The 129,681-nt window shown below is 36.8% G+C and overlaps 1 protein-coding gene and 1 long non-coding RNA gene across 3 annotated transcripts; one reads left to right on the top strand and one right to left on the bottom strand.

The window, feature by feature from the left end:
• Positions 1-8,554: 8,554 nt before the first annotated feature.
• Positions 8,555-63,217, bottom strand: LOC309870027. Of its 2 annotated transcripts, none has more exons than XR_014314431.1 (3): positions 62,945-63,217; positions 14,822-15,589; positions 8,555-10,953 (listed from the first exon to the last, which is right to left on the bottom strand). It is a non-coding gene; the product is annotated as an uncharacterized lncRNA (long non-coding RNA). The 2 variants fall into 2 exon arrangements; XR_014314432.1 differs by having other exon boundaries at positions 15,035-15,589.
• Positions 63,218-63,243: 26 nt separating this feature from the next.
• On the top strand, positions 63,244-70,939 carry LOC309870333 (uncharacterized protein; the record flags this gene model as incomplete). Its single annotated transcript, XM_082742475.1, has 3 exons — positions 63,244-63,287; positions 63,426-63,925; positions 70,888-70,939. 3 exons carry the CDS (start codon positions 63,244-63,246, stop codon positions 70,893-70,895), a joined length of 552 nt encoding a protein of 183 aa, XP_082598601.1. The 3' UTR covers positions 70,896-70,939.
• Between the last annotated feature and the right edge of the window lie 58,742 nt (positions 70,940-129,681).

Genomic DNA, 129,681 nt, shown 5'->3' with positions numbered 1-129,681 from the left:
AAGAAAGAATATGCTTCAATTTTATATTCCAAAATGACTTCTTGTAAAAGTAATTATGCATATGTTCCCAACACTTTTTTGTTTTGAACATAAACTAGGTAATCATGTAATTATAAAATTTCATGCCTGAGTTGCCAACACACACACACACACACACACACACACACAATTTTAGTCCCTCCACTGTTCAGCTTCACTAAGTTAAAAATCAATAAAAAACAAGACAGGCTGCTTCCTTCTCTAATATATTACCAGTCAATCATGAAGTTGTTGTTTTAGTAATTCTGCTTAGTCATTACCTTGCGACAGATTAAAATGAAAGTATGAAAAGTGAAATATAGTACATTGGTTTGGACTTGAAAATGCTGCAACCTATCACTATAAATACCATGTTGTTTCTATAAAAATGAGTAGCAAAACCAGTGTTTTTCATGTAATCTAACAAGTGAAAGGTCATAGCCTGTATAAATGTAACACTTGTGATGTAGAAGAGTTTGTGTTTTAGATACTAGGCCTTTTACTATTGTTTTATTTAACCCTAATTCCTGTAGCAAAATAGCAAGCAGATAGCTTCCAAAAAAGCTACCCTTTCTTCCCATTATTTCCTAAATCTTAAAGGAAAGTACTTTTGCCACTATTCTTTCCATTATCAATTTTAACAGTGGCATTTTAAGTGCTGTGATATACAGTGCAAAAGAAATTGCTTGAATTAAAATACCTGGAAATTTCACATCAAGGATAGATTTTTAAAAGAAGAAGAATGCTCCATTATCAGAAGGTTATTTCCACATAGTTCCACATGCCTATAAATTAATAGCTCTATGTTGCAACTAGAATAAAAGCTCACTTAGAATGGCCCTCTCAGCTGTCCTTTTCTCCTTAAAGAAAGGTACTGAATAAATGCAGAAAGGTGCATGGACTGCAAGTATGAGCTGGAGGCACTGACTGGCAGGAAGCTTCAAGTCTCAATCGCACAGCACAGCTGCTTTGTGGATAAGTCTCAGAGCCTTCAACTCTCACCTCTGATTTTAGAACAAAGGCACAGTCATTAAACTTCACAAAGTCATCAGCAGGACTCCAGCACCACATTCAGTCAGATAAGCCAGCTATGGCCCCTTAAATCAAAAATCACCATTGTGAAGCACCTTAACCAGATGAAACACACAAAATGTCATAAATCCCCTCAGCAATTAAAAAGTTTCTAGCTTTTTTTTTTTTTTCTTGGCGGGCGGTGTGTGGGGGGGGATAAAATGAATTTAGTGTGTTGATTTTTTTTTTTTTTAATTAACATGTCTGTGAATCACCAGGCTTAACACACTTCACAGCACTCACCATACACATACACACTCTCCCCAGTGTCCATATAAAGTTTCTGGCTTTTTCCGAAGATGAATTTAACTCACACTATCGGAGTACTTTCTTTCCACTTGTTTACTTTGAACCTGCTTTGGGCTGGGATGCGAATTGTGGCTTTGCTGCTCCAGCTTTCTTGTGAAGATGCAGAGAAATCAGTCTGGGGTTCACTGGCACAGTCTTTCTGAACAAGGAATCTCTCGATTTAGCCATTCTGCTTCTAGGGATACGTTATAAAGTACTAATAATACAACTACGGGGATATTCATTGCAGTATGTTTATAGGAATGAAAAAATATATGTGAAATGTACACAGAAAACTGAAGTTTGGATCAGTGTGCAATGATGCTTCCATTTTTCTCAACAATGTATGTAGACGCCTGAATAGAAAATTAGGAATGACATCAACATGCTAGTGGTGGTGGATACACTTGGCTTTGGCATTATGGTCGACAGTTTCTTTTTCCTGCTTTTTTCATATTTTCCAAGTCTTTAGAATAAGTATTATTTTGTCATTAGGTTGAATTTCAATTTTCAAATGATGCATTTCTTTATATAACAAGGTTTCTTTTTTTTTTTAATATTTTATTTATTTATTTGACAGACAGAGATCACAAGTAGGCAGAGAAGCAGGCAGAGAGAGAGAGGAGGAAGCAGGCTCCCTGCTGAGCAGAGAGCCTGATGCGGGGCTTGATCCCAGGACCCTGGGACCTGAGCTGAAGGCAGAGGCTTTAACCCACTGAGCCACCCAGGGGCCCCTATAACAAGGTTTCTTATTTTAAATCTGGTTCCAATTCATAAAAAAAGATAGTGACAGAGGAACTGTGTATGTCTGTATGTGCTTTATTTTCATTGCCTTTTTTTTTTTTTAAAGATTTTATTTTTTAAGTAATCTCTACACCCAATGTGGGGCTTGAATTTATAACCCCCAAATCAAGTGTCACATGCTGTAATGACTGAGCCAGGCAGGTGCCCCAATTTTTGATGTTTCTGTTTCATTGTAGTCACAATAGGACAAACATTTAAAGATAGGCTCTGTGGTTTTGCTGTAATGCATCCTTCTACTTAGTATAAAACACTGAATTATCTATTTTTGACAAAATAAGCTCAAATCATATTTAAAATCTTAAAAATTAAAAAGGAGATATTGCTTCCATTCTTAATATTCTCTAGTGGTAGTAAATAGTATGTATATATAATTTATAATACAAAATATGCATATATATTTTATATTCTGTAGGGGATATAATATACATCTATATATTTTTAAATATACACATATTTTTTTTGTAAATTCAGAACCCTTGTATTAGTTCCGTAGAACTCATCCACATACTATATTTACTTCTCAGTTTACATAACACTAAAAATCAAAATTTGCTATCTCTGTTAAATGATCACAGTAGAAATCCAGGTCCATCCTGTGATCATAAGTATATTTACTTGAAAGAGTGATTTTTAAATGTGATTCAGTTATATCAAGAACAATAGTATTTTCATTATGGGAACATAGTAAAATGTTTGAAAACCATCTAGGCTCTAGATATGTACTGTCAGATGTCGTCTCTGTCATGTTTATTCTAAAAAATTCCCTATTCCAGTACTTCTTCTGACTTCCTGATATCCGGTTTTCGATTACTCTAATTGTGAGGGATATGTGCAAGTGCTGGTGGGAATGTAGAAAGTTCTCTTGACCAGATGCTTCCTATGCATAATTAATCAAGACTCTGCTGACATTGATCCAAAAGTATAAGCTAGCAGACATGGAGTCATAAAGAGATCCAGTGTCTGCGTAGATGTTAGAATGTTTAGCTTCATAGGAGATGCCAAGGTAAGCTCCAAGCTTCAAGGATTGTGAAGAAGTCTTCTGATGAATCACATTGGGCTTGTTATTTCCATAGGACTTAATGACATACATGACAGATACTAGTCAAATGCACCTGTGAAAAGTATAAGGTTAATAGAACAGCTGAGCTGAGAAAATACATCTGACAAATGTGAGAACAGAAAGTGTATTTCATATTATTTGTTTTGCTCAAGACCACAGTGGCTATGTAATATCCCGTAGAAGTAAAGTTTCTAGAAATAGGTTTTAAACAATTATAGTTTAAATTTTTTTATATTATGGGTCAGTTATTTTTGTTGTGATAGTTTTTTTTTTTTAAATCAAGACTGCAACTTTATTGTCACAAAATAAAGCACAAAGAACAGGAGTTTGGAAACTAAAAATTTCCTTTCAAAACTACCATAATGTGTGATTATGTTTACTTTAGAACAAGTTAAGTGGTATGGCTTAGTGGAACAAAGTGACCATATCTTGTGAAGTGGCCTTGGATCTGTGTGGTTCAAGTTGATAATCACACCTCCTCCATTTTATATAATTCAGAATGATAATTTTGTTTGGAAAATAATAGGTGGTGGACAAATAGAGAAATAATTTCCACTTCAGCAACCTGCAGAGGAATCGCACAGCTTAACTTCAGAGCAGAAAATTCAGGCTGGAAGAACCAATATTCAAAGATGTGGTAATAGGATGTTTAAATATGTTAGCCCTGTGTTGTCCCTTCATCTCTTTCATAAGCACTGCATAATGTTTGATCTCCTGTGGGGCTGCCCAAGACAGTGGTTTTCATTGGGACAGGTCATAAATACTGTCCTGCTGCTCTCTGCTTTACTGGGGTTGAGGGTAATTGTGTGAAGCTTAAAAATATATTGGTAGCATGACCCCATGCCCCCATGAGCTCAACATGAAAAGAAAGTCATGAACATAGAAAGTTTCCATTTTATTTGAGGGTCACAGAGGACAAAAAGAAACAAAACAAAGCCCCTTGGCATATCAGATGATTTAAAACACGATTTCACAGAGCTGTGCCAAGGCGGCGGTGACTGTGAGACACCAGAGAGCTAGCTCCCTTTTCCTCTTCCGTATGGTTGATGAGTACATGCAAACAAACTCTGCTCCTTTTCATTTGCTCTGAGGTGTATTTTAATGAAAAGCTGGGCAGGAGATTCGTCAGTTGGGCTCCTCTGTTTTCCAAGTTAACCGGATCATCTTGTCATTTTTAAATAAAGTAGTATTGGCATCACAGCCAAAATGACTTTAGCTGGTAAAGATAAATAGAAGCAGAAAAGCTCGGTTTGACTTCTTTCACCTGAAGAGAGTTAGGTCAAGCAGGTGACTGGAATCAAAGACTTAGTTCCCCAAGCCAAAAACTGTGAGCACAAGGTTTTATGGCTCCCTTTTAGATAATTCCAATATCATGACATGCCTGATGCTAAAAGGCGGGTCATAGAAATGGTGAACAAGTATGGCTACAAGAAAATTTAAGATCAGGAGCCTTCCTTAAAATAAGTGCAAGAAAATTGAACAGGTAAGAGTACACACAAGAATAAGCCTTAACAATAAGTAATCAAATAGCACATTTAATTGAACTAGATGGCATTCGTCAAGGAAAACGGACCAATCACAAATGGAGAAAATGAGCAGGTATTTTCACAAATGAGCTGCATCGTATTTACATGTCTATTAAGTGTATTTACATTTCTGTTATGACATGGGATGGGCTAAGAAGAGATCCTAGATGGATCTCTAGATCTAGAGAATCCTAGATCTCTTCTTAGCCCATCCCATGTCATAACAGAAATGTATGTCTCCCATCTTGAAATCATGCATTCAGTGTCTGAGACTTTTAAAGACTTCAGAGACTGTAATCTTCATTAAGTGGAATGCAGAATGAATTAAAACAAAAGCAAATAGTAATGTGAGTGTTCAGAAATAAGTCTGTCTGTAGACCTTAAGATGGGATTGAGAACCTTGGGCAACTCAAAAATAATTTTAACAGGCAATTTTCCTGAACATATACCATCATTTTAATACCATTAGAAAATATTTAGAATAACAAAACATGAAATATTTTAAAAACAGTTCCAACATGTAATTTTTATAAACATTTTATTGACATTTAAAATATATATGTGATATTATGGAATATTTTTAAAAACAATCTTTATTACTACAATTCAGTGAAACTTCAATTTTATGTATCTCTGTTCACTTAATAATATTTTTTGTAAACATGTAATCTTTTATTTATTGAGTGAAACTGTTCAGAAGATCCAGAGTGGCAAAGACAATGTAAAATTAACCATTTTAATACTGAGGTATCCAACTGTTTCTCTTAACATTTTGGAGTAACTGTCTCTGACCTCAACTCACAAAAACACTTTGTCTTTGCTGATGTAATTAGTTTCTGTAATGATGTCAGCAAATAAAGAGCAGCTAATTATTCAAAAAAATAATACTAGTCTATGAAAAGGACTATCAAGTCTCTTGTAGTAGTAATTTGTAAACATTTATAAGTAGTAGTATGCTTGCAGTACCAATGCTGCAAATATTACTGCACTGAAATCCTTTTTACTGTGTAGTTGAGTGTGATACAGGTAACTTAGTGTGTATTAAAGAAACAAGAATGACATCTTTTTGGGACTCCTAGGCAAATCTGTTTTATTCAGTGGCTACTACAGAACAAGTACTTATACAAAAAGGAAACTTTAGCTACCAGTTTTTATTATTCAAAAACAACAGTAAGCTAGAACAGATACTACTACACAAAATAGTCACTTATTTATGACTTCTGCTCATCCATGCCAACGTTTCAGCTCTTTATTTTTTTTTAATGTAAGTATGGTTGGCGTACAGTATTGTATTAGTTGCAGGTGTACAACACAGTGATTCAACAAGTCTCTGCATCATACAGTTCTCACTCACCATGGTGGCTGTAGTCACCATCTGTCACCACACAGAGTTGTTACAGTCTCATTCACTGTATTCCCCATGCTACACTTTTTATCCCTGTGGCTTACTGATTTCATCAATGGAGCTTTGTATCTCTTAATCCCCTTCACCTATTTCACCCTTCCCCGTAATCCCCTCTGCGCTGGCAATCACCAGTTTGTTCTGTGTATTTACGAGCCTGTTTCTGTGGGTTTCTAATTATTTTGTTTTATTTTTTAAAACACAGAAATAATCTTACTGCTTCTATAGCTTGGACCTATGGCTTCCATGTTCAGTCATAATAGACACTATTCTTTGGAGAATTCTATAATTGACTACTTTTGGTAAACCTTTCTCCCAGTCTGTGATACTGAAAATTATGCAGTTGTCACTGAACCTCATGACTGCCAAGTTGCTCCGGCCCTTATAATAAGGTCAAATCAATGATCAATGGTTCTTCAAATATACTTCTGTTACTTTGGCTTTAACCTTAAATAAAGAGATCAAAAAATCACACCACAAAATTTATTTTGGACTTTTTAACACATTGAATTTTATACAAATATTTAGGAGGCATATATTATTTGTGAGAAATTGTGATGAACTATGATATTATCCTGTGAAGTAAATGCCTCCATTGTTAAAATAATTGTATAACTTCACAAAATTAAAATAGAAAACACTACTCTGGTACAACAGGAAAATCAGTTTTGAGGGAAGTATGTAGGACTTTATTAATTTGTTTATTCATTTTTATATTTATTTTTTAGAATTTTTGAAGCAAATAAAAGTATCTCTGAAGCTACAAACCATGTTTCATGTTTGCTATTTCACCATATATATTGAACTTCAAAAAATAGAACTTCATCCAATTTTATTTAAAACTTACTTATTTAAGTCCTTATTTAATGTCCCTTTGGCATTCATAAGCACAGTAAATATGTCTATCTCATCATTTACCTTCATATTTTAGAGTACTTAATAGTGCATGATAAATATGAAAAAATAAATATGAGTCAAAAATATCTAAAAAATGTTTAGGAGTTTTTTAATTCTAGGCATACATTATAATATTTTGAAAGTCTAATGTACATTTCTGTGACTATTAGAGCAAATAAAAATGTGTTTTGGTAAAGTGTTTATGAAATCTCTAAATAAGAAGTTCTCTGAACTTATTAATATTCAACTGGATAAAATATTCATTTAGTAGACTTTTACTTTGCTGTCCCTCAAGGAATCAAGCTACTCAAAATGAAGCCCTTATGTTGTTGTCCTTCCCATTATTTACTTTGGCTTCTGCCATGTGACTGGGTTTGGTCAAATTTTCTCACATTTATTAACTGCAAGAACTAGGAGAAATTACTTAAGTTTGCTGAAGTTGTTACTCAACTGTTAAAAATAAGAAATAGTATTTACTTTAGAAATTTGGCATAAAAATTATATATGGTAACTCCTGAAACAGTTTAATGCTTTTGTCCTCAGGGCTTAAATTACCGGCAAGTATGATGTAGACATAGGGAGAAACTGAATCCAAACATTAAATGGCACATTTTTTTTTAAGCTAGAAAGTAATTAAGTTAATATACAAATATTAATAGAATCAAACATTTAACTTAAAAATGCTAAGTCATATGATTATTAGTTTTATGTAATTAAATTTGTGGTAATAGACTAAGTTACATTGGTCTGGAAGAACAAATATTGTTAAAATGCCCATATGTCTTAAAGCAATCTATAGCTTTAATACAATCCTTATCAAAATACCATCCGCATTTTTCACAGAACTAGAACAAATCATCCTAAAATATGTATGGAACTACAAAAGACCAAATAGCCAAAGCAGTCTTGAATAAAGAAAAGCAAAACTGGAAGTATCATAATTGTAAACTTCAAATTACATTACAAAGTGGTTGTAATTTTTTATTAACATATAATGTATTATTTGTTTCAGGGGTACAGGTCTGTGATTCACCAGTCTTACACAATTCACAGCACTCACCATAGCACATGCCCTCCTCAGTGTCCATCACCCAGCCACCCCCATCCCTCCCATCCCCCTTCCTTCCAGCAATCCTCAGTTTGTTTCTTCAGATTAAGAGATTATTATGCTGAGTGAAATAAGTCAAGCAGAAAGAGTCAATTATCATATGGTTTCACTTATTTGTGGAGCATAACAAATAGCATGGAGGACATGGGGAGTTAGAGAGGAGAAGGGAGTTGGGGGAAATTGGAAGGGGAGGTGAACCATGAGAGACTATGGACTCTGAAAAACAGATTTCGAAGGGGTGGGGGGTGGGAGTTTGGGGTACTAGGTGGTGGGTATTATAAAGGGCACGAATTGCATGGAGCACTGGGTGTGGTGAAAAATAATGAATACTGTTATGCTGAAAATAAAAAATAAATTAAAAAAAAAAATAGTCTCTTATGGTTTGTCTCTCTCTCTGATTTCATCTTGTTTCATTTTTCACTCCCTTCCCCTATGATCCTCTATCTTGTTTCTCAGATTCCTCATATCAGAGAGATCATATGATAATTGTCTTTCTCTGACTGATTTATTTTGCTTAGCATAATACCCTCTAGTTCCATCCATGTTTTTCAAATGGCAAGCTTTCGGTTTTTGTTGGTGGCTGCCTAGTATTCCATTGTATGTGTGTATGTATGTAGGTATATCGCATCTTCTTTAGCCACTCATCTGTTGATGGATATCTAGGTTCTTTCCATAGTTTGGCTATTGTGGACATTGCTGCTATAAACTTTCGGGTGCATGTGCCCCTTCGGATCACTACATTTGTATCTTTAGGGTAAATACCTAGTAGAGCAATTGCTGGGTCATAGGATAGCTCTATTTTCAACTTTTTGAGAAACCTCCATGCTGTTTTCCAGAGTGGCTGCACCAGCTTGCATTCCCACCAACAGTGTAGGAGGGTTTCCCTTTCTCTGCCTCCTGGCCCACATCTGTCATTTCCTGACTTGCTAATTTTAGCCATTCTGACTGGTGTCAGGTGATATCTCACTGTGGTTTTGATTTGTATTTCCCTGATGCTGGGTGATGTTGAGCACTTTTTCATGTGTCTATTGGCCATTTAGATGTCGTCTTTGCAGAAATGTCTGTTCATGTGTTCTGCCCATTTCTTGATTGGATTATTTGTTCTTTGGGTGTTGAATTTGATAAATTCTTTATAGATTTGGAATACTAACCCTTATCTGATATGTCATTTGCAAGTATCTTCTCCTATTCTATTGGTTGTCTTTCGGTTTTGTTGATTGTTTCCTTTGCTGTGCAAAAGCTTTTCATCTTGAGGAAGTCCCAATAGTTCATTTTTGCCCTTGCTTCCCTTGTCTTTGGTGATGTTTCTAGGAAGAAGTTGCTGTAGTTGAGGAGAAATAGGTTGCTGCCTGAGTTCTCCTCAAGGATTTTGATGGATTTCTGTCTCACATTGAGGTCTTTCATCCATTTTGAGTCTATTTTTGTGTGTGGTGTAAGGAAATGGTCCAATTTCATTCTTCCGCATGGGGCTGTCCAATTTTCCCAACACCATTTATTGAAGAGACTGTCTTTTTCCATTGAACATTCTCTCCTGCTTTGTCAAAGATCAGTTGACCATAGAATTGAGGGTCCATTTCTGGGCTCTCTATTCTTTTCCATTGATCTCTGTGTCTGTTTTCATGCCAGTACCATGCTGTCTTGATGATGACAGCTTTGTAATAGAGCTTGAAGTCTGAAATTGTGATGCCACCAACTTTGGCTTTCTTTTTCAACATATCTCTGGCTATTTGGTGTCTTTTATGGTTCCTCATAAATTTTAGGATTATTTGTTCTATTTCTTTGAAAAACGTTGGTGGTATTTTCATAGCAACTGCATTAAATGTGCAGATTGCTTTAGGTAACATATATATTTTCACAATATTTGTTCTTCCAATCCATGAGCATGAAACTTTTTTCATTTCTTTGTGGCTTCTTCAATTTCCTTCATGAGTATGCTCTAGTTTTCTGAGTACAGATTCTTTGCCTCTTTAATTAGGTTTATTCCTAGGTATCTTATGGTTTGGGTTGCATTTGTAAATGGGACCAACTCCTTAATTTCTCTTTCTTCTGTTTTGTTGGTGTTTAGAAATGCAACCGATTTCCGTGCATTGAATTTATACTCTGACACTTTACTGAATTCCTGTATGAGTTCTAGCAGTCTTTGAGTGGAGTCTTTTGTGTTTTCACATCTGCATGTTATCTGCAAAGAGTGAGAGGTTGACTTCTTTTCCCATTTGGATACCTTTTATCTCTTTCTGTTATCTGATTGCTGAGGCTAGGACCTCTGGTACTATGTTGAATAGCAGTGGTGATCGTGGCCATCCCTTCCATGTTCCTGACCTTAGGGGAAAAGTTCTCAGTTCTTCCCCATTGAGAATGATATTTGTTATCGGTTTTTAATGGATGGCTTTTATGATATTGAGGTATGTACCCGATACCCTTACCAAAGTGGTTGTAATTAAAACAGTATAGTACTGGCATAAAAGCAGATGTATAGATCAATAGAATAAAACTGAAAACCCAGAAATAAACTTATAGTTATATAGTTTGTTAATCTTTGACAAATGAGGAAAGAATATCCAATAAGAAAGACAGTCTCTTCAACAAATGATGTTGGGAAAACTGGAAAGCAACATGCAAATGAATGAAACTGGAACATCTTCTTTCACCATTCACAAAAATAAACTCACCATGGATTAAAGACTTAAATGGAGATCTGACACCATAAAAATTCTTGGAGATAACAAATGCAGTTATTTCTCTGACAATGGCTATAGCAACATTCTTCTAGATAGGTCTCCTAAATCAAGGGAAACAAAAGCAAAAATAAAGTATTAGAGCTAGATCAAAATAAAAATTTTATGCTCAATGAAAAACTAATCAACACAACCAAAAGGCAACCTATGGAATGGGAGAAAATATTTGCTAATGACATATTTGATAAAGGGTTAGTATTCAGAATATATAAAGAACTGATACAGCTCAACACCCTAAAACCAAATATTCTAATTCAAAAATGGGCAGAAAACATGAATAGATATTTCTCCAAAGAAGCCATCTACATGGCCAACAGTCATGAAAAATGCTCAACATTGCTGACCATCAGGGAAATGCAAATCAAAACCACAATGAGATATCACCTCACACCTGTCTGAGTGGTTAAAATAAAAAAATACAAGAAACAAAAGGTATTGGTGAGGATGTGGAGAAAGGGGAATCCTCTTGCACTATTGATGGGAATGCAGACTGGTGCAGCCACTCTGGAAAACACTATGGAGTTTCCTCAAAAACTTACAAATCAAAGTACCCTACTACCCAGCAATTATACTACTATGTATTTACCCATAGAACACAAAACTACTAATTTGAAGGGATACATGCATCCTGATGTTTATAGCAGATTTTTCAATAGCCAAATTACGGAAAGAGTCCAGGTGTCCATCAACTGATGAATGGATAAATATGTGTTTTTTGTATATACATATATATATGTATGTATATGCACACACACACTGGAATATTATTCAGCCATAAATAAAAATGAAATCAGTATTTGCAACAACACAGACGGAGCTAGAGAGTATTATGCTAAGTGGTAAGTCAGCCAGAAAAAGACAAATGCCATACGATCTCACTCATATGTGGAGTTTAAGAAATAAAACAAATGAGCAAAGGGAGAAAAAAAAGAGAGACAAACTAAGAAAGAGACTCTTAATTATAGAGAACAAACTGATGGTTACCAGTTTGGGGGGATGGGTAAAATAGGTAATGGGGATTAAAGAGTACATTTATCTCAATGAAAAAAAATAAAATAAATTAAAAAATAAAAATGATACATAATATGATGATTAGTGTTATACAATTGTGTAATATTGGACTAAGTTACATTGATTCTCATACACATGCGTTTCCTGAATGTGTAAACTGTCTCAGGAAAGTATCTCCATTCTTTTGTTTTGTAACTCCATGGAGAATTATAGTATTTGATAGCATCATCATTATGAAATAAACCTGAAAGAGTGACCTGTCTCATTGGGCTTTTTAAATGAATTCTGAGTTTCTGATTGAAGTCATGGTGTCCTTGTAAACATGGCAGGGTTACTGAAGATGACCGCCAAGATGAGGAATACGAAAGGCAAAGTGTTCATCAAAGACAGCCTAGCTAAGTTTTGATGGGAGCTAAATGTCAGGAATCTGGTATCATTTTACACTGATACTAGATATTTGACGGGGCTTCCACTAAAACTGTCATGCCATCCTGAACCCACTATTGAAAATAAAACAAGCATTCTTAGGATGGATAATTGAAAGAATGCATTCTCTTTTAAGGCACTTACTACTTTCTACATAATATATCTATTTGCATATATATCTTTATTGCATATATATTATATAATATTTTCCGATTATATATTATATACAGATAGTATATATAAATAATCTGTTTGTCTTAGTTCAGGCTACTGTAACAGAATACTGTAGATTTGGTGGCTTATAAACAACAGAATTTTATTCCTCACAGTTCTGAGGGCTGTAGTCCAAGATCAGGGTGCCAGCGTCATGGAGTTCTGGTAAGAGCACTATTTCATGGGCATTTTCTCATTGTATCCTCACATGACAGAAGGAGGGCTAGATAACACTCTAGAGTCCCTTTCTGCACAAATTCTATTCATGAGACCTCCATGTTCATTACCTAATCACGTCCCAAAGGCCCCACTTCTTAATACCATAAAACTGGAAGTTAGAATTTAAGCATATGAATTTTGAGGAGAGACAAACAATCAGTCCGTATAACTATTTTTCTCATATATCAGTCAAGTAGTGATTTCAAGGCAAGTGTTAGTCAATTTTGTAAACTTCTAAATCAATGTAAATATTGTAGATAATGATTAAAATGAATAATTCAATATTCAATAAATATTATAAAATACAGGTAGTCCCTGACTTATGATGGTTCAACTTATGATTTTTCAAATTTACTATGGTGCAAAAGCAATATGCATTCAGTAGAAACTGTATCTTGAATTGTGAATTTTGAACTTTTTCCAGGTTAGCAATATGTAGTTTGATAATCCCTTATGTTGCTGGATAGCAGTAGTGAGGCATAGTTCCTAGTTAGTCATGAAATCAGGGTGGTATATGGCTGAAACACATGATTACCCATGAAACCATTCTGTTTTTTTCACTTTCAATATAGTATTCAACAAATTACAAGACATTCAACAGTGTTATAAAATAAGCTCTTGTGCTAGAAGATTTTGCTCAACTGTAGGCTAATGTATGTGTTCCAAACATGTTTAAGGTATGATGTTCAGTAGGTTAGGTATATTAAATGCATTTCCAACTTATAATATTTGTAACTTATATTATTATAAGTAAGATCTGTGTTATAAAAATAAATGTGTAAAGAACTAAAAGTAAAGTTATGAAGAAGAGAAGGAGAGGGGAAGAAAGGATACATATATTCTTTATATACCATAATATACCTGGGATGACATAAAAGATACATATATTATCTTGTCCAATTCAAAAATCTTTGAGAAGTTGCCTATAGCTGAGCAACTAGGATCAAAACATTTAAATTTAAATTTATGCATATTTTATTAAAAATTTGCCTCTATAAAAAGAAAAAAGAACACAACTTACCAGATCCATTTCCATTGATCCTGTAATGCCTCTTCTAGAAATTTACTTGAAGAAAATTATATAATATGCATTCCCAAAGATGAATGGACAATAATATTTCTTGTAATATTTTTAAATAAGGGGAGAAAATAAGTTACATGCCCAACAATAAGGAAGAAATTTAATATGAAAAGGCACGATGTATACAATTGTATGTGACCATAAAATCATAACTTAGAAGAATATTTCATAGTATGGTTAAAAAAAAAGATTTGTGATATAGTAACTGAGGGAAATAAAGATCAGTGAGCTTGAGTAGTTTTAAGGTTTCACAATGTATAAATGAAGAATTGGAAATGAAATCAGATTTACTAAAATGTACATGTACATATGTAATCAGCAATCAATTGTAAGCATTTTCTACCTACTTGTTTTCAAGCTCATAAATCTTAAATTCAAAATGTCCTTTGGTATATGAATATCAAATCATCACATTGTGCATGTCAAATAATGTATCTTTCAATTATTCATCAATAAAGTCTAAAAAATAAAGAACTTTGAGAAATCAAACCAATACAGTTTGTCAAAAGTACGTAATCTGTGAATAAAGACATTTCAACATAGAAATTATTCAAGTAAATATTTTAAATATTGCAAAATTTGCATAATAAACTTGCCTTAACAACTTTCCAAAACAAAAGACCCTGTGGAGAAAAAGGAAATTAAGATACCAACAAAAACGGCTATTGATATCCCATTAGAAGGAAACTGAGTTGATAGAATAAAATCTTCTGTATTTTTTACGTAAGTTACATACTCTTAGATGAAACTAACGGGAAAAAAGCAGTAGAGTGGATTTCCTTTTGAGTTACAGCCATTACACTGGATATAGGAAACAAAGGCCATTACACTGGATATAGGAAAAACAAAACAAGACCTATGACTATGTCAATAAGCAACTCAAAGTCAAAAAGAAGTCCCTTATATCAAACAATTTACTTTCATTTTGCAGTTATTTCTTCTTATCAAAAATAGTCTCTCACCTGGTGTCTCCACATATCACATGTTTTGATCTAGGGCTTCTTGCCAAAACAACCCCAGGGTCATCTTGGAATCAAGCCTGGACCTTGTTACAAGTTAGCCAGTGCTAAGGCAGTATATTATTCTGTGCCTCAGTGTGGCCCAGGCAGGAGAGGTTAATATTGTAACTCCAAGTTTGTGTCTTTTTGTATGCTAATATGATTATCTGCACTTACCTAGGCTTTATTTTGGGAAAACAGAGCCTGCATTGTGCTGTAACTGTGTCAAAATTCTTTATATTTTCCAGTCTTCCAATAAAGTCATTTACTTCCTGCCAGCTATCACAGCTTTAGGACTAAGTCATCTAATACCATGTTTTCTCTTTTTCTTCTGTGAAAGTCAAATGACAGAAGAATCTTTAGGAATACCCTGAAGATCCGGTGTCATTGGCATGACAATCTCATATAAAATGTTAATTCCAATCAACATTTGACTATTTGGCCCCCAATATCATAAGGGAAGACACAATATTCTGGTAATCCTTATTTTGTGCCATTCTATATTGATACTTGTGCTGGTTCCTCTTTCAGAGACCAGCTGTCAGCAATAAATAAATTACTCCCCAGCTAGTAAATCACAAAACTCTCCTGAGCTTCTCAGAGAAACAAAGCGAAATGATGAATCTGTAGCCCTAAGAGGTTTATCCGTAAATATCCATTTTGTTTCAGGCACTTTGGGTCTACTAGATGGAAGATCAGCTTTCTTCCACAAACCACTGGAAAAGTGTTTATCTGGAAAGAAACACAAATGAAATAGGGTTCATTCTCCGATCTCCATCAAATTTCAGGATTTCCTTACGAAATAAACAGTATGGGAATTTTTTTTTAACTTGGTTTTCAGTGAATATTTTAAGTGAGAACAGATATTTAAAAATCAGAACAGAAAATACACCTCCCTCCCCAAATAAAAATGGAGTTATCATTGATTTTCTTTCTCTCTTTCAGCTTTTCCCACCTTTAAGAGACATTCCCAGATTTTCTGGGAGAGGAACAGCTCTCATTTGTTCATATTTGAAGTGAAAAATAGAGAAAGTACTGTAAGTCAAAGCTATATATCTTAAGTGACTCAGATAATAGTTTTAGTAAGTGCTTTTTTCTTTAGAGATTCAAGCCCAGACTGGGAGCAACTAAAAGCCTTTCCTCACTGACAATGTCTGGACTCACCAGGGAAATATATTCTGTCACTGTGAACTTATTCCTAAGTGGGATAAAATTTTCTGACTAGCATTCAGCTACTTAAAATTCAGTTGACTAGATATAATATTTTGTGATCGCAAAGCATAAATCATATCAGCGAAGCAGCCCTAGGTGTTTGTTTCTATATTAATTATTCTCTAAATTTTTACAAAGGAGAGACTACATTTTTAGGGAGGAAAGATTACAGAAGATATTTTTACAAATAGTTTGTGTTAAGTCCATGCTATCTTGCTACCTATATATACAAATACTTACAAAGAAACAGTTACCAGGGTAATATAAAATGATACGAATTAATTTGTATGTTATATAGCATAGTGATATTACAGAGCTAACTAGTTTCACCCTGAGCATTTTTCCCAATGGATACTTAACTGAATTAAAAAATCAATGCATTCTTCATAAGTGATTTGTTAAAACACTCATCTATTAATATCTTCCTTCAACTTAGGTTAAATTGATATTTTCTTTACCTTAGTCAAAAAGGTTACTGAGACAAGAAATAAAGAACCACATGTGACTTTTATTGTGCACGTTGGAAGTATTCTAAAGAATGAGAAACAAATATGAATTAAGGACAAAGAGAACCCAACTTTCGGCACTTGCAAATACATAGTTTTATAGATCTTATTTTCTATTTTCTGTGTTCAGAATATACTTTGTTCTGTGGAACAATACCAATGAGGCAGTAGTCTTATTCTTATGTAAAAAGTATTTTATATTTGCAGAATTCTTGGTTATTTATTTGCTTGATTTCACCTCATAAGGTGAGTGACAAAAGCTATTATTTTCATAAAGAAAAGGCCGCTGTCAGCTTTAACTCAAGGTCAGTATGCTTTATTTATGGTCACTGGGGTTTATGTTTCTATTATAGCATTTGCCTTAGAACATAACTGAGGAAAGCACTTCAGAATTGCAATCCCAAAATTCAGTCAACCACTTGTATTTCATGTTGTATTAAATCATATCTTTGGAGGATAGGAAACGCCATCCTGGGTATGACAAAGACTCATTAATATAAGCCAAGACATTTTATTGGGCCCTTGAGAAAGTCATAAAATTAACTAATACATGGTCTTGCCCTCAAGGGGTTTATGTGCAGTGGGTTCACACCCTTGCTATATATCAGAATCATCTGAACAGATTATAAAAATTACTAATGCCCACCTCTAACAAGAATTCTGACTTGCCTTGCATGCAGACTGGGTTAAAAACTACTGGTCTAGAGTGTCTTAAACTTCAGTGCACACATGAATCATTTAAGTATATGTTTAAAGTGTAAAATCTGGGTTTATAAGTCTGGGATGGCTCCTAATACTCTGCATTTCTAACAAGATGCCAAATAATAAATGATGTTAATTAAAAAAAAAAAGTCAGGAGGATGAATACATATAGATTAATGAATGTCCCAGGCTCCCATTCCAAATAAATATAAGCAAAACTACCTCAGTTGTAATTAAGTCCTGACCAGTGAAAATTAAAAACAAAACAAAACAAAAAAACCAGGAAGTTTCTTCTTGTCCAATAATTGATATCAGAATAAAAGCCACTAAGAAAATCCACACTGACCTTGAAAGGGAGAGTGAGAGAGATGGTTTAAAAACAAAACAAAACAAACAAAAACTGGAAAATAAGCAGGTGAAAAATTCTTTTAATTATTGGTACTTTATATTTAAAATAAAAAACTTCAACAACTATGAATTAAGATAGTTTTTAATAAAAATAAAGCAAAATTGTAACTAGGTACTTATCTTTAACACAAATAATAAACTAAGAGTATGATTTGGGGGGTAGTATTTCTTTGACAAATTTTATGATGATATAATGACAGATGGTAAACTCAATAGTTGATTTTTATAAATTGGTATCAATTTGATCCATATTACAAAATTATTTCCCAATTTTATCAGTGAAATCCCTTAAATTTTTTGATAAACTACCTTCTTTCAAAAAAAATCCTTACTTAAATTCATTTTTTCTACTCCAGTTTTTAGCTAATCTCATCATCAGATCTTATTTGTCAAAATCGTGTGGTATAATCTGTTTTCTGAGACCATCTGGACGAATTTAAGATATTCCCAAAATTTTTCAGGTGTTTGCAATTTCTCATGTAGCTGTTTTCCATTAATATCCACCCTCCTCCCCCACCTCTGCTCCATTTCTTTAGTTTCATCAAATCAGATAGAGAATGACCTATGCATAAATTATTTGAAAGTGAGAGTATATTTCAATGTTAAGTGACAGGAAAAATTATTGAGAGGTGATTAATTTCATAAGTGGTCCAGTTTTTAGTGAATGTTTTATTCCTATGACAACTTTGATCTTATCTACAAACTGGTACTTCCATATGACCATTTATGTAATGAAGGTTTTTCTGCTCTAATGTTCCCTTATTCACATTCACCATTAATTAATTCAACTGCACTTTGAATCTACTTCTGACATTGTGCCAAGTGGAAGGAGCCAGTGCATTAAGATTCTACCAGGTAACAGAAGCTTGAAGGTAAAAAAGGAACAGGATTATCATTGGCCCAGTCAAAAAGTCTTTGCTTCTGTTTCATCTGTCTGTTGTGTTCGCTTTCCTTACACAATCAAGCCTACTTCAGAAATACTTTGTATTTGCTCTCCATTTTTGTTGATGTCTTTGGGCCTGGGTAAGCTTTGACCTCTGTTCCATATATTATTACATTCTGTTCTTGATGATGCGTGGGTGTACCTAAAGACAACTGCATGTTAAAGTGAGGGGAATGTTATAGTCAATCCTTAATGTATGTAATCAGTGAGGCTCCCAGGGACACACCTACATTTTTGCATAACTGACCACTGTTAGGTTCCTTAAAGGTTGACCATCATCGATCCAGCAAATCATCAAGCCCTGGACCAGAATTCTATACAGTTTCTTATCTAATCCTCTATGCCATACATTCCATTTCATAGTCTCATGCATGTTCATAGCTTGAGAGTATATACTTATTCTCCTTAAGTAAATTTTAGTTGAATTCATGTATCAGTTTCAGCAATTTTTTGGTGGAGTCGTTGAGTTTTCTATGTAGAGTACCACGTCATCTGCAAATAGTGAAAATCTGACTTCTTTCTTGCCAATTTGGATGCCTTCTATTTCTTTGTGTTGTCTGCCTGCTGTGCCTAGGACTTCCAGCATTACATTGAATAAAAGTAAGAAGAGTGGACATCCCTCCCTTGCTTCTGACTATAGAAGAAAAGCTCTCAATTTTTCCTCATTGAGGATGATATTAGCTGTGGGTTTTTCAAATATGGTCTTTATGATGTTTGAGTCATGTTCTATCTATCCCTACTTTACTGAGGGTTTTTTTTTCATGAATGGATGTTGTACTTTACCAAATACTTTTCCTGCAATTATTAAAGTGATCATGTGGTTCTTATCCTTTCTTTCTTTTATCATAATTTTTTTATTTTTTTAATAAACATACATTATTAGCTCCAGGGGTACAGGTCTGCAAATCGCCAGGTTTACACACTTCACAGCACTCACCATAGCACATACTCTCCCCAATGCCATAACACCACCCCCCTCTCGCAACCCCCTCCCCCCAACCCCCCTCAGTTTGTTTTGTGACATTAAGAGTCTCTTATGCTCTGTCTCCCTCCCAATCCCATCTTGTTTCATTTATTTTTTCCTACCCCCCAAACCCCCAACATTGCATCTCCACTTCCTCATATCAGGGAGATGATATGATAGTTGTCTTTCTCTGACTTATTTTGTTAAGCATAATACCCTCTAGTTCCATCCACATCATTGCAAATGGCAAGATTTCATTTCTTTTGATGGCTGCATAGTATTCCATTGTATGTATATATATATATATATATATATATATATGTATATATATATATATATACATCACATCTTCTTGATCCATTCATCTGTTGATGGACATCTAAGTTCTTTCCATAGTTTGACTATTGTGGACATTGCCATAGGATAGCTCTATTTTCAATTTTTTGAGAAACCTCCATGCTGTTTTCCAGAGTGGCTGCACCAGCTTGCATTCCCATCAACCATGTAGGAGAGTTCCCCTTTCTCTACATCCTCACCAGCATTTGTCATTTCCTGACTTGTTAATTTTAGCCATTCTGACTGGTGTGAGGTGTTATCTCATTGTGGGTTTCATTTGTATTTCCCTGATGGCGAGTTATGTGGAGCACTTTTTCATGTGTCTGTTGGCCATTTGGATATCTTCTTTGCAAAAATGTCTGCTCATGTCCTCTGCTCATTTCTTGATTGGATTATTTGTTCTTTGGGTGTTGAGTTTGCTAAGCTCTTTATAGATTTTGGATACTAGTCCTTTATCTGATATGTCATTTGCAAATATCTTCTCCCATTCTGTCAGTTGTCTTTTGGTTTTAACTGTTTCCTTTGCTGTGCAAAAGCTTTTGATCTTGATGAAATCCCAATAGTTCATTTTTGCCCTTGCTTCCCTTGCCTTTGGTGATGTTCCTAGGAAGAAGTTGCTTTGGTTGAGGAGGAAGAGGTTGCTGCCTGAGTTCTCCTCAAGGATTTTGATGGATTCCTTTATCACATTGAGGTCCTTCATCCATTTCAAGTCTATTTTCATGTGTGGTGTAAGGAAATGGTCCAATTTCATTTTTCTGCATGTGGCTGTCCAATTTTCCCAGCACCATTTGTTGAAGAGGCTGTCTTCTTTGCATTGGACATTCTTTCCTGCTTTGTTGAAGATCAATTTACCATAGAGTTGAGGGTCTATTTCTGGGCTCTCTATGTCTGTTTTCATGCCAGTACCATACAGTCTTGATGATGACAGCTTTGTAATAGAGCTTGAAGTCTGGAATTGTGATGCCACCAACTTTGGCTTTGTTTTTCAATATTCCTTTGACTATTAAAGGTCTTTTCTGGTTCCTTATAAATTTTAGGATTATTTGTTCCATTTCTTTGAAAAAAATGGATGGGATTTTGATAGGGATTGCATTAAATGTGTAGATTGCTTTAGGTAGCATAGACATTTTCACAATATTTGCTATTCCAATCCAGGAGCATGTAGTATTTTTCCATTTCTTTGTGTCTTCCTCAATTTCTTTCATGAGTACTTTATAGTTTTCTGATTCTTTGCTTCAGATTCTTTGATTCAGATTCTTTGCTTCTTTGGTTAGGTTTATTCCTAGGTATCTTATGGTTTTGGGTGCAATTGTAAATGGATTGACTCCTTAATTTCTCTTTCTTCCCTCTTGTTGGTATGAAGAAATGCAACTGATTTCTGTGCATTGATTTTATATCCTGACACTTTACTGAATTCCTGTAGAAGTTCTAGCAGATTTGGAGTGGAATCTTTTGGGTTTTCCATATATAATGTCATATCATCTGCAAAGAGTGAAAGTTTGACTCCTTCTTTGCCAATTTGGATGCATTTAATTTCTTTTTGTTGTCTGATTGCTGAGACTAGGACTTCTAGTACTATGTTGAATAGCAGTGGTGATAATGGACATCCTTGCCATGTTCCTGCCCCTAGCGGAAAAGCTTTCAGTTTTCCTCCATTGAGAATGATATTTGCAGTGGGTTTTTCGTAGATGGCTTTGATAATATTGAGGTATGTGCCCTCTATTCCAGCACTTTGAAGAGTTTTGATCAGGAAGGGATGCTGTACTTTGTCAAATGCTTTTTCAGCATCTATGGAGAGTATCATATGGTTCTTATTCTTTCTTTTATTAATGTATTGTATCAGATTGATTGATTTGCAGATGTTGAACCAACCTTGCAGCACAGAAATAATTCCTACTTGGTCGTGGTGAATAATCCTTTTGATGTACTGTTGGATCCTATTGGCTAGTATTTTGTTGAGTAATTTCGCATCTGTGTTCATCAAGGATATTGGTCTGTAATTCTCTTTTTTGAAGGGATCCTTGTCTGGTTTTGGGATCAAAGTGATGCTGGCCTCATAAAATGAGTTTGGAAGTTTTCCTTCCATTTCTATTTTTTGGAATAGTTTCAGGAGAACAGGAATTAATTCTTCCTTAAATGTTTGGTAGAATACTCCTGTGAAGCCATCTGGCCCTGGGTTTTTGTTTGTTTGGAGATTTTTGATGACTGTTTCAATCTCCTTACTGGTTATGGGTCTGTTCAGGTTTTCTATTTCTTCCTGGTTCAGTTGTGGTAGTTTATATGTCTCTAGGAATGCATCCATTTCTTCCAGATTGTCAAATTTGTTGGCGTAGAGTTGCTCATAATATGTTCTTATAATTTTTTGTATTACTTTGGTGTTGGTTGAGATCTCTCCTCTTTCATTCATGATTTTATTTATTTGGGTCTTTCTCTTTTATTTTTGATAGGTCTGGCCAGGGGCTTATCAATCTTACTAATTCTTTCAAAGAACAAGCTATTAGTTTCATTGATTTGTTCTATTGGATTTTGTTGTTGTTGTTCATTTTTTTGTTTTGTTTTCTTTCTATTTCATTGGTTTCTGCTGATCTTTATGATTTCTCTTCTCCTGCTGGGGTTAGGCTTTCTTTGTTGTTCTTTCTCCGGCTCCTTTAGGTGTAGGGTTGGGTTGTGTATTTGATACCTTTCTTGTTCTTGAGAAAGGCTTGTATCACTATATATTTTCCTCTCAGGACCACCTTTGCTGTGTTTCACAGATTTTGAACCGTTGTGTTTTCATTATCATTTGTTTCCATGAATTTTTTCAATTCTTCTTTAATTTCCTGGTTGACCCATTCATTCTTTAGAAGGATGCTGTTTAGTCTCCATGTATTTGGATTCTTTCCAAATTTCCTCTTGTGGTTGAGCTCTAGCTTCAGAGCTTTGTGGCCTGAAAATACGCAGGGAATGATCCCAATCTTTTGATACTGGTTGAGACCTGATTTATGACCCAGAATGTTATTTATTCTGGAGAATGTTCCATGTGCACCAGAGAAGAATGTGTATTCTGTTGCTTTGGGATGGAATATTCTGAATATATTTGTGATGTCCATCTGGTCCAATGTGTCATTTAAGGCCTTTATTTCCTTGTGGATCATTTGCTTGGATGATCTGTCCATTTCAGTGAGGGGAGTGTTAAAATCCCCTACTATTATTGTATTATTGTTGATGTGTTTCTTTGATTTTGTTATTAATTGGTTTATATAGTTGGCTGCTCCCACGTTAGGGGCATAGATATTTAAAATTGTTACATCTTCTTGTTGGACATACCCTTTGAGTATGATATGGTGTCCTTCCTCATCTCTTATTATAGTCTTTGGCTTAAAATCTAATTTATCCAATATAAGGATTGCAACCCCAGCTTTCTTCTGATGTACATTAGCATGGTACATTGTTTTCCACCCCCTCACTTTAAATCTGGTGGTGTCTTTGGGTATAAAATGAGTTTCTTGTAGGTAGCATATTCATGGTTTTTGTTTTTTTTATCCATTCTGATACCCTGTGTCTTTTGATTGGGGCATTTAGCCCATTTACATTCAGGGTAAGTATTGAGAGATATGAATTTAGTGCCATTGTATTGCCTATACAGTGACTGTTATTGTATACTGTCTCTGTTCCTTACTGATCTACTACTTTTAGGGTCTCTCTTTGCTTAGAGGACCCCTTTCAATATTTCCTGTGGAGCTGGTTTGGTGTTTGCAAATTCTTTCAGTTTTTGTTTGTCGTGGAAGCTTTTTATCTCTCCTTCTATTTTCAATGATAACCTAGCTGGATATAGTATTCTTGGCTGCATGTTTTTCCCATTTAGTGCTCTGAATATATCATGCCAATTCTTTCTGGCCTGCCAGGTCTCTGCAGTGTTATCCTTTCTTTTATTAATGTGGTGTATCATGTTGATTGATTAGCAAATATTGAACTACCCTTGTAATCCCGGGAATACATTCCACTTGATCGTGGTGGATAATTTTTTTTCTTTAATGTACTGTAAAAATATAGTTTCTGGATAGTGAAGGAAACAATCAACAAAACTAAAAGGCAAACCACAGAATGGGAAAAGACATTTGCAAATGATATATCTGATAAAGAGTTAGTGTCCAAAATATATAAATAACTGACACAACTCAACACCCAAAAAACAAATAATCTAATTTTAAAATGGGCAGAAGACATGAATAGACATTTCTCCAAGAAGCCATCTAATGGCCAACAGATACATGAAAAGATGCTCAACATCACTGATCATCAGGGAAATGCAAATCAAAACCACAATGATATATCACCTACATCTGTCAGAATGGGTACAGTAAAAAACACAAGAAACAACAGGTGTTGGCAGGGATGTGGAGAAAGAGGAACACTCTTGCACTGTTGATGGGAATGCAGACTGGTGCTGCTCTGGAAAACAGTATGGAGGTTCCTCAAAAGATTAAAAATAGAAGTACCCTACTATCCAGCATTTGCACTACTATTTACCCCCAAAACACAAAAATACTGATTTGAAGGGATACATGCACCCTGATGTTTATAGCAGCATTACTTACACTAGCCAAAGTATGGAAATAGCCCAAGTGTCCATCAACTGATGGATATGTAAAGAAGATGTGAGATATATATAATGCAATATCACTCAGCAATAAGTAAAAATGAAATCTTGCAATCTGCAGCAACACTAATGGAGCTAGAGAGTATTGTGCTAAGTGAAATAAATCAGTCAGAGAAAGACAAATACCATAGGATCTCACTCATATGTGGAATTTAAGAAACAAATGAGCAAAGGGGGAGGGGAAGGAGAGATACAAACCAATAAACAGACTCTTAACTATAGAGAAAAAACTGATGTTACCAGAGGGAATATAAGTGGGAGGATGGGTAAAGTAGGTAGTGGGGAGTAAGGGGTGCACTTATGATGAACACTTGGTGATGTATGCAAGTTTTGAATCACTATAATGTATACCCAGTTAACTAACTGGACTTTAAATAAAAACTTAAAAAAAAATCTAGTTTAATCTGAGTTTCCAGTTCAATCTGAAAGAACAAAGTCTAAAAACATACAACATTGTTTTTATTTTTATTTTCTAACTAATATATGTGTCTTTATGTCACTGAACCAATAATTTTCATCGTTTGTATCATTTTAAATGTTGTGAAGACTAACAAACTTATGAACTGAACCATTTTATTTAGTTTTGTAAACATAATAGGCTCTTTATAAATGCATTTCTAAAAGAAAATGTACTTAGCTATACATCTCAATTTCTTTTCATTGTTCTGGGTTTTTGGAAAGCAGGTTTAGCAAATGTTTATATAACTATCGATGATATTTAGTAAGATAAACTACAGTGATATTAAGAAAATATTTCAGATATTTCATGTTTTATATGAGTTTGGCTTTTAAATATTCTTTTCTCTAATTACCCTGTATAGTTCCCTATGTTTTTATTTTCACAAAATGTCAACATTGTATTATTCATTTGAGAATGATAAATACATTGTAGAATTTCAGAACAGTTTAACTAATCTTCATCTTAGGATACAATGATAAAAATTAAGTGTTCTCAAGAAAATCTAAAGAATAGCAATTATCTATAGCCATGACTAACCCTACAGCTAAATTTTATAACTTATCAGAAGTACTAAAATAAGTGCCTGAGTGGCTCAGTGGGTTAAGCCGCTGCTTTTGGTTCAGGTCATGATCTCAGGGTCCTGGGACTGAATCCTGTATCGGGCTCTCTGCTCAGCGGATCCTACTTCCTCCTCTCTCTCTCTGCCTGCCTCTCTGCCTACTTTTGATCTCTCTCTCTCTCTGTCAAATAAATAAATAAAATCTTAAAAAAAAGAATATTTATAATTTCTTTCCAAGTGCCATATATAAGTATCATCAATTTTTCTAAATTTTTTTACTCTGAAAATAATTTATCTGTGAAAAGTATTATTTGCCCCAATTCCATATATGTTAATTTCTACATTAATCTTTTCTTTTGTTATTAGTTGACTATAAAAGTTTCTAAATTCATGATTTGGGCATATTTCCATTTTATTAGCTATTTGTCATTTAAGAAAATCCACATATGTAAAGCTTGCAATTTTTGTAATGCTATGTTTAATTTTATCCATAGCTGTCTTTTGAATATAACTTAGCTCTCATCGAATAACTCAGGAGAATTTTTATTCTTCTCTTTTGTTTGCTTGTCTCGTGATTTTTCTTCGTGTCTCATAATTTAAAGTGATTAAATTTTGAATCCTAAACAGTTCCTCCATTCTTAGAAACCCATCAACAAGCAGAAACATCCAAATCCAATAAATTGCTTGTTGAGTGAATCTCAGGAAAGTTTCTTCATTAGATGGACCTGTTTGTGAGGTCTGTATCTGTTGTTAAGCTATCAATTATGTATATGGTTCTCTATCTTTAAAATTGCAAGAGATGGATTTAGTGCCCGAGAGCCATGATTAGATCCAGAAGTTGGAAGGCAAGGGCCAGAGCACAGTTCGTTCTTGCAGCCGTGAAAGCAATCTGCTGACTCAACCATAATCTATCAATTTTCTCATCATGCTTTCCTCTGATGCCATTTGGTTTGGGCACAGAAGGATTCCCTTTAGGTGGACTAAGGAAGTAATAAAGTCTCTTTATTCTTTTCAGACTAACAAAGAATTAAAAAATAAACCAAATGATAGGAGTGGTATTTCATTTCAAGCCTTTAATAACTAAAACCATACTGTTTTCAATTTCTCTGGCTAGTTAAGTTTGAACTATGTATGATCAAGTGAAAGAGTCTAGATAGATTTGTGCAGTTGGTTTCCTTCTTTTGGCACAGATTTCAGCACTGAAATAGGGCTAAGATTAAAATTATTGATGAGAGATATTAGTATTTAAATATAGTTCGATATTATTATAAGAAGTATTGATGTCAATATTAAAAAAGCTGAGCTTTAATCCCAATAACAATTTGAATCTTTACTCGCTGAAAAAGTAATCAGTTGATTTTAAAGTAATCAGTAACTGAAAAATAATTTGAAAATTTGGGGAGAAAATGACAGCAATGCTGTTAAGGTTCAAGTTTCTATTGATAAGTTTCTGGACTGAGCCTCAAATTATATATTGGACAACAATAAGTGATTGGCATTGAATATTCTTCTGGCATTGAATAAAAACAAAGTATTATTATTTTATAATTGGATAAAAATGAGAGTTATAAAAATTACTTTATAAGCTGGGCATATTTCTTAAAGTTTCAAAAAAGTACTTTCCTCAAATTCTGTGTTTTTAGATAGAATCTAAATGTTTAATGTAAATTTTCTAAATATAGAGATAATTTCCCCCCAATTTTAAGTTTTCACAAAAATACAAAGTTGATTAAGATTAGTTTTAGGTGGTATTACTTAAACACACTACTTCATAGTGATAAAGGAGAGTTGGAAGGCAAATAAGCAAGGACAAGAGCCCCCCCCCCAAAAAAGAGAAAACTACCCTTAAAAGGATATTACACCACCCTGAAAGGGCCTCTTCACCCTTTCCATGGGATAGGTAGGTAACAGAAATCTGACTGGATGACAGGCACAGGGAGGGTTAATCAGATTAAAACAGCCCACCAAAAAGCCCATAAAAACCCTTATACTTAGAAACTCCAGTGGCAACCCTCTCAGGTCACTTTCCTTTCCTTTTTGGGAGCTTTGCACTATTCCTCCACTGTCTCTCAATAAACCTTGCTTTGCTGTCCACCACTCTGCCTGGTCCACCTCTCCATTTTTCAAAGTGGTGTGACAAGAACAATGGACTTGGAAGGAGGAAAAAATCCTGTAACAGGAGCTACTAAATACTTTTTTTTTCTAATATTATTATGTACTACTTGTCTAAAATTTGGGCAAACAAAAGTACAATTCATTTCTTATGGTATCTAGATATTTTATTTCAAACTACAAAAAAATTGTATAATATCTTTCATTCTATATTGAAAGACTTAAGCAATCTTAAGTCCTAAGTCAATTTTCTATTAAGAATGTGATTATTTTCTTTGAGAAGATATTCTACCAACTGTACCCAAAATTGATTCAATGGAGAAAACGTCATGGTTCTTTAGGGTACTATTTTTAAGGCTGCTGTGTAAAGATAAAGTTTTAGCTCAGGCTTCGAGAAATGGTCAAGGATAGGGTTAAGGTTATGGTTATGTTCAGGTTTGGGACTGAGTGGGTTTATGTATTAGAGACCTTATGTTAGGAATTGTTTTTGAGCTTACTCATATCACCATACATTGTTAGGTCCCATTTTCTTCCTCCAAAAAATGAGAGTGGGATACAACTATTTATTTATCTTCAATTTATATAATAAAGTGGATTTTGAGAGCCCAAGCTCTCATCAGCATTACAAAACTATAAGTGCATAGGATTTAGAGTTTAAAAAAATCTTCATCTATGTTCTGATTTCACTGCTTAATCACAATCTGAACCAATCTCTGGCTCTGGCCTCTTGAGTCTCCCTTCCTTCATCTTTAAAGTAAAGATAATTTAAAAATTAATTAACTTATTAATTAATTAAGGATAATAAGTGAATTCTCATAAACAATTCTGAGATTATACTCAATTACATATTTAGATATATTTTGTATGATTTTAAGTGTCAATTCCATTTTGATCCCATCATTTGGCCTTATTGTGATTTTATCATATAAATAAACGTAATAATTTTTTGAAATTAGAAATTATCAGAAATAATCTTGGCATTTCATATATTAGATAAAAACCCATCCAATTTCAGTTTAAATATATAAAAACAAAAAATTAATAATAAAAGATACATGAGAAAATAGGGTATGTAGATGTTTGTGGTGGTATCTGAAAGCTTTATTTCTATGCTTTTTTTTTAAAAGATTTTTATTATTTGACAGAGAGAGATATCAAGTAGGCAGAGAGGCAAAGAGAGAGAGAGAAAGAGAGAGAGGGAGGAGGGAGCAGGCTCCCTGCCTAGCAGAGATGCAGGACTCGATCCCAGGACCTTGAGATCATGACCTGAGCTGAAGGCAGAGGCTTAATCCACTGAGCCACCCAGGAAGCCCACTATGCTTGTTTTAATGCTACATTCTTCACCAGCTCCTCAAACACTGGAAAATTAGATGTTACAACAACATAACATAGTGGAAATTTATAGTTGAGGCATATCACATTTTTTTATGCATTTTAAATCTTAAAAGTGCAATGTATGCTTTTCCAGGATGATACTGCTTTTGGTATATGGTGATTATAGATAAATCCAGACCAAAATTTGTCTTTATAAATGAAATAAATATTAGTTTAGCATTGTTCAGTCTGTAAAAATAGGCGTGTGTGTGTGTGTGTGTATTACACATAAACATGTATATTTAAATATGATATAGTGAAAACTAGTATTTATAGAGCATTTATTGATGTCAAATAGATTTGACTTCTATATGGTTTCTTCCCCTACCTGCCTACCAAAGGGTAAGATGAAACAAATGACTTCTGGGCTCTTGGGAATGAGAGAACCATAAGGTGGTTGACAAATACATGAATATTCATATGAAAACTGACCCCAAAACCAGGAACATCTATATTGGACCTTGATTCAGAATAAAATGGTATTGGGTTAAGCCACTGATAGTTGAGACTTTGTTTTTTTATTCCAAATTCCTTTTTTATTTTGGTTGGATGTCAGAAGGCAGCAGAGATAAATAGATGTGCCCCATTTCTATTTCCAGATCCAGACCTTTTTCACTTTGAGAAAATATTTCCCTGAGCTTCAGTTTCTTTAGCCATAACAAAGGGTGATTATATTAGATGATATAAATGGTTCCTTCCAGAGTTCATATTCTGTGATTCTAAGATTGTTTAGATACAAACAAAATTATTTTAACAGATGGAATGTGTGGACAAAAGAAATTTGCTTAGCATTATTAGAATCCATTTCCCACATTCAAATTCCCTATTTTAATATGAGACTGGTTGGATTTAGATTCTAGTAAGATATTTACTGAACTCTTATTATTTGAAAAATCTTTATGAGGATAGTTACTTTTACAGGAAACAACAGCAACAACAACAACAAACAAGTCTATAGATGAAAGGAAATAATAAAAATAAAATGTTACTGAAGCTAGATAGACAACATTCATGCTCCTTACTTGACCTTCTGCATGTTTACATTTTTTTTTAAAGATCATATTTATTTATTTGACAGACAGAGATCACAAGTAGGCAGAGAGGCAGGCAGAGAGAGAGGAGGAAGCAGGCTCCCTGCCAAGCAGAGAGCCTGATGCAGGGTTCGATCTCAGGACCTAGGATCATGACCTGAGCCAAAGGCAGAGGCTTTAACCCACTGAGCCACCCAGGTGCCCCCATGTTTACATTTTTCAACAGGTTGTAAGTCTAATTTGTTTAAAGTGTTAATAAACAGATTATAGAGACTGTAACTATTAAAAATCCTATTTCTACTTTAGATAATTTTTCCCCCCCAGAGAGGGAAAAAAAGAGCACATGAATGGGAGGGGAGGGGGCAGAGGGGGAAAGAGAATCTTAAGCAGGCTCCACACCCAGTGCAAAGCCTGATGCAGGGCTTGATCTCACAACCCTGAGATCATGATCTCAGCTGAAACCAAGAGTCAGATTCTTAACTGATTGAGCCACATGGGTACCACCTGATAAGTTCTAAAAGTTCTGAAAGACTATATATTTAACAGATACAGCAATACAACTGCTTGGCAACATTTTTTTTAATTGCACAGGTTACTTTATTATTATAGCTCTTTAACTGTGGCAGCATAGGATACACTATAAAGACCCGACTATCCTATCACTACATTAAAAGACAGAAAAAATGATAATGGATTACAAAGCTGCATACCATGTACATTTTTCTCACTTAGGAGAGAAAGAAAGAAACAAAAGGATAGCAGAAAGGAAGGGGAGGACAAAGTAAAAAAACAAAACAAAACAAAGAAATATTGAAAGGTTTTTTTGTTTGTTTTTTTTCACCAACTTTAATGCTTCCTACTCTGATTTGTCATGCTGTACAACAAGGCTACATTCATTTAAATTATAGAATGGGACACCTGGGTGGCTCAGTGAGTTAAGCCTCTGCCTTTGGCTCAGGTCATGATCTCAGGGTCCTGGGATCGAGCCCCACATCAGGCTCTCTGCTTAGCAGGGAGTCTGCTTCCCCATCTCTCTCTGTATGCCTCTCTACCTACTTTTGATCTCTCTCTGTGTCAAATAAATAAATAATATCTTTAAAAAAATAAAAATAGGGGTGCTTGGGTGGCTCAGTTGGTTCAGCAACTGCCTTCGGCTCAGGTCATGATCCCAGACTTCCAGGATGGAGTCCTGCATCGGGCTCCCAGCTCTTTGGGGAGTCTGCTTCTCCCTCTGACCTTCTCCTCTCTCATGCTCTCTCTCATTCATTCTCCCTCAAATAAATAAATAAATAAAATCTTTTTAAAAAAATAAATTATAGAATAAAATTGACTTATCTAGAATCTTTGTATTTCATCTTATGAAAAATGACATCATTTTGTCATAGAAAATTTGCTCTTTTCCAGTTATTAGCCTATGGCCCTCAGCTCTAAATTTGCCCTCATTGCCTGCTCTGAGAAAATTCAGCTGATTCCTTTAACTGCTTCCACACACACCCCTACCCCCCACCCAGTTTGCATTGCACAATGTTAAGTCTTCTCAGTAGAGTTCACTGAAGAGACACTGTGGAAGCAATTGTGTTCTTCCTGGTTCTAGTGTGCTCTCTCACCCACTTTCTATAGAATGTGCAGTTTTTTCAGTATCTAGGCTCCTAAGGTGTTCAGTGTTTGCCCAACAGCTGACTCTTGCAGTACAGAGAACTTCAGTGCCAAGCCCCTACAGCAGAGGCAGCTTCTCCAGCCTCCATCTCCTGTAATGCATATGTTTTCAAAATGACCTGTACCTGTAGCCTAGGCAGCTTCCTCAGTGGATGGAAGTCAGCAACCCATAGTGTCTAGCATCTTCCCCAGCTTGCCTCTTGCATAATTACTTTGTTACACAGTGGTATACCTCTAATAAGATTCCTCCCCATGAATAGACTTCTATAGTACCCAGTGTTGGGGGTCGATTCCACGTTAAAACATGTTAACCTCCTAGGGCCTGCCTGGGCCTACTTAGCCATAGTGACTCCATGTTGCCTAGGTAGACATTTTGTTGTTTAATAAATGCCTCAACAGTTATTGATATCAGTTCCAGGTAACTGTTACTAAAACACACACCTAAAACAAAGCCATTTTGTTTACATCGGTTCCAGGTAACTATTCCTAAAACACATACCTAAAACAAGGCCATTTTGTTGTTTAATAAATGCCTCAACAGTTGCTAGTATCGGTTCCATGTAACCATTACTAAAACACACAGGTAGGAGACATCCATTCAGCCAAACCCACATACGTAGAGGTCTGCGATTGTGCCCTATAAAAACTAGCCTGTACGACCAAGGGGCGTCGCTCTCTTAGGAGGCGGCCCTGGCCAGTCAGTCTGACTTCTAATGCTTGGCATAGAATAAGGCTTTGCATAACTTTGTCTCAGTCTCGTTCCTTTGATAACGGACCCAACACCCAGTAGCATAGAGTTCCAAAATATTCTAGAAGGGAGATTCCCAGCAAGGCAACCAGCAAAGCACCTTGGCAACCTCTCTGTCATTCAGTAAGTCAAAATCAATTTCCTCTACAATATGATCAGATTTTACTTTAGTAAGTGGGAGACTGAGACTCCTCCTTATGTTCTTCATCTCAGCCCTAGGTATGGTGGTTGCTCCTTATAACTGCTCTTCTCAAATTCTTTAGTGTCTCCTGTACCCTTTACTTCATTGTAGCTAAGTCTTCTTATTCCAATCCCATGTTATAGTTGATAATTATCTATATTAAACTTTCCCTGTTCAAATTACTTCACAGTTTCCCCTCCTGATTATGCTCTGACTTATATACTCCTCTAGTAAATATTTGCACAACTTTTATTTTGAAAAATTCATAATCATGATTTTTAGAATGACATATGATAAGAGGTATTCTACAGACTTAAAATAATAAAATATTTAAGGAATAAACTCATAAATTGAATAAATTTAAGTATTTAATTGATATTGCTTTTATTTTTAGTTAAAAATATTGCTACAGTTAAATAAAACTTTAAAAAATCTCCAAAGCATAATTCAAATGTATTACACCATTAAATCTCTTGCCAGTTCTGCTAAGAAAAAGAACACTGGGCATATGAGAATGTAATTTTTTGGGAATATTTTGGAGCATGTGCTCATTGGAATAATTGACACTTACTTCATAGCAACTATGTGGTAGAAACAAAAACTAGATAACAGTTCATCTGTAGAAGATAATTTATTACTTTTTACCCAGTATCAGTTAATCCAAACTCCCAATCATTTGGTATGAATTTTGTTGGAAGACATACCTTTGTCCTGAGTCCAAGATGAGAATTTCTATATGTTTTCTTTTTTGGTTTTTTTAAATGTAAACTTTGGAACTAGAGGAATTGACAGAATTTAACACTATGAGACATTTACATTATGAGATGAGGCTAGAGAGAACAAACACATTTTTAACTGGTGGAAGAATGGGTACTTCTAAAGATATACCATACCCTGATAACTTCTCAAAGTCTCAGAGTCCTCCCTAAATGTCTTTTGATCATAGCGTTGACCATGCTATCAACATTTGACTTTAAAAAAAAGGGGGGGGGGATGAAAAATATTAAAATGTGGAGAGCTATCCCTGAGCACAATCTCTGAAAGTTGTCATTTTTTGCATGGTAAGTGGATAATAATCAACCTCACAGAGCCATTTGCTGTCAGAATATTGAAGATCTGAGAGAAAACAAAAAGGCAGAGTCTCCAGGCCTGACTTAAGAAAGCAGAATCTATGTCATAATCTAAATTTGCTTACTCTAGTCAAACAGGTTACTTTCAGACCAGTGCAGGTCGGTGGACAAATATAGTTTAGAATATGAAAGAAAAATACAACATTATCAAGATAAGCTGGATTGTAAACATACCTACCAAATTTGCTCATTAAGAATAATAATGAAAAAAACCTCCTCTGGTAAATATGAAAACACAAATAATGATAATACATTATGCCATGTAAGACTACAATATGATGCATAAAATATAAATGACAGTATTTTCACAATGAAAAAAAGAAAATAATTTTTAAAGAAGCCCTCTGAATCAGAATTAAAAACAAACCTTAATAATTTGCTCCAAGTGAAGAGAAAATTTAAATTAAAATTATAAAAATTCTAAAATATAATGAAAGGTAATGCATATCAAAATTTATGGATATAATTATAGCAGAGATATTAGCCACAGATTCTTTCTGAAGGAGACTACTTAGGGAAGTCTCAAACCATAAATAGAAAAAATAGGAGTATTAAAAACCTCTGATAGCTATAGCTATAAGAAATACAAATACAGAAAAAAATAAATACAACTCAACTTCTAGTCAAATTAACACAAATTAACATAAATCCTCACATTGAAGACTTATTTATCTAGATTCCTATTACCCTAAACAAAATGTCCATCTTTCAACAAAAAATTACATATCATGCCAAAAAAAAAAGACAAAAAAAACAGTATGAAGAGAAAAAAAATCGCCAGAATTATAGATGTTAGAAATATTAGGAAGGGAATTTAAAATAATTATGAAAAATATGTTAAGCACTCTAATGAAAAAAGTAACATCACACAAGAAAAGATGAATAATACAAGCAGAAGGATGGAAACAATAGGAGAGAACAGAAAGCAAATTTTAGAAATCAAAAACTCTCTCCCTGAAATGCTTTCAATATGCTCTTCAATAAACTCAACATGACAATGAAAAGAATTAGTAACCTTGAAAATATGCCCATAGGAACATCTAGAACTAAAATGGAAATAGAAAAAAAAATAATTAAAAACACAGTAAAATATTCAAGAACAGTGGGGCAATTTCAAAGATATAACATATGTGTATTGGAATACAAGAAAGAGAGAATAAAGAAAAAAGGTTTGTGAAGGAGGGGCAATATGGCAAAGTAGAAGACCCTGTTTCAACTGGTCCCCTAAAGAGAGCTAATTTAATTATCGGCCCGAACACTCTGAACATCCATGAAATCAGCCTGAGATGTAGGATTATACCCTTGTGGATCTCTATAGGGGCAGGAGATCATCAGTGGAGAGGTAAAGTGGGAGTGGGAGTGCTCTGACTGATATCCAAGGATAAACAGAAGGAGGAGGGAGCCCAGAAGTGACCCACTGGAAAATAATACCCCAATCTGAAAGTACCCTGTGATTGGGGACCATCATTGACTTGGAATCTGGTTAAAAGCACTCGAAAAGAGCAAAAGATCTTAAGGGGCAACTGGTGGAATAAAGCATTCACAGGCATGGGCATAAGCCTGGGGTCCCAGGACAGTCACTTCTGATGAAGACCATGCCAGAGAAAGTGTGGCAGAGCCCCCAGCATTGCACAGCTTGCATCATGGCTTGGCTGTGCACACTCCCACCCCCGCATGAGGGAGTCTGATGATGGCACCAGCCTGAGCTCCCTAGAAATTTTGCCCGCTGTGCAACTGGGGTTTGACCCCCTCCCCACTCACGCCTGAGAAAGCTCCATCCTGACGCTAGCTGGCAGCGGTCTCTAGAATGGGCGGAGGGTCTGGACTCTCCTAGCCCAGAAGGAAAGGAACTCAGCATGATCTCCTGTAAGGGCAACCTGAGGTCTGAACCCCAGACAGGAGTCCCAGCAAAGGCAGCCACAAGAACAGGACTCCCTGGACCAGTATTGCTTGCGGTTTTGGCACGAGGGTACAGAGACAAGTGGGAGCTTCAGGCACCCCCTCAGATGGTGGCTGGGGATGTGCTCTGCCTGTGGGAGGTTGCATGGCTCAGCCAAATTTGCAGAGGGGGAGTCTGTGTGTTCTGGAGCACTCATAGGAGAGCAGACTGAGGCTTCGCTCTGAGCTCTGAGGTGGAGGTCTGGGTGCAGTTTGCTTTCCACTAAACCTCGGAAAAGCAGCAAAAAGCTGCCAAAGGAAAAAACCTCCAGAGAACAAAAGCCTGAAAAACTGGTTTCCGCAGAGCCCAGACCCTTGATGGGGGCAGGAGGACTCAACCCAAGCAAGACTGCCTGAAAAACAATGCGGCAGGCCCCTCCCACAGAAAGCCAGCCAAAAGAACAAGAGGACAACCACCACAGGGTCCTCATAAAACTGTAAAACCCCAATATCAGGGGAAATCAATATATTAAGCTCCCAGTATTGCCCTAAAATCTGTATATTTCAAAGATACAACTTTTATTTTTAATTCATTCTCACTATTCTTGTTCTTTTTAAATTTTTTTAACCTACTTAACCATTACAACTAGAGGTTTAATACAACATATTCCATAATAACCTTTTAACGTGAACTTTTTCATACATATACTTTTTTCTTTTCTTTTTTTTTAAATAAAGATATAGATATAAGCTTCAAGGTAATCCTCTTCCCCTAATCAAAACTACTGCTATATATAAACAAGTTTTAATCTCCCTTTATCTCTGAAAAGTTGAGTCCTTTAACAAAGATATCAAGATACACCCAGGAAGAATCAAAATAACCTTCCTTGCCCACATCGAGGATTTATAACTACCCTCCCATCTTCTTCTCCTGTCAATGTTTCTGTGTATTTGTTTTTGTTCTGGTATTATATAAATCTCATCCTTGGGTTTCATTTTAGCTGGGTTCTTTTCCTGTCATTTAATTTTGTTGGTCTTTTTGTTTGTCCGTTTTTGTTTGTATACCTTATAAATCTTACCTTTGGGGCCCATTCTGGCTGGGTCTTCTCACTCTCTCTCTCTTTCTTTCCCCCTGTCTCTGTTTCTCTCTCTCTCTCTCTCTCTCTCTCTCTTTTTTCTTTCTTTTTCATGGTGACTTCTGATTGCTCAGAAGCATTCCAGAGTGCACCCTACCTGGATCATGGTTGATATATTCAGCTACACATCCCCTCAACCACCTCTCACCAAAATGAGTAGGAGGAGGAATACCCAACAGAGGAAAAATTTAGAGACTGTGCTCTCTCCATCAGAACTATTGGATATGGACATAGACAGTATGTCAGAAAGGGAATTCAGGGTAACAGTTATCCTGGCAATGGCTAGGTTGGAGAATACTATTAGTGACAACATGGAATCACCAAGGGCAGAAGTGAAAGCTATCCAGGAAGAAGTTAAAAATGCTATCAATGAGATCCAAACTAATCTAAATATTCTAGACTAAGGTAACCGAGGAAGAAGATAAAATTAGTGATCTAGGGGACAAACTGATAGAGAAAATGGATCAGGAGAAGGCCTGGAACCAACAACTTAGAAGCCATGAAAACACAAATAGGGAAATAAATGATACCATGAAACATTCCAACATCAGAATTATTGGGATCCCTGAAGGAGAGGAGAAAGAAAGAAGACTAGAAGATATAGTTGCACAAATTCTCCATGAAAATTTCCCCAATCTGGGGAATGGAACCAGCTTTTGTGTCTTAGAGGTAGAAGGAACAACCCCCAAGTTCAACGAATCTAGAAAGACCATGAGGCACTTGATTGTGAGACTGATGAATCATAATTTTAGACAAGAGCTTTTGAGAGCTTACATTCAGAGAAATGTCCATCAGAATAACATAAGACCTGTCCACAGAAAGCTGGCAACCCAGAAAGGGCTGGCAAGACATATTCAGGGCACTAAATGAGAAGAACATGCAGCCAAGAATACTTTATCCAGCAAGGCTGACATTCATAATGGATGGAGAGATAAAGAGCTTCCAAGACCTGCAAGGTTTAAAAGAGTATGTGACCACCAAGCCTCCACTACAAGAAATATTAAGGGGGTTCTATAAAAGAAGAAAAAACCAAAGAGGGTCACAGAACGGAAATTTACAGAGACAATCTATAGAAACAAGGACTTCACGGGCAGCATGATGTCAATAAAAACATACCTTTCAATAATCACTCTCGACATGAACAGCCTAAACACTCCCATAAAATGGCACAGGGTTGCAGATTGGATAAAAAGACAGTACCTGTCCATATGTTGTTTACAAGAGACAAAAATGGAACCTAAGGATACATCCAGACTGAAAATAAAGGGATAGAGAAGCATCTTTCATGCCAATTGGCCTCAAAAGAAAGCTGAGATAGCAATTCTAATATCAGATAAATTAGATTTTAAACTAAGGACTGTAGTCAGAGTAAAGAAGGATACTACATCATTCTTAAAGGGTTTATCCATGAAGAAGATCTAACAATTGTAAATATTTATGCCGCCCATAAGGGAGCAGCCAACTACATAAGCCAACTGCTAATCAAAATAAAGAGAAATATTGATATGAATACATTAATAGTAGGGGATCTTAACACACAATTCTCAGTAATAGACAGATCATCCAAGCAGAAAATCAATAAAGAAACAAGAACATTGAATGACATATTAGATCAAATGGATCTGTATCTCATAGATATGTACAGAACATTCCACCCTAAAACAACAGAATACTCATTCTTCTCAAGTGCACATGGAAATTTTTCCAGAATAGACTTCATAGTGGGTCACAAACCTGGGCTCAATTGATACTAAAAGACTGAGATAATTCCCTGCATATTCTCAGGCCACAATGCTTTGAAACTGGAAATCGACCACAAGAAATAGTTTGGAAGGAATTTAAACACTTGGAAGCTAAAGACCACCCTGCTTAAGAATGTTTGGATCAATCAGGGAATCAAAGAAGAACTTAAACAATTCACAGAAACCAATGAGAATGAAGACACTTTGGTCCAAAACCTATGTGATACAGCAAAGGCGATCTTAAGGGGGAAATACATAGCCATCCGAGCCTCCCTCAAAAAATTTGAAAAATCCAGAATACACCAGCTCTCTTTCCACCTAAAGAACTGGAGAATCAACAATAAATTAAGCCAACTCCCCACACAAGAAGGGAAATAATCAAGATTAGAGCAGAGATCAATGAGATAGAAACTAGAGAAACAGTAGAACACATCAATGAAATTAGAAGCTGGTTTTTTGAGAGCATCAATAAGATCAACAAACCACTGGCCAAACTAATCCAAAAGAAAAGAGAAAGGACCCAAATTAACAAAATTATGAATGAAAAGGAAGAGATCACAACTAACACCAAGGAAATAGAAACAATCATCAGAAATTATTATCAACAGTTATATCCCAAGAAGTCAAACAGCCTAGACAAAATGGATGCATTCCTGGAAACTATAAACTTCCAAAACTGAGTGAGGAAGAAATCGACAGCCTGAATAAACCAATATCTAATAATGAGGTTGAAGCAGTGATCAAAAAACTCCCAAAAGACAAGAGCCCAGTACCTGTCAGATTCCCTGGAGAATTCCACCAAACATTCAAAGTAGAAATAATACCTATTCTCCTGAAGCTGTTTCAAAAAATAGAAACAGAAGGAATACGTCCAGACTCTTTTCATGAAGCCAGCATTCCTCAAACCAGGCAAAGACCCTACCAAAAAGGAGAATTTCAGACCAATATCCCTGATGAATATGGATGCCAAGATTCTCAACAAGATCCTAGCTAATAGAATCCAATAGTACTTTATTTATTTATTTATTATTTATTTGTTAGAGAGAGAGAGAGAGAGTGAGCGAGTGAGCACAGGCAGACAGAGTGGTAGGCAGAGGGAGAAGCAGGCTCCCTGCCAAGCAAGGAGCCCGATGTGGGACTCGATCCCAGGATGCTGCGATCATGACCTGAGCTAAAGGCAGCTGCTTAACCAACTGAGCCACCCAGGTGTCCCAACCTTTAACTGTGGCAATTATCTTTTCTTTTTTCTTAAGATTTTATTTATTTATTTGACAGACAGAGATCACAAGCAGGCAGAGAGGCAGGCAGAGAGAAAGGGGAAGCAGGCTCTCCCTCCAATAGTACTTTAAAAAGATAATCCACCATGACCAGGTGGGATTTATCCTTGGGATGCAAGGGTTGTTCAATATTTGCAAATCAATGTGATAGAACAAATCAATAAGAGAAGAGAAAAGAAGCGCATGGTCCTCTGAATTGATGCAGAAAAAGCATTTGACAAAATACAGCATCCTTTCCTGATTAATAATCTTCAAAGAATAGGGATAGAGGGAACACTCCTGAACTTCATAAAATCCATTTATGAAAAACCTACAGCAAATAACATTCTCAATGAGGAAAATGTGACAGCCTTCCCATTGAGATCAGGAACACGACAAGAATACCCACTATCACCACTGTTATTCAACATAGTCCTGGAAGGCCTAGCAACAGCAATCAGACAACAAAAACAAATAAAAGGTATTCAAATTGGTAAAGAAGTCAAACTCTCTCTCTTTGCAGATGACACGGTATTTTATATGGAAAACCCAAATGACTCCACCCCCAAGCTACTAGAACTCATACAGCATTTCAGTAATGTGGCAGGATACAAAATCAATCTATAGTAACTAGTTGCTTTCTTATACAGCAACAATGAAAATATAGAAAGGGAAATTAGAGAATTGATTCCATTTATTACAGCACCTGGAACAATAAGATACCTGGGAATAGGGGCACCTGGGTGGCTCAGTGGGTTAAAGCCTCTTCCTTCGGCTCAGATCATGATCCTGGAGTCCTGGGATTGAGCCCCACATCAGGTTCTCTGCTTTACGGGGAGCTTGCTTACCCTGCCCCCTCTCTGCCTACTGTGATCTCTGTCTGTCAAATAAATTTAAAAAATCTTTAAAAAAAATACCTGGGAATAAGCCTAACCAAAGAGGTAAAGGATCCGTACTTGAGGAGCTACAGAACACTCATGAAAGAAACTGAAGAAGACACAAAAAGATGGAAAAGCATTCTCTGCTCATGCATTGGAAGAATAAACATTGGTAACATGTCTATACTGCCCAGAGCAATCTATAGTTTCAATGCCATCCCGATCAAAATTCCACTGGCATCTTTCAAAGTGCTGGAACAAACAATTCTAAAATTTGTGGAACCAGAAAGACCCCGAATTGCTAAGGAAATGTTGAAAAAGAAAAACAAAGCTAGGGGCATCGTGTTGCCTGATTTCAAGCTTTACAACAAAGTTGTGATCACCAAGACAGCATGGTGGCACAAAAACAGACACATAGACCAGTGGAACAGAGTAGAGAGTCCAGATATGGGCCGTCAACTCTATGGTCAAATAATCTTTGACAAAGCAGGAAAAAATATCCAGTGGAAAAAAGACAGTCTCTTCAATAAATGGTGCTGGGAAAATTGAACAGCTATGTGTAGAAGAATGAAACTCGACCATTCTCTTACACCATACACAAAGATAAACTCAAAATGGATAAAAGACCTCATTGTGAGGCAGGAATCTATCAAAATCCTAGATGAGAACATAGGCAGTAACTTCTTCAACATTAGCCACAGCAATTTCTTTCAAGACATATCTCTAAAGGCAAAGGAAACAAAAGTGAAAATGAACTTTTGGAACTTCATCAAGATCAAAAGTTTCTGCACAGCAAAGGAAACAGTCAACAAAATAAAGAGGTAACGCATGGAATGGGAAAAGATATTTGCAAATGTCAATACAGACAAAGGGCTGATATCCAAGATCTATAAAGAACTCCTCAAACTCAACACACACAAATCAGATAATGACATCAAAAAATGGGCAAAAGACATGAACAGACACTTCTCTAAAGAAGACATGCAAATGGCTAACAGACACATGAAAAAATGTTCATCATCATTAGCCATCAAGGAGATTCAAATCAAAACCACATTGAGATACCACCTTACACCAGTTAGAATGGCTAAAATTAACAAAACAGTAAAAACAAGTGTTGGAGAGGATGTGGAGAAAGGGGAGCCCTCTTACACTGTTGGTGGGAATACAAGTTGGTGCAGCCACTTTGGAATTTCAAAGAGGGAAATTCCTCAAAAAATTAAAATAGAGCTACCCTATAACCGTACAATTGCACTACTGAATATTTACCCCAAAGATACAGATGTAGTGAAATGAAGGGCCATCTGTACCCCAATGTTCACAGCAGCAATGGTCACAGTTACCAAACGGTGGATAGAGCCAAGATGCCCTTCAATGGATGACTGGATAAAGAAGATATGGTCCACATATACAATGGAGTATTATGCCTCTGTCAGAAAGGATGGATACCTAATTTTTGTATCAACATGGGTGGGACTGGAGGAGTTTATGCTGAGTGAAATAAGTCAAGCAGAGAAAGTCAATTATCATATAGTTTCACTTACTTGTGGAGCATACGGGATAACATGGAGGACACTGGGAGATGGACAGGAGAATTGAGTTGAGGGAAACTGGAGGGGGAGACAAACCATGAAAGACTGTGGACTCTGAGAAACAAACTGAGGGTTTTTTGGGAGAGCGGAGTGGGGGTTTGGGTGAACCTGGTGGTGGGTATTATGGAAGGCACGCATTGCATGGAGCACTGGGAATGGTGCATAAACAATGAATTTTGGAACACTGAAAAAAATAAAAGAAAAAATATTTGCAAAAATAATGGATAAAACTTTCAAAAATAAATGATGAAAAATACTAAGCAGAATAAATGCCAATATGTCACATCTAGGCATATCAGTTAATACTGCAGAAAAACAAAGACAAAGGAAAAAAATAATGAATAAAGCCAGAGGAATAAAACACCTTATCCATAAAAGCAAAATAATAAGAGTTGTAATTGAATTCACATACACACACACACACACACACTCCAACCTAGAATTTTATATTCAGTGAAATTATACTTAAAAATTGAAAGAGACAAATAAGCTAAAATTGATGAAATTTATCACTAGTAGATATAGCTTGCTTTAAATATGCACAGAAATTCTTCAGACAGAAGGAAAAAGATATGGGTCACAACTATGAATCTACATGAAGAAAGGAAGGGGATAAGAATAAGGAAAAATAAATGTCAAGATTTAGTAATTAAAAAAAAGTTTTAGTAATTTATTTTTCTTATTCTTATTTGATCTATAATATAAATGCTTTTTAAAGCAATGAGAGTAACAATATATTTGGTGCTGAAATCATATGGATATAGTAAATATAAGGCAGCAATGTCACAGGGATGGGGTTTAGGAATTGAGAATACCCTGTTATAAGACACCTGCTCCGTGTGTGGAGTGGTGTCTTTAGTATTTGAAAATAAACTTATATTAGTTGAAAAATGTATGTTGTAAACTTTGGAGCAATCAATAAAATTTTTTTAAATAAGTGTAACTGATAAGCTAAGAAAGGAGATTACATGGAATTGAATAACAATACCCAACTAAAACTAGAGAAATAAAGATCTATATCAATCCATTATATCAACAGTGACTTTATTATGAATGGTCTAAATATATCAAGTAAAAAGCAAAATTTTTCAGAGTAGATAAAAAAGCAAAGTCCAGTTATATGATGTTGACAAGAACCTCACTTTAAATACAAAACTCAGGTAGGTTCAAAGTGAAGGGATGGGGGAAGATAGATTATACTAGCATTAATAAAAAGAAGCTGTAGTAGATATATTAATTTCAGACAAAGTGAACTTCAAATGAAATAATATTACATAATATATAAATAATGATAAAGGGTCAATTTTTTAAATTGACATCTAAAGGATGTCAAATGTAAGGCAAAACCGACATAACTGAAAGAGAAATAAGCAAATTCACTATTATTGTTGAAAATTTCAACAGATACAGAAAACAGAAACAACATTATCAATGAACTTCATCTAATTGAGACTTATACGATACTTCATCCAGCAACAGAATGCACATTGTTCTGAAGGTCTAAAAGCACTTGGCATAGTCAAACAAATGACAAAAGTTAATGCAGAAATCAATGAAAGTGAAAACAGCAAACCAACAAGAAATTGATGAAACCAAAAGCTAGTTCATTAACCATATCAGTAAAACTAATAAGTCTACATTATGGCTAACAAAGAATTGAAGACTGTAAGCACACTGCTAATATTGTTCAATACTAATGATTCTATGGACATTAACAGTAATAATAAAAGCATACTGTGAACAATTCTTTGCCCACAAATTTGGTAATTTAGACTATATAGAACATTTTTTTATACAGTTGGCTAAAATTTATATAGAGGAAAAAGATAACCTGAATAGCCCTATACCTATAAAAGAATTTTAATAAGTATTTAATTACCTTTCCAAACCAAAAAGACCAATAAAGATGGCTTCACTCTTAATTCTAGAAAATATTTAAGGAAGAATAATGCTATTTGTCCAGTATGTCTTCCAGAAAACAAATGAAGCCAGCACTATCCTAGTGTCAAAACCAGATTAAAAATATTATAAAAAAACTACAGACAAATAATGAAGATAAATGTAAAAATCCTCAATAAAATAATAGCCAAACAAAATCTGTGAAAGTATAAAAAGTTATATATTACAAGAGGAATTTATTACAGGTATACAAATGTCCAACATTTGAAAAATCAATATAATCCACAGTATCAACAGGCTAAAGAAGAAAAATTGTATAATCCCATCCATTGATGCGGGAAAAGTATTTGACAGAATCCAATACCCATTCATGATAAAAAGTCTTATCAAAATAGGAATAGAGGATCGATAGTGTCCCCTAAATATATCCACTTAGAACCTCAGAATGTGACTTTATTTTGAAATGAGTCTTGCAGAAATATTGTCAAGTTAAAATGAGGTCATACTGTATTAGAGTAGGGCTAAATCCAATGACTGCTGTCTTTTATAAGAGGGAAATTTGTACAGAAGGAAGGAGGCTACCTGAGGACAGAGGCAGAGACGGGAGTGATGCAGCTATAAACCAACGATTGTCTGCAAGGATGAGAAACTAGGAAGAAGTTAAGACAGATTTTTTCCTAGAGCCTTCAGGGGAAGAATGACCTTGCTAATTTTGATTTTGAACTTCTAGCCTCCAGAATGGGGAGAAAATAAATTGCTTTTTTTCTAAAGCCACTTGCTTTGTGGTAATTTGTTATGGTACCCATAAAAAATTAGTACAGAGGAATTCCTCAACTTGATAAAGACATAATGATGTGAAACTAGATGTTTTCACCCTATAATCAAGAATAGGCAACAATGTCCTTTCTCAACATCCTGTTAAGCATGTATTTTAATTCTGAGCTGGAGCAATGAGACAGTAAAAATAAATACAAGACATACAGATCAGAAAGGAAAAAATAAATATGTTTTTATTCTCAGTTGACATGAATGTCTATGTAGACAAAACACAAAACTCCACCAAAACAAAACAAAATTTGCAATAAGCAAGTATAGCAAGGATGCAGGTTAAATGTCCATTGCTTTCCTATATACCAGCAAACAAAATCAGTATTAGAAATCAAAGTAGCAGGGTGCCTGAGTGACTCAGTCAGTTAAGCACCTGCCTTCAGTGCAGGTCATGATCCCAGGGTCCTGGAATCGAACCCAGAGTTGGGCTCTCGCTCAGCAGGGAGTCTGCTTCTCTCTCCCTTTAACCACCACCCTGCTTGTGCTCTCTCTCTCTCTCTCTCTTTTTAAATAAAGATTTTTATTTATTTATTTGATAGAGAGAGATTAACAAGTAGGCAGAGAGGCAGGCAGAGAGAGGAAGTGAAGCAAGCAGGCTCCCTGCTGAGCAGAGAGCCCAATGCAGGGCTCGATACCAGGACCCTGAGATCATGACCTGAGCTGAAGGCAGAGGCTTTAACCCACTGACCCACCCCCTGTACTCTCTAATAAATAAATAAAATCTTAAAAAAAATTAGAATAGCAAGACCAGTTGCAATAACCTCCATGAAATATTCCCATTTCATAAAACACTTAGGTGCAAATATAACAAAGAAATATAAGACCTAAATGTGGAAGACTTTTTAAAAACCTGCAACAGAACTTAAAGATATAAATAAATAGATATTCCATGTTCATGGACCAGAAGATTCAATATCATTATGATGTAAATTCTTCCCAAATTGATCTCTAGATTCAATGTAATCCCAATCAAAATCTTGGCAAGCTATTTTGCAGTTATCAATGAAATTATTATAAAATATTTATGGATAGACAAAAAACCTAGGTACAAAAGTAATTCAATGAAAAAAAGAGAGCCTTTTCAACAATGGTGCTGGTGCTGAAAGGAACTGCATATCCATATACAAACAAAGAATTGGAAAAACAGAAAACAAAAACAAAAACAAAAAGAACCCGAACACAGACCTTATGTCTTATACAAAAATTAACCCCAGGGTGCCTGGGTAGCTCAGTCATTAAGAGTCGTTAAGAGCCTTTGGCTCAGGTCATGATCTCAGAGTCCTAGGATCAAGTCCTGACTGAAGGGTTACCTGCTCAATGGGGAGTCTGCTTCTCCTTCTACCCCTCCCCCCTCCCCCCCAATAAATAAAATCTTATTTAAAAAATTAATCCCAAATGAATTTAGACCTAAATGTAAACTACAAAATTATAAAATGTCTGGAAGAAGACATCAGAGAAGATCTATGTAGCTTTGGATAGCCAAAAACATATACAGTGGAAATGAATAATTAAGTAAATTAATGGCAGATGGTAAGAAGCATATTTGGTCTGTTAGAGTGGGAGGGTATAGATAAGAAGAGGAGGCTGAACGAATTCATGAATTCATGTGGTAATGGGTTATTAAAGTTGGAGACATTATTTCCTCACTCTGTCAGCTATGGGAGCCTCAAAGGAACGACACCCAAAGAGCAATGAACACACCTTTTGCCCCGATCTTGGTTCATGCTGATAATATGGACGCTTGATACAATGAGATGATAATGGCATTTCACCCACATGGTCTTCCTCTCCAAACTCCTGACTCCAGTCTAATGGCAAGAAAAATATCAGCTAGATGCCAGTAGAAGGACATTCTATAAAATACCTGAGGTACTCAAAACTGTCAAGGTCATCAGAAGTAAGGAATGGCTGAGAAAATTCACAGCCAAGAGAACCTAAAGAGACAAAATAACTAAGTGTATTGTGATATCCTGGCTGGAATCTTGGAGCAGAAAAGAGGACATTAAGTAAAAACAAATCTAAATATTAAAGTTTCAACTTTAGTAATCTTCACATAACAAATCTGGATTTAAGTAGAGACTTTATTCAAAAAGACTATTGTAATAGGGAGGTGGCTCTATCCATCAAATCTGCAAGCCTCTCAAAGCAAAAATGAATTTTTCTTTACAAGGGGCAAGGCTATGAAGAATCAAGATCAGATAGTTGACCAGGGAATGTCTCTATGTGCAGGCACTTTTCAGGAAAATCTTTAAGGAGTTGTTCTGAATTCTCACACTGGCTCACACAGAGAATGGGTCAAAATTCAAGGTCCTGTTGGGAGGAAAGAAGCTGTGATGAAGTTTGGGCAAATCAAGCAGTTTGTTCAGACTGATCAGTGGGAATAAAAAATATGAGGCCAGTAATGAGAACCTGGAGGGTCTGTGCCTGGCCTTGTCCTACGTAAAAAGTAGTTTATCCACAAGTCCAAAAACGTTGTTTTGTTTTTGTTTTTTTAAGATTTTATTTATTTGTTGACAGAGAGAGGCACAGCGAGAGAGGAAACACATTCAGAGGGAGTGGGAGAGGGAGAAACAGGGAGCTCGATCCCAGGACCCTGGGATCATTACATGAGCCAAAGGCAGACGCTTAACCACTGAGCCACCCAGGCGCCCAATTTTTTTTTTTTTTTTTTTTTTAATTAAAGTCTTACCTAAGTCATGTGGAGATGGTTGGTTCTTTGCAGTAAGCATTTTCTCAAAACACAAAGTGAGGGGAGGGTACTTTAATTATAGCTGCTTCCAGAACTACAGGCTCAGATAAAGTTCATTATTGCTATAATGTATCAATAGTAGTTCATAAATTGTGACAAATGTACATTACTAATATAATATGTTACTAACAGGGGAAACTGGGTATGTGTTATATGTGTGAACTCAAGAACTTATTAGCAACTTTTTAAAAAAACCTGCATCTAGTCCAAAATTAAAACTATATTAATAAAATAAATAAATGAAAAGACTGGGGTGCCTGAATGGCTTAGTCATTTAAGTGTCTGACTACTGACTTCAGCTCAGGTCATGATTTCAGGGTTGTGACATCTGTGCTGAGCATGAAGATTGCTTGGGATTCTCTCTCTCCCTTTCCCTCTCTTCCTCTCCAGCTCATACTCTCTCTCTTAATCTCTCTTAAAAACAAAAACAAAAAGATCTACCACTAATGTTCTCCTGAAATGCTGATTATCTAAAGGAGAGTAACCATTACATTGCACAGGAAAAAAAAAAAAAAAAAGGCAAAACATTTATCCATAAGGACATATAAGCCTCTGAATTACTGGAAAAAAAGAATAGGTTCTCTTTCTCTTTTTTCTGCTAATTTCTGTTTCCTGAACTCTACATAATTTATAATAAACATTTAGATAAATGTTTGATGGATCATAGCTATTAGCGATGGAGGAAGGATGTTAGGGTTCGAAGCTGATGGCCAAGAAAGAATTTTGACACGTCTTTGGTGCAAAAAGGTGGTCTTTATCAAAGCACTGGGACAGGATTGGCAGGCAGAAAGAGCTGCTCTGGGGTCAACAAAAGTGGCCCATTATATCCTTCAAGTTATGAGGGGGTTAGGGAGAGAATAAGCCTCCCAGGTATTTTGGAAACAAGGTTTCCAGGATCCTGAGGGAACTAGCTATTGTTAGGAAAGGTCATTTATTATTGTTAGGAAACTCTCAGTCACAAGACCTTTCAGATGTATATTGATGTGTCATATGAGGCTTGGAGAATGATTGCCGGCATCTATCTTGGAGGGGTGGGGGAGGGGTTGTGGATAGTTGGGATAAAGGAAATTTCCAAAGGAAATTTTATGTGTCAATATACTTACAGTAACCTGGGGGTTGGGCCCAAGATTGCCTTTTGCCCTTAGTTCCTAGGGCAATGTCACTCTTACCTGTTTCAAGGAATTGCCAATAGGCTTTAAGTAGTAAGAAAATTTAATACTTTTTCTTCTGCCTTTGTTTCTCACATCATTAGTGCATTGGTTTATGATTTGCAATTTTTAAAAATTTCTGTATCTTTCTTAAGGCATTTGAGAGGAAACAGAGCTCTGTTCAGAGACCAACTTGTTTTTCAAGTGGCATTCCTTTCATATTTCCTATGAAATGTAATGTTAATAACATTAAATCAATAAAAACTAGTTTGAGAGTGAAGATGATCAGAATATGGCACTCTAATATATGCCACTTGGTTTTTGATTAGGTGAGAAACCTCCATACTGTCTTCCACAGTGGCTGTACCAATTTATGTTCCTACTAATGTTGCATGAGTGCTCCCTTTCCTTCACAAACTCTCCAACGCTTGTTATCTTTTCTGGGTATATATATATCCAAAGGAAATGAAATCAGGATCTCAAACAAATACCGCTTTGTTATGTTCAAGGAAGCATTATTCACGACAGCCCAGATATGGAAACAACCTACATGACTACCATGTCCACTCATGAATGAATGGATAAAGAAGATGTGGTGCATATATTTCACTAGTAGAAGCAAAATGTACACCAGCAAAATTAAGATATAATTTTAAACCACCAATTAAGTAATTTCAGTTTGCTATTATATTAGTGAATCCTCTTGCTCAGCCATACACTCTAATAGTTAAAATCAGAACTCGACAAGACTGCCTAATTCATGCTGTAACTAAAAACCATTGTGCTGATTTCTTATGGCATTTTGTTAAGGCATTGATGACAGTGTTTTGCAATGACCCAGAACATCCTTGATTGGAGCAGAAAAGCCTTGATTGTATTGGAATGCCTAGAAGACCACACCCACACATCCCCTTCCCTGTCCAAGATCATGGGCTAAACCAGCTCCCACCCATGATTACATGCTCCCTGCCTGCTTTCTTGCACAAACCTCCTCAACCTCTCCTTATAAAACTCTAGGTGTCCATCTTGCCATAAGAGAGGTTGGTTGTTAAGACTTAAGACTGCCACCTTCCCTGGTTGCTGACACCCCAAATAAATTTCTCCCTTTCTCTTTTCCAAACTCTCTTCTTGAGTTGTTGGTTTCTCTTGTGACAAGTTTATCTGAGTTTATTAGGCAACAGTGTTGACAAACCCAACCAGGAGTTACTCTTCAGATTTGTCCCACAGCCTTGAGATCCCCTGGTGGGGAGCAGTTGGCCTGGTTGCAACAGGGCTTACCCATTCCTCTTCTGAGTTTGCAGCTGTGATAGTCTGTTCAGTAACAGTACCTTTCATTCACTTAGTAATCCTCAGAAAAATATGTACTTGGTACTTTCATGGAGTTAAGAGGCAAATGGGTTTTCTGTTGGTAAGAGGGTGCAAAAGATTACAACTAAAAATGAGCATAACAAAATTTCACTTCATGTGTCTTCTTGAGAGAACAAGAGCTCCATCCTTAATGTATATGTCCCATGTTGTAAAGTTTGGTCATTTTTGAGATTATCATAGCTATAATTGATAGATACAGCTGTGAATGATGCCATTTTGGTAGTTTGTTTATGCATGTGTATGTGCATGGGCTGTTACCTATAAGAATCAGAACCATCTGAACCTTCTCTCCTCTGTTCAGGGAGGGTACTGAGAAATTCACGACTTTGCTATTCTGCTATATTCGTCAGCATCACTTTTCTTCTCTAGCAGTTTCTTGCCTCCCAAATGGCTTACTTGTTCATTATAGGAACTTACAGAATGTGCCATCAATTTTTCAGTGGAAAGAGTCAACAGATAGAGATTACACTCCAACATCATTCGAATGTCTTACTTCAAAATCCTCTCCTTATGGTTTCCACCAGTTCTGTTGTTAAGATCAATTGCCCTGTCTCAATCAAGTCCACTCCTCTCCTATCACTGAAAGACCTTCCTTAAACAAAGCATACCATTGACAAGAAATTCAGATCTGGCCTTTTACCCTTCCCTTTCAGATACTGCCAAATTTCTCCAGAGGAGATATTCTCCCTCATCTCTGCCTTTAAAAAATCTTTCTTTTTTAGTTCAGTGTTCCCCTTTGATGATGAGAACAAAAGGAACTGGAATGTAGTTTAAATAATATCTCTGCTAATAAATACTTGAGAAATGTGGAGTGTGACACTTCTCAAGGACCTAATGGCTTCCTTAATGTTGATGTTTTATGTTGACCAAAAGCAACCTTATCTTCACAATAGCCCGACCTCCAAGGTCTTATGAACCTAACTTTCAGCAAAGAGAAATTCCTTAGAAACTTACATTATCTCTATCCCTCTCTCCCTCCACAAACTTAAGTATATATTCAGTCACCTCTCACAATCCCATTGTAGCTCTTTCTGCCCATGGGTCCTGTCCCCATGTTATAATAAATACACTTTTTTGCACTGTAAAATGTCTCAAGAATTCCTTCTTGCCCTTTGGGGTCGATGATTCTGCATCCCCTCTACTTGCTAGATGGGATACTGCCCAATTCATAAATGGCTAAACTAGGCCAATCAAGTCATCAAATTTACTGAGTTGAATTTTGTTTTATAACAGATTTGGTGACAGCATCGGGATAAAGTGAACTTGTGATGGCATTTGGGGATAACGAGAAACATAGGGATAGCGTTCTGTGAAATTTTTCAGTTCACTGTCCTTCTCATCATTTCCAAGGGCCATGGTTAAGTCTCCTCCATTTGAGCTCTGCTCTTTTTGCATTTGAGACACCTGTCCAACTGGCTTTCTAGTCCAGGGTTAACAAATCAGTCTAGACTAACAAGAGACTCTGACAGAGTGCCAGTCTTCAGCCCCAGGTTCGGTCCACAATAGAACCCCTTCCCCAGTTCCAGTGGGCAGTCTCCATTGACTGGAGTTTGCTGGTTTCATCCTTTCCCCATTTTCCCATCTCTCCATTTCCAGTCCACAATCTCCATTAAAGGAAAAGGCTGGTTTAGTCCACACTGGGAATTGCTGGTGGTGTGTGCAGGGACTTCTCTTGGTTGGTCCACAGTGACATCTTTTGGTTACTGCTAGTGTGTTAATGTACCCACGTTTGTTTGTCTTGTTTTGTGTAAATATGAGCTTAGTTAATAGGATTCTTAAACTCTAAAAAGTTAAGTGTACCATATTCTGGCATACTTGCTTATTTTATATTTAAGAACTATAGTCCCAGAATCTATACAAAACTACAGGTTTGTTTTATGTTTTAAAGAACTTGACTTATGTTAGGGAGTAAGAATTCCTGTCCCCTCAAAGGTCCTTCTACTTGGACTAAGAATCAAATTGACACGAGACAGTTTAACAAAGGAAAATCAAATATAATCAGGCTTAGGTACAGGGACTCCACATAGACATGGAAATTCCAAAACCAGTCAGGCAAAATGAGGTATGAATGTCATCCTGAACTAAAAAGGGGTAGGGGTCTGGGATTTAAGAGGGAAGGAATGCCCTTCACAAGTTGATATGAAGTTGAGTGCATGTTTGGTAATTGGAAGTTTGCCCTATCATTCAGATGGGTCACTCAGATAAAATTTATCTCTGTTAATAATCCGTATTCTGGGAAAGACACCTATTTTTAGATTATTCTATGTGACTAAGGGAGGGACAAAAGTCTCTCCCCACCCAAAGGTCTCAAATGCCTTCAGCTCAAAATCATCCATATTCCTAAATGGCACATTCTAGGCTGGGGTTAGAAGGGATTATCCTGAGCCCCTTTACTTGGTAACTGTCAAAATAAAACTAGACAGAAATGTGGGCTAGCCCCATTTGTGGCTGGGGTCCCACTAAACTGCTGCCAGGATCAGGGAAATTACAACCTAAAAATACAATAACCTTGATGGGGGAACTTAGCAATTAGATAAGATCATTTAAGAAGTACACTTGAAATTAAGTGTTTTCAAATTAAACAAAATGGGATGCCTGCTGTAATTGGCAAGCTGAAGCCTCCACAAGGTTTCAAAATTCCAAAATAGTTTCATTAAAAGATTCATTACAAAGGGCTAATGAAAAATTACAGATGTAGGAGGTACCTAAAACAAAAGACTTTAAGACTGACATAACTCCTACTGCTCCTCTTTTAATTCTATCCTCCTTTGAGTACTCATTCTGCTAATTCTGTCCGAATTGTTTTTCTACTTTTGGAAAGACTATACAACTGTAAACCAAAGTCCACCTGTGTAAGGGACAGTCGGGGTGAGGTAGGGAGAGAAAGGTAGGGGTCTTGATCAGGCTCAAAGAAATCCCCCAAATATGGATGTGTGGGGAAACCAGAGGTAAGGGGGCAAATTGGACCACCCTGCCCTAGGTGTATGGGGTAGGTCATGTGGGATGGGTTTTTATGCTAATCACCTGTAACCAACAAAGAATAACCAGACCCTAAAAAGGAAGTAAGCCATTGAAGGTGCTATCAATAGAGATGTTAAAAGGATTTAAGTTCCCCGGTTAGCTTTCTATAAAAGACCAACCCTAAAGGCCCTAAGTTGGCAATCCTGTCCGGACCCTTCTCACTCTTAAGAGCGTTTTCTCTATCTTCACTTAATAAATTTCTGTCGCTTTACTCACTCTACTTCGCCATGAGATTCATTCTTCAACTCCTGTGAGACAAGAACCTAGCTCCCCTGCTTTCACTACAAGTTAATGACCTTACAGATACCACCATCTCTCTCCTCAAAGGAGGACCCCCATATGACCCTCTCCCAGAGCTGATGAAAACTGCAGGATTTTCTGGTAAACTGCTACATTATTTCCTTAAAACAGTGGAAAGGAGGGGCGTTTGGGTGGCTCAGTGGGTTAAAGCCTCTGCTTTCAGCTCAGGTCATGATCCCAGGGTCCTGGAATAGAGCCCCCCCCCCCCCCACATCAGGATCTCTGCTCAGCAGGGAGCCTGCTTCCTCCTCTCTCTCTCTCTGCCTCTCTGCCTACTTGTGATCTCTATCTGTCAAATAAATAAATGAAACCTTTAAAACAAAAAACAAAAAACAGTGGAAAGGAAACTAGCCACCAGAGCCTGCAAAAAGAATCCTAGAAAACCTGGCAAAAGCCTGAGAAGGGTAAAACTTCATAACAGAATCAGTTTTCTGAATCTCTGTTGGCAGTGCCCACTAGAGAGTAAAAAATAAAGTTTCACATTGTCCCTTCCTTTCCCAATCCAAACCCATTATAGTGGTCCTTTCTCTCCCAGAGATAACTATTACCTTCTTGTTTGTCTCATTTTACATAACTGAGTTTGGCTTTCTGACTTCCTGTTATTGGTTCTTTCTTTTGACTCTCTTTGGGAGTGACTCTGGATTTTAGGAAGGTAATATCCTTTGTACCCTCTATGAGGACCCATATTATATCCAAGGAGGGTTATTCAATACTACCAGAAATATTAAAAATTAAAACTATGTACGAAGAATGAAAAAAGCAAATTGTAGATAATGTAGTTGAACAGGTGAATTACCCTAGGATGTCATTTAAGTCACAACCCTATTCTATAAAAAAATTCAGAGCAGCTATCCTTATCTAACAAATCTTTTCAGAAAGAAAGTGAGCTCTAGAGGCAATTCAAAATTCATCTATTCTTTTAGCAATCCCCAAACTTCCCTTGTTTATTTCAAAAGACATACCAATTTGGCCTTAGGAATCCAAAGTCCCTGGAGAAACTTACATTCTTTTTCTGTTCCTTGAAGTTATGCATCTTACTATGTCTTTTTTTTTTTTTTTTTTAAGATTCTATTTATTTTATTTGAGAGAGAGTGTGTGAGCAAGAGAGCAGAAGCAGAGGGGAGAAGGAGAAGCAGACTCCCCACTGAACAGGGAGCCCAGTGTGGGGCTCGATCCTAGGACACCATGCTGAGACCATGACCTGAGCCCAAGGCAGATTCTTTTTTTTTTTTTTTAAGATTTTATTTATTTATTTGACAGAGATCACAAATAGGCAGAAAGGGAGGCAGAGAGAGAGAGAGAGGGGGAAGCAGGCTCCCTGCTGAGCAGAGAGCCTGATGCGGGGCTTGATCCCAGGACCTTGGGATCATGACCTGAGCTGAAGGCAGAGGCCTTAACCCACTGAGCCACCCAGGCGCCCCTCAAGGCAGATTCTTAATGGAGTGAGTCATCCAGGTATCCCTTACCATGTCTTTAAAATGTAAACATAGCATACAACCACCTGCGACTCAAAGAAATTCAAGTGTTGGGGGGCAGAGGACTTTTTAAAAAGTACACTCTATTTGGTGTGGTTCAGTCAGTTGATGTCAGCTCAGGTCATGATATCAGAGTTGTGAGATCCAGCCCTGTGTGTGGCTCCACAGTGGGCTTGGAGCCTGCTTAAGATCCTTTCTCCTCCTCTCCCCTTCCCCACCACCTTTTGCTCTCTAAAAAAATATAAAAATAAATAATAATAAAAAATAAAATAAAGTGAAAAATAAAAAGTATAAACTACTCAAAACTCTTATGACCAAACTCTATCCTAGCCTCCTTAAGATTAATTTCAGGGACAAAGAGACATCCTAAAAATTTTGTCCACAAATATTAATAACTATGAGGTGTTTACATCAGTCTGTGTGTATGTCCATATCCATATATGTTGTAAATATAAGATATCACGCTACCTCCTGATATTGTAAAGAGACGCAGTTAAGGGTCCTCAGAAAAAGAAAGACAAGACATGCTTTCTTGACATAACAGAAGTCATTTTAGGCCCGTGGCTATCTTGTGAAAGAATGTAAGAACAAACAGCCACTATCAGGCCAGATGATAGCCTAATCATGTCGAGGACAATAAATCAGGGGTAAAACTGCCAGTGCTGATTCAAAAGGAAAGACTGGCCTGACACACATTCTTGAGTTATCTTTGTAGGATCTAAACCCCTTTGAGCACTCAGATAACTTGAAGCAAGACTTCCACCACCTCCACTTTCTAATTAAGGTTTCTTTTCAGTTTGTCTCTCAACTCCGGCAAAAGACCCTGTAGGCAAAGCATCAGTGATGAGAACCAAAACTACCCCCTCAAGCAATAAGGACTGCCCTGAGCCAGCAAGCCCTGGCCTGTGACTGACCCCAAGATACATGTCGACCTGACCTTTACTGCTCACGCGCAAGTGCCCACCAACCTCAGTCCCACATTTTCCTTATATAAACCTAGAAGTATTTTTAGCAATTTGGAGATAATTTTTGAGACATTAGTCCATGGTCCTCCCAGTTGTTGGCCTCACTGAAATAAATTCCTTTTTTGTTTGACCACCACTTGTCTCTGTTTTTGGATTTTGTCTGCAGCAAGTTGCCAAACCGGGTCTGTCTGGAAGCCCAGAGACAGGTGCTCTTGCACCTGCTTCCCCCACCCCAGCCCATTACAAAAGAGCCCTATTTAGTTGGTTTAAAGCAAGAGCTTATAAGGATTGGGCATTCTAAAACCTCAGCAAGACAGAAATCAACCCAAATGTTTTTCAAATATATGTGATCTAGGAAAATATTCTATATGAAAGCTCGTTTAATGCTGATGATTTAATTAAAACAGGAATGCTTTTAAAGTTACCAGCATTAAATATAAACTTTTTAAAAAAATTATTTATTTGGCAGAAAGAGAGAGAGAGAATAAGCAGGGAGGGGGAGTAGCAGAGGGAGAGGGAGAAGCAGGCTCCTTGCTAAGCAGGGAGCCTGATATGGGGCTGGATTCCAGGACCCTGGGATCATGACTTAAGCTGAAGGCAGATGCTTAACTAAGCCATCTAGATGCCCCTAAAACATTTTTTTTTAACTTCAGTTTATTAGCCAAGTAAGTCTTGCTGTTATCTGTTTCTTATAAGATGTGCCAACAAAAAAAGAATAGCTTGGGATAATAGCTGATTTTGTCTAGTGTTTAATAGACTTTTTGTAGGTAATCTAAACACATGTGTTAAGTAAATATAAATAAACAAGATAAAAGGTTATAAATGGACTATTCAGGAATATTTATGTGTACTTAAATAGCTTTCTCAAATCTTTTTGGTAACCTGAAACTTAAATTTTGCTGAGTTAGGTTAAATAGTGAGTTAAGTTAAATTTCATAAATATCTAGATCCATTTTCAAACACAATAAAATACTGAAACACTAAATGTTAAATATAGGTTTATCTACTTTTGGCTTCTCATTACAGAAAATTTTAAAAAATATTTGGATTTTTTTATGCTACCTTGGAAAAATGAAGAAGGCATCTGCTTTTAAAATTATGAAATATATTCATAAATCTTAAAATTTTAAAAATTCTGGTTTAACATAATAGTTCACAATCACAACTACTTAATTTTCACTAGAAATTAAGGTTTCCAAGAGTTAAGAATTCTAATAAATGTAATTAAGACCACTGGGAATAACAGGGGAAACAGTTCTGTATACAAGAAAAGTCAGATGTATGTTTTTGGTAAGGCAAAAAAAAGTATGAAAATGGATACATTTTTGTTGAGAGAAAAGAAAGTAATTTTGTCCTAAAGTGAGGCTGGTTATTTAAAGAGGGAAGACTTGGGACAAAATATGAATATAAAAAAGAAAGTAGCAAAAGGTTTGTGGAAAAGGAATATTTGGAAAGAATTTTTAATATGTGACCAAACTGGCTTTCACACAAAGGCAACAGCAACACAATCTACAAAGACTGTGGCACGTATAGGCGAAGTCCATTTTGCTTCAGAGAAAAATGTTCCCTTGTTGCCACATTTTTGCTATACTAATGTCCTTACAACAAGGCAACAGTCTGCTCTTAAATCAGGGAAATTAAGATGGTAAACATGGTACACAGCGGAGAAAGCCTCCACCTGACTCCTGGTCCTGGACAGGTGCTGGAGACCTCCAAAATCAGATTGAGGAGTGTAGAGAGTGAGATGGAGTTACTCATGCGAAACAGTGACTCATGTTAAGTAGGCACTGCAGCTCAGACCAGATATTACCAAACCAGCACAGACTGACAAAGTCCAGAACTGAAAACAAGCAGAACCAGAAGAGACCTTTTACAAAGGCCTTGGGCTGATTAAACTCCTTTAAAAGTGGAGGACTTTTGCAGCAAACTGTCAGACCCTCCAGACACTGACTCTTCCACATCTGATCACATCAGAAAGGCAACTTCCCAGGGCACCTGGGAGGCTCAGTGGGGTAAAGCCTCTGCCTTTGGCTCAAGTCATAATCCCAGGGTCCTGGGATTGAGCCCCGCATCAAGCCCCTCATTGGGCGCTCTGCTCAGCGGTGAGCCTGCTTCCCTTCCCCTCTCTCTGCTTCCTCTTTGCCTACTTGTGATCTCTGTCAAATAAATAAATAAAATCTTAAAAAAAAAAAAAAAAGGCAACTTCCCTTGAAGTCTCTGTCCAACGGATCTCTGGGCATAACAGAGCTCTTCCACTGCTTAAACGTAATAGAGTAAACACCAAGAGCTGATCTTGACCAACCGAGTGCTCATCTCAAACTCGAACTCTTTGCTCCTGGATTGACTTCAAGTTCCATTTGTTAACTTCTTACCTTTAAGAAAGTTAACTTCTTACCTCTTTAATAGAGGTACCTCTATTAAAGGTTACCTCTTACCTCTTCTTACCTCTTAAGTTAACTTCTTACCGTTTTACCTTCTTAACTTCTTACCTTACCTTCTTACTGTATCTTGTTGTTGTGTGACTTTGTATTGTACTTTGTGTGTGTGACATGTATGAAGCCAAGTTAAATGTGTAGCGAATCCTAAACCTGCTTTACAGTTCTCTTAACCTTGCTTTATGATTGAATAAAATTGACATTGTGGACAGATACAACTTCTGTGTGCACCTTTATTGCTTGCTCAGGACAACAAGGGAGAGAAATAGTTGACTTTGAGGGAGAATGCTTCCACCAAAACAATGGATGAAGACTCCACACTTTAAATGAAAACTCTCTTTTTCATTTTCTCTACTCCTTCATTAGCCTGGAAAGACCATACCCCGATCCTTCCTTATCTCCTGAGCTATTGCCAAGGGGATAACCTCTGGAATTTAGAATAACTATTTCACGCTGGGAGAAAAATCTGTGTCCCAAATGTTTCACAAACAAAATGAGACATATCACTGGTTGACTCTCCTGAATTTACATTGTAAATTAAAAAGAACCTGCCAAGAGACTTTCATAATTGAGGATTCACTCCTCTTGGCAGGTCACTACTTACCGGGTTAGGTATAAAAGCAAATGAGTTTATGATCTTAATTCTTATTGCAGAATCTGATGCTAAAGCAATAGCTATCCAACAAGAACCCTTAGACTCTCTGGCCAAAGCTGCTCTTGGTAATAGAAGAGTTCTTGATCATCTTTTAGCTAAGCAAGGAGGTATCTGTGCTATGGCCAACACTACCTACTGTACATGGATTAATACTTCTGGGAAAGTTGAAACTCAATTATATAAGATTACAAAACAAGCCGTTCACCCTAAAAAGGTGACTCCTTCCACATGGATTTCCTTTGACTTACTTGATTTTGATAGATTTGGGTTGGGGACCTTGGTTTCAAAGTGCTCTCCAAACACTGGAAATATCCTGCCTAGAGTCATCCTAATAATCTCCTTTGTGCGTTAAATTCTCTCAAAGACTTCAAAAGCATGTTTGTAGCCACTAAATACCAAGCAAACTCTCTCCCTAGGACTGGAACTCAAAAAAGGAAGAAAGGGGATTGGCTGACCTTAAGAATGTAAACCTGAAGTTATCACCTATAAATATCACAGGGCAAGCAAAACCATCATGACCTGTGGCTACCACGCAAAGGATCAACGAAAGCCACAAGCACTACAGAGGATAGGTAAGAGAGGCGCTAACACCTTCAGCTTTGATAACACTTCCATGAAGCTGAGAGTTTGAACAAAAGGGGAGGACTGTTAAAAGGAAATCCATGGGCCCCAAATGGAGTCACTTAGGTTAAGGCCCCCACATCAGTAAACCAAGACTTAATACCTAAGTACAGTTGCAATGTCCTAGGAATGTAAACTGAAAGCAATATGGACTATCCTGGGCAGTACAAAGAAATTTACTGATAGAACACTTCCTCTCAGAGGTGCTGGGATCGCTCAGTCCCTTAAGTGTCTGCCTTCGGCTCTGGTCATGATCCCAGAGTCCTGGGATCGAGCCCCATTTCTCCCTCTCTGTCCCTCTCTCTGCTTGTTCTCTCTTTCCCGAATAAATAAATACAATATTAAAAAATAATAATAATACTTCCTCTCTCCTCAGGAAGGCAAGAAGAATGACTTCCTGGCTAATAAATTCTTTTCTCTCTCTCCTTCTTATGTTTCTAAATGGCCTTCCTCTGCCCTTAAAAATGTTTTTGTTTAGTTCAGCAGAGCTCTCCTGTACTTGCTAGATTGGGTGCTGCCTGATTCATGAATGATTTGATAAAGCCAATTAGATCATCAAGTTTACTCAATTAAATTTTGGTTTTTATTTTATTTTTTTTTAAAGAATTTTTGAGAAAGAGAGAGAGAGATCACAAGTAGGCAGAGCAATGGGCAGAGAGTGCAGGGGAAGCAGACTCGCTGCTGAGAACAGAGTTCGATGCCGCTCGCTCCATCCCAGGACTCTGAGACCATGACCTGAGCTGAAGGCAGATACTTAACCCACTGAGCCACCGAGGTCCCTCAAATATTGGATTTTAATACATATAATGGCATTTTATCAGGTGTTTAATCATAAAGCTTTTATTTTAAACAATTCTCTCTAGGGGTGTTGTAGGGGCACCAAAATGTTCTTCCTTTCTTGGTTCTTTGGTTTGTCTAATTAAATTGATACAAGATAGATGAACAGGAAAAAAGCAAACAAAAGTAATAATATGTATTATTATCCTGTATAATGGATAAAAAAACAGGAAAACTGACTAACTCCTTAAGAAGCTCAAGCCATCACCTTAAATACTACCTTCAGTTAAAGACAAAAAAAACATGTTGGTGGTAGGGATCTGTTATGGGAGGTTTTCAGATGCAGACAAAGGTAAGATTGTTAGGCTGATTGAAGTACATGTCTTCTCCACTGATTAGTTTCTAGAGATTTTGAGTATCCCCTCTTCTTGGTGTAACAAGGGAGACACCCTGACAAATAGAGATTTTCCTTATACATACAAATGTTTCTTACAAAAGGGTACTCTGTTTTCAGAGTTTCATCTGTGTCTGCTGTTTCTTAAAAATAACCAGTTTGAAAAAATGAATTTGCCAGAAAGGCCCATATTTTGGGATAGTATGTTTTGTCCCCCTTCCGGTGCATAATTTTAAATGACTGGCCAACAAGTTATAATGTAAATAAGCCTTCACATTTACAAAAGTTTTCTAATTCATTTGTTCCTTGTATTGATCCGGTCTATTTTTAAATACAGAAGCATACCAAACAGCGATGCCACCTCCAGGAGTGCTTTTATCATAGGGGAAATGGAGTGAACAAATTCACAAATGGTATTCACAGAAATATGGCAGGAGGTTTTGGGATTAGAAGCAGGAGGCTCACTTTTATCACTGGCAATTAGTAGGCATTGTGCATTGAGGGTACGGAGTTAATGCCTTTTTGTTCTCAGGAAATTACAGCTCAGAAGGAATGCTGGCACTTTGGGTTTGCTAATCTGTATGGCTTTGTGTGCGCCACTCTTTCAGCCACAATCAAATAATCATTTCCTCTTGTTTGTCTTCATTCACTTCCTGCCTCCTTGGATTTAACTATCAAATGTCCCTTGGTTGTGACCAGAAGTTCTTCAACAAAAGCCCCTGTAGTTCCTGACATCATTACTCTTTTGTAAAAAGCAATGCTTGGGCAGATACTGAAGTAAAGAGTTTCTTTTTCTTAGGTAAAGAGGAGTGTTCACCTCTGTGTACAAGTATTCTCTACACTATATATCAGTCTTCATGCCAATATAATATCATAAAGGGATTTAGGAAAACAGGAGCCATGAACAGAAAACTTCACTGTGAATAACATTCTTTTCAGACTTCATCAATATTGAAATCTTCATTTGGTTTTAGTTTTTATGTTTACTTCTTTCAAAGCAAACTATAAAGTATAAATGTATAGCTACCTATTTATGTCTCTATTTATCATTTTAAATTTCCTATTTTTATTAAGGCTCTTTGTTGGTAGCAAGGTTTTTGTTCTACAAATACCACCTCATACTAAGTCACAGTCTCTCCCAAGACAACAACCTATAAACCGGAGAGGGGTGCATTTTAAAAGTGGTGTGTAGGAGGTATTAGAACAAATCCTGTTATACATGAACAGAATTTTTGCACATAACTCCCTCGCAGTGTACCCTTTCATATAAAAATATCTGTTTGGAAGCTAACAAACCAGAACTTTTTTTTTTTTTTTTGGCCTCTTTAAGTGTTGTCTTTCCTATGCAATTCAAATTAACCTTCTGAATTACTCACCCCACCCCCAAATCTGCAACAGTCCTAGGATTGTCTGTCTGAGTTAAGGGGTTCAGAATATGCCACTCCAAAATATGCCAATTGGGCATACTGATAATTTTGAGCTGAAGACACGACATGAGAAACACCAGATGCAAGAAGGGTGCTCTGACACCCCACCACCCTTTCTCCCAACAAGTAGGTTATAAAATTTCCCATGAGAAAGGTATAAAATAACCTGAATCTTCCCCCAGTTCCCCCATATATTTCTTAGTTACTTTTCACAGTTTATCTTCCCTAGGAGCTTAATGCCCTTTCCCCTTGTTAGTTTTTATTTATTTTATTATTTTATTATTATTTGTTAAAAAGGTATATAAGCCTTCAGTCCCAGTTGTTTTCTTGGGTTTCTGTTTTTCTGCCCAAATTTTAAATAAAATGAGTATAAATTTTTTCTGTTAATCTGTCTTTTGTCAGTTCAGTTCATAGGCTGCAATCGTGGAACCTAAGAAGGTAGAGAAAATGTCTTTTCCCTCCCCTACAATTATTATGATGAGGGTAGAAAATCATTGGCTAGGATACTTTGCTCACCTTGGATGCTGGAGCTGACATCTTGGGGACATCTGAGAAAAGTCAGGAAAAGGGAAGTATTCTTACCATTTTGTTCTCCCAGATCTCTGCCTGAAGGAACCAGTCAAATGATGATGCTAAGAGTCTCTCCTTGTCTGGGGGGCCTGGGTGGCTCAGTGGGTTAAAACCTCTGCCTTCAGCTCAAGTCATGATTCCAGGGTTCTGGGATCGAGCCCCGCATCGGGCTCTCTGCTCAGTGAGGAGTCTGCTTCCCTCTCTCTCTCTCTCTGCCTGCCTCTCTGCCTACTTGTGATCTCGCCAGCAAGAACGACCAGGAGACACGGAGTGACAAGCTTGCGAATCTTTATTGTTCTCTCCTTACCCGGATGTTTACCCCTATTTATATCCCCTCTCCTCCCATCAGCAGACTGTACACCTGAAAGGAAGCATGATCAACGCTTAGCATGATAGAAAGCACGCAGTGTCCACGGGCGTCCTGTTCTGGGCATAGCCAATGCCTCTGCTAGTTGTTCTGTCACATTGTTGAGTGCTGCGGCAGTCTGTACAGATGTAGTCAGGCCTATAGCTGCTGCCGTGGCTGCAGCTGCCGAAGCTGCTATTGCGGCCACGATTGCGGCTATAATTCCAAAGTCCCTTCTAGGTCGCAGCAACACAGGCAGCTCGTTAACCAACACCGGCATAGGAATGTATGTTGGTATTCTTGTTATCAAAGCAGAGTCCCCTGTCGAGCTGTTCCAACATTCAGACAACCAGCACCTGTCACCCAAGGCACGCCGGTAGTAGCATTGGTGGCGAAGATAGGAGGGAGGATCTCCGACTCATTTGTCAGTGGCATCGGGACAGGCCAGGCCTTCACCAGCGCCCACATCTGTCGTTGGCTCGCCTCTATCGTGCTGTCCTGGCTCAGGATCATCACCATCATCATCCACAGGCTCCATCCTTGTGAGCCTCTCAGGAACCCACACTGGAGTCGCAGCATCCTGTGGAAAAACACAGAGAGATCCTCGGTGCCACCGGAGCACCGGGTCCGGGCCTTTCCATATCCCGGTAAGGATATCTTTCCATTTAACCATCATCTGTGACTGCTTATGCTGGCCCCAGTGCCTTTCTACGGCGGACAGGCCATCCGTATCTAGCGTCAGAAAATTTAAAATAAATGTTACTAAATTGGTGAGATCTCTGGGGGTGGTGTATCCTTCCCCTACTCCCCCTCTTTTTATTTTTTGTAATGTGGTCTTGAAGGTTAAGTGGGCTCTTTCAACTATTTCTTGCCCTTGTGGATTATAAGGGATTCCTGTGCTATGTTGAATACTGTAGCAGGCTAAAAAGCTCTTGAATGTTTTAGATGTATAAGCAGGCCCATTATCTGTTTTCAAACTTTTAGGTACACCCCAGCATGCAAAGCTTCGTAAACAATGGGTTATTACATTTTTAACATTTTCTCCTCTTAGTGGTGTGGCCGTTACTATTCCTGAGCAAGTATCTATGGACAGATGCAGGTATCTCTGAAGTCCAAAGGATGGAACATGTGTCACATCCATCTGCCACAAATGATTGGGGAGCAGGCCTTTAGGGTTAGCACCCCATGAGGACATTGGAAGATGTACAGAACAATTCCCACAGCTTCGCACAATCTCCCGCGCGTTTGCTCTGGATATGTTAAAACACATTTTCAAGGTATCAGCGTTCACGTGCCATTTTTTATGATAGCACTTTGCTTCTTCTATAGTACAGGAGAGATCAAACTTAGCATTTGCATCTGCCAAGTTGTTACCTTCTGTCATTGGTCCAGGCATCCCCGAGTGAGCTCTCATATGGCCAGTATAAAAGGGTGCGTATCGGGCTCTTATAGCGCTCCTTAAGTCTGATAACCATAAGGAGATGGGAGATTGAGATGGAGAAATAATAGCTGTTTCTATCGAGCGAGTAACAGCGACTGCATATTTGCTGTCTGACATTATGTTGAGGGGTGTGTCGGCAAATGACTGTAGGACCACAGTAATTACCAGCAATTCTGTCCTTTGTGCTGTATTTGCTGGTACAACCACAGGTGTTACGTGTCCATTTATAACGTAAGCACCTGTCCCGTTTTTGCTCCCATCAGTGAAAACAGTGGTAGCTCCTGCCAAAGGTTCTAAGCGACATACCTTTGGCCATATGAAATATGTTTCTTTACAGAAGTCAATTAGAGGATGAGAAGGATAGTGATTATCAAACTTTACAGGGTAAGAAGTTACTAAGATAGCTCAGTTATCATTGGAATTTACAAGGATATTCATTTGACCCTTATCATAGGGAATAATGCAAGTATCAGGTAATCGTCCTAGAATGCTAAGACACATCCTTATGACTCCCTCTTGAGGTGGCCCCCTTGGCCGCATAGAAAGCATCCTTTGGGTCTTGCTCTTGTGCCTTGTAAGGCTTGTGCAAATGCAGCAGTCATAACCTGTCCTTGAATGACTTGCCCTGAAATGTCTCTGCAAACTTTAATATAAACAGATAAATCCTTAGCCTTCCATGGCCTAATAGCTTCTCTGCACCACTTATTTGCATTTTCGAAAGCCAACTGTTTAACCAGAGGCATGGCAGTATCCAAGTCCCCAAATACTCTCCCTGCTGTTTGCATTAACCTATCTACAAAATCTGCGTAAGGCTCATTTGGCCCCTGCGATACTTTGGACAGTTGCCCTTGCAAGTCTCCCACCCCCCGCAAGGTTCTCCAAGCTCTAGTCGCAGCTGTAGCTATTTGATGATACACTCCAGGTGGGTATCTACTTTGCGCTTGGGATCCCAGATAAAGCCCAGTGCCGGTTAACGTATCCAAATTCCACTGAGGATTTCCTGCTGCTGCATTCCTCCTTGCTGTCTCCTGACAATTATCCTGATTTTGTATTTTCCACTCTAAATACTGTCCCCCTGATAGTACAGCTTTAGCTAAATTTCCCCAATCTTCAGGAGTGAGGTAAGGCTCCCCACAGCTTCCACCAAAGAAATTGTGAAAGCAGCCTGTGGCCCATATTGCATAACCGCCTCTTTAAGTTGCTTCCCCAATTTGAAGTCTAAGGGCTGATGATACCTCTGCTGGTTCTGATCTTCCATAACAGGAAAAAACCCTTTTCCGGGACCGAGTACCTCCCTCCAATTTTCCGCTATGCAAACAGGACATCCACACGCCCCCCGAACAGGCGGGCCTATAAGGGGGTGGCCATTCATAAGGTGGGGCTGTAGGGCCAGGAGATGGTGCTGTGGTATTAGGTTTATTCCCTACTTCCTTTTTTAATTTTAACTGCGCCATAACCTTTTGTAACTCCTCTTTCTTCTCTCTCAGTTGAGCCAGAACCTTCCTCCCTTCTCCCTCTTTTAAATTTTCTTCTCCCTTCACCTTCTCCTGCCTGGCTATATCTTCTAGCTCATCCTCAGAGAGCCCTTCGGAGCTTTCACTATCAATATTAGAGCTCTCTACAAGACTCTTCTTTCACTTGCTCTAAAACCTCTTCCCCCTGTTTTATGACTTCCCTCACTGGCTCCCGCTCTGACTGCAGGCATAGTTTTACTAAAGACCACATGGCAAGGTGGCCAGCGCTGATTTCCGGATCACGCCTAAGGTCTTTTCCCAAATGCTCCCACTGGGGTATATTCAGGAGTGCTTCCTCCAGAAACCAGGGCGCTACTCTCTCAGCCTCTTTTAAAAAGGCACAGGCTGTTTTTGCCTTTAAGGGGGTGCCGTTAGCTTTAAGTAGCTCCCGCAAAGGTCCTTCCATCCTTATCCTAGGTACCTCGTTTCCCATTTTGGAAAGCTTTTCTCTCATCCTTATGGAACTTCCCTGTCAAAAGACATCTGTCTGTCAAATAAATAAATAAAATCTTAAAAAAAAAAAAAAGTCTCTCCTTGTCTTTTTCCTTTCCTTTCCTTGTATTCTTTGTTTTGAGTACTCTGGTATCCTTTACCTCCCAGAAATGGCCACAACTCCCTTTCGTTTCTGTCTTTTGTGTCATTTTTCATATGGAGGACAATGGAAAGGTAGAATATAGGCATGGGCGCTACAAGTCTATTGTTCAAGCTGGCTTCTCATAGACAAGTTAGTTAATGGTTCTCTTTGGGGGCACCTGGGTGGCTCAGTGGGTTAAGCCTCTGTCTTTGGCTGGGGTCATGATCTCAGGGTTCTGGAATCGAGCCCCGCATCGGGTTCTCTGCTCAGCGGGGAGCCCGCTTCCTCCTCTCTGCCTGCCTCTCCGCCTACTTGTGATCTCTATCTGTCAAATAAATAAACAAAAATCTAAAAAAAAAAAAAGACTTAAAAGACTTAATGGTTCTCTTTGGATCAGAGTATGGACAAACTTTAATTTAACTAATAAAAACAAACAAACCAAACACACATACACACGCACCCAAAATTGGATGAGATTCTCTTTTCATTTCATTTGTGTCCTGAGAACTTAGCTTACAACCAGGTTTCTGCCGGACAGAAGGCAGAGATCATAGAGCCTGCATTCATTAGCCAACCATCAGACTAGGAACCTGAGACAAGAAATGTGCTGGTAGCATTTTCTGATTATGCCACCTCTTAACGGCGTTTGTGTTAGTAAGTGGTTCACCCCATAAACGGTCTTTGTCATCTTCACCCTGTTGTCTTGTCATTTCCAGGCAAGTCCCATAGAAGTATTGACTATCCAGGGCCACAGATTGTGTAGGTGCCAACGGCAAGCTCTCCTACTCCCCCGCCCCTGTATGAGCCCCTTTGGCATGAAGATTATTTTGAGTTAAAAAAAAAATCAAAACCCACTAATTCCTGAAAAGCTCTTTACTTACCCTCAAACTGCCTTAAAACAAACAAACAAACAAACAAACAAAACAAACAAACAAAAACTAAAGGACCTGCTTCAAGGAGAGAGCCATCACCATAGATAACTACATTATACTATGAACCACTTCAGTAGACATGGACTCTGCTAAAAACAATAAGAAACAGAAATAAAACTTAGAACAAAAGTTAAAATCTACATCTATAGTAAATTTCCCTTTTTGGCCTTCTTATATTCCCAACTCCCCAACTCTCTATCCCTGATCCCCAAGAAGATCTTTTGAATCTAGGGACTCCTAGCTCAATTCTCCTCCCCATAATCCAGCCCTACCTCCTCGACAAATCCCTTTAATCCCTAAAACTCTTAACTTTCCCAGAAAATCCCTTAAATACCCACTGACCACTTTCCCTGCAAAAATTACAGAAAGCATTCCAATCTGATCCCCAGGTCTGGCTGGGTATATAAGTTACTTATGTAAATGCTTGTGTCCAGGAAATAACTTTGAGGCCCAAGGCCATGCAACAGGGTTCATTTTGTTGTTTCTTATAATTCCACTCACTTGCCACATACCTATAATCAGACTATCAGCTTCAGGCCATCCCCTGCAATGCCCTCTGGGGATGTATCCTGGACCCTCACTGCAAAAAATTCATGTCACTTGGACAGCAGCAGATCTTTTAAATCACAAGGCCCCTTATCTCTACTTTTGGAAGATCCCAACAAATCCAGAAAGAAATTAGAAAAATCAGTGGTAATTCACAGCATAGTGGACATTCACTTATAGTGACTTCAACTGGCTACTAAAGGGTATTCTTCCTACCCATGATAATACTGTAGTTATAAGACAGGCCAGACAGCCCCTGGGGAAACTCAGATCCCCCAGTAGAGAAAACAGATGGCTAGAAGTTCTCCTAAACTTGCCACCAAGTGATCAGGAAATGAATCTTCTGGAAGCCAATATTCAAGGCCTGATAGAAGCAACAGTAGATGCCTTCCTCTCTAGGTAAGTAGGTTGAAGCTTGAACTGTACATTCAGAAAGAAGGGAAACATCCCACAGTCTTTGTGAAATGCTTTTATGTAGACTTTCCAAAGGCACACTGCATTAAATCCTGAAGTCTGAGAACATAGAAATCTTTTAATTTCCACCTTAGTAAGAAATCTTCTCTCTGGTATGAAAAGTGAAATCCAAAATGGTGTGGTGTTGTGCAGGACCATCTCTTGGTGTTACCCTTAAAGCTGCTTTCTGATATTTTGAAAATAGGTTGCAGGAAAGCAGAAGGAAGAGGGAATTGAAATCATAGTCCTTGCCTTGCAGATTGAGACTTTAAAAACAGAAGCATGACTCAACACCCACCCATCTTTTTCCCAACCACAGAGTTTCCCCTACCCATCTCAAGATGTCTGACAATATTGTAAAAGGTCAGGACTTCGGGGGGGAAAAAAAATTGTCCTGCATTTCAAAGAAAGGAAAATTTAAATAACAAACTCCCTAGATCCCAACCACTTCAGAAGGTTTTTTTTTTTTCCCCTTTTGTGGGACAGTTCACCATCAATTGAGGCTGTTGGTCAATCCTTAGTTGTAACTCAGAACTCACTACTAAACTTAAAACAGAGGATCAAGAACTGTACCTCTTAACTGACACTAGTATAACTTTCTCTACCATTGGTTTAAGGAGCTACCTCTGCCCACCATTTCTAATTCTGTTCAAGCTCTCAGAATCCCTATGCAACCTAATTATCGTCTATGTCTCAGACCACCCCAATACCCATAAGCCTTCTTACCTCCTACCTTTCTCCTTTCCAACTCCTCATCAGCAAACATTTTAAGTAGAGTTCTGTTATATAAACTTAATGCCATCATACAATGTTATAAGTGTTTTTATTTACCTGCCCAAATCTTCTCAGCCCAAATCTCAAACTTTCCCTAATGGAACCCTATCTTAATTCAAAGTCCCCTGAAGAAGATGTAACCTTAAAAAGAGGTCTTAATTAATTAGTTTCTGGGCCTCACATGCAAATGAGGTTGGATTGCTACTGAGTGTAGAGCTTGTGCACATTTTCTGGAAACCTGTCCAATCAGTATCCCAATACCCTCTTTTCAAGAAGCAGAATAGGGAATTGAATCTATAATAGACTTCCTTTACAGCACAGTGTAATTTTTTATTCTTATTTTTTTAGAGCACAGTGGTCTTATCTTTACTTTCACACCTTATAATATCTCAATCTTGCTAGTAGTGAAAAAGAGAAATTTTATTCAGATGGGAACCAGACCTATTGATTTCTGTAAGATCTAAGAGCCATAAATGCTTTTGTAATTCTTTGTTACACTATAGTCTGTAATACAACTACTGTTCTTACTTCAATTTCTGTTGACATAGCCTGATTTACAGTAATTGACTCTTGCTCAGCTTTCTAATTCCATTGCCCCCTGACTCATAATTTCTCTTTGCATTTACATTTATAGGAAGAATACATGGACTTGCATAGCTCAGGGGTACTGTAAGTCCCCCTCAATGTTTTCCCAAGTTCTTAAAACGAATTTAGACTTTGTAGTCTTTACCCTAGCTTCACTATTTTTCAGTACATCAATGATGCCTTACTAAAGACACTAGCTAAAAAAGACTAGAAAGCCATCCAATCTAAACTTCAGTGGGTAAAGATGACTTATGTACTTAGAACATGAAATATCTCATGGCATTCAAAATTCACACCAAAATGTTTTGAGTCAATTTTGTCCCTATCTCTCCCGAAAATGAAAAAGCAGTTATGTAAATTTCTAGGGGAGCCGCTACTTTTGCCAGCGGATTCCTAATTTTGCTTCCCTTGCTAAATCTCTATGTGCCTTCTTCCCACATACCTACTTCTGAGCCTGTTTCTTGACCCGGGGAATTGGCATTGACTTAATTTTGAAGCCTTAAAATTAGCATTGTCCACACCCCTGGGTCTCAGGTTATTCAATTTTGACAAACATTTTCACTTATATCATCATAAAAGTAATGGGATTTTGCTGGAAATATTCTAAGGCAACTTTTTACTTCTCAGATATATCCTATGGCTTTTCATGTCAATCAGATACCATGTCATCAGGCATGCCCCCATGCCCATGTTCTATAGCCACAGCTGCCACCCTGATTGAGAAAGTCATCACTTATATTAGGCTCCCATTCACTTCTGTGTTCCTCATGCTGTTTCTGTTCTTTTACAGGTTCATAAGACACGGGCCTTTTCTACATAGAGCCAGATCACCTACGAAGAAGCCCTATTAACCAACCCCTCTTCTATCTTACATTGTTGTAACACTTTACACATACCTACTATACTACTTCTCCCTGATGATGCAGAGCCCCATGCCATTCCAAGACTGGCTGCAACTATAGAAATGGTTTCAAAGCCACAAGAAGATCTCTTATATATCCCTTCAGACAACCTGAATTTGTTTCATTTTTGTAATGGCTCTTTCAAACAAAAATCCCAGGAAATATAACTGGTTATACCATAGTTTCCCCACATGAAATACTGAAGGCATACTTTGCATTCACTGTAATATCAGCCCAAGCCGTTGAACTCTAAGCTTCTACTACAGTTTGTACATTGGCAAAGGGAAAAGTGCTACCATTTACCATGACTCCAGGTACACCTTTGGAGTCTACCACACTGTTGGCACAATCTGGAAATTCTGTGGATTCTTAACCTCTGCTGATACTACTATTGCCAGTAAGCATATAATTATTACTCTATTACAGTCTATTCATCTTGCTACAAAAATTACTATTGTTCATGGTCCAGCCCGTATAAAGAGACCTGTACTATATGGCTGGGAACTGTAGGGCTGACAAGACTGCTAAATACACAGCTGAAAATGGGCCCACATATCCAATTTATAAACCTGCTTTTATCCCTGTATGATGTTATTGACAATCAAGAAAATATCCTGCAATCTGAAAAAAGATGAATTGATATAAAAGAATGCTGAACATTTACCGGGTGGAGTCTATATTGGGCCAAATGGATTTCCTATACCCCTTTTCCTTGGACCATCAGATGGGACATCTGTGTAAATTAGGGACTTTAAGGAATTAAAAGACAATTTGTCCTCTGGGGCCCACTCTGGACCCAGCATGACTCCAAATGGATTTTATAGATTGACCACCAGCTTTAAGCTATTTCTACTGTTTGGATATTGTCTGTATGGTTAGTGAACAGATTGAATGCTATCCAGTTGACATACTGATGCCACAACATTGGTAAAGAAATTAATAGCTGACATTTTTTTTCTTGGCATTCCTTTATGGATTAAATCAGACCAAATAACTCATTTTACAGCAGAAACAAACCCTTTGCTTACAAAAACTCTGAGGCACTCATTACAATTCCATACTTCACACCATTCTCAATTATAAAGGCAAGTAGAATATAAAAATCCAGGCCCAAAAAGAAGGACATTAGAAGAATCTCTCAAGAAATAACTTAAGGGATCAGAAGCATTATCTCTGTCCTTTATAAAAATCCAGAATATTCTCAACAGGAGACCCGGATTTACTCCTTTTGAAATAGTTTTCCGTCATCTTATGCCTACTAGTTTGCATTCCGAGATGGTGTGAACATCGTGGGGACTTAGGTGAACAATTAGTGCTGTGATTAGCTATAATAAAAGAACTAACTAACATACTTAGAGCAAGTCATCAACAGGTAAAAATGACATGGCCTCCACCGACTGACGAACCCTACTATCCCTTTCAACCAGGAGGTTAGGTGTACATTCAGATTTTTAGAAGAAAGCACACACGGTCATCTCACTGGGAAAGAACTTACAACATACTGCTGTCCTAGACTGCTATCAAAATGTAAAAAAAGATAAACACAAAATCAAACAAATGAATAAAAACCTCTGGGGTTCATGTGAGCCACACCAAGCTAAGTCCAGATCATTCCTCCTACGTTGTAGTGTTTTCTAAAATACATGCATACATACATATATAAATAAGCATTGGCAACATTCCATATATTTTAGAAATTCATGAGAAAACCTTTATTTTCTTTTCGAAATTTCTTTGAGCAATTAAGACCTTTATGAGGTCCTTCAGTTTAATCTTTTGCAAGCTATGAGTCACAGAGGAAATACACTTGGAAATATTTGTAGAAATATTTTAGTTTTAACAATAAGAGCAATTAAAATATCAGAGCACATTTGTAGGACAGCTCACAAGCCATAGTGTATGTGTTCAAGATAGCAGGATTCAGCATTGGAAGAGAATAATCTAGATAAGATCTTAGTATTTTGTGTAATATTGTTAATGTGAAAGAATAATCCAGTGATATTAACAGTAAATGAACAAGGTACTTGCCAGATATATAACCAAGGGGGAAATACATCCCTATAGCAAAACAACTAGTGATACAAACTTGTGTAACCAACATTTAATCCAGATACAGACCTATAAGTATGAGACATATTATAAATTAAAATTAGCTTTGCTGTGCTGAAATGACTAAAGTATGGAATCATTTAAAAACTAATATTCAAAGTGAAAGAAAAATCTCAAATGATCAGTCAGGTAAGGTGAAAAAAGATTCTCCAAGAGGGACCTAAACAAAATCTCTTGAATCTATGAATACTACCTTATTTGGGGGGGGGGGCTATTTGCAGGTATAATTAAGTTAAGAGTCTTAAGATAAAGTCACCCTTGATTGTCCAGGGTGGGCCCTGAATCAAATGATACATATCCTTATAGGAGACATACAGGAAATAGATACTCAGAGGAGAAAGCCAATCTGAAAACAGAGATTGGGGTCATGTGGATAAAGCCAAAGAAAGGAATGCTGACGGCCACCAGAACCTGGAAAAGATGATTCTCCCCTAGAAGGAGTGAAGTTCTCTTGACACCTCGATTTTGGAGTTCTGCTTCAAGAAAGATGTAAGAATAAATTTTGTTGTTTTAAGCACCCAGTTGTGGTTGTTTGTGAATAGCAGCCATAGGGAACTAATCAGCAAAGCTGACTTAGAAGCATAAGGACGACTACTACACATTTAGAAATATTCCGTAGATATTTCTCATAGGTCTCTAGCCTTATGGGGTTCTTCATATTAAAATTCTGTGATATTTATTAGTTAGAAATGATATACTCTTATTCTTACTGATTAACATGATGATGAAAATGTATAAATTAGTAGTTGTCACAACATAAAAGTGCCATTATTAGTTTTGTTCTTTCTACTATGCTTGACTTCTTTGATAGGAAAGAAGACTTGGGCATGCTTTCTATGGATAGAAAAGGTGCTCACAGATGTTCCCAAATGCAGGCAACAAGATAGGAGGAAGCATTTATCAGGTCATGAAATGTCTCTTATACAATACCTGTCTGACTCATATTGGGCGTCCTGATCTTAAGCTCCCCAACCACAGTCAGCAGTAGTGATATGGTGTATATATTCTGCACATCTTTACATACAGCATATATGTATAGCATATATGTTATATATATATAACATAATATATAATATTATTATAATATTATATTTTATATATACTTTTTTTTTCTATCAGCAAAAGATGGGGAGAAAGACAGTATAAAGGGAAAATAAGAAAAATGGTTGCTAAAGCTGTTTTCAACTGTCCTAGAATATTTCAAATTAAGTAAAAAGAGTTTAAGCCAAGGCTTCTCAACCTTGGCACTGTTGGCATAGACCAGATATCATGTCAGTTTGGATGGGGCAATTCTTTTATGGGTGCTTCCTGTGTATCACAGCATGTTTAGCAGAATTCCTCTTCTCTACCCACCAGTAATATCTCTCCTCCCAACTGTGATCATTAAGAAGGTCTCCTGGCATTGTCAGCTATTTTCTGGGAGGACACCTCCAGTAAAGAACAACTGGTTTAAGCATATCATTTTCAGGCCCATTTTATTCCTGTGTGAAATTTGAATCTTCACAATGACTAGATAGAGTATATCATTTCTGTTTCAATTTCATATTGTTCTACACCAGGGCAATAATGGTAAACAGTCATTTCTATTTCCTAACCTCATGGAGCTTGAAGTTTCAAGGGGAAGACCCACTGAAATTAAATTACTATGAAAGCAGATGCATGCTGATAAATGATAGCACATGCAATTAGTTGCCAATTCATAGCTCTTTCCTCTTTACCAAGAAAACTGGCATTTGTTCTGGGTGGCAAAAATACCCAATTAGATGATGATGCCTATTCCTTTTTGCCAGAAATTTACTTCGTGGACTCACTTGCCTTTTAGGGTAGTCATTTGATGAATTTTGTTGAATAAAGTGAAAGAAACTGGAATTTTAGAGGAAATACTCTCCTCTCTGCCAAAAAGTAAGCTGATTTCTCTGCCCAATCCTTTATTCTCCCTTTCCCCATCTTTGAAATTGTAAAATGGCTGTGAGGCTGAGTGGTGGGAGCCTTTTTGTTACACTGGGATGAACGGAGAGAGTCAAGCAGTGTGGACCTGGAGACCAGACACAACTGAAATGTGAAACAGAAAGTAATAAGCACTCCTGTAAACACAACTGCAGCCTCATGTTAAGTCTTTCTCTCTGGTAGTAATGCCACTGGTTTTCACAGCAAAACCATAAAATAATGACAACACTGAGTTTGTGTGCCCTGCAGCAGCCAGGCAAGAAGGCTGCAGAATCAGCTTCGCAAATAAGTGCTTTTAACTCGTCAGTTTCCTTTTATCAATACCTAGATGCCTGAAATGATTTTGGGGGAGGATTTCATATATTTTTTTGGAGGGAAGAAGATTTATCAACCTCATCATGCACTATTAGGTGGGTTGCTTTTGAATAGTCTATCTCATCACACACTTCTGTTGTATACCTATACTAACTGGATGAAAGTTAGTATTTTCCTTTGAATTTTTATTTAGATACCCTTGAGTTTATTTGGTTTTTCATCTAGTAAGCAAAAGTTTATTTGAAAACTGCATGAGCGATTTCGATTTTTAATACCAAGAAAATGAAATCCTTTCAGGAATACTTTTGTTTTTCTATTAGTTTAAATTCGTTTTTCCTACTCTAGCTGAAGTTTCTGACTTTATCACTGAGTTAGAAATCTACATGACCAGTTCAAAGGCTATTTTTGCTTTTTTAATGTCACTTCTCTATTTGTCTGCTTTTTGTATTTTTATCCTTCCATTTGAATAACTGGCTTGGGCTTTCAGTTTTACACAATGTAGGGCTCCAGATAATAATGGACATAGTAGACATGGGCCATTTTAATTACTATCCTGCAACTGAATATATTTCTTATTTCAGTGGAATCCTCCATTGTGCCATTTTTAATAAGAAGCAAAATTGAGCTCTACCTAATTCCTAAATTCTAAGACTCATGTATCACTCTTGGGCTCTGGATTTTCTGTTTCTACCCAACAACCTGAACCCAGAGAAGCATTACAAAGATGCAAAGAGATTTAAAAATTATTTTATTGCAGAGTCTGGTTATGAAGTAACAGTGGAAAAATGGTAACAATTTCTTAATAATCAAACTGATACAGTAGTCCTTTCTTTACAACCAAAAATTTTTGTCTTAAGGGTCTATTTTCTGGGCCTAGTTCTTTAAATTTCTAACAATACTGTGAGCTACTTAATGTCTTTTTAATGAAATTTCAGTTAGCCAGAGTTTGCTGTAATGCACCAAATAATTCAGAGCTGTGTTAAGCCTTACTGGAATCTGAGGTAAAAAGAAAAATCAGTAATACTGGCAATATATATATTTGATATTTTGTTCATCATGAGTCCTTACAATAATTTTATTTCTTAAAACACTATCATTAAAATATTATTCATCTTGATTATTTTGTGTCTCTGTGTGTGTGTGTGCAGACAGCTAAGTACCAATAATGCAGTGTACAGGAGGTCTAAGGCTATTGAATGAACACATCAAAGAATGATCTATAGCCAATGTCATACAGTTGTAGAGTCTTGAAGAAGGTTGTTACAGGAAAGGATGGAAATACATGACACAGAGTATCCTTTGGCTTAGTGTATATTATGCCAGATCCCATTTTTTATTCTAAATTTATTATTTATATACTGGTATTAGAAATTAATGGGGCACCTGGGTGGCTTGGTCAGTTAAAGCGGCTGCCTTTGGGTCCGGTCATGATCCCAGAGTCTGGGGATCAAGCCCTGCATTGGGCTCTCTGCTCAGCAGGGAGTGTGCTTCTCCCTCTCTCTCTGCCTGCCAGTCCTCCTGCTTGTACTCTCTCTCTGTGTCAAAGAAATAAATAAAAGCTTAAAAAAATTTAATTTGTAGAATTAAAATTAATTTGAAGAATTTGTAGGCAATTAATCTATTTGTGATGGGCTCCCATGCAAAATATCACAAATTTATTGAATTGCTCCAACCTGTGATAGCAAGAAACATCCTAATCTCATCATATTCTTTTTTTTTTTTTTTCTCATCATATTCTTGATAAAATTTTGATTTAAAACTTAAAAATTATTTTCAGTGTCCTGTTTAAAAAAAAACAAAACAAAACAGGCTATAGAGTGTTATTGTTAGCTTAAGTTCAACATAGATTCTAACATTTTAGTCATTTTAGGGACATAAAAACATATTTCAACATGAAAAGAAGTTTTTACAGTGCAATAGGATATGGACTTGCCAGGAGACATTAAGCCAATCCTTCTAAAAGAACTTATTTTATATATAAAATGCTCTTTTGAGAGCACTTTATACATACACATGCACGCACACATCCAGAATGCTAATTTATTAACTTTCAGTGAGAAATATTATTTTCATGGGAACTGGAATACTTGTGTCAGCCAAAAGAGGCTACTGCTATCCTGTTATTGAATGTAATTTACTAGACAATCCAATAAAGTTTTTCTGTAATCATGATTCTGAGCACTGTGCCAGAAGATATGTTGTTGCTTACCAATATACACGGAGTTCCCTCTCTCCAGGTTAGTGATTGGATGGGCACAAGCTAATTTGACTCCAGTTATTCTGGTTTTTTTCTTTTAAGATTTTATTTATTAATTTGAGAGAGAAAGAGAGAGCATGAGCAGAGGAGGGGGGGCAGAGGCAGCCAGAGCAGCAGACTCCCCGCTGAGCAAAGAGTCGGATGTGGGACTCGATTTCAGGACCCTGGGATCATGACCTGAGCTGAAGGAAGATGCTTAACAGACTGAGCCACCCAGGCATGCTGACTCTGATTATTCTTAATCCTATGCATAAAGGAAGGACCACCTTCTTTCTTATATGACCCATGTCATCTCTTCTCACATGTGATAATGTGTTCATTTTGGGTTCAGGCAAATCTTGCTGGCCAGGGTGGATTTTTGCCTCTATAAACTGGCTGCACTTGTTTTGTTGTTGTTGTTGTTGTTTGTTTGTTTTTTCGTTTTTTTACCAAGGAGAAATCAAAATGTCTTGACTAAAACAACCATGTTTTGAAAATACAAAACAAGTCTAATAATGTTTACTTTATAAAATTTCAAAAAACAATTTGTAAGAGGATTAACCTAAAATTATATATTGCATGGAATGCTAACCATAAAAATTTTACTACATGTCACATTATTTATAGTTTTTAAGAACACAGGTCTGCATTCTAGTGATCAACAGGGAATCATACATTTTTTAAAAAGTGTTACATATGCTATCATTTCTGGGAAAACCCATTTAGCTTATCACTCTTAAAGCTGTTTTTTTTTTCTTCTTAGAGACAAAATTTTATATCAACTCTAAATCACTTCCTGTTTCTATTCAATATCTATTTCCAGCATTTCAAAATAGTATTCTAAAAACATTTGTGTTCAGATTATCTAGCGGAGAATTGGGTCGCCTGCATTCTTGAGCCATGTTTTTTTCCTTCCTTTTCTCCCTTTTTTTTTTTTCCTCCCCCTCACCTCTCTTTCTCTCACCTTTTTCTCTTTCTCTCTCATTTTCTTTTCCTTGTGCTCTATAAGATACAAATGTACTTTAGTAATCTCCTACCTGTACACAGCTTTTCTTATGTTTGTGTCTTAGTTACTTGGGCTATTTATGGTGACTAGATTGTCACCGTGTCATAGCAGTGTTACACTGCAAAGTATCCTTAAGTTTAATATTTTTCTTTTAAAAAATGGAATGATTTTTATATAAAATTGAGTCTAAATACAATACATATAAAACACTGTTTACGCAAGATACTATATACCTTGCATTTACTATCAAATGTCACTGTCAAATACCCCAAAGCTACCTATGCATTCTTGTTTGAACACTGCTTTATTTAGACTTTGTTTTTTGTTCTTTTTAAGATTTTATTTACTTATTTGAGAAAGAGAGAGAGAGAGAATGAGCAGGGGGGAGGAGCAGAAGGAGAGGGAGAAGCAGATTCCCTGCAGAACAGGAAGTCCCATAAGGGACTGGATCCCTGGATCCTGGGTTCATGGCCTGAACTGAAGAAAGATGCTTAACTGGCTGAATCGCCCAGGTGACCGACCCTATCTCTTCTAACTTTGTAAAAGTAAAACCTGGTATGTTTACACCCTGACAGCTGAAAAATAGGATCAGGCTCTTGGTCAATGATCTCTTCCCTCTTTCCATAGGTAGAGCAAAAACCCTGGTTTCGATTCAGTTATTCAGTTTCAACCTCATTAAGAGAGGTTCTGATTTGGGATTTTTATAAAGTAGAACAACTTCTGTAAGGACATGAGGCTTTTTAAAACTAAAAATGGGCTTTATGGGAGGCTTCTCAACACAGTATGCTAGAGAGATAAGTTCTATTCCCTAAACCAGAGTATAAACTCTTGTGTTAGACTCCTTCTCCAACCTTATAGTAAGGAATAATAATTAGGAAGATTTGCATAACAGTATCTTCCTTGGTGATGAAGTTTTGTTATTACCAATAAAAACAACAGTCCCATTTGCTAAGCATTTATAATATGCCAGGCCATGTGCTTAGTTCTTTGTATATAACACTTATTTTTAATTCACTTTAGCTTCCCTGCAGGAGGGAATGGTAGCATGACAGATTATTATTATTAGCTATTGGAGGGAAAAGAAACCTAAGATTTAGTGGCTTAAGTAAGTTATTGAAGGTAATATAACAAGTAAAGTCACCAATACTTGAATTTAAGTTTGAATCCAAATGCAATGCTCTCACTATTACTCTTCCAAGTGGGGAGAAGCTATTATCTGTAGATTCCTCTGGAATCCAGTGACTTTAGTGCTTGATGTTTGATGTGGAATGAAGAAAGCTTTCATTTAATGTCCTACTGGGGATATGAAATGTGGCAATATGTTCTTCAACTGTGTCTTCTTTACAATGAGAGAAATTTCAGGATGAAAAATGTTCACAAACAAGTTGAATTCTTGCCACTTAACAGGTTTAGTTTCCAAAGAATAGCCTTTTCTCCTTTAAACTAGAATAGGATATCATTGCATGAAGTCCTGATTAATAAAGTATAGCCTAGCAGTTATCATTCATTCCCCTACTGTAAAAATGTCTCAAGGGAACCTCTCCCAAGGGAGTATATAGTTCTTCGGAACTAAGAAAGCATTAGTGTTTTAGGAAAGATCTCTTGATATTTGTTTAATGCAGATAATTTTGACTTATTAGTTTAACTAATCTTGGTCATTTAAACTTTCCTAACAGCTAAGAGAAAGTTAAGTGTGCTCTGAAAACTTTCACATGCAATACAACTATTACCCTGGCATAAACATGAAATAGAATTTAAAATAAAATCTGAAAAGAGTTTAATAAAATGCATCAACAAGAAAATTTTTGTGACATAAATTTTAATAATTAGAATTTTAAGTGATGATGTTATACTAGGATATATTAAAATTTGGGGTATTTTATATAATTTCTGGAACAGTTAAAGCATTTACCCACACAATGTAACCTAAGAAGCTTTATCATTTAAACATTAAATAGCAATTAAATAATTACCTAAAGTATTAGAAAACACTTTTACTTACAACTTCTATTTAACTTCATTGCCATTATAAATATTACCTAATGTTTGCTCATAGCTTTTAATAAATGGGCTCAAACATATAGAGCATGATAAAGACAGCCCAACTTGAATATTGTGATCCACACAATTAAAATTCCAAATCACTGCTGTCAAGTACTTACCTCTTAGACATCCTTCCTTATTTATAAGGCCTAGCTCTTAATGTCCTAATGTCTTAAACAGCCTTGATAATTTTACTCTCAGATGGATACCTTAGCTTCCAGTTTCTTTATGTCTGTTATAGTGACCTTTCCTTCTAATTTATCTTCTGTAGCTATTCACATAGTTAAATCTTGGAGCTAGTAACCAGAAACAGCAGAATCTAATCAACAATTTAAAAACTCTTCTCTCCTGCCACAATGCTCCATTTGACCTCAATTACTCCAGTAACTGACTGTGGTAACATTGAAGAGTTTAGTTCATTAAAACCACCTAATTTCTCACTATTCATAGCTTTCTGGCTGCTTTTTACTTGCCCAGCTAAAATTCCATGATATTTTACTGTTATTGTTATTATTTAATAATCAGTTCCCTTCTCCATTCCCTCAATCCTATTCTCTGGCAAAATCAAGCCCTGGAAGAATGGTGGTTTCTCCATATTTGCATTGGAACAGGTAACTGTTCTCGGAAAGAAAAATTATATAAATAAATAATTCCATATTCTTATCAAGTCAATTTCAGGTTTTCACTTCTTATTCATCTCAAATTTTCTAAAATATTATCTATGTATCCTGTGTCCTCTTCTCCCTTTCTACTTCAGATTCATTCTAGTTCAATGACACTTCTGCTCCCAAAGCTCGACTGCTCTGCCCAGGTCTCAGAGACTTCATGCTGCTAAATCTCTATTTTTTAACTCGCTTATAGTCAACCCTTTACTTAATGTTAAACTCAACCTCTTTCCTTGGCTTTCAAAGACCTATGTGATCTGGGTCCTACTTTTTCATTCAGTATTGTCTTATTCAATATTCAGTTCTACCTTTATTTCCAATTACTCAGCCACATTAATCTTCATTCCATTTAAAAAAAAAAAAACTTAAGTTTTTCCTATCTTAGGAACTGAACAGCTGTTTTATTTCTGCTGACTTGCTAGCTCTTTCTTGTCATTCAGATTATAACTTACTTAAATGTTATCTTCCTGGAAAGGGCTTTCCTGACCATCAAACATGAGATATACACTCAGTCATTCTTTAGAACACCAAATATTTTTATTTTATGGATGCTATACAATATTCTTGGCTATTTGTTGATTAAATAGTGTCTAAATGCCTTAACCAGAATATGAAATACATGCGAACAGATACTTAATTGCCTTACTTATAATTTATTCCCAGCATAGGAAGCCCCAAAAAAGTGAGACTGAATTAACTCTCCAAATTCATCCAGTTTGCCACCAATCCCCATGTTTTCTGCTTTTAAGATATATATATATGTGTGTGTGTGTGTATAAAAATATATAAATATATATAAATACATTTATAGAGAGAGATTAAAGAGATTTTTATACATACATATATTTTAATCTCTTGAATCTGCTAAGATTTTGCTATTAGGGTTTTTATATATACTATCCTTTCTGCCCTGATTGCTCTTCTCTTTCTCATAAAGGGTATCTTTTCCTCAACTTTTAGGGTTCTCTTCATATATTATCATCCCAGAAAGAGCTGGTCACCCTATTCCGTGTAGAGTTACTGTTCCTCCCAGTCTTTACTCTTTTATCCTCTCCTTGCTTCATTTATAGCACTAATCACAACCTATTTTGTTTTTTTCCTCTTGTTTATTTTTGATCACATCATTTTAAGTTTCCATCAGAGGAATAACCATGTCTGTCTAGCTCAATTTTATCTTAAGTGTGATAAAAACACATAATATAAAATTTACACCTTAAAAAAAAATAATTTTTAAATGTATAGTTCAATAATTAGCTCAACTATTTTTTATCTCTTCTTTCTAGAATGTTGCCTGACACAGAGGAAGTGCCTGATAATGACTGTGAAAAGAATAAATGAAACATTTTGCAACTGGATCAGCTCCTTTTCTGTTTCTTTCTTTCGTTTTATTTTATTTTATTTTTTTTTTAGTTTTTAAATTTTTAATTAATTTTATTTTTTTAAAAGATTTTATTTATTTATTTGAGAGGGAGAAAGCACTGTTGGGTGGGGGGACAGAAGGAGAAGGAGACACAGACTCCCTGTTGAACAGGGAGCCTGGTGCAGTCCTATCCCAGGACCCTAAGATCATGACCCGAGCTGAAGGCAGACACTTAAACCACTGAGCCACCAACGTGCCCCTTCTTTTCTGCTTTTCACTCATTATTTTCAGTATAGCCCTAAACTTCATTTCTTTGAGATTACCCAGTAAGAATACAATAGCTAGTTTGCCTAATTACTTTTGGATCTTTAAATCTAGTCCTTGGGTTTGTCTATATCCATTTATTTTATTAATGTCAAAAATTCCTTGGATCCCATTTATCTCTATTTTCTAGGCCAGCCTTATAAATTCTGAGAAAACAAAACAAATTTTATGGGGATTATAACTTCATTTTAAATACTTCCTAGGTTGAGTTCAATTTGTCTTATATACATCGAAATTGGTTTGAATCCAAAGTAGAGAAAATAATCATAACTATCCTACGAATATTTTGAAGTGCCAGTCCAGAGATAAACAATAACCTTATGAGGTAGGTTCTATTAATTTAGTTACTTATCTAATGATCACTTACTATATCAGGGCCTTGGGGTATGTGTTGTTAAGCAAGACATAGTGTCTGAAAACAGAAGTGTTTATTCTGTGGTGGATACTGAGAAACAAATGAGTAATTACATAGTGATGTGGAACATTTTAGGATAAAAAGTAAACACAGGACTTCTTTGAAGCACATAAGAAAAAAAGATACTAAATCTTCTGAGTCCATTTATAGATGAGAAAACTGAGGCCTAGAGAAGTTCATGTGTTTTAATGCTAACATGTTGAACATATTAAAAAATTCTAAAAGATAGTAAAGCCAAAATTGAAATCATACTTTGTCTCATTCTGTAATTTAACTTCTTAATAATGCTATTGTATTACCTCCCATATATATATTGAGTACCTGTTTCAAACACTATATTTTATATATATTACATTATTTAAATTTCACAAACACTTGGAGGAAGATGGCAGACTAGGAAGATCCTAAGCTTACCTCATGTCAACCTAGATGTAAATAACTGTCAGAACAGACTCTCCACAGCTAATTATAGAGAAGAAGCCACACTGAAATCACTAGGAGGGGTGGGGGCATGGTTTGGAATCAAACCAACCTGTGAGGCTAACCATAACAGGAAGGAAACCTCAAGAATGGAGAAAGGAGAGGACCTGACCCCACACCAGAACCCCAGCTATGGGGGACCTGCCCTGGGAAGACAAATCTCCATGACATTTGCTTGTGAATGACAGAAGCTTAACTTTGCAAGTTTTTACCATCAGTAAACCAGCACTTAACATCTGGAACTTTAAATAGAGCTCTAGGAAAGCAGGAAGGCAATAGGAAACTGAGTTCCTGCCCTTAAAGAGACAGCATAGCAGACAACCCCTCTGAGATACAGGGTAGAAGCAGCAGTTGGAAAAATGCTTGGGGCATACTGGAAGGAGATTTATTTACTAATCTCAGTATATGTGTAGGAAGGACAGGGATCTTCAGGAGACTTCTCTAAGAAAAAAAGAGATGGTAGGACCCATTTCTTTCCCCATGCCCAGCCTACAATCAGGGATGCCTGTAGGAACAAGCACAAATACTCTCCACTTAGCTTGTTAAGAGTGTACCTCACTCCTGCATTCTCCTATTGATCCACTCCAACCAATATGTCTTACTTGGCAGGGGTCCATCCAAAACTGCTCTATAATTGCTTCTCAGCCTTTTGGCTAAGATCAAGTACAAAACTGCTCTACAAGTGTGGCATTAACAGACAGCCCCGACAGGGGCCAGCAACACTCCAGTTACTCTGGCCCTGGGGAGAGAGGAAGATAACCAGAAACACTGGTTCAACTGTAGCTCCAGTAGTGGGATGAAGGCAGATATCTGGTCTGAAAATCTCTCAGGGGATAACACATGGAGAGCGCCCTACAGTTCAGTGAGACTGCAATTCTAGTAAACATCAGGTCTGACACAACTCAAGCCCAAGATATCTGCAGACTGGCCTCTTTAACAACACAGGGATCAAACCCTACCCACAATAGGCAAAGAGAGACATTGCAGATGACTACACTGAAGGTAAACACATCTCAACCACAACAGTAGGGCAAATGCAACATACACAGGATATACTCCTGAAGGACGAGGTCCTGGTGACAGAGGACATTGCACTGCTGGGAAGTATAGGACTGCTTTCCCATAAAGCCACTATTTTCAAAAGCAGGAGATGTAGTCTGTTTTACATAGAGACAGACACAGAGAGTTAGGCAAAATGAGGAGACTGAGAAATATGTCCCAAATAAAAGAACAACGCAAAAGGCAAGGGAAGCAAGGGAAAAAATGAACTATTGGGATTTCATCAAGATCAAAAGCTTTTGCACAGCAAAGGAAACAGTTAACAAAATCAAAAGACAACTGACAGAATGGGAGAATATATTTGCAAACGACATATCAGATAAAGGACTAGTGTCCAGAATCTATAAAGAACTTAGCAAACTCAACACCCAAAGAACAAATAATCCAATCAAGAAATGGGCAGAGGACATGAACAGACATTTCTGCAAAGAAGACATCCAGATGGCCAACAGACACATGAAAAAGTGCTCCATATCACTCGGCATCAGGGAAATACAAATCAAAGCGACAATGAGATATCACCTCACACCAGTCAGAATGGCTAAAATCAACAAGTCAGGAAATGACAGATGCTGGCGAGGATGTGGAGAAAGGGGAACCCTCCTCCACTGTTGGTGGGAATGCGAGCTGGTGCAGCCACTCTGGAAAACAGCATGGAGGTTCCTCAAAATGTTGAAAATAGAACTGCCCTATGACCCAGCAATTGCACTATTGGGTATTTACCCTAAAGATACAAATGTAGTGGTCCAAAGGGGCACATGCACCCGAATGTTTATAGCAGCAATGTCCATAATAGCCAACCTATGGAAAGAACCTAGATGTCCATCCACAGATGAATGGATCAAGAAGATGTGGTATATATACACAATGGAATACTATGCAGCCATCAAAAGAAATGAAATCTTGCCATTTGCGACAACATGGATGGAACTAGAGCGTATCATGCTTAGCGAAATAAGTCAAGCAGAGAAAGACAACTATCATATGATCTCCCTGATATGAGGAAGTGGTGATGCAACAGGGAGGCTTAAGTGGGTAGGAGAAGAATAAATGAAACAAGATGGGATTGGGAGGGAGACAAACCATAAGTGACTCTTAATCTCACAAAACAAACTGAGGGTTGCTGGGGGGAGGGGGTTTGGGAGAAGGGGGTGGGATTATGGACATTGGGGAGGGTATGTGCTTTGGTGAGTGCTGTGAAGTGTGTAAACCTGGTGATTCACAGACCTGTACCCCTGGGGATAAAAATATACGTTTATAAAAAATAAAAAGTTAAAAAAAAAAAAAAAAAGAATATATCACAATAACAGCAAAAGAACTAAGTGACAGGAGCTAAGCAATATGTCTGATAGAGAATTCAAAGTAATGGTCATAAAGATAATCACAAAGTTAAGGATTTCAGTGGGGCCTCTACAAACAGAAAATATAAAAAAGAACCAATCATAGATGAGGAATTCAATAACCAAAATTAAAAATTAACTAAAGTGGGGCGCCTGGGTGGCTCAGTGGGTTAAGCCGCTGCCTTCGGCTCAGGTCATGATCTCAGGGTCCTGGGATCGAGTACCGCATCGGGCTCTCTGCTCAGCAGGAAGCCTGCTTCCTCCTCTCTCTCTCTGAAAAAAAAAAAAAAAATTAACTAGAGTGAGTAAATAGTAGACTAGAGGACTCCAAAGAACAGATTAGGGTGCTAGAAGACAGAGTAATGGAAAACAATCAAGCTGAAAGGATAGAGAAAAATAAGAAGAAATGAAGACAGTTCAAGGGAACTCAGAGATAACATTAAGCACAAAAACATTTGCATTATAGGGAACTCAGAATGAGAAGAGGAGGACAGAAAATTTATTTGAAGAAATAATACCTGAAAAGTTCCCAAATATGGACAAGAAAACAGAAATCCAGATCTAGAAGGCACAGAGAGTCTGCAACAAAACAAACCCAAGGAAGTCCACAAAAAGACATCATAATTAAAATGGCAAAAAGTAGTGTTAAAGAGAGGATTTTAAAAACAGTAGGAAGAAAGGAAACAGTTACAGACAAGGGGAATGATATCAGGCTATGAGCCAGTTTTTGAGTAAAAACTTTGCAGTCCTGAAGAAAGTGGCATGATATATTCAAAGCTATGCAGGGGGAAAAGCACCACCACCACCACCAATGACAAAATAGAAAAACAAACAAAAACCCTGCAACCAAGAATACTCTATCCAGGAAGGCTGTCATTCAGAATAGGAGGAGAGACAACGAGTTTCCCAGACAAAACCATTAAAAGAATTCATCACCACTAAACCAGTTTTACAAGAAATGTTAAAGGGGATTCTTTCAATGGAAAGGGAAGACCATAAGCAGGAATAAAAAAAAAAAAAAAGTAGGAAAGGAAAAAATTTCAAAGGTACATATAAACATAATAAAAGTAGATTAATTAACCTTTAATGAAGTTAAAACAGAAAAGCAACAAATTCAAGTATATCTACAAAAATTAGTCAAGGGGTTCACAAAATAATAGCTATATGCTAAAATGTTGTAGGGGGAAGAGTGAAAAATTTAGTGCTTCTGGAATGGGTTCAAACTTATGCAATCACCAACTTAATATAGGCTATTATATGCATAGGATATTATATATAAACCCAATGGTAACCACAAATGGAAACCCTGTAACGGATATGCAAAAAATGAAAGAAAAATGGTCCAGGCATATCACTAGAGAAGGCCACCAAGTCAAAATGGAAGAGAAAAAGGGAAGAAAGGAACAGAGAAGAAATATAAAAACAACCATCAAAAGGGCAGTAAGTACATACTGTCAGTAATTACTTTGAATGTAAATGGAATAAACACTCCAGGCAAAAGACAGGGTGACAGAATGGATAAAAAAGCAAGACAGATCTATATGCTGCCTACAGGAGACTTATTTCAGACCTAAAGATACATGCAGATCGAAAGTGATAGGATGAAAAAACATTTATCATGCAAATGGAAGTGCAAAGAAAGTTGTGATTGCAATACTTTTATCAGATAAAATAGACTTTAAAATAAAGACTAACAAGAGGGAAAGAAGGACACTAAAGGGATCATAATCATCAAGGGAACCATTCAACAAGAAGATATAATAATTGTAAATATTTATGCACACAAGGTGGGAGCAACCAAATAAATAAAGCAGCTCATTACAAACATAAAGAAAGCAATAGTAACACAATAATAGTAGGAGACTTTAACACCACACTTACATCAATAGATAAAATATTCAAGGAGGAAAGAAACAAGGAAACAATGGCTTTGAGTGATAATTGGACCAGATGGATCTAATAGATACATTCAGAAAATTCAACCCAATAACAAAGAAATATACATTATTTCCAACTGCACATAGGTCTTCAGAATAGATCACATATTGGGCCACAAAGCAAGTCTTAACAAATTCAAAAAGACTGAAATCATATTATGCTTTTTTTTTTTTTTCTGACCACAATGCCATAAAACTAGAAATTGACCACAAGAAAAAATCTGGAAAGAACACAAATACATGTAGGTTAATATATTGCCACTAAATGATGAATGTGTTCACCAAAAAATCAAAAGGGAAATGAAAAAAATGCATGGAGACAAATGAAAATGAAAACACAAAGCTCCAAAATTCTGGAGATGCAGCAAAAGTTGTTATAAAGGAAGATTATAGCATACAGGCCTATCTCAAGAAGCAAGAAAAATCTCAAACAACCAAATCTTATACTATAAGGACCTATTTTACTGTCCTTGCTCCCCTCCCCCCAGGGGACTTAAAAACAAGTCCCAGAAACCAGCTCCAGGTGTGAAGGCCAAAAAAACAAGGCTGTACCCACCTCAAGTCTAGCCCTGACATAAATTCAGCCATCTTGGCAAAGCAAAAGCTGGCACCTTGCACTGTAAGAGTGGGTTAGCATAAGAATGGCTATCCTGAAGGCCCAGAAGTCATTTTACTGAGCGTCCCTAACAGGCTGACACTGCATATACCACTAGGGCGGTTAGGTGATGGCACCACAGGGACCAAATGTTGAAGAAAAACAAATCCTTAACTTTCAGAGATCACAATTCTGCAAGACTGGAGTCTTCCTTGGTTTGCAAATGTCCTGGTGATTTATGACAAAAAGGGCTATCTCTTCAATGGCCCAATTTCCAGAGACAAATGACTCAGTTCCTCAAGGCCTAAGGTCGCACCATAAAACTGAAGGAGGCTGAGGCAGAAGGAAATGTAAATAAAGTTAGATTTCTTCTAAACCTAAATCTCACTTAACCGCCAGGATGGCTTCAGGGTGACGCCGGGGTGGCAAAAGGTTAAAGAAAGTTAAACTGTCAAAGTGGGGCACAAGATATGTAGCTATGAAGAAGTGCCTTGAAAATAGTATATAAACCCTGGGCTTTGAGTGCTTGGGGTCCTTGTTGAAACCCGCTGCGCCGGGCAGATACTTGGACCCCAGCTAGCTGGAAATAAACCTCGCTGCGTGACTTGCATTATCGAGAGTGTTCTCTGTGTAATTGAGGAGCGGTTGACTCCGTACCCTAACAATGCCTAAAGGTACTAGAAAAAAGAAGAACAAAGAAAACACCAAACAAGTAGAAGGGAGAAAATAAACATTAGAGTATAAATAAATGAAAACCAAAACCGAAAAAACAAAACAAACAAAAACACCCTGAAAAACTCCACAACAGAACAGATCAGCAAAACCAGGAGCTGGTTCTTTGAGAAGACTAATAAAATTGATAAAACTTTACCCAGACTCATCAAAGACAGAAACAGAGAGAGAGAGAGGACTCAAAGAAAATAAAAAAAGGGAAGAAGAGAAATAACAACCAATCCACAGAAACATAAAATATTATTAGAGAATATTAGGAAAAATTATATGCCAATAAATTGGACAGTCTAGAAAAAATAGATTAATTCTTAGGAACATATGGCCTCCCAAAACTGAATCAAGAAGAAATAGAAAGTTTGAACAGACTGTTTACTAACAACGAAATTGAATCAGTAATCAAAAACTCCCACAAAAGCCCAGGAAGAGATGGCTGTGCAGGTGAATTCTACCAAACATTTAAAGAAGACTTAATGTCTATTCTTCTCAAACTACTCCAAAAAATAGAAGAGGAAGGAAAACTTCCAAGTTCATTTTATGAGCCCATTAACACCAAAACCAGATAAAGACATGACCAACAAAAAAAAAAGAAAAAAAAAAAAGAGAGAGTTCTACGTGCCAATGTCTCTGAAGGACAAAGATGCAAAAATCCTCAACAAAATACTAGCAGAACAAAACCAGCAATATGTTAAGAAAATCCTTCCCCACGACCAAGTGAGATTTATTCCTAGGAATACATATGTAGCAACACTTTTCTAGATATTTCTCCTGAGTCAATGGAAACAAAAGCAAAAAGAAACTACTGGAACTACATCAAAATAAAAACTTTTGCACAACAAAGGAAACAATCAACAAAACAAAAGGACAACCTACTGAATGGGAAATATTTGTAAACAGTATATCTAATAATGGATTAATATCCAAAAAATACAAACCTTTATACAACTCAACACCTGAAAAAGTGTAATCCAATTAAAAAATGGGCAGAAGACATTTTTCCAAAGAAAACATACAGATTACCAACACACACATGAAAAGATGCTCAACATCACTCATCATCAGGGAGATGCAAATCAAAATGATAATGAGGTACCACCTCATACCAGTCAGAATGGTTAAAATCAAAATCACAAGAAACAATGTGTTGACGAGTATGTGAAGATAAAGGAATCCTCATGCATTGTTGATAGGAATGCAAACTGGTGCAGCCACTGTGGAAAACAGTATGGAGGTTCCTCAAAAAATCAAAAATAGAATTATCATATAATCTAGTAATTCCACTACTTACTATTGATCCAAAGGAAATGAAAACACTAATTTGAAAAAAATATATATGGACCCCTATGTTTATGTAGCATTACTTAAAATAGCCAAGATATGGAGACAACTCAAGTGTCCATACATAGATTTCTGAATAAAGAAGAGGTGGTATATATGGTCAGCAAAATATTACTCAGCCATAAAAAAAGACTGAACTCTTACAGTAACATCAACGAATCTAGAGGGTATAATGCTAGATGAAATAAGTCAGTCAAAGACAAACATCATATGATTTTACTTATATGTGGAATTTAAGAAACAAAACAACAAAAGAGACAAAAAAAACAAACAGTCCCTTAAATACAGAGAACTGGTGCTTGCCAGAGGGGATGTGTTTGGGGAAATGGATCAAATAGGTGAAGTTGATTAAGAGTAATGTATAGAATTGTTGAATCATTCATTATATTATCACCTGAAACAATTATAACACTGTATGTTAATTATACTAGGACTAAAATAGATAGATAGATAAGTGATAGATTACATCATGAGAAATATTTTGCATAGTACTAAAATTGGGGTTTTTAAAAATTTTGCTTCATCAAAGGAATAAAAAAATGCAAAAGTTTGGTTTTATCAGTTTTTATATGAGAGTAGTTACCTTTAGGGAGGATACATAATTGCTCAAAGTGGAAAAAATACAGAGATTACTAGGACCCACATTTCTCCGTTGCAAAATACATGATTTTGAAAAATTGCCCTTAAAACAAAATATTAATAATACTTGCTATTTTCTCAAGGTCATATACACCATTAGTTCCACTATATTCTGAAATTCAGAAACTTTATTTCGGAAACAGAATAGGAGGAGTACACGAGGGCTATAATAGTAAATATTCAACAGATCTATATATAGTCTATATTTATACATTTATTTATGATCATATTTATTTTGTATACGCACATTAACAGACATTCTTTCTTATCCTCCCACATTATTTCATTTCTCTAAGTGGTTGGATTATGTCACTCCAGCTCGCCTTTCCCTCCTTTGCATATGTTCAATATGTTTTCTATTCTGGGATATGCTATGATTTGTGTGTGTTTCCATTTATCATACAATATTCAAGGATATTTAGGCTGTCTGTGGAAATGGGTATAATTTAGTCAGGGAATTCATGCAGCATGTTAATTTGCTAGTCTATTATCCAGAAATTTTACTCAAAAGGATTTGTAGAAAGGTCTTACATATTTTACCCTCTCAACCGTATTTTCCACCACCTGCATGACTGGGCATTTGTCCAGGTCCAGCCTTGGTCTCTTTGGGGTCAATATGAGGATATATTAATTTGATAAGAAGGAAATGAAAAAGGTTTTATTTCCGAGGAGCTGGCAACCATAGTATATTTTTATTATTTGAGGCATCTTTCAGTGCTCATCAAAGAGGACACTAATGAGACTGAGTACCTTTAAACTTGAGGTTGTGTTTGCCATCTTTTCTCAGAAAAGAGTGGGTACGTTTTTATCTTTAACATGAGAAAAAAAGTCTCAAGGAAGGGAAAAAACTGTGCTAGAATAGCAATGAAGAAGTAGTTGCTCTACATGACATTTTATTTCTGGATGGCTAGAAGATCAATGTACTTGCCTGAAGCTCATGAATTAATATCCTTAGCTATCAAGGAATGAGAGAGACATTGTGCACAGCAACTTGTTCCTCATTGCTAACTTCTTGTCATACGTAAAGTAATAATCAGGTGGCTTTAGAATAGGTGTCACCCTTGGGATATACCATTACTGTATCTTAAAAACCGCTAATAACTGTAATGCATGCACTTGACTTACATTTTCTGTACAAATGAGACAATTTTTATTAGGCATTTGAAAAGCTGAGGCTCTGGGAAGTTCGGCCTTAAAGAGCTGTATTTTTATATCTCCAGGAGTCATCACAATTCTATCGGGTTCAGTGAGGACTGGGATGAGGTTGTTTTTTTTTTTTTTAAGTTTTTATTTATTTATTTGACACAGAGAGACAGACAGTGAGAGAACACAAGCAGAGGAAGTGGGAGAAGGAGAAGCCGGCTTCCCACAGAGCAGGGAACCTGATGTGGGGCTCGAGCCCAGCACGCTGGGATCATGACCTGAGCCAAAGGCAGATTCTTAATGAGTGAGCCACTCAGGTGCCCCTGGGATGAGGTTCTTAAATACATATTTCACTATTACTTTATTCTGGTAAGTAATTAGCTTGTATTTCTGATGAATCCTTTACAAAATCTCAATAGCAATATCTCTACCAGGTATAAAAATATGTTCTGAGGATAAATCCATTGATGCATGTATTTGTTTATTCAACAAATACTTACTGTATATTTACAAAGGGTCAATAGTTGTGGTAGACATTATGTACATAAATATAAGTTCAAATAATTTTAGAGTTTAGTAGGTATGGTGGTAATAATAATATTTTTACGTGACAAGTATAATGAGAAAATACAAGTAACAGATAGGAGAAAGCAGAGAGTTTTGATTTCACAGAAGTAAAACCAGATCCATGGAGTATAGGATGGCAAAGGTTAATGTACACAATTTGTAACACAATAAGATATTAGATGTCTAAAGACTGTGACATCTCAAATACAGGATTTACTCTAGGTATATGAACTCACCTAAAACCCTTTCTGAGAACCTAATGATATGATGATGTAAAGTGAAATAAACCCCAAAGTCAAAATGAGTAGGGTTGGTATTCTGGGGGAAAGAGGTGGTAGAAAAGGCTACTGAAGATTTCAATAACTTTTTGGAAGAAAAATAAAAACATAAGAAGGTTGAAGGAAGTAGGTGGAGTGATAACAGTCTTGAAAGGAGGTTTTAGTCGTTCTGTTCTTTACAGAAAAATAAAATTTGAATCATTTTCCAATGGTAAGATGCTTTCTTATTATTGTTTCAAATTCTCATAGGAATCTTGTGAGTAGAATCCTTTCCACTCTACGAGTAGGAAATCTGGGGATCCGAGATTTTAGGCCATCTAAATTAATAAGAAGGAAAGCTCAAAGATGAGCTGACTAACATTTCCTTCATTTAATAAGTATTTATTGAACACTTACTACACTCCAAACACTATTCTACACAATGGATTGTTATGGTAAGAGAAATATGATTTCTCCTCTCATTGAGTTTGTAGTTTTCTGACTTTAACTTAGATATTTACAACAAAGCTGAAGAGGAGAAATCACCATGATAAACTGATGTTTATCATGTTTAGAGTATAAATTGCTTAGAGAATGTTTAGAGTATGAATATTTATGGTATAAAATTCATACATATTCCTACAAAGACAGGCTAAGTGATCTACATTGTGACATCACCAAGGATTATTCCACTATATCCTAACTGACATTATAGTGTGATTATATTGGAGGGGGAGAAAAACACTGTGCCAAATACATAATAGATTGGTACCATGCTTCATTTGGAATAAAGAAATGGACAAATATTTGCAGGACTGATTTTATATGTACATGATGTCACCATATTTGTTTATTGTAAGCCTCACTTTATAGATAAGATTAGATTAAACTCAGTAACTAAGAGAAGAAATCCATGTAATTTTAAATGACATTATTTAGATTTATTGACTATATTCGTGATCTTCAATTTCTTTCCAGTCCAATCAGATATTTACCTCCATACCTTCCACTGAAACTATTAAAAATTCTAGCAATGATCTTGGGGCTAAAAGCAAAGTCATTCCACAGTTCTCAGTTAACCTGCCCTTAAACTTTTGATATAGTTGATGTGTAGTCCTCCTTGAAACACTTTCTTTATTAAATTCCAGGGTTACCATTCTTGATTGATTTCCCTCTGACCACTCAGGCTATGATTTTCTCAGCCTTTTTTTCTGGCTCCCTTTCATATCTTTAATCTCTTATACTGAAGGGGTCCACAGCTCAGTAATTTGACCTTTTCTTTTTTCTAAATATCTCAGTCATCTGGTCCCATGACTTCACTACAGTCTACATGTTAATAATAATTCTCAAGTTTATTTAGATAGCCCAGAACTCTCCCCTGAACTCCCCCTGACTCTCCTCCACAGCCCTAGCTGGACATCTTGTAGACCTCTCAAACTTAACACGTCCAAAAGAAGGCTCTTGCTATTTCCCCTACACACCTTCTCTGTTCCCAGAGAGCTGTATAACTTGTATCCTCACTCTGGTAATTCCCTATGACTGCTCTCACAAATTACCACATGTTTAGTGTCTTAACAGTACAAATAATTTCTTTGTTCAGAGTTCTGGAGGTCAGAAGTTTGGAAGCACTAACACTAGACTGAAATCTAAGTGTGGACAAGACTTCAAAGGAGTTTCTAAGAGATGATCCACTCTTTGTATCTTCCAGTTTCTGGTGTCTACTCTGGTTCTTTGGCTTGTGTGTCTCTGCATTTTGTGTGTCTCTGCCCCTATGATTAGACTGCCTTTTCTTCTTTTGTTTATGGGTAAAATCTCTTTCACTGCCACTTGAAAAGGATTCATGATTGCATTTAGCATTTAGGGTCCAACCAGATGATCCAGAACAAACTTGTCACCACAGAATCCTTTATTTAGTCATATCTGCAAAGACTTTTCCCCCTTCTTTTTGCCATAGGTTAACATTAATGGTTTCTAGGGATTAGGCCATTGGTATCTTTTGGGGAGAGGCATTTTCTAGCATAATACAACCTCCTTTAGGTCTTCACCAAAGATTCAATGCTTATGCAAGCCCTTCCCTGACCACCTTATTTAAAATTTCCCATCACTACTGGGGTGCCTGGGTGGCTCAGTGGGTTAAGCCTCTGCCTTCAGCTCAGGTCATGATCTCCTAGATCCTGGGTCCTGGGTTTGAGCCCTGCATTGGCTGGGCTCTCTGCTCAGCAGGGATCCTGTTCCCTGCCCCTCCACCCTGCCTGCTTCTCTGCCTACTTGTGATTTCTGTCGAATAAGTAAAAAAAAAAAAAAATCTCCCACCACTATCACCAATGCTTCTGCACTCATATCTCTCTTTATTTTTTAACCTCATAGTTCATATCACCATCTAAAATAATTATATATATACACACACATACAAAAAATAAAAGTTATATATAATATATTACATATATAAATAAATAATTTAAAGTTTTGTTTAGCTCTCTTCTTACAAGAATGATAAGCACAGTGGGGATAAGCGTTTTTGTTACTGGATTTTATCCAGTAGAGATTAATACCTTGTATAGTGAAACTCAATAAATATTTGGAGAAATAATTTGTTGTTATCAACCAGTTTACACAAATAGGTTATTACACTGTTTTTACATTTCAGCGAGCAGCAATTTTATTCTTTAATCTTCACATAAATGAATTAGATAGATCCCTAGTAGTACTAGAAAATCTTTATGATACAGATATGTACCTGAACAATAAATGGGGATTTCTTTTTAGTCATTTATTTTTCTGATTTATCTGGAAATTAATAACAGTAAAGAAAACCCTTGTAACTGTATTTACAAGGTATGGATAATACATTTGAGAAAACTGATATTATTTCACTATAGTTATTCCAATTGACTAGATCATAATAAGATAGGAATAAATACCAAATGTTTTAAAACACAAATAATGAAAACACTTCTCTAAGTGTTTTTCCTTGGACACTTTGTACAGATAATAGTTTAAATCGCAACTCTGTGTATGTAATTATTTCTTTTTTTTTTTCCTGATCTTAACTGTGTATTACCTTTTATTTTTTAGTCTCTGTCATCATTGCTCAAAGACTTTCTAAGTTCTCCATGTTTCTAATTAATTGCAATGTCCCAAATTGAAAAGGACACTCTTAGTAGCTTTTTTTTTTTCTTTTTAAAATATTTTAAGTAAGGTCTATACCCAACGTGGAGCTTGAACTCACAACCCTGAGATCAAGAGTCACATTCTCCCCTGACTGAGCCAGGTAGGTGTCCCTCCCCGCATTTTAAAAACTTTTTATTATCGGGGCGCCTGGGTGGCTCAGTGGGTTAAGCCGCTGCCTTCGGCTCAGGTCATGATCTCAGAGTCCTGGGATCGAGTCCCGCATTGGGCTCTCTGCTCAGCAGAGAGCCTGCTTCCCTCTCTCTCTCTCTGCCTGCCTCTCCATCTACTTGTGATTTCTCTCTGTCAAATAAATAAATAAAATCTTTTAAAAAAAAGAATAAAAAAAATAAAAACTTTTTATTATGGAAGTACAGTTGCCATTTAATGTTATATTACCTTCAGGCACACAACATAGTGATTCCATACATTACACATTTAGTCATTGCTAAATTTTGAATGGCTATCTCCTAGATCTTTATTATCAGTCTTTCATTCTTTTTTTTTTTTAAGATTTTTATTTATTTATTTATTTGACAGACAGAGAGATCACAAGTAGGCAGAGAGACAGGCAGAGAGAGGGGAGGAAGCAGGCTCCCTGCTGAGCAGAGAGCCTGATGCAGGGCTCGATCCCAGGACCCTGAGATCATGACCTGAGCTGAAGGCAGAGGCTTTAACCCACTGAGCCACCAAGGCACCCATCAGTCTTTCATTCTTGTTGTTTATTGTCTCCACGTGTTTTTTTCAGACTATGTTGAATAAAATGTTTACTTTGCTTTTGACTTTGTTCTATGGACTACTAGGAAATGAATATTACTTTTAATTGAGTCCCATCCTACAAGATCTGCCCCCTCTGTTACCTTTTATCACCATCAAAAGATTGCTGAACAAATATTTTTAAACTTTTTTTAAAAAACCCTAACAACCAACTACAACCTAACAACAACTACAATATTTTGCAGATTGACACGAAATGAGAAATAAGGTAACAAGTCTCTGTCAGTGATAGGCCCATTTAGTTGTATTCACTTTATTGTTTACTATTGTTTATCATTGTTCAGGTGACATTAAATTAAATTTATTCTATACTTTCTTGTAACTCTGTCCTAAGAGATAGGAAATGTGTGGGTAAAAAGTATGAAATATAAATGAAGAGAGATGAAAGCACATACCAAATCTGAGATTTCTTTTAAGGAAAAGAAAATTAGGGCTGGATCTGGAAGCAATAAGAAAATTCTCACCTAAAAGTTTCAGAATTCTATGTTCTGCACTTTGAGGTGTTACATGATTCTAAACTGACAGAAAATTGAGCCTTTCCAACTCACGAAGTTAAAACCTTCTATTCGAGATTTATTTTTTCTTTGTCCTTTGGCAATGATTTCATCTTTGTACTAAAACCTGGTTAATAAAATTCCTCTTGTTGGCAAATATAGAGGAATTTTCATTTTAAAATAATAACATTTAAGAAAGCATTTATATTCACTCACAGTGAATGAGTAGGAGAGTGTTTTTGCTGTATTTAAGTTTTCATATAAACACAGAATGAACATTATCAGTCACCGTATTCTTATGTACACACCAAAAAAAGACTGTTGAATGAAATAAGGCAAAATCTGATGCATAAGGAATGTTATTTAATCTTCACAATCTGCTTGCCACCCATCAAGATATAATCATATAAATGCATTAAACTGAGTAAATTTGGTTTTTACAGCTTACATTTTAAGCCAACACTGTAAGTCAGGGTTTCTCAACCTTGGCACCATTGAATTTTGAATCAGATAATTCTTTGTTTGGGGGCGGGCGACACTGTCTTTTTAATTATAGGATGTTTAATGGCCTAAACATCCTGGCCTGTGCTGCTAGATGCTAGTATCAAACCCTACCCCATCCGTGATGACCCTCAGAAATATCCCAGACATTGCTAAATGTCCTCTGAGTTGGCGGAAAGAGAGGGAGAAGGTCATTGGTCCCAGTTAAGAACCATTGCCATAACTTAAGAAATATGACTACATGATCTTATTATGTAATATTTTGCCTTATATCTGGTTACTTATAGGTTAGATTTTTATTTTTACTTATTTTATTTATTTATTTGAGAGAGAGAAAGAGACAGAGCATGAGCAGGGGGAGGGGCATAGAGAAAGGAAGACGCAGACTCCTTACTGAGTGGGAAGCCTGCCATGGGGCTAGATCCCAGGACCCTGAGATCATGAGCTGGGCCAAAGTCACATGCCTAACTGAGCCACCCAGGAGCTTGTAGATTAGATTTTTAACCTACTGAGCCAGCCAGGCTCCCCAGTTTTTTAAATTATTATCTGAAATCACATAGTTTCTTATGTATCACCATATCAATCAGATATGCAAATTATTAACTGCCAGGGTTAGGGATAAATATATCCATAATAGATACCATAAATTATGGAGTATTTTAATAATCTTGTCAATGAACATCTAACAAATATTATTTCACTCTATCTTACCTGTTTGTATATGCATAGCTTGCTTATTTAATTATAAATAAAATTAAAGTAATAGATTACTTATATAATTACTGATCACTCATTATTGTTTGTAAATATTTAATAAGTAGAAATATGTGTTATATATTTCATGACTTGTCCCTTGTTTAAGTGAGGATGCTGTTCTTTAATTACATTTCACCATGCTACATCTGCAAATGTAATAAAAAGAAAAAAATGTACTTTCTCTGCTGTGTTTGTTTTAAATTTGGGTATTAGTATTTTCACCTGAGTTCTATTTTAATATCTGGATTGTTAATAATTTAAATAATATTGGGGGTGCCTGAGTGGTTCAATAGGTTAGGCATCTGCCATCAGCTCAGGTCATGATCTCGGAGTCCTGGGATCGAACCCTGCTTTGGGCTCTCTGTTCAGCAGAAAGTTTGCTTCCCCCTTTCTCTCTATTCCTGCCTTTCTGCCTTCTTGTAATCTCTGTCTGTCAAATAAATAAATAAATAAATAAATAAATAAATCTTTTTTGCTTCTGGATACACCACATTAGATTATTAAGCAAGTCCACAGTGAAGAAACTAGTATATACTTTGGCAAATAATATGTAAAGAGTTATAGTATGAAAAAAAAAGTTACCATATGAGTGACATGTACTAAGATGTGATTCAGAATAAATGAACAATTCACAGTGGAATAAAATTATAATTTGTTATCATATTCAAATTCTTATTTTTTTCCATGTCATGTTTTATCCCCCTCAAATTGAACACAACTGCTTCTTTTCCATTATTTACCTCTAAGACCTTCAGTTTTACCTACTTGCTTTATGCCAATCCATTGCGTGAGGACTGAAGTGGTTACCCTTCAGTTGGTTACATCATGGTCTTTAGTAGAAACTCTTCAGTGGATCCCAGTTATTTACTATACTGACTTTCAAAGTTGATCATTTAAGACTGCCAGTGCTCTTAGTAGAATGCTAGGTCATATTGGTAAGTTATACGTTTTTTAAAAGCTTAAACACAGATCATCATATATGAGATTTTTTCCATATGATTATTAAAAGCAAATGCCAAAAAAGTTAAAATATAAAAATTAAAATTAACATAATCTCATTCATTTGTACCTTGTAGAGAATTGATAAAATACCTATATTGTTCTAAGTAGTTAAGGCACATTAGTCGTTTTCTGCAGAAACGCAGAATCACTAACATTTAAGATGAAGCAAAAAAATGAAGATGATGCCCTAGCCTTAGCTTTTCATACATAATTCATCTTAGTCTTCTCTGTAAATGTATAATATCCTCAAGTAAAATATCTGAAATTCTAGGAAATTTCCTTTTGGCTTTCCATGCTTTGCTCTTGATCTCCCTGAAACCATAACTTTCCAAGCTGTTTCATTTCAACATATTAACTCTTAATACTCATTCATGATGCAAGTTAGACCTGCTCCCTCTACTTATTAGAGGACTGTCTTTTCTGGGCTCTAGTGTGACAGTTTTTTATTAGCTTCCTTAGAATATTGTTCACAGTCTTTAATATGGCATAACTAAATGTTTTCATGTACCATCCAGATTGTAAACTTCTTAGTACAGAAAGCACATTTGTTCATATTTTCAGCCTTTTCTTACTACCCTTCACATTAGTAATTTCAATAACATGTTGTTTGTTGATTGAAGAAACAACCTTACTTAATAATTGGATGATTTTCTTTTTTGAGCTAACAATCAGAACATATTTTATGATGTATAGTTTTCTAATATGTGAATTTGTTGATATAAGAGTATCTGCAAAGATTTTAAATATGTCTGTTATTAAAAAATCACCTTCAATAAAAAATAATATTATAGGAAATTAGAGCCATCTTAGAAAACCCTATATATATCATCCTGATAACTGTGGGAAGTTTATATCTCTCTTTTTAAATTTTGTCAATTCTTATGTGTTAAAAAATTTTATTTCATTTAATCTAAAACTTTTATTTTTCTCCATCTCAGGTAAAGACAAATACATATTTATCAAGAAGAATACATATGTATTGTTATACTATTGGGGTGCTTGGGTGGCTCAGTGGGTTAAAGCCTCTGCCTTGGGCTTGGGTCACGATCTCAGGGTCCCGGGATCAAGCCCTTATTCAGGCTCTCTGCTCAGTGGGGAGCCTGCTTCCCTCTCTCTCTCCGCCTGCTTGTGATCTCTGTCTGTCAAATAAATAAATAAAATCTTAAAAAAAAAAAGAAGTTCTTATTATACTATTAATGTTCAATTGTTATAGGAATGAGCCTTCTCATTCAAGGAATTGAAATGTTAAGGAGAAACATCCAAAGCAAGGGAATAAGGAAAAAGGATGCCTATGTGTCCTTCTAATGCTATTCCAGAACATTATCTAACGAGACCACTCAAAGATTTTTTTCCCCTCGGGTAACTTAGTTTAGTTTGACTTGCTACTTACTATTGATTAGTGATGACATGCTATACATTTGTAGGTTTTTGTCCAGTCAGAATTCAAATGATTTCTGTTTGGAATTAAAAATAACAGCAATAGTTATGTTATATTTCTCTAAAGTTATTAACTGCTCTTTTCAAAAAAAAAAATAAGAAAAGAAAGAAAAAGAAAAAATATTTATTTATTTAATAGAGAGAGAAGGAAAGAGAGAACCTATGGTTGGGTTGGGGGTGAGGGGCGAGGGAACGACTCCTAAGCTGACTTCCTACTGTGTGCAGAGTTCCATGTAGGGCTCCATCCCATGACCAATAAGATCATGACCTGGGCCAAAACAAAGAGTTGAAAGGTCAACCAACTCTGCCACCCAGACACCACTATTAACTAACTGTTTCTTAATCTAATTTAGTGATCATCTTCCAACATTCTTTCTTGGGTAACAATGTAGTCTTCAAATGGCCTTTGACCAAATTTTGTAATTCTCTAGTCTCAATTTTGAAAATTATACTTTTACAATAGTTATCTTTGTCATAAAATTCTAAGAATGTTTCAAAGACACTGATACCCCTAATTACACTGGCCTGAAAATCAGGTGATGCTAGATTAATCTTGGCTGTAAATGATATTCTTGGGGAAAGCACTAAAAGACCATTTTCAAAGGGTGTTTGGTTCCTGAGAGGAATGTGGGTCAATTAATATTGATTTGGATAGGGAGACAGACAGGATGGGATGTGAAAGGAAGTGAGAAGAGCAGAGAATGGGGTTTATTTTATATTTTTCCGGGATGCATTTTGATACAATTAACTTTAAAAAAGCAACAAAGAAATCACTGGCATTTATGCAGTTTTAGGTCACATTTCAGAAAAAAACAATCAGGATTCAAGATACATAAACACTCTCTTACACATCTCCTGTGGGAAAAAAATTACTTTAAGTAATTTTTTAAGTTCTAAGTATTCATACTTAGAACATTTATCTATTTACAGCTGTCACTTTTGGGAGTATGTCACTTAAATAAGAGAAAATATTTACGTACTCAGTTTAAGGCTTTAAGGACATATTTTTGCCTCATACTTATGAAAGGAATGCTCTCTTTCCAGTGGTATTGAACGCAGACAAAGTTAAGCATTCTAATATGCAACAATTTAGGGCTGTTGTGAGAGCAAACTGGTGCGGAATTAAAAAAAAAAAAAAAAGATCAAGAACCAAAAGATATCTACTTGAAAACTTCTCCCTTGTGCAATAGCATGTGGATAATTTAGAGATCTTCCAATGGCTTAATAAAGCCTTAAATAAATCACCTATGAGGTTAAAATTCAAACTTTACACCTTATAATTTGAGACTCACTAATGAATAAAAAAACCACTTTATGCTGATTTTTGTTGGCAATATTTGTAAATGACCTATGTTGAACTACTTAATTCAGGTTCTGGATGGGGTATGAATATGGGGAAGTTGATACTAAAAATTAAAAAAAAATCACGTTCCATACGTGCAGGCTACGTTCAACTGGTTTCCTTAGGCAGGGTCCCTGAGTAAATTAGGGCTTCCAAACCTTGAACCACAGTCATGGTCCATGGTGATAGCTCTGGAGTCTCTGACTCAGATTCCCCTCTTGCCTCTTAATGGCTCAGAGCAATGCTGAAATGCTTCAGGCCCTCTTTCTTCCTTCTGTGGTTAGGCTTCCCCTGGCAGACTGCTGATAGGAGCAGTATGGGGAGTGAACCAAAATGTCTTGCGTTGTGCGAACACTGTTAGAACTGCCTTTCTGTTGTCACAGAACCTGTTTAGGGCAATGTTAATTCCAGTGATAGGTGTTTTCCCCTTTGAAAAAGGAGCAGGAAACGCTCAGAGCTATACAATTTAGGCACAATTAGTGGTGGCCAGGATGGAATTACACGAGGTCCATTAACATGGTGCCAAATATCCAGGACTTTTGAAGATACCCAAAACTATGTATTAATGCTCTACTTGATGTCATACTTAAAGGAGTATTAAAAAAAAAAATCTAATGTCTTAGATGTGTTTATATTGTTGATATGCAGACTCTGTTGAAACATATATGCTGTGAATGGTGATTTTCTAAGCAAAGATGAATATCACTGATTTCTGAAACCCAGTGTGGCTAATATCAAGGTCTGGGAGCTACAAGAGTTAAAAATGGTCTATGGGGGGTGCCTGGGTAGCTCAGTGGGTTGAGCCTCTGCCTTCGGCTCCGGTCATGATCCCAGGGTCCTGGGATCGGGCCCCGCATCGGGCTCTCTGCTCAGCGGGGAGCCTGCTTCCTCCTCTCTCTCTGCCTGCCTCTCTGCCTACTTGTGATCTCTGTCTGTCAAATAAATAAATAAAATCTTTAAAAAAAAATTTAAAAAATGGTCTATGGTTATCTAGTTCTAGATAAGATAAACCTCATCCCTCATTATTTCTACCATAATATATACAGAAAATAAAATTATCATAGACTTCAATCCTCATTTCCCAACCTTTTCTAACAAAACCATTGTTAATTTGTATTACAATACAGTTGGGCATGAGATGGACAAATTCATGTGATGAGCTCTTCTACTCATGGGAAAAAGGACATGGAGAAGCAGACAAGCAGGACAGTGAAGAGCCTTGATTATCAGAGCCAGACATTCTATTTTAGAATCCCAGGTCACTGCTTAAAAGTGTGTCATTTTCCACAACTCCCTGAAACTCTGCTTCATTTCTGTCACTTGTGAAGTGGCAATAATAATGGTACACACACCTTAGGGTTATTGTGAGAATGGGTTAATGTATGTATGCAAAGTATTTAGAACATTGTGTAGCACAGAGCATGCCCTTTATGAATATTTGATAGCATTATTATTGTCATTATGCACATCGGGACACTGTGTTTCAACATAAATAGGCCTTCTCTCTCTGTTTCTCTTTCCTTCTCTGTTTCTCTCCCACTCTCTTTCTTTTTTGGCAGACACTGAAAATTTCCCTCTAGTGCCCAGGCCTGCCTTCGTTCCTTCCTTCCAGTAATACAACTTCTCCCCTGCCTAATCAAGCTTGAATAGGAACATGCTGGTGACTTTTTTTTTTTTTTTTTTTTAAACTCCCTTGCCTGAAACTTTCTGTAAAGTTTCCCCTCCTCTCAGTACTTCCCCACTTTCCTGGGACTAGAATACAGACAAAGTATTGGTGACCTAGCTTCAACCATGCAAATAAAAGTAACACTGTGGCCAGAAGAGAATTTATATAGAATGAACCTGATTCCCTAGATGACTTTGTGAATCTTAGCCATCTATTGACCTTTGATCACCTCTCTATATTTTGCCAATGACTTAAAAAAAAAAAGAAGACTTCTATCTTATTGAACAACTATATTTTGGATCTTTTTTTCATAGCAACTAGCTTATATACCCTGAACAACTCATCTCTGTCTCCATTTTCCCAATAGTAGATTAAAGATAACCACTTTATGTGTAGGGTTGTTATAAAAAGAGAATGCTTAAGGAAAATGTTTAACATGGAAACTGGCATATTATGTTACCATTCTTTTCTGAATGTAGAATCACTCATCTTATCATTACATTATTTATTTGACTGTGGGGTGAAGTATTTATAAATATTCTTAGCTGATTTGACCAAGCAAATTTTTTTTCAAAAACCATTTATGAGAATTGGACTAAGTGATCTTTCAAATACATACAACACTGCATTACCTATGATGTAGCTGACAATTTTATTTACCCTGTTTTTGGAGATGCAATTTGGAAAACTAAAAAGCCTACAGAAAAGAAACAAATATATTTGTTTTTAGTTTTTAGTTTTCCAAAATTTCATCCTTTTGAAATTTTCAGTTCTCATGAATATATTAAGAGATAGAAAATTCCTACAGAAATAAATCTGCTTTACAATTTGATGCATTATGTGGAAAGCATAGTGTTTGACCTGTGAACATATTTCCTTTTTTGTAATGCAAATTAATATCACACAGAAGAGTATTATTAAGAACACAGTTTAAGAAATGATTATCTAGCCCGATGCACATTTGGAAATGTGTAAAAACATTTCATTTTTCTGCTTGTCAAAATTAATGGGTAGAGGCAAGGACATATAATGGGTGAGAGTCAGGGATCCACATTCCCCCATGACAGCATTTTGTCCACTGAGAAACACTACTTTCTACTCTACTTCTTTTAGGGACTGGTGACAGTTGAAAGGGGTGTTATTGATGAAGGGTGTATATTGCACCTTGAAACTAAACCCAGATCAGACTCCTTACCTTGCACTTTACTTAGGGTAAGGTATTCTGATTTAGATGTCATGACGTTAATTAACCATGAACCAATTCAAAGATTCCTTATGATATTATGCATTTGCATTTTACAAGGTCCTGATAACCCTCCCCATCAGTATTTATTTTCAGATATAATATTAACTATGCCAGAGACATTTCAAGGCAAAATGATTTGGAATGTTTAGACATCTATATTTTCTTTGTTTTTAACTGTAGCTAAGTTAGTTTGAATGCCTCAGTTTATCTAAGTGCTACTGGACTTTGAAAGTGTATAGTGCACTGTAAACATAAATTTTTGAGTCTCAGGATTGAGGGTCAGAAATTCAGAAAGTCTATGAGGCCTGAGTGTTCACTGTTCAGGGAGATGTTGAAGATCTCCTAGTACTGGCAGGCTATAAATGTATGGTAAGGTCCTGGAACCTTTGAGCATGGGGCAGGAGCGACAAACAGAAAGTTGTCACTTACTCTTCTTGGCTGGAATGCTTTCCCTTAGTATTTTCTGGGCTTATTCTACTCTCATCATTCAGGTTTCAGCTAAATGCTATGTTGGAAAGATCTGTGAACGGTCCCATCATCCCCACTCACTTTTTGTTTCAGGATTCTATTTTATCTCTTTCTCATAGCACATAACTTGATCTATAATATACCTGATTAAAGTGTTGCCTAAATGTGTGTGTTTTGTCATTACCTTCTATAATGTGATAAAATATTTTAGTGAAAGCTATTTTATTCATAATCTTTTCCATGGAACTGAACAATCTCTAAATATATTTTTTTTGAGTGAATGATCATCTCACATAAGTTAACTTAGAACATTAGTAAATATGATAAATTTTCTTATAATGTTAGAACTTATAAAATCCTGGTGAAACCATCTCTTGCTATTTTGTCTTTGTTCAGGGGCTTTGCTTTTCTTCAGTATCTTGAGATATTGAAGGAATGCTATGTAAATACTCTTACTATCTATGATTCTAAGTTTCTATATCCTGACTCTTTGTTGTAATGTTCCTTAGTATTCTGAAGGTTCTTTTTTTTTTTAAGATTTATTTATTTATTTTTTTTTTTTGGAGAGAGAGAGAGAGCGCATGGCGGGGAGGGGTAGAAGGAGAGGAAGAGAGTGAATCCCAAGCAGACTCCCCACTGAGTGTGGAGCCTGACAGCAAAGTCCAATCCCACAACCCTGAGATCATGACTTGAGCTGAAATGAAGAACAACTGAGCCACTCAGGTGCCCCTATTCTAGAAGTACTGGGATAGGAGGGGATTAGGGTAAAGAGAAGGAAGAATATACTCATTGTAGCTGTAACAATTTTCATCAACCTGTAGTACTGTCAAATAATGAAAAATTTACCCTAATAGTCCTAATTTTGAAAATAAAATTAAAATTTGTTGGGGTGCCTGGGTGGCTCAGTGGGTTAAGCCTCTGCCTTTGGCTCAGGTCATGATCTCAGGGTCCTGGGATCAAATCCCGCATCGGGCTCTCTTCTTAGCAGGGAGCCTGCTTCCGGACCACCACCCCCCCCCCCCCGCCTTCTCTGCCTACTTGTGATCTCTGTCTGTCAAAAAAAATAAATAAAATCTTTAAAAAATAAAATAAAATAAGACTTGTGTGCACATTTTATTCTTAATAAATGGAACAAAATATTTTAAATATTTGCATATAAATTTCCCTTCTATTATGTGATTACAGAAACTGATATTAACTTCATATATAAGTAGTCCTATAAAGCCCAAGATTGCAAATAATAGATTTATAATAATTCCTCAGATAGCAATGACTTTGCTATGACTCAATGACAAAATGAAATGGCTTGTCTGATGAAGCATCATAGATTCTTCCCCTTCTATAATGTTATATATGCCTGCAAGCTTGGTTCACCCCATCACCATCCTCTTTATAACATAAAACCAACTGACAAGGTAAAGGAATGATGCCCCCATAAAATGTCCCGAAACTCTGCTTACCATTATTAATAGCAAATGATTCCTTTTGAAATAAAAGAGGATGTCAGGCTATTATTGGTTATCCTTAAGTCTTTTCAGTTCTCTTCTAGAAAGATGGTTTTCCAGGACAGGTTATTAATTAAAGGGCTTGGGTTTTTCCCCTTTCATAAAACACATCAGAGAAAATTTTGATGAGCTCTACTCTCTAAAATTATGAATTACTGACACTTTTACACTGCTATCATTTATAAATCATAATTCCAGGTAATAAGGCAATATCATAATTTTAAGCAAGGATTAAAGATTAGTAATGAGACCTATAAAGTAACTAACATTAATGGAGACGGTTCTTTTGACCTAGGGCCTAAAGCCATTCCAAAGTCAAAATGCTAATCCGTTTTCTCTTGAGTTGTATGAATTAAAAATATTTTATTATAGAAAGTGGAATGTTGGAGATGTTTCTCTTATTACATAGCTTAACTCCCTAGTGATGTCCTATTTTGCCCTAAAATAACAATCCTCAAAGGAATATTACTTTTGTAATGTTGACAGTTACATACCACTCAGCTTTGATCTATCACCTTTGCACTCTTGTTAAGTTTTGCTTTTACTGTCTGCACACTGACCATTTTCCCATCTCGGCTAAGTTGATGGCGTTCAAGTTGGTGTTGCATTATCTGCTAAACAACAACTCAATTACTTATTAGGTAGAAAAACTAAGGCTTTCATCGAGTCTAGAAAAAAGCCGTGTTTGGGTAAGTGGGAGAAAAAAATAAAATGTAACGAAACCACTCATTTTCCTATTCTAAGAGGTCTGGCTTTCTTTTTCAAAATCACAAACTTGCTTTTTGCCCTCCTTAAATATCTGTCACTAAGGTGGAAAATAAATACTTACAGTTCTACTTGTAATTCTTTCATTTGCAGAGCTCAATGCCAGATGGAAAAAATTTACATAGAAAATGAAACTTTAACTATGATTAAGAGAATCAAGACAGGGGATTTGCCATATCTACCTTGTCTTATTATGGCCATTTATTCTCGTGTCCTCTTTCTTCATAATCTGTTATCATGTTGGATGGATTCATCTAAATGACACACACGAACTATTATAAAACTGACAGCATCAGAATAAAATCCTATTCCACAAAATGAAGTTATTAGAGGATGCTGGAAAATAGCATTCCACTAAATATGAGTGCATAATATATTATAGAGCAGTTTATAAAACTGCAATGTGTATGCTAAGCATAAGTGTCTATAAATTTCTTTAGTTCAGAAGACTGAAATATTAAAAATACTTTTTATTAAGCAATATATTCCTTATTCTCATCTATCTATTAATAAGTCATTTGAGTTTCTAAGTTGGCTATGTTAAACATTGGAATAAAATAGAGCAGAGTAGAAATGGGAGAATTTAATTATTTCAATGGTTTATTAAATGGTTAATAATAACTAAATAGTTTTTCTAAATCAATGAGGTTTCAGGAGGATCTGAATAGAATCATAATAAAAAATTCAAACAGCATGAAAAGTCTCTCCTGTTGTAAGTTAGATCTTAATACAAAAATTTATGACAGAGATCAGTAGTGGAGGAATTGAGCTTTGTCCAGGAATCCTATGCCTCACTGCTTAGCAAGTAACGACACCATGTGAGGTAAAGTGTTTTTAAGGAGAGAGACCACGTTTGTTTCAAATGTAGGGAATATAGTTACTGAAATCTTTAAAAGAAAAACACAGTCACTTACTCATTTATTAAAAAAAAATCCAGAGGAAAAATGCAATTTAAAAATTATTCTAAAAGAAAGTTACATTCTCATAATTTAATATTTCCATTAAATAATTTCACTGAGAAATGTATGTGTATATGTATCCATATTCATATGTATGTGCATATATATACATGCACATATGTCAAAGTGTTCATTTCATACAAATAGATTTCCAAAGCTTTAATTCCTTCAATAACTTTAATTTTTATGCAGTCTTTTGCTCATAGAGGCATCTAGTTATTGCCACACGAGGTTGAATTCTGTGGTTCTACCTCATTGTTTTGTGGTTAGTTTGGTCATTTTCCCTGAGTACTCACTTTCTTACTCTCAAGTGCTACCTTTGCACCTGAGGCAGTCAGTCAGTCACTTACTGTTTCCCAGTGATGAATAGTTAGTTTAACAAAGCAGGATGATAACTCAAACACTTTATTTTTATAGAGACAAATACACTTGAAAGATCTCCAAATTAACCAATGAATCAGTCAACAAATATGCACCTAGTACTAGTTTTATGTCTGGCAGTCTGCTAAGCAAAACAAGGTAAAGGTAAGAACTAAAGAAAAGGTAAGAGATTCACTTGTTTTGCTTATGTATCTGCCTTACAGCTTACAACAAATACCCATATAGCACATAATGTTTTGCAGGTACTGTATTAGTTACAAGGGATAAAGTAACGAATATAAAAGCTTCCTTATATTTTAGAATACGTATTCAGCAATTGAAACTAATATTAATTAGTAGCAGTAGTAAATATAATTATTACTGTAATGGGACTACAAACAGGGTTCTATGAAAATGTTCTGTGGAGACACAGCCTATTCTGAGAGTGAATGGGATGCAAAAACGCTAATTTGAAAAAATAAAAGAGGGTGTACTTCTTGGGATTTGGGTGGGGGAACGGAGAGGGAAGAAGATAGTACATTAGAAAAGGCAAATCAGTTTTGTTTTGTTTTTTAACTGATTATTTTACAAGTTATTTGTTCACTTTCTACTATGTCCTATTCACTATTCTGGGTACTGGGATACAGCAGTGAAGGGGAGAAGAATCCATGTCCTCATGGGAGTTTATACTCTAGTGGTCAGATGTACAAAAAATAACTATGTACATCCAGAATGAGAGATCATGATAGGTGTTATAGAGAAAAAAATCAGAGGAAGGACTTCCCGGAGTACTGGGAGAGGTTCTCATTCTGAAGAACACCACTAAGGAACGATACAGTCAGTGTTAAGTTGCCATTTGAGTGACCAGAGAGAAGTGAGTCTAAGCAATGTGTCCCTCCCAGGGGAAGAGAATTTTAGATGAAATGTACAGCAGTGTGCTCTCTCTCGCTCTCTCTCTTTTAGATAGAACAAGCGGGAGTATAAAGAGGACCAAAAAAAAAAAAAAAAAAAAAATAGTCAGGCCAGGGCCGCTGAACTAGTGGAAAAAGAGAAGGAAATGAGATTAGAAAGATAAGTGGAGGTCAGGCTGTTCACAGCCTTGGAAGCCATTTTGAGGACTTTGGTTTTTACCAAAGTTAAAAACCAAAGAGAACAGAGAGACTTTGTGAAGTTCTGAGCAGAGTAGAATCCTATGTGACTTATGTTTTAACAGTTTTAGTCTAACGACTCTGTCAGGGAAAGGCTATGGTGGGAGGAAAGGGCAAGGAGATCACTGAAGAGATTATTACAGCAATTCAGGGAAAGGATGACTGTGGCTTTTATCAGAATGGTACTGTGTGATGGTAGACTTGTCCAGACGAATGTAAAAATATGAAGCCAAGAGAGAGTCTGAGTCTTGTGAAAATCTGGAAAAAAAAAAAAAAGGCTTAAATAACTGGTTTCTATGCAGCAAGAGCAAAGCTGGTAAGAGAAAAGACCAGAGGGCTGGAGAAAGGGGCACAGCCTACTTCACAGAGAGTCTTATAAGATATGCTAAAGATTTTATTCTGAGTGCCCTGGGAATCCACTGAAATATTTAAAACAAAAAAAAATTAAAAACTTAGTCTCTTAAAGGCATTTATTAGCTCACAGCTTCTATTGGAGGAGTCCAGGCACTATGTAACTGGTTCCTCTGACTGGGGTCCTACAGGACTGAATTCAGGACGTTGGCCAGGCTAGGAAACCTTCTGGAGCTAGGGAGCTTCTATGCTCATTTAGGTGTTTGGCTGAATTGAGTTCCTCACAGTTGTAAGACCGAGGTCATCAACTCTGAGAGGCTGTCCCTTTCCACTGTACTTCACACCATAGCTATTTGCTTCTTCTTGGCCAGAAGGAGAGTAGTATTCTTTTTTCTTTTTTTTTTTTTAAAGCATTTATTTATTTATTTATTTATTTGAAAAAGAGAGAGAGAGAGAGCATGAGCAGTGGGGAGGAACGGAGGGCAGAGGGAGTAAGAGACTCCCTGCTGAGCAGGGAACCAGGCATGGGGTTCAATCCCAGGACCCCAGGATCATGATCTGAGCTGAAGGCAGACGCTTAACCGACTGAGCCACCCAGGTGCTCAGAGAGCAGTATTCATTTAAATGGCTTCTGCTTAGGTCAGGCTTTCCAGGATAATATCACTCTTCTTAACCTCTGGTAAACTGATTAAGGACATTAGTTATGCCTGCAAAATCCTTTCATCTTTGTCATATAATGTAACATTATCATGGAGCAATATCCCATTACTTTACTTTTAGCATGTTCAAAATAAAGTTATAGGTATCATACTCAAGAAAAGGGAATAAAACAAGGTATACACATCAGATTGTGGGAATCTTGGGAGCCATTTGAAAACTATGCCCACTGGATGGATGGATAGATAGGTCAACTTGCTTGATCAATCTATAGTTTGTATATTTAGAAGAACACTGTGGCTTTTCTGGTCTCAATATCTTATCTGGAGTACATTAGAGGGGAACAAAGGTAAAATAAAACAACCTAACCAGCAGTGTGCCTATCGAGACCATCTGCGTTGGAAATTTGAATCTATTTAGAAGACCACTGATAGACTTAGAAGACTTGGAGTGTAAAGAAAGGAAGGAGGATGAAAAATGATCCCTAGACTTCTGACATGACAACTGTGTGAATACATGGTTTCATTATACAATCCAGAAAACACAGAGGGAATGTAAATATGACTGAATGGAAGCAAGGGGAGGAAATAACAAATTAATTTACATACATGTTGAATTCAAGGATTCTTCAGGATGTACAAATGGAAATGTCCTTTAGGCAGTTGTGTATTTAGAGCAAAAACAGAGATACTAAGTGGATATAGGGAGTTAATACAGGTATCTGGGAATAACATGCAGCGTGAGAAAAGAGAGACGAAAGGGGCACCTGAGTGACTCAATCGGTTAAGCATCTGACTCTAGGTTTCGGCTCAGGTAAGTGTCTCTCTGGTTGTGGGATCAAGCCCTGTATCGGGCTCCATGTTCAGTGAGGAGTCTGCCTGAAGATTCTCTCTCCCTTTGCCCCTCCCCTAACTTGTGCAGAGTCTCTCTCTCTCAAATCAATCAATCAATTAATCTTTAAAAAAGAAAGAAAAAGAAAAGAGAGTCTAAGACAACATATATTTAACTGATGGCTGAAGAAAGAGAACTTGTCAAGTTGAGGGAAAAACAGGCAGAGGAGTAGGAGGAAAACCAGGAGGGTTTATTCCCACTGGAGAAGGGAAAGGGGGGAGGCTAGTTTCCAGGAATGTGAGATTGATTAGCAGTGTTAAATGTCACTGAAAGTTAAGTGAGTTTAAAAGTTGTTTGTTGAATTTAGTGACATGTAGAAGATGGATAGTTTCTTCCAGAATAAATGAGTAAAATAGTATGAGGAAAGTAAATCTTACCTTATTGAAGTATGAGGAGTAGGTGAGTGTTTGAGGTCATAAATGTAGCTTCTTTTTTCAAGATACTTGTCCACGAGGGATAACTGGAGGGGTAACATGGCTAGAGATAACCTTGGAAGACTTTTTTCCCCCAAAGAGGTAAGGTGCTTGAATACTTTATGATGGAGAGAAAAAGAGAAGGATTGAAGATACAGAGGAGAACAGAAATAATCAAAGATGCAATCCTGAGGGGGTGAGAGGGGACTAGACCCACAACAGAAGTAGAAGATTTGGATTTTGATAAAAGAGGGACCCGTCTTCAAAGGAAAATAGCAAAGGCAAAATGATTAATTTAGATGCAGGTAGATTTGCAGATTTTCTGCTGAGAAGCTGAGGTGGTTTCCTTCTAAGAGTTTCAGTCCCTCTTATCCCCTCAGGGAAGTAAGAGATGGTGTACTATGCCAAGAATACTTGTTTTTAGCTTTAACTAATTCTCTCTTAGGTTTCAGTAATTACTACATTTCGTCATTCACTCAACTATTGCATTATTTCTATTTCATAGGCCAGGTGTTGTGATAAGTTCAGAGGATATAGCTGAAAAGAAGACCTAGCAGTCCTTTCAGGTTGCATAATTGGTGAGGTTAAATTGCAGCACAAAATTAGAAAAACAGATAGACTATTCTAGTAGTGATAAAAGCTTGCCTTTATGGGAGGGGTATAACCTGGGTGGGATCAGGAAAGGAAAGAAGTAAGATTTGAGGAAGATATGGGTCAGAGATGAGTAGGTGACTATGAAGATATTATGGACTTAATGTTAGGGATTGTTTTCCCCCATATTCTAGTCCTAACCCCAATAAACTCAGGATAGGACTATATTTGGAGATGGTGGCCTTTAAAGAGATAATTAAATTAAAATGAGGCATCAGGGTGGACCTTATTTGAATATGACTAACATCCTTGTAGAAAGAAGAAGAGACTCCAGAGGTGTGCACACAACATAAGGGAAGGGGTGAGGGCACAGCAAGAACGAAAGTCCATCTGCAAGACAGGAGAGAGACCTCAGGAAAATTCAAATCTGCTGACAACTTGATCTTGGCCTTCTAACCTCTAGAACTATGAGGAAATAAATTTCTGTTGTTTGCGCCACCAGTGTGCAGTAGTGTGTTAGGGCAGCCTGAGCAAACTAATAGGAAGGGGGCAGCTGAAACTTCAGTGTCACCTGGAGATCTCATTAAAATGCAGATTTTGATTCGGTAGGTCTTAGGTGAAACCTGAAGTTCTGTATTTCGCACAAGATTGCAGGTGATGTCAAAGTTGCTGCTTTGAGTATCACTTTCAGTAGCAAGAGTCTAGAGCTGCATGTCCAATAAAGTGAGCACTAACTACATGCAGCTAATGAGCATCTTAATTATGACCAAGTTGGAATGCAGATATGTTGGAAGTGTAAATGCACTCTGGATTTCAGAGACTTTGTATATAAACAGCAAAATATTTCACTTGCGATTTCTTTATTATTGATTACACATTGAAAGGGTAACAATCTTGAAGATGTTGCATTAAGTAAGTATATTATTTAAATTAATTTCACCTGTTTCTTCTTACATTCCTTTAATGAGCCTACTAGAAAAATTTTAATTACATAGGGGGCTCACATGGTATTTCTATTGGACAGTCTGATAACTGAAGAGAGAAACTTCATTTTTTTATTGCCTTTCTTATGGATCTTAATTCTTCAGATTTTTCTAATGTGAGATAGATGTAATCTTGATTTTCTTTGGTTATGTGATACCTACCCATGATGGAATATTATTCAGCCTTAAAAAAGGAAATCCTACTATTTGCTACAATGTGAATGAGTCTGGAGGACATGATGTCAAGTGAAATTCAGCAGAAGGACAAACAGCACATGATACCACTTATATGAGGAGTCTGAAATAGTCAAATTTTTAGAAGCAGAGTGGAATGGTGCTTGCCAGGGGCTAGGGGAAGGAGGAAAGGGCAAAGTGTTAGTCAAAGGGCATACATTTCAGTTTTCTAAGATGAATAAGAACCAGAGATCTACAGTACAGCATAGTGACTATGGTTAACAATACTAGATTGTATACTTAAAAATCTGCTAAGAGGGTAGATCTTAAGTATTTTATCACAGAATGATGATGATGAGGAGGATGATGATGATAAAAGATGGCAGGAGGAAACTTTTGGAGGGAATGAATACATTTATGGCCTAGGTTGTGGTGATGGTTTCACCAGTCTATACATATCTCCTAACTCATTAAGTTGTACACATTAAATATGTACAACTTTTCTTTGTCAATTATACTCCAATAAAGTGGTTTAAAAAAAAAAAACTAAATAAAAACATACACATAATTTGGTCTGTGTTGGAAAGTAATGTACCTTTCTCCCTGTCCAGTTTCTTCAATTCATTCAATGACCTATGAAGCAGGCTATATAATCGTTTCCTTTATGCATCTCCAGTTTGTGCAGACATTTCACTATCAACATTGATATCACTATCAACATTAAATCATGTTATTTTTTTTAAGTCCCCACTTTCTCTACCTTCTGTGTTAGTTTAAAACTTTTCTTGGGGCACCTGAGTGGCTCAGTCGGTTAAGCATCTGCCTTCAGCTCAGTCATGATCTCAGGGTCCTGGGATTGAGTCCCACATTGGGCTCCTTGCTCAGCAGGAAGCCTGCTTCTCCTACTGCCTGCCACCCACCCTGCTTGTGCTTGCACTCTCTCTCTCTCTGACAAATAAATACATAAAATCTTTTAAAAAATATTTATCAAAAAATAAAGCTTTTCTTTGCTATCTCTCCCATTGAAAAATGGAATCTAATTCCCTTGGCCTTGAATGATGTTGGCCTTAGTAACTGCTTGACTGATAGAATAGAAGTAATTTTCTTGGATTTTTGAGACTAGGTCATAAGAGATCTTGTAGCTTGCACTGGACTCTCAAGACACACTTGGTGTTGGAGCCCTGAGTTCCAATGTGAGGAGTGAACTCTCCAGCTGGACAGACCATATGGAGTGACCACACGAAGAAAAAGAGGATCCCAGCAAGGCCTCGCTTTCTAGCCATCACTTCTGAGGAATGGAATCTTATATATGTGAGCCAAAATTGTCTGGACCCTTCAGACAAACCAGCCACAAGCTGAATACCACCGATGGCCTGCAGTTGACAAACATGAAACCCAAGAATCAACCAGGCAAACCCTGCCTGAAATATTGATCTACATAATGTATAATTAAATGATTGTCATTTTTTAAAAGATTTTATTTATTTACCTGACAAAGATCACAAGTAGGCAGAGAGGCAGAGAGAGAGGGAAGCAGGCTTGCCTCTGAGCAGAGAGCCCCATGTGAGGCTCAATCTCAGGACCCTGAGATTATGACCTGAGCCCAAAGCAGGGGCCTAACCCCCTGAGCCACCCAGGTACCCCAATGATTGTCATTTAAAAATTATTTTTAAATTATTTTTTTTAAAGATTTTATTTATTTATTTGACAGAGAGAGAGAGATCACAAGTAGGCAGAGAGGCAGGCAGAGAAAGAGGAGGAAGCAGGCTCCCCCTGAGCAGATAGCCTGATGTGGGACTCGATCCCAGGACCCTGAGATCATGACCTGAGCTGAAGGCAGAGGCTTAACCCACTGAGCCACCCAGGCACCCTAAATGATTGTCATTTTAATCCACTGAATTTGGAAGGCTGATTATATAGTAATAACAATAGAACACCAATTTTCAAGGATACTATTTATTTTGCCAAACTACTAAGTATTTCACTGGGCAGCATAATGAGTAAATAGAATCAGAGGAACCATAACACAGTATGTTTAAGAGGCTGCCATGATGAGTGTAACTTTAGTGAGAAGAAGAAATTTTTAATGATATTTTTAAATAAATTATGCAGTGTGAAGTACTATCTCATTCCCTCCTTAATGTTCTGATGAAAGTTTCAGGGAAGATTTCTATAGCTTTCCAATCCTTTTGGAAGGAGGCACTTTTTTTTTTTTTTTTAAAGTAAGGATATAGTGAGACTAGATTTAATACAAGAGGAAGAAGACAGTTTTATACGGGTTAGAGATAAAATCATGAACCAGGATCATAAATGATCAGAAACTCAGTACTCATGGAACAAAGAATTATAAAGTGATACTAGAACTTAGAGTCTGAGCCCCTTATAACAACTGTTATATACATTTAATTGATCGCCAACAGTTCTTAGCTTACTGTCATATATACAAATGTAAAATATATTTATTATGTACATATATTTATATGTATGTATTACATATATACACATTTTCAGTTGCATTTTGTTATTTTTCCTCTAAAAAATTTTCTCTTTCTCTACTTATGCTCCTACTGAGACTTAAATTATGCCTTTAAGCAGAATAACAATTCTAAATTATATTAAAAATCCATTATCTTTTTTGTCTTTAACTTAATCATTTCTCTGTCTGCTTCTAAATGTTTAACATTGCTTCTACTTTATTTTGTCTAGTTTATTTTGACCTACATTTTCCTTCTTATCATAAACACAAAGCTAGTCACGGCATTTGAGCAAAGAGAATAGATTCCTCCCAGTATTCTACTGGTTAAAACCTTGCTACCCTTGTTCCTCTCCCCTGTTCAGCTGTCATGATCCATCCTTCTTCTAACACACATTCATCTGCTGCCAGCTTATCTCCCAGAGCACCTTGACCCTCCTTATCTCACCTTACAGACCTCCCTTTCGGCTCTGTTTTCTCTCCTACCCCCATTTTGCTACATGTCTAATCATCAAGAAGGGCATAGATTTAAACTAATTTTTTTAAGGAATAAATAAATCATGTGCACATGCAGCCTTAGAAAGATAGCTCTAGCCATAATAATTATGTACAGAAACACACACACACACACACACACACGTACAATGTCTGTATATTGCTATTACAGTTTTTCTTTTTTGGGGATTTTATTTCCTCTGGTTTTAAAACTTAGATAACGGTTCATTTGGATGACCTCTGTTTTATGCTTTTTCACCCACCAAAATAGGAAACAGAGAGTTTCCAACATAGTAGCTGTTCATTAGCCTACTTTGACTAATGGATAGATTGACAAAGATTTATGCTTTGAGGAAAAGAGGATCTTTAAAGACTGTCTCAAAAAAAAAGTTTGCATAAATGTATTTATGAAATTTATGTTAGAAGATCATAATTTTGGAAGATAAAATTACACTACAATGTCATGTATAACTAGGGCTGAATATCTCCTGGCAAGGGGGTTATCCCTACCTCTCTCAAATATACGTAAAATCTTCTAACAGAACACTATCTGGAGAGTCTACTTCCTGAGGCTACTTCTAGTGCCAATACTGTTTCAATCAGGATCCAGGCAGGTTCAATGATTGAAGAGATTACATGACATAGATGTAGTCAGGGTTAAGAGAACAGCAAAAATGACCTCACTTAGCGTTGAAGGAGCAAGGGGATAAAATTGTGTACCAAGGCCTCAGAGAATTGTAGCAGTGAAAAGGGGCCCCCTCGTGGAAGTTGTAGTTCTTAGGGAATAAAGCTACTGTTTTAAAAAAAAGCCCTGAAACAGGTATATTGAGATATTTGATTTTTTCTAGCTTTTCACCTCTCTTCAATTGAACTACAAGTTTCAAGTGATTTTACACTAACTATCTCTATTTAAAATATTTCATTTGTTTCAGTACATGACATAACTATATGAGAAGGGATTTAGATATATTTAATTTATATCTAGATATAACTAAAGATATAGATTTTGATATAACTAATTATTATTTTATATAATTCATAAAGAGCCCTATAAGAGAATTAGTAATTAAGGGAGATTCTTTTTCCTTTCCTGGAAAATAGTGATAAAAATTTCAAAGATATGCATTTGTGTAAAGCAGGATGGTATTATAATTTTATCAAAGCATTAAAAAAGAGGGCAGTGTAATATTCTAATTAGCATATCAAATGGAATTAATTTTCAAGTTAGCCCTACACTGAGTTCCAAAATCATTAACTGTTAGGAATGCACATTCTTTTGCAAAGATGACTCTTTAAATTTCCTTTAAACAAAGGTCTTTAAAAATGATGATCAAGGGGCATCTGGTTGGATCTTGATCTTGACTCAGGTCTTGATCTCAGAGTTGTGAGTTTGAGCCCTGCATTGGGCTCTACAGTGGGCATGAAGACTACTTAAAAAAAAGCAAACAGGGGTGCCTGGGTGGCTCAGTTGGTTAAGCATCTGCCTTTGGCTCAGGTCATGATCCCAGAGTCCTGGGATGGAGTCCCACATCAGGCTCACTGGTCAGCAGCAAGCCCGCTTTTACCTCTCTCTCTCCCTGCTGTGTTCCCTCTCTCACTGTGTGTCTCTATGTCAAATAAATAAATAAAATCTTACAAAACAACAATGATCAAAATGATTGTCCCCATTACTTCTTTTCTCTTTTGGAATATAATAGGTACGCTGAAGCAGAAATAAGTATTTAGAGCAGTCAAACCACAGGCTATAAATTGTCTTGACTTTCAAAATCCGTATGTTTCAATAATCTCACTTTTTTATATTAAGTTACCTCACCATTTTTTAATAATGTGAGTGCCTATAAACATGTTTCCACTAAGTAAATACAAAATGGAAATCTCTTCTCTCAAACTGTGAAATAAATGTACAATATGTTCTAGAAAAATAGTATTGATACTGATAATGTCTAACTTGAATTTTAGTTCACCTAACTTAGTTAACTTAGTTAAGATTAAAAAAGAAAACAACTATTTAGTTAATAGGCAGATTTGTTTAACAGGAAAAAACCTGTTAACTGATAAATAGTCAAGAGAATTTTACCCAATCCTAAAAGTTAATTTCTCAACTCATCCTTACCCTCAGCCTTTTTATAACACACACACACACACACACACACACACACACACACACACACACCCCTTATTCAAACTAATTACTTGGTGAGTTGTCCAATATTTAATATGGAAGACAGGATTATATTGGTCTTAATCAACAAGTTTTTAAAAAATTTATTTATTTATTTATTTATTTGACAGAGAAAGAGATCACAAGTAGGCAGAGAGGCAGGCAGAGAGAGGGGAAGCAGGCTCCCCGCTGAGAAGAGAGCCCGATGTGGGACTCGATCCCAGAACCCTGAGATCATGACCTGAGCTGAAGGCAGAGGCCCAACCCACTGAACCACCCAGGCATCCTAATCAACAAGTATTTTTGAATAGCCTTCATATAACAAACACTGAGCTGGTCCTACAAAGGGGGTAAAAATCTATCAGTCTAGAAGTCAGTTTAATTATCATCATTGAAGTTGGCATTTGTGTTTCCTATGGCTCCTTAGATATTAAAGTCTGCAGAACGGTCAATTTCTTATATGTGTATATTCTCCTTGTAATCTATCCACGCTTCCAGAAGCTCATCTGTGTGTAAAGGTACTTCAGTCCTCATATTCTAGCACCCAATGTTTATCAGAGTCTGTAAAATAAGCCTCTTGACAAAAGCAGACTTTTCAGCTCAGTGTACTTTTTAAAAAAGCTTTCTTATACCTACATCTTAATAGTCCTGAGAGCCATAGGAATAAAATCATGTTTGATTTCTCACTCTCTTCTTTGACTTTGTCATTCAGTCCATCACTATCTTGTCACTTTGCCCTTTGGGACATTGCTGAGACCCACTCATTATTCACACTGCCACTGTCTTTATCTAGAATTCATTTACCTTGTGCCAGGGCTACTGAGACAGCCTTCAAGGTAGAGACCTGTCTTCAACCTCTCTCCTATCCAATTTATTCAACCCTCAGCAACTGGAATTATTTCCCTCAAAGCAACATGACCTTCCTTCTCATTACCCTGACGTAGCTGCCAGCCATGTTTCTTCTCAAGTCTAATCTTCTGATCCTTGCCTTCAAGGTGCTTGACCTTTTAGTCTGCTATTTCCTTATCTATTTCATTCTTGCTTATGCAGTCCACTCTTCAGGACAGACCTACATACATACTAACCCTTGGGCACCTATCCCACTTAGTGAGGCATTGAGGTGCTCTTCTTCCTTTGGAATTGGCTCCTGACTATTAACTTTATTTTCTCTTTCAGAATTCTACCCCAGGCTCAGTTTTCTTCAGGTCGCTTTCTTCCAATAGGTTTGATGAGTTTAATAATTTATTTGTTTTTCAAATTTTTACTTTATGTGTCTCTAAACAGGTGATTACTGAATTCCTTTGATATATACCAAAGACATATATCAATAAATGGGAGTGGGACCAGCAAGTGAGATCTAACCAGATTTGCAGGATTCTAAACAGCTCCTATGTTGCCCCACAGACTGATTTATAATATCGATCTGTCTTTAAATTAGATCCATACCTGAAAAGGTTATGGATTACTTACTCTGTAAGATTTTTTCTTTTATCTGTTGTGGTCTTTAACTTTAGGATTCAATCTTAATATAATACCTATTAAGTATCCATGTATTTTGATCAGGATGGCATCTGTTGAGCTCTTTAGTTTGAATATTAAGCTTTAGACACGAAGTTCATATTTTAGATATCATAACATCAAAAAAAATTTTTTTTTCAAGAGCACTCTTCTGTCTAGTGGTTTTCAGGATGAAACATGTAAAAAATCATGCAGGGTTTCCCTGGCTTACTTTTGCCTTTCTCTTTTTATATGCTGGGTTGGACTCAAATCCTTTAAAGCTGCCACGATTCAGGCCAGACTTTTACAAATTTGAGAGTCTCACTTGGCATTCCAACACTCCCTCACCTCAGCCTCTTATTTTAGGTTTCCAAAGCAGCCTAAAAATTTTTTTTTTTTTTTTTTTTTTTTTAAATTATTTAAAATGTTTATTTTTTATACTAAACTTCTATGAAAAACATTGATATATGTATTATGGCATATTGTTCCCCTTTCAACTTATTTTTTTTTTTTAATTTATTTTTTATTTTCAGCATAACAGTATTCATTATTTTTCACCACACCCAGTGCTCCATGCAATTCGTGCCCTTTATAATACCCACCACCTAGTACCCCAACCTCCCACCCCCCACCCCTTTAAAACCCTCAGATTGTTTTTCAGAGTCCATAGTCTCTCATGGTTCACCTCCCCTTCCAATTTCCCCCAACTCCCTTCTCCTCTCTAACTCCCCATGTCCTCCATGCTATTTGTTATGCTCCACAAATAAGTGAAACCATATGATAATTGACTCTCTCTGCTTGACTTATTTCACTCAGCATAATAATCTCTTCCAGTCCCGTCCATGTTGCTACAAAAGTTGGGTATTGGTCCTTTTTTTTTTTTTTTTTTTTTTTTTATAAACATATATTTTTATCCCCAGGGGTACAGGTGTGTGAATCACCAGGTTTACACACTTCACAGCACTCACCAAAGCACATACCCTCCGCAATGTCCATAATCCCACCCCCTTCTCCCAAACCCCCTCCCCCCAGCAACCCTCAGTTTGTTTTGTGAGATTAAGAGTCACTTATGGTTTGTCTCCCTCCCAATCCCATCTTGTTTCATTTATTCTTCTCCTACCCACTTAAGCCTCCATGTTGCATCACCACTTCCTCATATCAGGGAGATCATATGATAGTTGTCTTTCTCTGCTTGACTTATTTCGCTAAGCATGATACGCTCTAGTTCCATCCATGTTGTCGCAAATGGCAAGATTTCATTTCTTTTGATGGCTGCATAGTATTCCATTGTGTATATATACCACATCTTCTTGATCCATTCATCTGTGGATGGACATCTAGGTTCTTTCCATAGTTTGGCTATTGTGGACATTGCTGCTATAAACATTCGGGTGCATGTGCCCCTTTGGATCACTACATTTGTATCTTTAGGGTAAATACCCAATAGTGCAATTGCTGGGTCATAGGGCAGTTCTATTTTCAACATTCTGAGGAACCTCCATGCTGTTTTCCAGAGTGGCTGCACCAGCTTGCATTCCCACCAACAGTGTAGGAGGGTTCCCCTTTCTCCACATCCTCGCCAGCATCTGTCATTTCCTGACTTGTTGATTTTAGCCATTCTGACTGGTGTGAGGTGATATCTCATTGTGGTTTTGATTTGTATTTCCCTGATGCCGAGTGATATGGAGCACTTTTTCATGTGTCTGTTGGCCATCTGGATGTCTTCTTTGCAGAAATGTCTGTTCATGTCCTCTGCCCATTTCTTGATTGGATTATTTGTTCTTTGGGTGTTGAGTTTGCTAAGTTCTTTATAGATTCTGGACACTAGTCCTTTATCTGATATGTCGTTTGCAAATATCTTCTCCCATTCTGTCAGTTGTCTTTTGATTTTGTTAACTGTTTCCTTTGCTGTGCAAAAGCTTTTGATCTTGATGAAATCCCAATAGTTCATTTTTTCCCTTGCTTCCCTTGCCTTTTGCGTTGTTCCTAGGAAGATGTTGCTGCGGCAGAGGTCGAAGAGGTTGCTGCCTGTGTTCTCCTCAAGGATTTTGATGGATTCCTTTCGCACATTGAGGTCCTTCATCCATTTTGAGTCTATTTTTGTGTGTGGTGTAAGGAAATGGTCCAATTTCATTTTTCTGCATGTGGCTGTCCAATTTTCCCAGCACCATTTATTGAAGAGGCTGTCTTTTTTCCATTGGACATTCTTTCCTGCTTTGTCGAAGATGAGTTGACCATAGATTTGAGGGTCTATTTCTGGGCTCTCTATTCTGTTCCATTGATCTATGTGTCTGTTTTTGTGCCAGTACCATGCTGTCTTGATGATGACAGCTTTGTAATAGAGCTTGAAGTCCGGAATTGTGATGCCACCAACGTTGGCTTTCTTTTTCAATATCCCTTTGGCTATTCGAGGTCTTTTCTGGTTCCATATAAATTTTAGCATTATTTGTTCCATTTCTTTGAAAAAGATGGATGGTACTTTGATAGGAATTGCATTAAATGTGTAGATTGCTTTAGGTAGCATAGACATTTTCACAATATTTATTCTTCCAATCCAGGAGCATGGAACATTTTTCCATTTCTTTGTGTCTTCCTCAATTTCTTTCATGAGTACTTTATAGTTTTCTGAGTATAGATTCTGTGTCTCTTTGGTTAGGTTTATTCCTAGGTATCTTATGGTTTTGGATGCAATTGTAAATGGGATTGACTCCTTAATATCTCTTTCTTCTGTCTTGCTGTTGGTGTAGAGAAATGCAACTGATTTCTGTGCATTGATTTTATATCCTGACACTTTACTGAATTCCTGTATAAGTTCTAGCAGTTTTGGAGTGGAGTCTTTTGGGTTTTCCACATATAGTATCATATCATCTGCGAAGAGTGATAATTTGACTTCTTCTTTGCCGATTTGGATGCCTTTAATTTCCTTTTGTTGTCTGATTGCTGAGGCTAGGACCTCTAGTACTATGTTGAATAGCAGTGGTGATAATGGACATCCCTGCCGTGTTCCTGACCTTAGTGGAAAAGCTTTCAGTTTTTCTCCATTGAGAATGATATTTGCGGTGGGTTTTTCATAGATGGCTTTGATGATATTGAGGTATGTGCCCTCTATCCCTACACTTTGAAGAGTTTTGATCAGGAAGGGATGCTGTACTTTGTCAAATGCTTTTTCAGCATCTATTGAAAGTATCATATGGTTCTTGTTCTTTCTTTTATTGATGTGTTGTATCACATTGACTGATTTGCGGATGTTGAACCAACCTTGCAGCCCTGGAATAAATCCCACTTGGTCGTGGTGAATAATCTTTTTAATGTACTGTTGAATCCTATTGGCTAGTATTTTGTTGAGTATTTTCGCATCTGTGTTCATCAAGGATATCGGTCTATAGCTCTCTTTTTTGGTGGGATCCTTGTCTGGTTTTGGGATCAAGGTGATGCTGGCCTCATAAAATGAGTTTGGAAGTTTTCCTTCCATTTCTATTTTTTGGAACAGTTTCAGGAGAATAGGAATTAGTTCTTCTTTAAATGTTTGGTAGAATTCCCCCGGGAAGCCGTCTGGCCCTGGGCTTTTGTTTGTTTGGAGATTTTTAATGACTGTTTCAATCTCCTTACTGGTTATGGGTCTGTTCAGGCTTTCTATTTCTTCCTGGTTCAGTTGTGGTAGTTTATATGTTTCTAGGAATGCATCCATTTCTTCCAGATTGTCAAATTTATTGCCGTAGAGTTGCTCATAGTATGTTCTTATAATAGTTTGTATTTCTTTGGTGTTAGTTGTGATCTCTCCTCTTTCATTCATGATTTTATTTATTTGGGTCCTTTCTCTTTTCTTTTTGATAAGTCGGGCCAGGGGTTTATCAATTTTATTAATTCTTTCAAAGAACCAGCTCCTACTTTCGTTGATTTTTTCTATTGTTTTTTTGGTTTCTATTTCATTGATTTCTGCTCTGATCTTTATGATTTCTCTTCTCCTGCTGGGCTTAGGGTTTCTTTCTTGTTCTTTCTCCAGCTCCTTTAGGTGTAGGGTTAGGTTGTGTACCTGAGACCTTTCTTGTTTCTTGAGAAAGGCTTGTACCGCTATATATTTTCCTCTCAGGACTGCCTTTATTGTGTCCCACAGATTTTGAACTGTTGTATTTTCATTATCATTTGTTTCCATGATTTTTTTCAATTCTTCTTTAATTTCCCGGTTGACCCATTCATTCTTTAGAAGGATACTGTTTAGTCTCCATGTATTTGGGTTCTTTCCAAACTTCCTTTTGTGGTTGAGTTCTAGCTTTAGAGCATTGTGGTCTGAAAATATGCAGGGAATGATCCCAATCTTTTGATACCGGTTGAGTCCTGATTTAGGACCAAGGATGTGATCTATTCTGGAGAATGTTCCATGTGCACTAGAGAAGAATGTGTATTCTGTTGCTTTGGGATGAAATATTCTGAATATATCTGTGATGTCCATCTGGTCCAGTGTGTCGTTTAAGGCCTTTATTTCCTTGCTGATCTTTTGCTTGGATGACCTGTCCATTTCAGTGAGGGGAGTGTTAAAGTCCCCTACTATTATTGTATTGTTGTTGATGTGTTTCTTTGATTTTGTTATTAATTGGTTTATATAGTTGGCTGCTCCCACGTTGGGGGCATAGATATTTAAAATTGTTAAATCTTCTTGTTGGACAGACCCTTTGAGTATGATATAGTGTCCTTCCTCATCTCTTATTATAGTCTTTGGCTTAAAATCTAATTGATCTGATATAAGGATTGCCACTCCTGCTTTCTTCTGATGTCCATTAGCATGGTAAATTCTTTTCCACCCCCTCACTTTAAATCTGGAGGTGTCTTCGGGCTTAAAATGAGTTTCTTGGAGGCAACATATAGATGGGTTTTGTTTTTTTATCCATTCTGATACCCTGTGTCTTTTGACAGGGGCATTTAGCCCATTCACATTCAGGGTAACTATTGAGAGATATGAATTTAGTGCCATTGTATTGCCTGTAAGGTGACTGTTATTGTATATGGTCTCTGTTCCTTTCTGATCTACCACTTGTAGGCTCTCTCTTTGCTTAGAGGACCCCTTTCAATATTTCCTGTAGAGCTGGTTTGGTATTTGCAAATTCTTTCAGTTGTTGTTTGTCCTGGAAGCTTTTAATCTCTCCTTCTATTTTCAATGATAGCCTAGCTGGATATAGTATTCTGGGCTGCATGTTTTTCTCGTTTAGTGCTCTAAAAATATCATGCCAGCTCTTTCTGGCCTGCCAGGTCTCTGTGGATAAGTCAGCTGCCAATCTAATATTTTTACCATTGTATGTTACAGACTTCTTTTCCCGGGCTGCTTTCAGGATTTTCTCTTTGTCACTGAGACTTGTAAATTTTACTATTAGGTGACGGGGTGTGGGCCTATTCTTATTGATTTTGAGGGGCGTTCTCTGAACCTCCTGAATTTTGATGCTCGTTCCCTTTGCCATATTGGGGAAATTCTCCCCAATAATTCTCTCCAGTATACCTTCTGCTCCCCTCTCTCTTTCTTCTTCTTCTGGAATCCCAATTATTCTAATGTTGTTTCGTCTTATGGTGTCACTTAATTCTCGAATTCTCCCCTCGTGGTCCAGTAGCTGTTTGTCCCTCTTTTGCTCAGCTTCTTTATTCTCTGTCATTTGGTCTTCTATATCACTAATTCTTTCTTCTGCCTCATTTATCCTAGCAGTGAGAGCCTCCATTTTTGATTGCACCTCATTAATAGCTTTTTTGATTTCAACTTGGTTAGATTTTAGTTCTTTTATTTCTCCAGAAAGGGCTTTTATATCTCTCGAGAGGGTTTCTCTAATATCTTCCATGCCTTTTTCGAGCCCGGCTAGAACCTTGAGAATTGTCATTCTGAACTCTAGATCTGACATATTACCGATGTCTGTATTGATTAGGTCCCTAGCCTTTGGTACTGCCTCTTGTTCTTTTTTTTGCGTTGAATTTTTACGTCTTGTCATTTTGGCCAGATAAGAGTAAATGAAGGGGCAAGTAAAATACTAAAAGGGTGGCAACAACCCCAGGAAAATATGCTTTAACTAAATTAGAAGAGATCCAAAATCGTGAGTGGGGAGAAAGGGGATAAAAAGAGGTTCAAAAAGGAAGAAAGAAAAAAAAAGAAAAGAAAAAAAAATTTTTTTAAAAAAAGAAAACACCTGAGAAAAATGTAAAAAAGAAAAAATATATATATTAGATAAACTAGTAAAAAATCGTTAAAAAAGAAAAAGGTAACAGTTAAAAAAAAAAAAAATTTTACCCGAAGGCGAGAAGAAAAAGAAAAAAAGAAAAAAAAATGAAAAAGAAAAAATTAAATTAACTGCAAGACTAAAAAAAAATCACAGGAAAAAAGCCATGAGTTCCGTGCTTGGCTTTCTCCTCCTCTGGAATTCTGCTGCTCTCCTTGGTATTGAAACCGCACTCCTTGGTAGGTGAACTTGGTCTCGGCTGGATTTCTTGTTGATCTTCTGGGGGAGGGGCCTGTTGTAGTGATTCTCAAGTGTCTTTGCCCCAGGCGGAATTACACCGCCCTTACCCGGGGCCGGGGTGAGTAATCCGCTCGGGTTTGCTTTCAGGAGCTTTTGTTCCCTGAGCGCTTTCCGTAGAGTTCCGGAGGACGGGAACACAAATGGCGGCCTCCTGGTCTCCGGCCCGGAGTAGCCGAGAGCCCAGGGCCCCACTCCTCAGTGCGCCCTCAGAGAACAGCGCCCAGTTACTCCCGTCTGCCTGACCTCTGGCCGCGCTCCGAGCTCACCGAGCCTGCGATCGGTTCAAGGTAACACCGAGCTGTGAGCTTACTGTCGGCTCTGTTTCTGTAGCCGGCTTTCCCATTCCAATACCCGCAAGCTCTGCGACACTCAGACACCCCCGATCCTTCTGTGACCCTGCGGGACCTGAGGCCACGCTGACCCCGCGTGGGCTTCGCCCCGGTTTAGCCTCTGGACTGATGTCCCTCAGCGGAACAGACTTTTAAAAGTCCTGATTTTGTGCGCGGTTGCTCCGCCGCTTGCCGGGAGCCGGCCCCTCCCCCCGGGGTCTATCTTCCCGTCGCTTTGGATTCACTTCTCCGCCGGTCCTACCTTTCAGAAAGTGGTTGTTTTTCTGTTTCCAGAATTGCTCTTCTTCTTCTCTTCGGTCTGCCGATGGATTTTCAGGTGTTTGCAATCTTTAGATAAGCTATCTAGCTGATCTCCGGCTAGCTGAAGCAGTCTCAGCTTGCTACTTCTCCGCCATCTTGACTCCTCCCCCCAGCCTAAAAATTTTTAAAACTCATTTTCTTTGTAGTAGAAGGTGGTCCCAATCTTAAGCAAAGCTTGAAATGTTCTTGAAGAATTGGATGTTATGCCTGGCTCTGAGCAGCTGAGCAGGAGTGTTTTGAATAATAATGATGCTGATGATAAGAACAACAACTACAATTTATCACACACTTTCTGTACATGGCTGACCTCCCATTGAGAGTTTTACAGTGAAGATTTCTGGCATTGCTTTGCATAGATTACAACATTTAATCCTTATAAAACTCCTAATGAGGCCATTTAACAGGCAAAGAAACTGGAGTGCCAAAAGGTTAAATAACTTAGAAAAGATCACACAGTAAGTGATTGAACTAGGTTTAACTGACTCCAAACCCTAGGTTCCTAAATAATATAAATATAAAAAGCTAAAATATCAAACTTCTCTGGACATGATGATGTATGGTATTGAAAATAGGAGGGAAAAATTTTAAGAGTTTATCTTTACTGGAAATTCTGAGCCTGTGGTAACGTTATCTGAGTAGCACATCAATAAATATTCAAAATTTGTCAGGGAATAATCATGCATTTGAGGAGGGAAATGCAGTAGAATGAAGGAAAACTAAACTAATGGTTTAAGTGATCATATTTTTCAGGAATGAT

The sequence above is a fragment of the Mustela nivalis genome, assembly GCF_964662115.1.
Source record: "Mustela nivalis genome assembly, chromosome: 7".
Classification (NCBI taxonomy): Eukaryota; Metazoa; Chordata; class Mammalia; order Carnivora; family Mustelidae; genus Mustela; species Mustela nivalis.
The sequence above is the reverse complement of the archived record's forward strand: the minus strand, read 5'-3'. Positions and strand labels throughout refer to the sequence as shown.